This window comes from Coregonus clupeaformis, chromosome 25 (genome assembly GCF_020615455.1).
Source record: "Coregonus clupeaformis isolate EN_2021a chromosome 25, ASM2061545v1, whole genome shotgun sequence".
Taxonomy (NCBI): Eukaryota; Metazoa; Chordata; class Actinopteri; order Salmoniformes; family Salmonidae; genus Coregonus; species Coregonus clupeaformis.
In genome coordinates, this window is record NC_059216.1 from 24337237 (window position 1) to 24455380 (window position 118144).

Genomic DNA, 118144 nt, shown 5'->3' on the forward strand with positions numbered 1-118144 from the left:
CCTTATTGTCATTAAATGTAATTTAGTTTATCTTTTAGTCACCCAGAAGCAATGTTAGGTCCCTGTATGGAGCTCTGAAATGTACCCTCCATTTTATGTTACAGAGCAACTTTTCAATCTAACCAAAACACAGGTGAAAACAGTTCTGTTCAGATGGATAGTCTGAAGTCTGATTTGATCCTAATGTATGCAATTCAAGAGTCCAATCAAAAGAGAGATCATGTCAATGCTTCATTTTGTGGTTGGATGGAGGAGCTGTCACTCACAGGTTTGAGCCAGTAGAAACTCTCCTAAGAAACCTTGAGAAGGTTATAAACAGGAAGTGACCTTCAAGCACTAAAATATTTACATTAATACCCAGATCAATAAAATAGAAAGAGGATGTATATATTTTTTAATCCAATTTATTTTTCATGATCATTTTCAAATCTATAGTAGTGTTAACATAGATCCCTTAAAGGTCCAATTCAGCCGTTTTATCTCAATCAAATCATTTCTGGGTAAAAATGTAAATGGTCATAAAGAAACAAAAAAAGCTTCTTAGCAAAGAGCAATTTCTCAAGCAAGAATTTGGCTAGGACTGTCTGTGAGTGGTCTGAGTGGGGAGGGGAAAACGGAAAACTATCTGTTATTGGCAGAGAAGTTTGGAACTCTTTTTTAATGGACTATTAACTAATTTACCGCCTGGTGATGTCACCAGGTAAGCCAAAACTCCAACCAACCAAAACGGGCAGAAGTCTTTTCAAACTGCTCTTACACTAAAAGGGCATTATCATCGTTTTAAAAATGTCCTACCTCATAGTGTGGAAATGTGTATATAAAATTAATTAAGTTTTGACTGCACTGGGCCTTTAAGGGAACAGGGAATCCAGCAGGTAGCCAAATATCTCTAAATGATACTAAGTTATTTTATGTCTGCTTTACTGTTAATGGCTAGTATGAACAGAGCATGTTGAAATACAAGGGCATTTTCCCTCTACTAAAGGGCTTCAGGTCAGAGTTATTCAGCTTTAGTCACTTTTTCCAAGAACAATATGCAAAACTAAACAAGCTCAGTAGATTTGTTTATGGCTCAAAGAGAAACATGATGCCTGAATCACTTTGCATCTCATCTGGGTTATTGCAGTGTTGCCAACAGACGTTTGAAATCCTAAAGCTGCATTCAAATGGTCTGGTGCTGGCTGCTCATGATCTAAAAACCCCACACAGCATGTATTTAAATAAACAGTTTTATACGATTTATAGAGATGCAGGATGATGAAGTGGAACTAACCTCAAATTAACTTGTGTGTGTGCTGCTGACTGCACATTGTCATTGTAGAGATCCCTGTATGTCCTATGCTTTATCAGAATAACAGAGTCAAATTAATTGTCTAATCTGTATGGCACAAACTCTTGCTAACTGTTCCAGAGCTAAGGGTTGTGATCTAGTAATCCACACAATTGATTTATTTTAGTACTTTTGAATGTGCTCATTTGGGATCATTGTATGTTAGTGGGGCCTATTTTGTGAGTCAAATCAAGTGGACTCGGACCAGACTGCCTTGTAGAGGAACAGAGAACAACTCTTGATGTAATGGGCAGTAAGGGAAAAGGACTTGAAGTTGTTCAGAATGAATGTTAATGGTAGAAGCACATTCTCAAAGGCTGTAAATTGCACAAGACCGCTTTAGACATGGCTCTTATTGCTTTTGTGTGTTTCTGTTAAATGTCAATGACAGACAGAGGTGAAAGACTGTGCCTATTTTCTGCCATTTAAATCAAGTTGTTTCCACATCGGGCAGTCATGCAACTATTCTCTCTTATGAAGGGTTCGAACTCTCCCCACCATGTTGTTTTAAGTATACTGATCAAGGACAGTTTAACTGATGTCTCTGCATGCTAAAATTATACCGGCTGGGTATGGGGGCAGTTTAGAATGATAGTTGTAGAATATTTTGTTCGTGGGCTACCATAATTGTGGTATGTTAAAGTTCCGATACATCACGCCAGCTATCACAAGGTGAACCTCACTCAAATACAGACAAGCACAGAATGTCAACTGTGTTCGGAAATATATTGGCTAAACAAAAATGGGTTTGTTTAAATAGTTTGCTGTGCACGTTCTGTTTTGATAATGGTCTTGGGACTCTCTTGTCAGAGGTTTCACAAACCTCAGGGATATGTCTGTTATATTGTCTGACCATTCATCTCAGCTCTGAGCATCTAGTGAAGCCACAGGGAAGTCAAAGTACAGTAGCTAGCTGGTCTATCCCAGAGTCGCCCACAGTTTAATGAGGGCTTTGGATGACCTTTGAACCATCTGTAAAACCAGTTGTGTTCAGTAGGGCACACTGTAGAATACAGTATGTTTTGCAATGGAATATAGACATCAGTGTTCTTATTAGACAAGTTCAGGTAGTACCGCCTTGTTTTCCTCCGTTTCAAAACAATTTCCACCTAATGACATGACCCAGGGCTCTCGCCTTTCAGAGTATGTCCACAGAATGAGAGGTACCATCATCTAGGAATCATCTAGGAATGTCTGCATTGTATGGGTCGACTGTATGAACTAAAACCTTTTTCAATAAGACTGTTACTTTAAAACATTGTTACTTTGACTTTGAAAGGATTTCTGCTGGGAAAGTGACTGTCCCCAGAGCTCTGCAATAACCTACCATGCCTGTAATCGTTTCAAACTGCCATCCAAAACATTTTCTTTTATTAAAAATTTCATTTTTTTTATACAATGGCTTATTTTATTCCTTATTCTCCCATCTGCTTCTTTTAAAGTTGTTTTGTCATGTCCCAAGGATGATATCTGAGAGTAAGGTCTCTGTTGACCTCTGGTCTGGTCTGGACCGTCTTGTCTGTCTGAATGAGAAGTGCTAAAATGTTTGGGAAGTCTGGGACGAGGCCGAGGGAGGAAGATATTGTCAAAATATTAAACAGGAAAGATTCACTAGTTTCCAGGTTCTGTTGGAGCACAATACTGCAATTTGTTTCATTTGAACCTTAGATCAAATTCTTTCCTTGGCACCACATAGACTTTCCAACCACACCACAATAGCTAATTGATAGTTTATGAATAGAGCTTTGTGTGATTGAAGATATGGGGTAACACTTTTTATGTATCTAGATTGGTACAGTAGTAGAATCCAAATGCACTTAATATCTGTAAAGCAGAGTTGGGATTAGTTAAAAGTTAAGTGAATGCAACAAACACTGGACTGCAATACCCATGGCAAAAAAAAAAACGGCAATACCCATGGTTCTAGGTTTGGCCACAAGATGGCAGACCTCCCCATGAGTTACTCTAAATCCATTGCTCCCACTGACCATCTGGTCATCAGAAACCTCCAAGTTAATTTCCTCTCTCCACTAAGAATGAGGCAATTAGCATGAGACCGTTACTGATCAGCCCTGCAGTGGTCCGTATATCTGAGCTATTAGAAAGGATTTATAGAGTGATGTACTTGAGCGGCCCTTCATTTAGTTTGTCCAGTACTAACTCCTAGTTAAATCACATGCAAATATTCTGGCAGTGAATTTTAAACGACTGTGTGTACACCATGCTATAACGCTGTAATATACTTTCTAACTGTATGCTTATGTCCATATCTAGGATGGATTGCCGTAATAGTGATTTTATCATTTAAGTACAAAGTTACACAGTTCCAGTGGACAGTGCCATATCCACTTGATTACAGACACTGTTGTGAACTTCATTAGAGGATACGGTACACGTTCCACATCAGTAATTGACTGTCTGGAATTGATTGAGATTATTTTAGTGACGGGTCTTTCTTGAATTGATGTGGCATTTGAACATGGCATTTTGGAAAAATGTAACTTTTTTCTATATTTGTATTTATTTATTTGGTTACGTCTTCCCATTCTAAATCAACTAATATGGCAGCTTAATTACTTTAAATAATTTGTACCATTATGATAGCATTCTGCCACCAGTAGGAGTAGTAACACCAATGATGGTAACACCAGTGAGACGTTTTACGTTATTGAGGATTTTCTTAAATGGAGGCCACAGATGCTAAGGTCATTGACCCTTTAAAAATAATTTACTAAAGTGATATGATTAATAATTTTGTTCACAATGTAATTTCCCTTCATTTAAATGTAGTAACACCAAGTGAAAAGTTGGATTTAGACACACCAAATAATCAATGGAATCCTCAAATTTATGACATACTAAAATAGTGATTAGCTAATATTTTATTTAAAGCGGCAATCAGCAGTAGAAAAGATAACGAAGTTTCATCCCCGCCCCTGTTTCGGTAAAAAAGTTGAGGGATGGGACCATCCATTATATCAAAATGATAGTTTTAACCAGGTTTTGAGGCTACATAGTGTTTTTACATTTACAAACAGTGGAGTAAAACACGTTTATTTTGGGTTCTGATGGGGTATGACAGTTGAACTAAGCTCGAGGCAAGTTATATTCAAGAATCAATGGGTACATACATTTATTTATAAGTCCAGAAATTGATGTAGCAACTGCTGTTTGCCCCTTTAAAATAGACCCCTCACCTGATTACAGTTTGCTACAGGAGGGAATGCTCAAGGTCCTTGTATATCTTTGTAATGAGTGATTTTCAAGGCAATGACATAAACCGAAGGGTCAGACATACTAGTAAAAAAAATGTATTTTAGCAGCTTTTGTTTTTATTGATCTATACAATATATTAAATACTTTTGTTCACTTTGTAGCATTCAAAATAATAGATACAGTTGAAGTCGGAAGTTTACATACACCTTAGCCAAATACATTTAAACTCAGTTTTTCACAATTCCTGACATTTAATCCTAGTAAAAATTCACTGTCTTAGGTCAGTTAGGATCACCACTTTATTTTAAGAATGTGAAATGTCAGAATAATAATAGAGAGAATGATTTATTTCAGCTTTTATTTCTTTCATCACATTCCCACTGCCCACAAATGTTCTATAGGATTGAGGTCTGTGGTCCTCTGTAGCTCAGCTGGTAGAGCACGGCGCTTGTAACGCCAAGGTAGTGGGTTCGATCCCCGGGACCACCCATACACAAAAAAAAAAAAAAAAAAATGTATGCATGCACGACTGTAAGTCGCTTTGGATAAAAGCGTCTGCTAAATGGCATATTATTATTATTATTATTATTAGGTCAGGGCTTTGTGATGGCCACTCCAATACCTTGACTTTGTTGTCCTTAAGCCATTTTGCCACAATTTTGGAAGTATGCTTGGGGTCATTGTCCATTTGGAAGACCCATTTGAGACCAAGCTTTAACTTCCTGACTGATGTCTTGAGATGTTGCTTCAATATATCCACATAATTTTCCTTCCTGATGATGCCATCTATTTTGTGAAGTGCACCAGTCCCTCCTGCAGCAAAGCACCCCCACAGCATGATGCTGCCACCCTCATGCTTCACGGTTGGGATGGTGTTCTTCGGCTTGCAAGCCACCCCGTTTTTCCTCCAAACATAACAATGGTAATTATGGGCAAACAGTTATATTTTTGTTTCATCAGACCAGAGGACATGTCTCCAAAAAGTAAGATCTTTGTTCCCATGTGCAGTTGCAAACCGTAGTCTGGCTTTTTTATGGCGGTTTTGGAGCAGTGGCTATTTCCTTGCTGAGCGGCCTTTCAGGTTATGTCGATATAGGACTCGTTTTACTGTGGATATAGACAATTTTGTACCTGTTTCCTCCAGCATCTTCACAAGGTCCTTTGCTGTTGTTCTGGGATTGATTTGCACTTTTCGCACCAAAGTACGTTCAGAACGCGTCTCCTTCCTGAGCAGTTTGACGGCTGCGTGGTCCCATGGTGTTTATACTTGCGTACTATTGTTTGTACAGATGAACGTGGTACCTTCAGGCGTTTGGAAATTGCTCCCAAGGATGAACCAGACTTGTGGAGGTCTACAATTTTTATTCTGAGGTCTTGGCTGATTTCTTTTGATTTTCCCATGATGTCAAGCAAAGAGGCACTGAGTTTGAAGGTAGACCTTGAAATACATCCACAGGTACACCTCCAATTGACTCAAATGATGTCAATTAGCCTATCAGAAGCTTCTAAAGCCATGACATCATTTTCTAGAATGCTGTTTAAAAGTTCAGTCAACTTAGTGTATGTAAACTTCTGACCCACTGGAATTGTGATACAGTGACTTATAAGTGAAATAATCTGTTTGTAAACAATTGTTGGAAAAATTACTTAATGCACAAAGTAGATGTCCTAACCGACTTGCCAAAACTATAGTTTGTTAACAAGAAATGTGTGGAGTGGTTGAAAAACAAGTTTTAATGACTCCAACCTAAGTGTATGTAAACTTCCGACTTCAACTGTATCTCTAAATCTCCAAAACATGTCACTACAACTCTACATCACTACTGGGACAAGCCAATTTTCTTACCCTAAATACTTTAAAAAATGCATAAATATAACGTTTTGCAGTATAAAGGGCGTGCCTTATGTTTTATCTTTGATACACAAAAACATATGATGTTTAAATATTTGTCATTTGAAAGGGGTTTTAATGGTTGCAAAAGCAAGGGACACAAATGCCACCACAATTCAAGAACGACCCTGACACTAGACCAGTGTTGTGTGAAAGCCAGACACTGTACAGAGAAACCTGACTCTGTACTCTCTTATACTAACTGTACTGTGTCTGTCTGCTGCTCTGCAGCACCAGTCCCCACTCCTGGCTGCACTGCATCTGACTCAAATGTTTACCTGCCAATTAAACAGAGCCTATAAAAGGCAATGGGTCGGCTGCCAGACTCTGACGAGGGGTTCAGAGCAGCAGGAGAGAGAGGTTATAAATCGCTTTGATGCAGACCATAGTCTGAGGCCCAAATTCCTTCGCTGGAGCTAGTGAGAGCAGAGCACTAGCGGAGAGCCAGAAACCCTGATGATTCATGCCTTACCGCTGACCACTTGGAGCAGGAGAGCATGCTGCTGTGCAGAAGAGCAGATGCAATGGAAAAAAAGGACAGCAGCTCAATCTTTGCCAAACTAGCCATTTGTGTGGCTATGGCTTTGAATGCACATCAACAAGCAGTTTGGCTAAATATATAATTCTCCTCTAGAGTGGTGGAGTCAGTGTGTGGATAGAAAAACACTGTGAAATTCCACACATTGATATGTGATTTATTTTGTTTACGATGACTAATAACTAGGTATCCATGCAGACTCAACAGGGTATTATTTCAATAGGGGGTTGATTCTTCTGCCCTTCAGTCGGCCATAACTCATGCCTGTTGATCTTCTCATATAATTTAGGCTAAAGCCTATTAAAGTGTACAATCCTGTACAATCCACTCCTCATGTTGGTCTTGGAATGATGTATCAGAAATGAAAATACAGGGGTGAGAGTTTCTCTTTTTATTTGATTTAGCTATAGTTCAAGAAAAATAATGAACAGAAAGAATGTGTCAGTCTGATAAGAGGAGAGGGTAGAACATCATTTAAGGAAAACAAATACAATGTCTGTTATTATGATGAACAGTTCATGTGTTTAAAACCTCTTAAATGTAAAGTCTCCATATTTGGGGACCATATTTGATTTTTTTATTCAATTCAGTCTGGTATGAGAACGGTGGCCCCTATCTGCAAAAGCAGGGTGTCTGCAGAAAGCTGAGTATATTGGCTATTGATCGGTGCCTTCAAATCTTTAGTGTGACTTACTACCATATATGGTCATACAAATTTATAAGGGCAGGCCGAGCCGATGACATTTCAAGATAGCTGCTACCTACATTCCGGTTAGTGTTGTGAAGCATAAACTAAATAAACACGGAATACATTGATACACATCGAAAGCCGGGACTCCACAGATTATGAGGATATCTTATTTGTCTGCCTGTGACCTACCGTTATTGATCACCAGCCCCTAGAGTCAAAATGTTTATTTTACACAATGTTTTAATCAAACAGCAAACATCTTACAAGGTAAGCTTCGATTTGGTCTGTGTTTGAGCAATAGCTACATGGGCAGTATCAAATTAATCCTTAGGTAGTTAGGAACAAATCTAGCCTATTGCCAATGTTATCTGATGATGTATAACTTAATGGCAACATTGAATGTCCACCGAGTGACTATATCTTTGCACATCAAAAATATGATGTTGCCTGCTTACACGCTGTAGGCATCCATTACACAGGGGATTGGCTACTATGGCACCTTGACAGTCTTGTCGCCAATGAGATAAGCTTTCCAGGGATATGCAGTTGACCTGGGTGGGACAAAGCAAGGCCTAGAACCTTTTAACATCTAGTGTGCAAAAACAGTGCAATTACCACATTCAGGCACTTTGGAGAGGTTGAAAGGACACTTGAATGTACCCTGGATACTCCATAACACCACCACAATGTTTGAGTGAGGTTGATATGGTAGAAATTGTGTTTTTATACTGAACAAATATAATTTAGCGATTGCAAATATGTAATAGCACTGGAAATATCTAATTTACAGACATATGCCACTTTGGAGAGGTTTAGGGACACTTGGAAACCTCCCGTGACCACACCTGACACCACTTTCTAAAACATCTGCCCATTTCTAGTTAAGTCTATCAATCCCATTTTTGTTTCTGATATTGTTCACGTTGTGGAAGCCATCTGATGTGTTTCCAGCTCTAGTCCTCAATAATTCACTTATAGCTTGTCAATGAAAGATGACTTTCAAAATAAATAAAATAAAAAACGTTTGTTTTGTGTATTCTGAACTATGTAACTCCTATCTTCTGATCATTTCCTCACAATCTCCCAGATATCTTCTTTCCAAATGTACCAAGTTTTTGCATGTCAGAATCATGTAATTACACATGAATAGCAGTTACTTTTGGGTATGTCTATTTAGGTGGAAATCTACATTTTCCCATTACATTTAATTAATTAAAAGGATTGAGCAGTAGCTAGGCCTATCCAAATCATATTTCAGGCGGCACACTGGACACTTTGTAACATATTTACAGTTGAGAGCGCCATAGTGCAACATTGTATTTTAGACCAGTGGGCTCGGTCTCTGGATTTGATAGATGGAGGGGGCTTTAGAACGTGTTTTCTAAATGAGTAATTGTGTGCAATTCCGTAGGCCCCATAGCGGTCCCCGGATGTACCACCGCACGCTCGGTACTATTTCCATAAAAGGCATGCAGCAGCGGATATGCCCATGTTATCCCCTACCAAACTGTTGACATTTCCTCAAATTAGTAAATTATGAATGAAAGCATGGAATAAAACACGACAGGCAATATCATAGTTTTAACTTTTCCAATGTATTTCTAAATAAGAGTGCGTAGTTGGGGGGCATCATTGAAACTCCAAGTCTAGTGGCAAGAAAATAACAGCGAGAAAGGGAACAGATCGTAATAAAAATGATAAATTACATTGTGCGTAATTTCCCGCGTCACATTGTAACGTTCCCCTTCCAATTACAGATAAATAAAGTATAGTAGGAGCAGAGGAAATGACCGGTCGGGTAGTGCCGGGGGAGTCATTGCTACCGGATCCCTTGGGACGTCCCTACCCTAACCTTAACCCCTACCCTTTTTTATTTATACTTCAGTGAGGTAGGGACGTCCTAAGGATCCCAGATAGCAAGAATCGTGCTGGGAGAGAGGCCCTGCTGCACGGTTTGAAAGGAAAAGGATTGGAGCTGGAGCCATGAGTGACGTTATCTGATGGAAAGAGGGAGGGAGAAAGAGAGACGGCTGTACTCCATTAGCTGAAGCCGGAGGAGACCCTTTGGGATACTTCACTTGGACGAGTTCTTTGGGATTTTCTCTTTGAACAGATCTAGATACATTATTTAGAAGAAAAAAAACGCGTTGACTATCGAAACCTCGGAAGTTTTAGTGGCTTTTTGGATTTGGGTTGGTGTATTTGAGAAGGTGAGTGGACACAAACTGATTATAATTTTCGTCCTCCCAGCTCGCAATAAATGTAGACTAGTCAGTCTTTTGCGCACTCTGCTGCTAGGAATTGAGTTTTGTACGCCTACTGCGCATTAAACGACCGGTTATATCTGGTAAATAAGTTAGGATTTAGGGGTTTAACTCCTTTTTACTCCTTGAAACTTAATTTAGCTAATTTATGGACATGTTTTACTGAGTTACTGGTTGACCAGATTTAGTGTGCTCAGGAGTTCTTGCATGGGGCTGCTTACGTAATCAACTTCATATTTTGTCTGGCTCTCTTTACCGTTAGAAAAAGCAGGTAGAAAAAACAGGTAAACACACACAAATGGTAAGTCTTCTTATTGTTCCGCTTGCCATAACTAGGCCTGTAGCCTACCCTTTGTTCTCATTTGGCTATTGAATAATTGACGGCGTCCTCTGTAAAATTCAAACAAGTATAGTGATAGGCCATTTGAAGCATGCTTGGGCTATAAGAGAACATACATTTGACTTAGATTCAAGGAAGCAGACACTGTTTAAGTTATGGAAGCGCAACATTTTCCCAAATCAAAACACTAACACTGATCGGCTATGGTGGTGAGGGTCTTGTGCGTCCTCAAGTCACGTTCAGCAAGTCACGCACCAATTGGATACATCAGTTGATGTATCCAAGGGTAACAGTATTTTTTTTCCTACCAGTTGAATGGAACAATGTTTATTATTGGGCCATTTTTCCTAATTGTTGTGATTTGTGGCAGGATGGCGCTGGACGGTATACGGATGCCCGATGGCTGCTATGCGGACGGGACGTGGGAACTGAAGATGCATGTGACAGACCTCCACAGGGACGTGTCTTTGAGGGTCACCGGCGAGATCCACATTGGTGGGGTCATGCTCAAACTCGTGGAGAAACTTGGTGAGAGATGCTGTTACACTCCTTTTAGTACAGATCTGCTGAAAGAAATGTGCCAACATGTTCTGTCTTTATGTCCCATATCATTCAAACCTTTGGAATATAAATAATGTTTTGGCCCTTTTGATTGATTTATGTCAATGTTTTAATTTCCCCACATTGATTTATGCTTCTATTCAGAAGGACATTTTCTACTACATTTGTTTTCCTTCTGTGGTTGAGCAAGGGGGAGGAAGGCCATAGTTGGTCATGAGGCAATGTTCCTTAGCCCCTCTCCCCTTTACCTCCCATCTGCAGATGGGTTCTCTATGGCAGTTATCTAGTCATATTTGTGGAGCAGTAAATTCATTTCTTCTGGAATGCCAGTTAATGTAAACACCATTAACAGATAATAGCTACTTGTAACCAGTGAGCGACATGCATGAAAGATACAGGCTACTGTGTTGGCTTAAGTGGAAATTCATAATCTATCTAGCCTGTAATGTTTTACAATATGGACACACTATAACTTCTCACATATTCTAGTACATGAGAAGCAGCATCAAGTCAACCACTTCCAATGGAATTATGCTGCCATTCCACAAGTTCCTGAGTGTGAGAGACTGGATGGAGAGTGGGCATAAAAGCTCTGTTTGAGGCTGTGGAACACTGACTTGTTTCATGGTAGAAAAAGGTGATGGTAGCAGTGCAGTTTGGGACTTGACAGCATTTCCCTGGCCTGCCTATTTCCCTATTTTAGCCCTCCTGTTAAAGCTCAGGATAATTGGGGCCTTTGTTCTCTGTGGTCGTCTGTGCTGCATTTAAACCAGGCTCATAAGCAGCACTGCTGCTGCACCATGTGGGAAGGCATGAATGTGTGTGGTTGTATGAAGCTGTGAGCGCAAACCTCACTCTTCTGAAGGCCTGGATTCTCTGTGTTACAGGACAAGGGTGTGTGTGTTTTGAAGGGGTTTGTCCAGCTTGTTGAAATATTGAACTCATTCACTGCTCTTATTATTGGTCAATAGGTTGTGTGTTCATGGTACCTTTCTCAGTCTGCAGGAATCATATTATGCTTGGTCATGGCTACCTTTTGGTCTTGTGAGTTGTAATCTCCAGTGGATTCCAGTGGTTTGATGTCCATGGATTAGAATAGCTTGGTTCGGCTGACCATGACTGGTAGTTGTTCATGTCACACTGAAACAAAACAACACTATGTGAGTGGAGTAGGCCTAGTGGGTGTGTGTGTGTGTGTGTGTGTGTGTTTGTTTGTTTGCATGTGAGGAGACGCATCTAAGTGCAGCAAGAGCCACATCTGCTGATTGTCTCTAACATGCTGACTAGACCTGGCGTGCACCATTGCGCACATGTTGATTTTGTCCACCCACACCAGACGCGATCAGGACACACAGGTTGAAACGAACTCTGAACCAACTATATTCATTTGGGGACAGGTCGAAAATCATTAAACATTTGTCAATTTAGCTAGCTAGCTTGCTGTTGCTAGCTAATTTGTCCTGGGATATAAACATTGGGTTGTTATTTTACCTGAAATGCACAAGGTCCTCTACTCTGACAAATAAGCTACAGATAAAAAGGTAAACCGAGTTTGTTTCTAGTAATCTCTCCTCCTTCAGGCTTCTTCTTCTTTGCACTTAATGTGGCGGTTGGCAACCAACTTTAAGGTGCCTTACCACCACCACCACGTGGGTATATGCTCCTTAAAACCAATGAGGAGATGGGAGAGGCGGGACTTGCAGCGCGTCAAGCGTCACAAATAGAACCAAGTTCTATTTTGGCGCCTGGCTACGCAGACGCGCGCGGTGTGGTCAGCATGTAAAACTCCCCATTGTCAAGATCACCAGTGGCTTCAGTATCTCTTGATTACAGTACAACACAACATGAACTGTAAAAGCACTGCTGCTGAGCTAACTAACTAGTTACTAGTCACTCCAGTCATATTGACCTCTTAAACCCTTTCTTTGTGTATTATTTGTTTTGATTACACTCACGTGAGGATTGGCAAGTTGAGAAGTTTAAGTAGCTGCCATGGCTATCCTCAAACACTCCCCACAGTTTACTGGTTGGTTGTTTTCACCCTAGATAGCATGGGGACATTAAAATAGGCCTAGTCGGGTTTTCTATTGTAATCATTAACCCTCTCTGTAGACTTCACACATGACTACTACACTCACTACCTTTTACAAGCACAGTATGTTGGCCTGTTGCTCAAATACTGTACCTATGACCAACAGAGAAACTGGTTAGTCAGTTGCATCAATGTGATGGTGAAGTGATCAAGTATGATCAGAGTTTTGAGTGGAAATCAACAAGTTGGCTTTGAACTTGAGAGCGGGAGCATGGGACCTTCACATGATGAAACTGTCGTGGGCATCCCCCTCCCCTTTCATTCGACACTGGTGTAGTGTGGGAAAAGGCGCCACCTCTTTGTGTGCTTTTTCCCAGCTGTAAGTGACCTGTTTTAATGCCTCCCAGTCCACCCACCTCTCTCACGGGTGACATTGTTGAATCGTTTAGAAAAGACCCCTCTGAACTGCTCTCAAGTGCTCTAGTCACATGTACACATATGAATTCACTGATTGGTTGGATGTAATGCGAGTCATATGGTTGTCTTGTTGTATGCAGGCTCTTTTGGAGGGCACTTTTTTGAAGGAAGTCAACACACACACATGCTGGGGGACACGTAGATGCCACACACTTCTGGCATGCATGTTCTCCGTCACAGACACAAAGAACGCCCTTGTGTTTCTGTTTGTGTCGAAGGGGACAATCCTTGGCATGCCTTACGCTGCATTGTGTCACACACATACTAAATTAAGATTCCAGGACCTCACATGGTGGTTTCACAGGTATTGTTCACAGCTCACGTTCAAAGCACAGCCCTTATTTATTTACCAGCACTGTTGTCTTATTTATTGTGTTTATTTTGATGTATAGTGGGTCGTGGCATGTCTGCATGATGCATGTCCGTGTGTGTGCTGTCCATGTGTGTGTTCTGTGTCTCATCCCTCAGCCCTCCTCCATCTCCTCCTATAAGCAGTGGCCTTCGTCCTACCTCAGTGTCTCAGATGGGGAGCAGGAGCTCCAGGATGATGGATTAAACAGTGAAATGCCAGGAAAGCACTTTGCTATTGATTACAGCCTTCATTCTCTCCTGGCCTGCAGAGAGGAGAGCTGTATTTAAGGCTGCATAATTGAACCCCCCGCTGATCGCCCCCTCACTCACTACTTCACTTGTTTGTGTCTGCTGGCTTTGGACATTATTACTCTCTTCTTTTTCAAAGTGCTTCCTTTGAAAGCTTTCTGTTGGAATCGAAGAAGGGGAAACTAACATCCGACTTAACAACATTAGCAGTCGGATTTATTTGATGAAGATGGAAAACTTGTCATACTGTATTGTATCAACCATTGTAGGAAGTCTAGTTTATCTGTAGAACTTCTATGATATTTTGGTTCACTATGAGTTGCACTACTTGTATCGGATATGGTCAAAATGGTCCAACTTGGCCCAACTTCATTTTACACGCAACCATGTGCTTTTGCTGCTGCATCAATTGCCATTGCCATTCTCTCCATCTACTTACTCAGTTTCACACAGTAAACCACACATCGTTTGCCACCTCCTGAGCACTTTTCATTGCCAGACATCACCTCCATCTAGAGGTCTGTGCAGGACTGATTTCTTCATCCCGCAGCTTTTCGTTTTGCTGGCCTTCTGTACGACTCCCACCCGCTCCCGCAAGAACTGGTCTAGAACCCAACCGCAGTCCCGCAATGTTATTTTTGGCATATGTGACAAAAAGCCATGGTCACAGCAATTTTGTGCCCTATAGGCAATATCAAAATGCGCAAAAATAACCCAAGAAATAGGTTAAATTACCAGAGATTCTCACGTGGCCCATTTTATATTAGGCTATTGGTATTACTAGGATATATCAGCCAATAGGCAAGATGTAGTTTGAAGAGAGCAGAGTTGGAGAGAGAGCGAACACTTGCACTTTCTCTTGAGCTACAGTTTGCATTTACCCTACCTCTTAGGAGCGGGACTTTCAGACAGAGACAAATATGGGTGATCAATATGTATTTCTAGGCAATGTAGTAAACCGTTTGCCTGGCTACCCAGACTCCTTGCTCTGGCCAAATGTTACGCCACGCCCACAGACGTTAGTTTCTTCTCCGCAATGAGTCTGGATCTGAATACCACCCCAACAATTTCTAAAATGAAAACACATTCTAACTGTTCTGATTGGTCCAAAGACACGATGGGCTGGGCCAGAGCCAGAACACACGTAAGTGGCTTTTGAAAATTAGTCTTTGGCTTTGATACTCCAAAACGAACATAAACGTCAAAAAATGTTGTCGGAATAATACACTGCATTCGGAAAGTATTCAGACCCCTTGACTTTTTCCACATTTTGTTACATTACAGCCTTATTCTAAAATTGATAATGTTTTTTTCCCCTCATCAATCTACACACAATACCCCATAATGACAAAGCAAAAACAGGTTTGTAGAAATGTTTGCACATTTATAATTACATTTTTTACATAAGTATTCAGACCCTTTACTCAGTACTTTGATGAAGCACCTTTGGCAGCGATTACAGCCTCGAGTCTTCATGGGTATGACGCTACAAGCTTGGCACAACTGTATTTGGGGAGTTTCTCCCATTCTTCTCTGCAGATCCTCTCAAGCTCTGTCAGGTTGGATGGGGAGCGTCGCTGCACAGGTATTTTCAGGTCTCTCCAGAGATGTTCGATCGGGTTCAAGTCCGGGCTCTGGCTGGGCCACTCAAGGACACTTGTCCCGAAGCCACTCCTGCGTTGTCATGGCTGTGTGCTTAGGGTCGTTTTCCTGTTGGAAGGTGAACCTTCGCCCCAGTCTGAGGTCCTGAGCGCTCTGGAGCAGGCTTTCATCAAGGATCTCTCTACTTTGCTCCATTCATCTTTCCCTCGATCCTGACTAGTCTCCCAGTCCCTGCCGCTGAAAAACATCTCCACAGCATGATGCTGCCACCACCATGCTTCACCGTAGGGATGGTGCCAGGTTTCCTCCAGATGTGACGCTTGGCATTCAGGCCAAAGAGTTCAATCTTGGTTTCATCAGACCAGAGAATCTTGTTTCTCATGGTCTGAGAGTCTTTAGGTGCCTTTTGGCAAACTCCAAGCGGGCTGTCATATGCCTTTTTATTGAGGAGTGGCTTCCGTCTGGCCACTCTACCATAAAGGCCGGATTGGTGGAGTGCTGCAGAGATGGTTGTCCTTCTGGAAGGTTCTCCCCTCTCCACAGAAGAGCTCTGGAGCTCTGTCAGAGTGACCATCGGGTTCTCGGTCACCTCCCTGACCAAGGCTCTTCTCCCCGATTGCTCAGTTTGGGCGGGCGGCCAGCTCTAGGAAGAGTCTTGGTGGCTCCAAACTTCTTCCATTTAAGAATGATGGAGGCCACTGTTCTTGGGGACCTTCAATGCTACAGACATTTTTTGGTACCCTTCCCCAGATCTGTGCCTTGACACAATCCTGTCTCGGAGCTCTATGGACAATTCCTTCGACCTCATGGCTTGGTTTTTGCTCTGACATGCACTGTCAACTGTGGGACCTTATATAGACAAGTGTGTGCCTTTCCAAATCATGTCCAATCAATTGAATTTACCACAGGTGTACTCCAATCAAGTTGTAAAAACATCTCAAGGATGATCAATGGAAACAGGATGCACCTGAGCTCAATTTCGAGTCTCATTGCAAAGGGTCTGAATACGTAAATAAGGTCTTTCTGTTTTGTTTTTTTACATTTCTAAAACCCTGTTTACGCTTTGTCATTATAGGGTACTGTGTGTAGATTGATGAAGAAAAAATTTAATTTAATCAATTTTAGAATAAGGCTGTAACACAATGTGGAAGAAGTCAAGGGGTCTGAATACTTTCTGAATGCACAAAAGTATGTGGACATCCCTTTAAATTAGTGGATTCGGCTATTTCAGCCAAACCTGTTGCTGACGGGTGTATAAAATCGAGCACACAGCCATGCAATCTCCATAGACAAACATTGGCAGTAGAATGGCCTTGCTGAAGAGCTCAGTTACTTTCAACGTGGCACCGTCATAGGATGTTACCTTTCCAACAAGTCAGTTTTTCAAATTTCTGCCCTACTAGAGCTGCCCTGGTCAACTGTAAGTGCTGTTATTGTGAAGTGGAATAGTCTAGGAGTAACAACGGCTCAGCCACACAAGCTCACAGAATGTGACCGCTGAAGCGTGTAGCGTGTAAAAAATCACCTGTCCTCGGTTGCAATACTCACTACCGAGTTCCAAACTGCCTCTGGAAGCAACATCAGCACAATAGCTATTAGTCGGGAGCTTCATGAAATAGGTTTCCATGGCAGAGCAGCCGCATACAAGCCTAAGATCACCATTCGCAATGCTAAGCGTCGGCTGGAGTGGTGTAAAGCTCGCCAACGTTGGACTCTAGAGCAGTGGAAACACGTTCTCTGGGGTGATAAATCACACTTCACCATCTAGCAGTCCGACGGACAAATCTGGGTTTGGCGGATGCCAGGAGAACGCTATCTGCCCCAATGCATAGTGCCAGCTGTAAAGTTTGGTGGAGGAGCAATAATGGTCTGGGGCTGTTTTACATGGTTCGGGCTAGGCCCCAGGGAAGGGAAATCTTATCGCGACAGCATACAATGACATTCTAGACGATTCTGTGCTTCCAACTTTGTGGCAACAGTTTGGGGAAGGCCCTTTCCTGTTTCAGCATGACAATGCTCCCATGCACAAAGCAAGGTCCATACAGAAATGGTTTGTCAAGATCGGTGTGGAAGAACTTGACTGGCCTGCGCAGAGCCCTGACGTCAACCCCATCGAACACCTTTGGGATGAATTGGAACGCTGACTGCGAGCCAGGCCTAATCTCCCAACATCAGTGCCCGACCTCACTAATGCTCTTGTGTGTCTGAATGGAAGCAAGTCCCCGCAGCAATGTTCAATTTAGTGGAAAGCCTTCCCAGAAGAGTGGAGGCTGTTATAGCAGCAAAGGGGTGACCAACTCCATATTAATGCCCATAATTTTGGAATGAGATGTTCAACAAGCAGGTGTCCACATACTTTTGGTCATGTAGTGTATATGCACAAACTCTTCCGAACTGTTTCGGCTGGGAACCATGCGGATGCCTTCAGACTTAAGTAATAACGGTGCAAAGATCTGCCCTGGCCTGACAGGCCTGTACTCAGTGTCCAGGAGAAGACAGGACAGCCACTGGCTGGGTGCTCTTATACTATTGTTTTCTAATGGAGCCCTGGATGTTAGCCCCACCATCGCTCAATGCAAACGCAATCTCGAATCCTGATGCGCTAACACAGACGTCATTAAATAGAACGAGGCACATTTTGTACAGACACACACATGCGTTCGTAATGTAAATGTGTAATGTATGTCTGGCTTAGTTGTCGTGGTCTGTCTCGCCACGTGTCCACCAGAACGGTCGAGTCTGCCTCTTCCTGTGAGCTGGTGTATGCAAACATACTGTAGATTTCTTCTGCACAATCTATTTGGGTTGTGTATCAGAGTTCCAGGAATAGGGTTTGTTAGAAAAGCCAAACATCCGATTTTAGGGAGGATAGGAAGTTCCTTTATTAATACACAGTACTCTGAGTGATTTCTGAGGGAGGGGGAAAGCATGGAGGAGAGTCAAAATCAACTTTTATTATGTAAATGGCGTGTTTGAGTAAAGCTGTAATGTTGCCCCTTAAACCTGTGTGGGTATAGAACATTCCCACTGGGAGTCAAAGGGGGCGAAGGCTTTGTCTCTGGCTCTACTATTCACCCACAGTGTTGTGTTGCTCCTGCTTAGCATCATCCTGGCAGCTGTGTGGAGGGGAGTAGGATTAAACTGCCATTTGTGTTTTCCCTTCCTTATGGTTAGGGCTAGGATTCGATGGGGGTAAGCTGATCCTAGATCTGTGTTTTCCCTTCCTTATGGTTAGGGCTAGGATTCGATGGGGGTAAGCTGATCCTAGATCTGTGTTTTCCCTTCCTTATGGTTAGGGCTAGGATTCGATGGGGGTAAGCTGATCCTAGATCTGTGTTTTCCCTTCCTTATGGTTAGGGCTAGGATTCGATGGGGGTAAGCTGATCCTAGATCTGTGTTTTCCCTTCCTTATGGTTAGGGCTAGGATTCGAGGGGTGTAAGCTGATCCTAGATCTGTGTTGTAAGGGATAGTGTGGTGGAGGGCTGGTCAGAGGAAGGGGAGGTGGGCTTGGGGATGGGGGGTAGAGGTGAGGTGGGGATGTGTGTGATGTGTGCCACTGCTCTAGAATTCCATAAAAGTCTTCTGGGGAACAGGAAATGACTTCTAGGGTTTGGCATGTTCTCTGGACGCTGCAGTGCCGTCATCCCAATACCTCCTGCTGCCTGCTTCAGCTCTTTCCCTCTCTTTTTTTTCTTTCCCTCTTTTTTTTTTGTACATTGCTGTCTCATTAGTTCACTTTCTTTCTCTTTGCCTGCCATCAACTACTCCCTTTTTGAACCTACTCCCTTTTTGGGAAAATATATTGCGTATGAGGAGCCTGTGCCCTGACAACTTTTTCCATAGCAGTTTTATTCATTGAGAATATACTTTATCCATTGAATCTTTTTCAGGGGGGTATATTTATAAGCCATGAATGAAATGTGTTAGTAGTTGCCCTCTTTGCTCTTTTATTTGATGTCTTTTTAACGAGTGGACACTACTATTTTAAAAGCCGGGGATGTATTTATTTTTGATTTGAATGTGGAAGCAAAGGTCTGCCTGGGTATGTTTTTAGTATGGGGGCGTTAGTTAGCGATTGAGACATATTGGCCTTAACCAACTGACATTTCCTTTAAAAAGCGGTGGAGAGGTTTTCGTAGTACTCCAATCAGAATGGGAGGTTTGAGTGGTCAATTACGTTTTGGGCGGTTTCTCCCCTGACAGGCCTGTCCATCTGACGTGGTAGTGGCCAGTTTCTGAAAAGACTGCGCACGCACAAACATATTGAGATTTATAAACTTGGCGCACGCCATACATACACATTTCCCGTTATAAATCAGACCTGTCGTAAAAACTGTGCCCTCGTGAACGAGCATTATAACTCCACCTGAATGACGCCCACCATTCACCTTTTATGGTGACAATAATGCCCTTATTTGCTGTATAGTTTGGAAGTATTGGAATTAGGCCAAGACAGTAGGCTATCTAAAGGAAATGGTAATTGCGAACTTGATCAAATGTCTTTGGAGGTGTTGGTAGAATGTTTTCTTGTGACATTTGCTGTATCTGACTGTTTCTGAAAGACAAAAACAATTGCAAATTGTTGTGGACCTGTAAACAGATTGTTTGAATTCAATGTTTTGCATTTACTTTTTCCTGAACCTAAATATGCTGCACTGTCAAAAATAAAAACTACAGTAGGGCTACCTACAGTGGTAGCCTACACACATCAATGCAAAATACCAACTGTCTGATCACCTGTTAAATTCTACTATGTGTTATAAACCGTCAACCGTGCTCCATTTCGGATGCATAGAGCAACAACTTGGAATTATAATAGCCTATCTAATAGGCCCAATTAAATGAGAGATGTGCATATTAATTTGTTGTATGGCTACTTGGGGAATATGAACTCATCATGGCCAGAAAAGGTGAGGAAATTATTCTGCAATGGTTATGATATTTGTATTATGTTTATTAATTAAATATTGTCTTCTTGAGAAATGTGACATTACATTATTCAGACATAGCCTACACATGTCAATGGAAAAGGTAAACAGTCTGTTCTACCTTTAAACTACGCTTTGGATCGCATAAGCTATTTCAAGTATTTTGCTCTATCTATTTACTACTGTGAAGTGGGTCCAGTTAAATGAGAGAGGCAACCATTCATCCCATATCTTAACTTGTTGAAGGCCTATAGGCTATTTTGCGAGAATGAAACCATCAGTCAGAAAAGGTGAGGAATTTATTCTGCAATGATCATGGAAATTAAATAAATAATAGGAAATACACTGAACAGAAATGTAAATGCAACATGTAACGTGTTGGTCCCATGTTTTAAAAACCTTATTTCTCTCAAATGTTGTGCACAAATTTGTTTACATCGCTGTTAGTGAGCATTTCTCCTTTGCCAAGATAATCCATCCACCTGACCGGTGTGGCATATCAAGAAGCTTATTAAACAGCATGATCATTACACAGGTGCACCTTGTGCTGGGGACAATAAAAGGTCACTTTAAAATGTGCAGTTTTGTCACACAACACAATGCCACAGATGTTTCAAGTTTTGAGGGAGCATGCAATTAGCGTGCTGACTGCAGGAATGTCCACCAGAGCTGTTGCCAGATCATTTAATGTTAATTTCTGTACCAAAAGCTGCTTCCAATGTCGTTTTAGAGAATTTGGCATTACGTCAGGACCTCCACATCCATCTTCTTCAACTGACGGGGGATGGGGGGGTGCTGAGGAGTATTTCTGTCTGTAATAAAGCCCTTTTGTGAGGAAAAACTAATTCTGATTGGCTGGGCCTTACTCCCCAGTGGGTGGGCCTATGACCTCCAAGGCCCACCCATTGCTGCACCCCTGCCCAGTCATGTGAAATCCGTAGATTAGGGCCTAATGAATTTATTTCAATTGACTGATTTCCTTATATGAACTGTAAGTCAGTAAAAGTTTTGAAATTGTTGTTTATATTTTTGTTCAGTATCGATGCCTATTTCTAATTATTTTTGAATCCAAAGATGAAATAGAATGAGATAAGAATGTCATCATACACTGAGTGTACAAAACATTAAGTTGAGTTTTTAGAAATGCCATTGTTTACGTGAACTGGCGCACGCATATTTTGTTCGTGAGGCCCCTGAGAAAGATGGTCTGTGTTTGACAATGGCACGGACGGGGGGTTTGTGAGGAAACGGATGCGATTTATCACAGGATGTGTGACTTCCTGTGTACTTTTTGTTTCTTCACCTCCCCTCCACTCTCCCTGTGTTTTAGGGGCTTTCTGGACGGATGCAGAGCCTTCCCAGAATTGTCTTTGGTTTGGAATGAGGGTCTTTGCTGCCTACAAAGAGAAAGATGATAAGATGGTCTCCCTTTCTTCCTAAAGAGCAGGATATATCGCATATCTCCCGCATTGTTAGCTGTACATGCTTAATCTTCCCTGTCGTGTTGCCATGACTCACAAATCAGAGGTAACACAGAGATTGAGTCGTGACTGTGAAGCAGCCTTGTCCATTGGTCAGAACCCTCCACAACCACAGAGATAGAGAGATGGCCTGACTGAGCCAGGCGATAGCCCCGCTCTGCTCTAATCTATCATACAGGAAGTAGTTAGGCTAAGTAGCAACCCTGGCCTGCCCAGAGCTTTCCTATTACAGTAGCAAGATCCTGATGGGATTTAGTCTCCATATGTCTCCCCACCCTCTGCGGCCGCCACCACCCCCAAGAGCTCTACTCTCACAATCACAAAAATTTCAAACAAATACCACCTTGTCAAAAGCAGAGCACTACACTACACATTGTGGTTAATTCCCCAAATCAAGCATAAATCTAAATGCAAAGTGTTTCCAAAAATTGCAAAGATGGCAGTGATATCTAGAACTCGCAGTTACCTTCTCTCCCTCCCTTACGCTAGCTAATTGTCGGTTCTTGGACCGTTCTGTGTGTGCTTGCTGTTTAAAAATCCAGCGGCTTTCTCAATAAGCTGTAGTAGTACAGTTAGCTGTGTACATATTGCTGTATTTGTTTTTTGTGTATTTATTGTCATGTGTTCAACTTGTTTTTACTACGTGCAGAAAAATGAATTGCTCCCCGGGGATAATAAAGACTACATTTAATTATGTTTGGAATCTCAAACATGCAGCGGAAAGGCCTTTCATGGCTCCTCCTTTTGTAATCTGATACTGTTGTTATTGTTGTCCCCGACCTCTGTCCTCTCCCAGTGCTTCCTGGTGGCTTGGCTGTCTTCTATCCTTATACCCAGGGAGGAAGCTGTCTGCCGGCCACATTGTCAGGGAAACACCAAGCACCTGCGGGTCAATGGAGTAAACCGATATTGTTATTGTTTTGGTCCCTAGTCTACGTTCCATTCCAAAACCCTGTCACCTCCCCTTCTATCCTCATTTACTCCCTTTTACTGATCAGAAACAACTGGCTAAGCATTAAAGGGGCAATCCACAGTTGAAACAATAACAAAGCAGCCACCCCACCACTGTTTTGGTAAAATGCTGCGGGATTGGGCTGGAGAAAACAAACCACTTTCAAATTCATGGAATAGCTATGTACTTACTGTCTGCTTATTCCCTGTCCCTCTTATTTGGGTGAGGTGTGGCAAGGAGCAATCACTGGAAATAATACTGTTTACTTGGGTAGCCAAACTAGCCATCCCACTCAGCTGTTCCCTTCTGTCATGCTAGCAACTCCTTAGCCTGTTAACACCAGGAAACCTAGGCCTACTTTCGAGATGGTGGCCAAGGCTATGGCTGCTCTGGTACTTTTGCAAAGGCGGTTGTGAGCGAAGCAAGGTTATGGTTTCTCTGAAAATTACACTAGTCAGAGATTGGGGGGACATTACATTAGCATGATGGATTGTCCGTGAGTATGGCAGATCTCCCATCGCCGATGCCTTGGGGGATGTATGGATGCCTTCTCTCTCTCTCTGCTCCATTTATCCTGGGCTAGAAAACTGACTGTAGCGTGATCACAGGACTGTGGGGCCTGACTCTGAACCCAGTAGGGTAATTGTATAAAGCTGTGTCAGGGTGAAACAACCCCATTGTTTTGCTGTGTTTGGATTATGACACCAATGGATACAAACTATCAGTCTCAGGGGAGGAGTGAGTGAGCCTCTCGTTTGTTATCTAATAACCCCCACAGCAGCAGAGCTCTCTATCTCCCACTATTTATCTGAAACAGGCCTGACTCTCAGTCAATCCTAGGGGTCATGGTCAATAGGTAAGGCCAGACCACTCCCCTTATGGACCTCCAGGGATTCAGAAGTTGGACACCTCTCTCTGTCTGTTTCTCTGCCTTGCTCTCTCTGTGTCTGTCTGTCTGTATCTCTCTCTGTCTGTCTGTATCTCTGTCTGTATCTCTCTGTCTGTCTGTCTCACTCTCTCTCTTTCTTGCTCTCTCTCAAATTCATATTTCTTTTAAATTCAGATTGCTTTATTAGCATTAAATACAATTTGTAGATATTGCCAAAGCAGTATAGTGGTACAGCATTTCAGTAAATACAGTACAATGCAATGAGGATAATGAAATGCAGTTCATTTCAGTAGTAATAATAATAGTACATATAATCTTGTATACAGGTACAACACTAATGCTGTTGTATTGTGTAATCTTCGGTCAATACGTTTGTGACCCGTTTCAGGAAGCTAGGCATATGTCGCACGTCACTACTTCACAGGAGAGGTATTTGAACGTTGTTTTTTATTTTTATCCAAATGTGTTTTTTGGCAGAAATGCCTTCTGGAATGTGAACTTTCATGTGCCTTAATAACAAACCTGTACGCCGTCCTGTAAATGAGAATCAAATTGTTAAATTATGAGCCTAGTTGGTTTAGCCACTAAAAGACAGGAACGTTCCCACTAGCCATGATTGGCTGAGATAATGGATGGGCTGGACATGCCGAGAGATGAGTTCAGATTGGTCTGCCATGTAGCAGGCTTCTGTCTATAACATGAGCTGCTCGGTATGTGTAGATAATCCTTGCTACCACAGCTTTGTTGAAATATATAACGTTAACCATGGAGAACTGCAAAAGTGTTGATACTGCTCTCAACAACATTGCTTCCCTGAATTTAGCAGGCGCTATCGACAAAGATCAGTGGGAAAAAGTTGTGATGGACTACTTTCTGCACATGGTCAGTGTGAACCGGAGTAACTTGACACAAAGGGTCAAACAAGCTGTAGCTACAAACAAAACGGAAACGACACAGGACGTCTTACTTTGTTAAAGTGTTCCAGTCTGCATTGAAGCGTTAATCTGTGTATACGGGTAAGAGTCTAACTACATTTTCAGATATTATACTTTCTAATTTTGTCAAAGTCATTTTATTGCAAGTTAAAGCGTACTGTTAGCTAGCTAGCGAACGTTACGTGTATTATCTGTGTAGTAATATGATTCGTATCTCAGGAAGCCATTTACATTGCTAGTTATAGCCTAATGTTAGCTTGCTAGCTAGCATTGAACCTAGTTTGTTAGCGTTTGCTACCTGCAGATTCATACTACAGAATTGTATGCATGGTGGCTAGCTATGACAATCCGTTTGTATTGTATGGATTGGGATTATGGTTAATTGTTTACCTTGCTAGCTACATGTCTAAACAAAAGACTCTTCGCCAGATGATTACATGATCCATCAAGTTAGCCAGGTGTGTCTGGGAGTGATTACGGCCATCTATTTATTTCAAGAACATGTGTAGCTACACAATAGTGACCCATCCACTTAGCTAGATGTGGTTATAGCATTTATTTCACATGACCCATCAATTTAGACAACTGTTTCTGGGTTAGCATCATCTAATAATTATAAAATATTTATACATTATTTTTATCTGGACACTTTCTACTTTTTATATTGCTACTATGCAAGTAACAATTTCACTGTACAATTTACACCCTCTGTATCCTGTGCATGTGACAAATAAACTTTGATTTTATTTGATAAAGTGTGTGTTTACCAGAGACAGTAATGTGAAGAACAACATGACCTGCACCAAAGTCAAATTAGGACATAGGCCAAGGACTAGATCAAGTTTAGTTTTATATGGAGTTTTTCCTTATTGTAGGCTACTACTTTCACCACTTTTAGTCTTGAAATCTTTGGTTGTTTACTACACTACCTTACTCACTCTGTTTAGCAAATGGCCTCACGTGAATCCTTAATGAGATGGGTGGGGCTAAGGCTTAAGAGGGTGTGAACGATGCTGAATAGGTGTAGACAAAAGAGCTCTCCAGTAGGTGTACCAAAACATTCAAGGGCCATTTTCTCAAAAGCGGGCTTACAAGTTTATCAACTTTCAAAGCAGAATGACTGAAATATAACATTTACATAAGTATTCAGACCCTTTACTCAGTACTTTGTTGGAGCACCTTTGGCAGCGATTACAGCCTCGAGTCTTCTTGGGTATGACGCTACAAGCTTGGCACACCTGTATTTGGGGGTTTCTCCCATTCTTCTCTGCAGATCCTCTTAAGCTCTGTCAGGTTGGATGGGGAGCGTCGCTGCACAGCTATTTTCAAGTCTCTCCAGAGATGTTAGATCGGGTTCAAGTCAGAGCTCTGGCTCGGCCACTCAAGGACATTCGGAGACTTGTCCCGAAGCCACTCCTGTGTTGTCTTGGCTGTGTGCTTAGGGTCGTTGTCCTGTTGGAAGGTGAACCTTCGCCCCAGTCTGAGGTCCTGAGCGCTCTGGAGCAGGTTTTCATCAAGGATCTCTCTGTACTTTGCTCCGTTCATCTTTCCCTCGATCCTGACTAGTCTCCCAGTCCCTGCTGCTTAAAAACATCCCCACAGCATGATGCTGCCACCACCATGCTTCACCGTAGAGATGGTGCCCCGTAGGGACGCTTGGCATTCAGACCAAAGTGTTCAGTCTTGGTTTCATCAGACCAGAGAATCTTGTTTCTCATGGTCTGAGAGTCTTTCGGTTTCTTTTGGCAATCTCCAAGTGGGCTTGTCATGTGCCTTTTACCGAGGAGTGGCTTCCGTCTGGCCACTCTACCATAAAGGCCTGATTGGTGGAGTGCTGCAGAGATGGTTGTTCTTCTGGAAGGTTCTCCCATCTCCACAGAGAAACTCTGGAGCTCTCTGAGTCACCTCCCTGACCAAGGCCCTTCTCCCCCGATTGCTCAGTTTGGCCGGGCGGCCAGCTCTAGGAAGAGTATAGGTGGTTTCAAACTAATTCAATTTAAGAATGATGGAGGCCACTGTGTTCTTGGGGACCTTCAATGCTGAATAAAAATATTGGTACCCTTCCCCAGATCTGTGCCTCGACACAATCCTGTCTCGGAGCTCTACGGACAATTCCTTCGACTTTATGGCTTGGTTTTTGCTCTGACATGCACTGTCAACTGTGGGACCTTATCTAGACAGGTGTGTGCCTTTCCAAATCATGTCCAATCAATTGAATTTACCACATGTGGACTCCAAGTTGTAGAAACATCCTCAAGGATGATCAATGGAAACAGGATGCACCTGAGCTCAATTTTGAGTCTCATAGCAAAGGGTCTGAATACTTATGTAAATAAGGTATTTCTGTTTTTTAATCCATTTTAGAATAAGGCTGTAATGTAACAAAATGTGGAAAAAGTCAAGGGGTCTGAATACTTTCCAAATGCACTGTACTTCAGGGAATGAATGGTAATGGGATGTCCCTCAGGCTATGGCAATCATATACTGTACATATCTGGCAGTAATATCTGCGGATACTCCCTCACCCAGAATAATTCCCAGCTTTACGTCATTAGTAAATGCAGAGAAGTTGGGAATTGATTGAGATATTTTCTTGAAAAAAAGTTATCTTATTTAGGTGTATTTCTCACAGTAGAGGAAAAAGTGCATCTCTGTCTTCACCTCCTCTGTCGTGCAGTGACCACATAGACGCTCCTCTTTGGGTAGCCATCTCTTTTTGTGTTTCCCTGTTTTTATAGCCAATTGGTGGTCTGAGCCTGTACATGGTCAGGATCGGTCTCTGTTTTGTATCTCTGACAGAGTAGAGATATTCTGCTAATTTGTATTCTCTTTTGAGGGCAAAATAGCAATTTAGTTTATTCTGTGTTTTTGTTTAATTTTCCCAATTTCTCAAATAGGTTTTCATTTCTGTAACAGTTTGATTCATTTCCCTGTTTGTTTGGATAATAGGGTTGTTTAGTGTTTTTAGCAGCTGGCATAGGGGACTCTTTTCAGGCTTCAGCTCTTGGGTTTCCAGTGCTTTTAATTGTTTTGGTGCTTAATTTCAAATGGTGCCAAAATGTTAGTGTCCTTTTCTTTATATGTACAATTAAAGGGAATCTTCTGAGTTCTGCTCTGCGTGCATTATTTGGTACTTTCTTTTGGATATTTAGGATATATCTGCAGAATTCTGTATTGGGTTTTTCTCCCAATGCTTATAATCGTAATTACAGATTGGACCTCTTGGTCCGTCTCACTCTCTCTGTCTGTCTCTGTCGGTGTTTCTCTCTCACTCTCAGCTCAAACCCTAGCTCTGAGCTTATCCTCTTGGGTCTCAGGTAGCTCATGGGTCTTCTACACTGATTCTCCCTCACCATAACACACAGTGCATCTTTGGGGAAAGCCTGGGCGAGCCTGCAAGGAAAATCCTCCTGGATACTCCTGGCTCCACCTCTAATCCACAAGCTGCTGCCAGGCTGAAGGCTGAGCATGGGCTCTCTGCAAGCATCTAGTAGCATCAGGAGCATGCTTAACCATGTACAGTAGCAAGGGCCTTTAACTGGAAAGTGTCTGTCCTTCTGACATGGTCCTGTTGAGCAGGGTCTTTTAGCAGGTATCCCAGAGGGAGGGTTAGAGTGTCTGGCAATAAAATCATCAGGATGAATAACTAGCCCATGGCCTGTCTTTTCCATCTGGATGCCTGTGACTTCTACAAGATACATTGTCTTCAGAAAGTATTCACACCTCTTGACTTTTTCCACATTTTGGTGTGATACAAAGTGGGATTAAAATTGATTTGTCTTTTTTTTTGTCAACGATCTATACAAAATACCCTGTCAAAGTGGAAGAAAAGTGCGAACATTTGTACAAATATTTATTTTTAAACACTATAGCTTGACTAGATAAGTATTCAACCCCCTGAGTGAATACATGTTAAAATCAACTTTGGCAGCGATTAGAGTCTCTACGAGCTTTCCATACCTGGATTGTACAACATTTGCCCATTATTCTTAAAAAAATTATTCAAGCTGCCAAATTGGTTGTTGATCATTGCTAGACAACCATTTTGAGGTCTTGCCATAGATTTTCAAGCAGATTTAAGTCAAAACTAACTCGGCCACTCAGGAACATTCACTGTCTTCTTGGTAAGCAACTCCAGTGTAGATTTGGCTATGTGTTTTACGTTATTGTCCTGCTGAAAGGTGTCTCCCAATGTCTGGTGGAAAGCAGACTGAACCAGATTTTGCCTGTGCTTAGCTCCATTCAGTAGATTTTTTTTAATCCTGAAAAACTTACTTTAGTGGCTTTTTGCAAACAGGATGCATTTTTTGGATTATTTGTATTCTGTACAGGCTTCCTACACTGCTCAAAAAAATAAAGGGAACACTAAAATAACACATCCTAGATCTGAATGAATGAAATAATCTTAATAAATACTTTTTTCTTTACATAGTTGAATGTGCTGACAACAAAATCACACAAAAATTATCAATGGAAATCAAATGTATCAACCCATGGAGGTCTGTATTTGGAGTCACCCTCAAAATTAAAGTGGAAAACCACACTACAGGCTGATCCAACTTTGATGTAATGTCCTTAAAACATGTCAAAATGAGGCTCAGTAGTGTGTGTGTGTGGCCTTCCTCTTGCAGGAACTGCTGACACACTCCAGCCACATGAGGTCTAGCATTGTCTTGCATTAGGAGGAACCCAGGGCCAACCGCACCAGCATATGGTCTCACAAGGGGTCTGAGGATCTCATCTCGGTACCTAATGGCAGTCAGGCTACCTCTGGCGAGCACATGGAGGGCTGTGCGGCCCCCCAAAGAAATGCCACCCCACACCATGACTGACCCACCGCCAAACCGGTCATGCTGGAGGATGTTGTAGGCAGCAGAACATTGTCCACGGCGTCTCCAGACTCTGTCACGTCTGTCACATGTGCTCAGTGTGAACCTGCTTTCATCTGTGAAGAGCACAGGGCGCCAGTGGCGAATTTGCCAATCTTGGTGTTCTCTGGCAAATGCCAAATGTCCTGCACGGTGTTGGGCTGTAAGCACAACCCCCACCTGTGGACGTCGGGCCCTCATACCACCCTCATGGAGTCTGTTTCTGACCGTTTGAGCAGACACATGCACATTTGTGGCCTGCTGGAGGTCATTTTGCAGGGCTCTGGCAGTGCTCCTCCTTGCACAAAGGCGGAGGTAGCAGTCCTGCTGCTGGGTTGTTGCCCTCCTACGGCCTCCTCCACGTCTCCTGATGTACTGGCCTGTCTCCTGGTAGCACCTCCATGCACTGGACACTACACTGACAGACACAGCAAACCTTCTTGCCACAGCTCGCATTGATGTGCCATCCTGGATGAGCTGCACTACCTGAGCCACTTGTGTGGGTTGTAGACTCCTTCTCATACTACCACTAGAGTGAAAGCACCGCCAGCATTCAAAAGTGACCAAAATATCAGCCAGGAAGCATAGGAACTGAGAAGTGGTCTGTGGTCACCACCTGCAAAACCAGTCCATTATTGGGGGTGTCTTGCTAATTGCCTATAATTTCCACCTGTTGTCTATCCCAATTGCACAACAGCATGTGAAATGTATTGTCAATCAGTGTTGCTTTCTAAGTGGACAGTTTGATTTCACAGAAGTGTGATTGACTTGGAGTTACATTGTGTTGTTTAAGTGTTCCCTTTATTTTTTTGAGCAGTGTATTTTTCACTCTGTCAATTAGGTTAGTATTGTGAACTAACTAATGTTACATGGTATGCCGAAACTTTGGTACTTTTCTGATACAAAAACAACAACGGTTTGGTACCAGAATTTTTGTTACATTTGGTACTTCTGTCAAATGTCTCACTTGATTGAGAGGATCTAGTGTGTCTATCAGCGCAGCCCCATTATAGCGCATAGAGCCAGCTCCACTTACTCATTCATTGTTAGAACTGTCTGGGCTGCATGAGCTCCCCAGTCCCCACTCTTGCTGCCCAGATTTTAACACATAATGGAACACTGCATGTAGAAATGTCGAAACTGTTCCTTACTGTTCGCAAAACAATGTCCATACAGGCTAGAACACTTTTTTACAATGCAAGACGATTCCTGTAGCTTCCAGCTTTAATTGTAGGCTACATTTTGTTGCTAGTTTACAGATTAATTCACTACCCTAGTACTTAACGCAAAATATGCTGATTTTAAAGCTGATTGTCACCAAAAACGTTATTAATTCACTTAGTCTCCCTCGCCACAAAAAACTCATTCACTTCATCTTCCTTTGCCTCCATCTGGTTTCCACTAGATTCAATGTTCATGGCTAGAAGGGAATGAGATTTTGTCAAATTAATGTCAAATTTGACTTTTCGTAGCAGGTTAGGAGAATTTACGCAGCAGGTTAGGAGAATTAGGTTAAGGTTAGGAAAAAGGTTACGGTTAGCTAAAATACAAAAAATAAAATAACTTTGGCCGTTAATTTGACAAAAGCTGGATCCCTTATAGCCATGATCAGATAAAGCATTAGCAACTTCAGCTTCTGAGAAAAGGGATACAAAGGCTATACCATATGTATATTTAATGTTAGTGCATGATACTCCATTACAGAACACTCTTTGATTGGCTATTGGCAGACTGCTCTTCAGAAGTATAATGCTCAGTTCACCCCAGGTTAAAATAGAGCACCATTTAGAACTAAGGTTTGACTGTTGTACAGCATTAGTACAAAGGAAACTCCAGAGGGAGATGGTAAGAATAGATCTGTTCCGATCATCATCTGATGTTTGTTGTTTATTGTATGTATTGTTGATGTACTCTTCGGCTTTCTAGGAATACTTAAAAATGCATCCTTCCTCCCTTCATTGAGGGAAGATCTATACGAGATGCTATGAATCTACAGACCTACTTTGCTCAAAATATTCCAGGCTGCTACATCTTAGACCAGGGTTTCCCAAACTCTGTCCTCGGGACCCCAAGGGGTGCACGTTTTGGGTTTTGCCCTAGCACTAAACAGCTGATTCAAATAATCAACTAATCATCAAGCTTTGATCATTTGAATCAGCTGTGTAGTGTTAGGGCAAAAAAACAGAATGTTCACCCCTTGGGATCCCGAGGACCGAGTTCAGGAAATGCGGTCTTAGACAGTATGCAATCTTGTGTGGTGACGAATGTTTACAAAGTATTGCTTCGTTTTATCAGAACTCCTCAGTCAATATCTAAAGATCTCTCCTAGTCTTACCATAACAAGTTTGCCTGCGTGCTTGGCTCCAATCTTTTCACAAAAGCTTTTTCTGCCGTATATGGATATTTACAACATAGCTCTGGATTGTGCATCTCCAGGCTATTGAACGCAATATACCACAGTAGCATCTCACACTGCAACACCATGTAATTACATTTGACGTACATGCCATACAGTTTGTCACCACTTCTTAACATTTAAACTGCAATCTTTTTATCGGTTTTCTGTTAAAACTATAAGGAAGATTCATAAAGTTCCATGTGAATTCACAATGCAGAATATGGTCCTTTTGCTTATGGTGGTCCTATTGCGGTATGACCGCTAGGGGGAAATTAAGTTCTATCTACGCAGTTGAGTGGCCACTTGCTGTTGTGTGTGTCGATAGTGATCATTAGTCTGAAAGTGTTTTGACCAAAATAAGCATTGAGACGATGCACACTTGCTGTCCAAACTGCCACTAGCATGCTAGTAGATACCATAGACTTCCAGTCATTGCGCTAACGCTAGTTAGCATTGGCTGGCGAAACTAATTCTAACTTCCTTCATACTGGACACAGAGACATAAAAATGGTATCAACAAGTTCATCTGACTCTGGGGAAGTACATAAAGGGCCTCATCGAAGTATCCCTTTAAATGACTTACTCACATCGGCCACGGAGAACGAGAGCGCGCAGTCCTCGTGAGCGTTTAGCTCGTCCCGGAGTGAGGTGGATGTCCGCGACGTAGCTGGCTTTGCCGTTATAATCTGTGCTTGTCTGGAGTCCCTGCCACAGGTCTGGTGTCTGAGCTGTTGAATTGAGACTCCACTTTGTCCCTGTAATGTCGCTTTGCCTGTTTGATTGCCTTAAGGAGGTCGTAGCTGGTCTGTTTGTACACGTCCATGTTCCCAGTCACCTTGCCATGGTTAGATGTGGTGGTTCACGCTTTCAGTTTTGTGCGAATGCTGCCATCTATACACTGATTTTGGTTTGGATAAGTTCTAATTGTCACAATGGGAACAACATCCTCTATGCACTTCCATATGAACCAAGTCACAGAGTCGGTGTATACGTCGATACTATTCTCAGAGGCAATGTTCCCTCAAATGTTTTGGGGCACTGAGCAAATTTGAGGTCTTGTGAGCGGAAACTTGAATCTTGTGAGAATTTTGTGCAACTTCCAGCGTGCATTTACAGTGAACACTGATGCTGTACCCTTATAGTTTTAGACAGTAGCCAATAGGCTATTGTGGCTATTTGAGCATAATGTAGGCCCACCAACAAAACCAATGGAGCAAATCCCATAACATTTTCACATGGAAATAGCTTTTGATTTCTATGATCTAGCCTACAGTTGCCTATATGTGGTGTTCAAGGCAGGCCTACATTGCATGATACTTTTAATAACGTGAGGGCTTGACATTAATTAATGATTTTTTACTTTGTCTGTCACACCATGGGCCAAATAGGTGACTAAATTGTATTGTGCTCTATGACGCAAGAAACCACTTTACAAAATAAAAGTAATTATTACCATACAGAGAATTAGACAATGTAGCCTACCCCTCTGCCTTATTGTCTTATTTGCACATTCAAACACATTGTCTCAAAATACAACACTACCCCTTTAAGACATTAAGCATTTTACCTGACTGGCTTTTCAAAGACTGCTTGAAATGTAGCCTACACGTTTTGTGCTCTTGTAGGAAGCAGTAACTCCCCATTGCTGACCTAATACTTATCTGTAACTGGGCTAATAACTCGCTAACTAGCAAAGAATATCAACAAATGTGCACACACACAGCTCTGCGCTCTGATCTGAATTGATCTGAAAAGCGGTCGTTGGCTACCCCCGCCAATAGAATTCTACTCCATTGCGCTCTGGCTCTGCCTACAACAAAATCACAGACTCAATCTTGCAAAGTTAGATTTGTTTTGTTTTGTTGCATTGAAAAGGGGCTGATATAATGTTGATTTGATCACAGAAAAAATGTTGGTCTATATAGTGCAAGCTAATGGGGTGAACTCAGTGAAGTTCAATCTCTTGCGTCTCTGCAAGGCTTGGCATTTCTTAGAGGGATCATTGCTCAGAGGCAACCCGGAACATTTCCCAGTCCGCGTGATCAAAACAATCTTGAAGCATAGATTCCGATTGGTCAGACCAATGTTGAACAGTCCTTACCACGGGAGATTCCTGTTTAAGTTTCTGCCTATAGGTGGGGAGGCAGGGATGTACCTCAGTTGGTAGAGCATGGCGTTTGCAACACCAGGGTTGTGGGTTCGATTCCTACGGGGGGCCAGTATAAAAAAAAAAAAAAGACAACAAATAAAATAAAAAAATAATGTATGCACTCACGCTGGATAAGAGCGTCTGCTAAATGACTAAAATGTAATGTACATATTATCTCAATTACTTCGACTAGCCGGTGCCCCCACACATTGACTCTGCACCGTTACCCCCCTGTATATAGCCTCCCTACTGTTGTTTTATTTTACTGCTGCTCTTTAGTTATTTGCTTTGATTTTTTTTGCTTTGCATTGTTGGTTAAGGGCTTGTAAGTAAGCATTTCACTGTAATGTCTACACCTGTTGCGCATGTGGCAAATCAAATGGTGCTCTAAATGCCATACTACTACATACCATGTACAGTTAAGCTAATGGAACGACAATGTAGAACAGTTGTCTGCTGTCTGTCTCTCAGCTGGTCAATATTGACCTTCTCTGTTCCCTCCCCCTACTCCAAAGACACAGTCAGGGTATATTTACAAAAAGGTAGCTCATGTTATAGCAGGCAATGTTATTGAATGTTGCCATAATAATCACTTTACTCGATTCGATAATGAACTTTTCTTAATTTTATGTAGCAACTTCGCACATTAACCCACACTAGGGGTACATTATGGTACTATTTGGCCATTTATATGTGACTCAAATGGCTGATTAAAAAAAATATATATATATACAGTATAATACATTCTACCTGTGGGCTTGTATGTAAAGTGTTGTCAGTATTTCCAATAGGAGGAGTCAGTGAGCTGGAGGCCATGAGGGGAGGACAGCCATGTATGTGATAACACATTGCTTGCCTCACACCACTAGTCTACCCCTGAGAAGTCAGTCGCTAGGGAAACACGCCAGCGCACAGCGTGACCAAACCTCACCCAGGGTGTAATGATGTTATTAGCCAATGACAAACCTGTGTGTTTGTAAGAAGATATTGTGCATGAATATGTTTGTTGCTTTGACTATCTACATTGTGTGTGTGTGTGTGTGTGTGTGTAAAAGAAACGGTCTTGGAAAGGCATAATCCATTACAGAGCCAGCAGGAATAGAGCAGAGCAGTCATGTTTCTCTAGAGAGGCAGAATAATCCTATAACTCTAGGTTGGACTATGAGAAGATTCAGATCCTTTAAGGCCATTGGGTTCACTGGGCCTGATTCTGGGCCTTACTCTAGGGCTTTTTATCAAGTTCATCTCTGATCCTAGATCAGTCTTCTACAGACATGAGACTGTTGTTGCTATTCTTTAACCACTAAGTTATAATGTAGTTTGTGAGGGTCAGCTAAGGTTGCATCATTCAATACGCACAGAATGGGAGGAGGAGGGTCTACTTGAGCTTGTTCAATGTTAATTTGAACATTTTTGCCACTTGGCTTTGAACCTTGTGATGTGACACAGGCTGAAATGGTCAATGTTTAGGCTATGTTTTGAAATGGAAATGTATGGCCTGTCACAAATGTCAGAAATGCATTTGCTTATGTCTACCTTTCTCACTTTCGCTCTCCCTCCCTCCCTCTCTCGCCTTTGTCATAGGGCTGGGCGATATGTCATATACATATATTTTTTCAAACTTAAGGCCAATTCATGATATACAGTATCTATTCTCTGTGTATATCAATGATGTCGCTCTTGCTGCTGGTGACTCTCAGCTCCACCTCTACGCAGACGACACCATTTTGTATACATCTGGCCCTTCATTGGACACTGTGTTAACAAACTGCATGCTCTTCAATAGAACGCTGCTTGCACCCACCCACCCGACTAGAATCACTAATCTCGGCGGATCTGACTTAGAATATGTGGACAACTACAAATTCCTAGGTGTCTGGTTAGACCGTAAACTCTCCTTACAGACTCACATTAAGCATCTCCAATCCAAAGTTAAATCTAGAATCGGCTTCCTATTTCGCAACAAAGCTTCCTTCACTCATGCTGCTAAACATGCCCTCGTAAAACTGACTATCCTACCGATCCTTGACTTCGGCGATGTCATTTACAAAATAGCTTCCAACACTCTACTCAGCAAATTGGATGTAGTCTATCACAGTGCCATCCGTTTTGTCACCAAAGCCCAATATACTACCCACCATTGCGACCTGTACGCTCTCGTTGGCTGGCCCTCACTACATATTCGTCGCCAAACCCACTGGCTCCAGGTCATCTATAAATCACTTCTAGGCAAATCCCCGCCTTATCTTAGCTCATTGGTCACCATAGCAACACCCACCCGTAGTATGCGTTCCAGCAGGTATATCTCACTGGTCATCCCCAAAGCCAACACCTCCTTTGGCCGCCATTCCTTCCAGTTCTCTGCTGCAAATGACTGGAACGAACTGCAAAAATCTCTGAAGCTGGAGACACCCATCTCCCTCACTATCTTTAAGCATCAGTTGTCAGAGCAGCTTACCGATCACTGCACCTGTACACAGCCCATCTGTAATTAGCCCACCCAACTACCTCATCCCCATATTGTTATTTATTTTGCTCATTTGCACCCCAGTATCTCTATTTGCACATCAACTTCTGCACATCTATCACTCCAGTGTTAATACTACATTGTAATTATTTTGCACTATGGCCTATATTGCCTTACCTCCATACCTGAAATGCAAATAGCGAGTTTAAACTTCTTCCTCTCTGACAAAAAGCAGTTTATCTTTCGTCTTTGTTGTGAGTGGCAGGGGGAGGGGCTTAGTATCTGTGTGCGAGTGGGAAGGTGCACAGTGCACGGATGGAGCGAAGGAGACAAGACCAAAAAGACACAACGCTCATAAATATGAATTAATTCGATACATCACCCAGCCCTACTCTGTCATCCCCTTCCCCTCCCCCGTGGGCTGGCCTTCATAAAAATGCTTAGGGTCCTAGTGTAAACACTACAGATACTCTGCCTGGGATGAAGGGAGGAGATTGAGAGATGAAAGAGAGAGGGCCTGCTTCAAAAATGACCTCAACTGGGCATCCTAGCTGGGGACTGTTTAGAGTAATGCCTGTAGATGTTGGTGGAAAGGAGAAAAGTGTACAATGTCTTCGGAACAGCTGAGAGAGAGAGAGTATAGCTACAAAATGTGTTATTGTGTGGTTAGGGTAAGAGCTTGTTGGTGTTTAGAATCAGATTTGTGGAAAGAGTGCTGACTTTTCAGTCCTTAGATCTGCTGAACTTCTCCATATTGCTTCACTGATAGCATGTTGAAATAATGTACACATGGCATGCACGGCTAACCTCTTAGCACTGCTACAACAAAACCCATGTTTAGTTGCTTTATCTCTTTCTATCTTGGCTATTTTGTTGTACTGTTATGTTGAATTGCTGTATGTATTTGATATTCATGTTCTTGTGGTACATATTGAGGGCTCTAATTTCGGCTGCCGTTAAGGTGGCACTAGTGTCAAATGCACATTAGTTAGCAATTTCGTCATGTAAAAACTAGCGCACTGGCATTTTCCAGCCCAAGCCCCAGGTTCGGTAATTTACCTGTCTAACATCAGCATGCTTGCGCTCAAATGGCAGGGATGGAAATATTTTAGGCCTGTCCTTAAAACATGATCCAAAGTGCTAATTTCAGGCAGCAGTGGTAGGGATATTTAAGACTAACCAAAAGCTGGTTTTAGTGGAAAGGCAGTTGGTTACAGCATGAATTTTGACGGCGGAAACGCAGCCTATCCAGTCGTTCTCACCGTCATTATGGGGTATGTGTAGATTGATGAGGGAAAAAACTAATTTAATCAATTTTAGAATAAGGCTGTAACGTAACAAAATGTGGAAAAAGTCAAGGGGTCTGAATACTTTCCGAATGCACTGTATATATATTTTATATATACATTGAAGCCATGCAATTACTTAGAACAATGTGGACTGCAAACAGGTTCAAGGTAACATATTTGTGACCGACTACCTCTATTCAGTGTTTTTTACATTGGATAAAAGTAGAGACTCCTCAGAGCTACAAAATGGTATATCATACACTGCAGTTGAGGAACAATGAAAAAGTAATTCTGCCTTAAAAGTTAATAAACTTGTAACTAGGGCTGTGGCGGTGATGACATTTTGTCAGCCGGTGATTGTCAAGCAAATAACTGCCGGTCTCTCAGTAATTGACTGTTAATGAACATAAACACATTTAGCATCTCCTGGCTTCCACTTATAGCCTACAAGCCACTGATGCAGACCTTTGGAACATATACATTTAAAAAAAGTTTACATTTTAGTCATTTAGCAGACGCTCTTATCCAGAGCGACTTACAGGAGCAATTAGGGTTAAGTGCCTTGCTCAAGGGCACATCAACAGATTTTTCACCTAGTCGGCTTGGGGATTAGAACCAGCGACCTTTCGGTTACTGGCACAACACTCTTAACCACTAAGCTACCTGACGCTAGCTTTAATCCGTTTAATATAGCCTACACCATCACAATAAATCCATTATTTATTTTAGACAGGTCTAAAGAAACATCATATGAAGAAAATTTCGTATATTTCAGAAGAACAGAATAGCATACTCTGAGTTGTCCTTATGTTAGGCTCTGATCTGGCTATGCCATATGGCTGTGGGCTACACTAGTTAATTTAACAAACAAGATTTGCTTAGAATTCCGTGGCATTATTTTATAGTATGAAGAATACCATTGAACATAACTGAATAAAATAGAAAGGATGTTTTCTCCAAACGATTTCTGAGGGAGAGCGCACATGCGGCTGTCAAATGTTCTCACGCAATTGCATAGCCTATAGAATTGTTGCGCAACATGAGCTCTCATTAAGTGTTTGATTTGATTTTCAATTACATTTGCATTGATGTCAGAGTGATTAGATGGACAACAGATTGCTGAGCTCCAGGCAGTTAGCAAGTTTGGTAGGCTACTAATGACCAGCAGCAGCAGCATCAGAGCTTGGAGAAGCGTAGTTACCGTGACTAAACGGTCACATGGAATTTGACTGCAGTCATGACTCGTGACTGCCGGTGTGGCCCCACTTTTGAGAAAAGGGCCTTTGAATGTTTTGGTGCACCTACAGGAGAGCTCTTCTTTGTCTACACCTATTCAGCATCGTTCACACTCTCTTACGCCTTAGTGCCACCCATCTCTTTAACGATTCACATGTAAGGCCATGTGCTAAACAGTTTAAGGTAGTGTAGTAAAAAACCAAGGATTTCAAGGCTGTGGTGAAGTGGTGAAAGTAGCCTACAATAAAGAAAAACTCCAGGTAAAAATACAGTATCTAGACCTTGGCCTATATCCTAATCTGACTTAGGTACAGGTCATGTTGTTCTTCACATCTCTAGTAAACACACACTATATCAAATAAAATATGTTTATTTGTCACATGCACAGGATACAGAAGGAACAGTACAGTGAAATAGTTACTTGCATATTTGCATAGTTGCAATATAGAAAATAGAAAGTGTCCAGATAAAAAATATTGTATAATTATTAGATGACGCTTACCCAGACACACTTGTCTAAATTGATGGGTCACTATTGTGTAGACATGTAGCTACACATGTTCATGAAATACGTTAGATGGCCGTAATCACCCCCAGACACACCTAGCTAACATGATGGATCATGTAATCATCTGGCAAAGTGGAGTCTTTTGTTTAGACATGTAGCTAGCAAGCTAAACAATTAACCATATTCTCAACCCATACAGTAGCAATACAAACAGATTGTCATAGCTAGCCACCATGCATGACATTCTGTAGTATGAATCTGCAGTTAGCTAAAGCTAAACAACTAGGTTCAATGTTAGCTAGCGTGCTAAGATTAGGCTATAACTAGCAATGCAAATGGCTTTCTGAGATACTAATAATATTACTACACAAATTATATAAGTAACGTTAGCTAGCGAGCCAGCAAGCTAATGTTCGCTAGCTAGCTAACAGTACGCTTTAACTTGCAATGAAAATGACTTTCTGACTAAATTAGAAACTTATATCTGAAAATGTCTGACTCTAACCCGTATACATGGATGAATGCTTCACGGCAGACTGGAACCCATTTTAACTAAGTCATCCTGTGTCTTTTCCGTTGTTGTTTGTACAGCTTGGCCCGTTATGTGAAGTCATTCCGGTTCACACTGACCGTGTTCAGAAAGTAGTCCATCACAACTTTTTCCCACTGATCTTTGTCGATAGCGCCTGCTAAATTCAGGGCAGCAATGTTGTTGAGAGCAGTAGCAACACTTCTGCAGTTCTCCATGGCTAACGTTATATCTTTCAAAAAAGCCGCGGTAGTAAGGGTTATCTACACATACCGAGCAGCTCATGTTATAGACCGAAGCATACATGGCAGACCAATCCGAACTCATCTCTTGGCATGTCCAGCCCATCCATTATCTCAGCCAATCATGGCTAGTGGGAAGGTTCCTGTCTTTTAGTGGCTAAACCAACTAGGCTCGTAATTTAACAATTGTATTCGTATTTACAGATGGCATGCAAGTTTGTTATTAAGGCATATACAGTGGGGAGAACAAGTATTTGATAAACTGCCGATTTTGCAGGTTTTCCTACTTACAAAGCATGTAGAGGTATGTCATTTTTATCATAGGTACACTTCAACTGTGAGAGACGGAATCTAAAACAAAAATCCAGAAAATCACATTGCATGATTTTTAAGTAATTAATTTGCATTTTATTGCATGACATAAGTATTTGATCACCTACCAACCAGTAAGAATTCCAGCTCTCACAGACCTGTTAGTTTTTCTTTAAGAAGCCCTCCTGTTCTCCACTCATTACCTGTATTAACTGCACCTGTTTGAACTCGTTACCTGTATAAAAGACACCTGTCCACACACTCAATCAAACAGACTCCAACCTCTCCACAATGGCCAAGACCAGAGAGCTGTGTAAGGACATCAGGGATAAAATTGTAGACCTGCACAAGGCTGGGATGGGCTACAGGACAATAGGCAAGCAGCTTGGTGAGAAGGCAACAACTGTTGGCGCAATTATTAGAAAATGGAAGAAGTTCAAGATGACGGTCAATCACTCTCGGTCTGGGGCTCCATGCAAGATCTCACCTCGTGGGGCATCAATGATCATGAGGAAGGTGAGGGATCAGCCCAGAACTACACGGCAGGACCTGGTCAATGACCTGAAGAGAGCTGGGACCACAGTCTCAAAGAAAACCATTAGTAACACACTAAACCGTCATGGATTAAAATCCTGCAGCGCACGCAAGGTCCCCCTGCTCAAGCCAGCGCATGTCCAGGCCCATCTGAAGTTTGCCAATGACCATCTGGATGATCCAAAATAGAGCTTTTTGGTCTAAACTCCACTCGCCGTGTTTGGAGGAAGAAGAAGGATGAGTACAACCCCAAGAACACCATCCCAACCGTGAAGCATGGAGGTGGAAACATCATTCTTTGGGGATGCTTTTCTGCAAAGGGGACAGGACAACTGCACCGCATTGAGGGGAGGATGGATGGGGCCATGTATCGCGAGATCTTGGCCAACAACCTCCTTCCCTCAGTAAGAGCATTGAAGATGAGTCGTGGCTGGGTCTTCCAGCATGACAACGACCCGAAACACACAGCCAGGGCAACTAAGGAGTGGCTCAGTAAGAAGCATCTCAAGGTCCTGGAGTGGCCTAGCCAGTCTCCAGACCTGAACCCAATAGAAAATATTTGGAGGGAGCTGAAAGTCCGTATTGCCCAGCGACAGCCCCGAAACCTGAAGGATCTGGAGAAGGTCTGTATGGAGGAGTGGGCCAAAATCCCTGCTGCAGTGTGTGCAAACCTGGTCAAGACCTACAGGAAATGTATGATCTCTGTAATTGCAAACAAAGGTTTCTGTACCAAATATTAAGTTCTGCTTTTCTGATGTATCAAATACTTATGTCATGCAATAAAATGCAAATTAATTACTTAAAAATCATGCAATGTGATTTTCTGGATTTTTGTTTTAGATTCCGTCTCTCACAGTTGAAGTGTACCTATGATAAAAATTACAGACCTCTACATGATTTGTAAGTAGGAAAACCTGCAAAATCGACAGTGTATCAAATACTTGTTCTCTCCACTGTAAGTTCACATGTTCCAGAAGGCAAAAACTTGTTCTGCCCCAAAAACTTTTTTTAGATTCAAATACCTCTCCTGTGAAGTAGCGACGTGTGACATACGCCTAGCTTCCTGAAATGGGTCACATTTAGCAAAGATGGGATAAGTCTGCATTTTGTTATTTTGTTTCTGTAAGCTGTTTAACAAACTATAAGGGACTAACATTGGAATTATAGTTGATTCAGGCGGCAGGTAGCTTAGTGGTTAAGAGCGTTGTGCCAGTAACCAAAAGGTCGCTGGTTCTAATCCCTGAGCCAACTAGGTGAAAAATCTGTCTATGCCCTTGAGCAAGGCACTTAACCCTAATTGCTCCTGTAAATCGCTCTGGATAAGAGCGTCTGCTAAATGACGTAAAATGTAAAAAAAATCCAAGGCAATACATAAAAGACCGTAAATATACAACTTGAAGCAACCACACATTTAGCCATGGAGCATGTTCTAATTGGCCAGTGAGGGGCCAAGCCTTGACTCACCCACAACATGTTTATTCATCAAAACCCAGCCCTTTCGTGCCAACGCCAGCAACTGCGCCAATAATTGTGCTTGTAAAAATAGCAAAAATATTTCTGCCACACCCCAGAACCTATAGCGCTACCGCCCAGTGCTTAGATTGACCGTTGCGTTAAAATAGAGGCCTGAAAGTGAAAGGGAAGGGCTTGGTTGGTTTATAAACTGTTTGTGTTAACCGCTGCGATGCTAAATGCCATGGTCGTGATGGTGAATGAAAAGCACTGTTTGACAGCACTTACCAACTCAAATGACTCACATTAGTACGCAGACTACGCACTCTCTGTACAGAAAGCTGATATCCACGCACGCACACACACACACCTCCTTTCAGAACATGTGCCCACAGAGGTCATAAAACATGATTTCTACCACTCTCCAACCTCCCTCTTTCCCTCCATCCATCCCCCACCACTCTTCCCAAGGACTTGGGGTCTGCATTTAATACACCCAATTACTTAGCCCCCCTGGTTCATCTGGGTTGTGCATTACGTCAGACCTGGCAAGCAGGCAGGTAGCATTTTTATCTGGGAGATGCCATTCGCCCCCTCTCCTCCCTCTCTCTCCTCTTTACAGATTTAATTACCAGGTTTTCATTGAGGCTGCTTGATGGATGCTCATAGGACGAGCCCCCTCCCAAGCACAGCACAGTGACTTCACAAAAGAATCATGAAAATGCTGGCCAATGGGGTTAGGCAATGGGGAGGTGGGGACAGAACCTCAGCAGCAGTACAGCCCTCTGGGAAGTGGAAAGAAACTGACGCCATCCAGCGAGCAAGATCGACTGCTGTACGTTGTATACACGTAGAGCCAAAAGGAACCGCTATAGCTACAATTTGGACTGTGGTCAAGACCTACGTTGCCAAATCCACTTGGCGCAAAGACGCCAGAAATTGCTAGGTTGCGTGAGGGAAAACCTGAGGATAGCTATGAAAATACACACACGTCTATTTTAAATTTCCCTTTCTCCCTCTCTCTCCTTTCTCTTTCCTCAGTTCAGCCGTAGCCAGACTTCAGAAATATACTAGAGAAGCTTGTTTAGGGAATCAAATCAAATTGTATTTGTCACATGCGCCGAATACAACAGGTGTAGACCTTACAGTGAAATGCTTACTTACAAGCCCTTAACCAACAATGCAGTTTTAAGAAAGAATACCAAAATAAATCACAAAACATACTATATGAAATAAAAGTAACAGATAATTAAAGAGCAGCAGTAAAAATAACAATAGCGAGGCTATATACAGGGGGTACCGGTACCGAGTCAATGTGCGGGGGCACCGGTTAGTCGAGGTAATTGGGGTAATATGTACATGTAGGTAGAGTTATTAAAGTGACTATGCATAGATAATAAACAGAGAGTAGCAGCAGTGTAAAAGAGGGGTGGGGGGGCAATGCAAATAGTCTGGGTAGCCATTTGATTAGGTGTTCAGGAGTCTTATGGCTTGGGGGTAGAAGCTGTTTAGAAGCCTCTTGGACCTAGACTTGGCACTCCGGTACCGCTTGCGGTGCGGTAGCAGAGAGAACAGTCTATGACTAGTGTGGCTGGAGTCTTTGACAATTTTGAGGGCCTTCCTCTGACACCGCCTGGTATAGAGGTCCTGGATGGCAGGAAGCTTGGCCCCAGTGATGTATTGGGCCGTACGCACTACCCTCTGTAGTGCCTTGCGGTCGGAGGCCGAGCAGTTGCCATACCAGGTGGTGATGCAACCAGTCAGGATGCTCTCGATGGTGCAGCTGTAGAACCTTTTCAGGATCTGAGGACCCATGCCAAATCTTTTCATTTTCCTTAGTGGGAATAGGTTTTGTCGTGCCCTCTTCACGACTGTCTTGGTGTGCTTGGACCATGTTAGTTTGTTGGTGATGTGGACACCAAGGAACTTGAAGCTCTCAACCTGCTCCACTACAGCCCAGTCGATGAGAATGGGGGCGTACTCAGTCCTCTTCTTTTTCCTGTAGGCCACAATCATCTCCTTTGTCTTGATCACGTTGAGGGAGAGGTTGTTATTCTGGCACCACACGGCCAGGTCTCTGACCTCCTCCCTATAGGCTGTCTTGTCGTTGTCGGTGATCAGGCCTACCACTGTTGTGTCATCGGCAAACTTAATGATGGTGTTGGAGTCGTGCCTGGTCATGCAGTCATGAGTGAACAGGGAGTACAGGAGAGGACTGAGCACGCACCCCTGAGGGGTCTAGGGTTTCTGGGATAATGGTGTTGATGTGAGCCATGACCAGCCTTTCAAAGCACTTCATGGCTACAGACGTGAGTGCTACGGGTCGGTAGTCATTTAGGCAGGTTACCTTAGTGTTCTTGGGCACAGGGACTATGGTAGTCTGCTTGAAACATGTTAGTATTACAGACTCAGACAGGGAGAGGTTAAAAATGTCAGTGAAGACACTTGCCAGTTGGTCAGCGCATGCTCGGAGTACACGTCCTGGTAATCCGTCTGAATGTTGACCTGTTTAAAGGTCTTACTCACATCGGCTACAGAGAGCGTGATCACACAGTCATCCGGAACAGCTGATGCTCTCATGCATGTTTCAGTGTTACTTGCCTCGAAGCGAGCATAGAAGTAATTTAGCTCGTCTGGTAGGCTCGTGTCACTGCGCAGCTCGCGGCCGTGCTTCCCTTTGTGGTCTGTAATAGTTTGCAAGCCCTGCCACATCCGACGAGCGTCGGTGCCGGTGTAGTACGATTCGATCTTAGTCCTGTATTAACGCTATTTGATGGTTCGTCGGAGGTCATAGCGAGATTTCTTATAAGCTTCCGGGTTAGAGTCCCACTCCTTGAAAGCGGCAGCTCTACCCTTTAGCTCAGTGCGGATGTTGCCTGTAATCCATGGCTTCTGGTTGGGGTATGTACGTACAGTCACTGTGGGGACGACGTCATTGATGCACTTATTGTCATCCAATCCTTGTAATAAATTTAAAGCAATAGCCTACCCGCGTGTGGTCAACTAGATGATCATCTCAGCACAGTTTTGATTGGGACAGCACCATTGTGCTGCTTTGAGACAAGCGTGGGGACTCCGATTTATGTTTTCACTGAATCTCCGTTTGGATATTGGTTAGGCTACAATTAGGCTGGAGAAATGTTAGTCAAGGTAAGTGCTGCCCATGTTCATCTTTTTTTAATTGTCTCATTTATTAGAACATTTTGCCATCTTATGTAGTTTAACAAGTGGATTATTTTGCTTTTCACTCGCAGTCGCTTAGTAGCCTGGACCTACTCCCAACCAAAAGCCTGTGACTTCACTGACTGGTCTGATAATCAATCAATGTGATTTTGTTTCACTGAATCTCTGTCTATATAGGCTGTTTGGTTAGTTGGTTCTCTGTGGTCCTCTGTAGCTCAATTGGTAGAGCATGGCGCTTGTAACGCCAGGGAAGTGGGTTCGTTCCCCGGGACCACCCATACGTAAAAATGTATGCGCACATGACTGTAAGTCGCTTTGGATAAAAGCGTCTGCTAAATGGCAAATTATTATTAAATTATTATTGGTTTCTGACTGGGCAAATAAGTGGAGGTGAGGTGGTATAGCTCATCTATTTGTTTGCTCATCTATCACTGATCAGAAACATTTAGCATGCAATAATGTAGCCTAAATCAAGTGTAGGCCTGTTATTTTTGCTCAATCGCATATAAGCAACTCCAAAAGCCTGCAGAGGTTGTGAAATATGAATGAAAATAGGATTGCTATTAATTTCTATCGATATCATGATGAAGGTAAGACCCTACGCCTGCTCATTAACAAAGCGGATTGAGGGTAGGAACGAGATGAAACGTGGGGAAAAAAGTATATGGGCTTGGGCTCTGTTTCAATTATTTTTTTATGTCACGGGTTCCGTGACACGTTTCCCTTTGTGTGGGGAAAATATGTATTGTCTTTTATTTGGTTATATTCCATTATATTCTTACTATAAAATATACAGTATGTGTGTTCACTGTGATCAGGTAGGTGTGTCTTGTCTGTTTAATGAACAAAATAACAAACTATTGATTTCATTTGGATGGCGCAGCAGTGGCTGTGCAGACCCTTAACAGGTCTAATTAAACTCAAAATATGCTATTTTATTATTTTGAAAATAAATTGTATTATTCTCATAATGTTTCTTAGGGCCTGCATAAATTAATTAATAATACATTTATTTTTGATGGTGTATATTCTCAATGGATTCATTCGAATAGATGCTCACCCACATCTGCACACCACTACTACCACTTGTCCCCGGTGAGGTATAAAGGTGTATGCAGGCAAGAATGTGATAAAAGTGGGCCTCTTTGTAAGGGGGTCATATAAACATAGCCTGTAAAAAAAAATTGGGCAAAGTACCATAAATCCTATGTGAAAGCAGTATTACAGACAAACACACACACACACACACCCAGGTCAACCCTCATTGTTTTGAACCCCTGTCAGACAGTGTACTGGGAGATGAGAGGAGAGGGATTTTTGGTGGCATGTCTCTGGCATTACTGGGATCACTGTGTGACTCTGGAACAAAGAGGGAGGTTTGAACCTGATATCCCCACAGTGTCACGCAAACAGCAGGCCTCTTTCACACTCACACTCTTCCCCTCCTCCTCACTTTGAGTTCCCTACTCCCTCTCCCTCTTTAAATACCCCAGGAGCCCTCACTCTCTCAACCTCTCACCCACCTGGTCCTAAACGTGTTCCATCAGTCTGTCAGAGTGACACACAGAGGCTTCTCCTTTCATTTGCATGGTCTTGATTAGTTTTACCATAATTAAATGAATGGAGACTGTTGGCTTTAGCGTCATCAGCTTAGTATAAATCTAGTAGTTTGGCCATAGGCAGGACATAAAACAGTCATTGCAGTGACATGAATGAATTCCATACACAGTACAGTTTTGTTACTCAACTCTTACTCTTTTGATAGTTATGAAACAGACAACTAAACTGACATCCAGTTTGTTTATCAGCTACCTTGAAGTGTTTTGACGGTTTTTGATCAAACTAATAAATGTAGTGCTGGTTACTGACTGACTGACAAACTAATACTCTCTCATCCATCAGATGTGAAGAAGGACTGGTCGGACCACGCCCTGTGGTGGGAGAAGAAGAAGACGTGGCTGCTGAAGACCCACTGGACCCTGGACAAGTATGGTATCCAGGCAGACGCCCGGCTCCTCTTCACCCCCCAGCACAAGCTGCTGCGCCTGCAGCTGCCCAACATGAAGCACATGAAGGTCAAGGTCAACTTCTCTGACCGCGTCTTCAAGGCCGTGTCCGACATCTGCAAGACTTTCAGTAAGTCACAGATGTTTTGTCAACTCTAACTATAATGCACCTATCCTACCAAAGGTCCTGTATAGTGTACAGTGTAAACTCTTTCTAAAAGGTTGGTTGAGCGCGATGGTACCTCCTTTCGTCCACTCTAACCTTGCCATAATACTCTTGGTATTTTTAGATGCACTACCAGAAGCGTTCTCTACCTCCAATCTAGTCAGGCATATCTGCCGCTCCTCCTGTAGCCTTTTGTTGTGTTTATCAAACAGAGCCTGAGCTATCAGATATCAGCACTCACTTCACCTCCTCTCCTGACAGGCCACTGTTCAGGCACCTTGACTCTGCTAGATCTGTCCTTGGAATAGAGCTGGGAATAACTGTCTGAATCCTGTTTAGTCAACAGAGTAGGGCTGCACGATATATCGTTTCAGCATCGACAGACATGGTACCAATTAACACGGTTACCAAAGAGGGTTTTAAAAACATGATCCGGTCGCTTGACAAGTGGTATGTAATGCCATCACGCAACTATTTTTCTCAAGTTGCCATCCAAGAGTTGTACGAGAAATGCAAGGCACAAGTTGAAACAGAGCTGTCACAAGTGGAATATTATACAGCAACAACTGACTTTATTTTTATTTTTTTGGGTCATTTAGCAGACGCTCTTATCCAGAGCGACTTACAGGCGCAATTAGGGTTAAGTGCCTTGCTTAAGGGTACATCGACAGATTTTTCACCTAGTCGGCTCGGATTAGAACCAGCGACCTTTCGGTTACTGGCACAACACTCTTACCCACTAAGCTACTTGCCGCCCTGGACTTGTGGTCCAGCCGGACAACGGAGCCCTACATAAGTCTGACCGTACACTTTATTAATGAGGACTTCCACCTGAAAAGTCGCTGTTTACAAACTGCATTTTTCCAGAGGATCATACATACATCCTGTATTTTTTCATATCGCAATATATATAGCAGAAGAAAAAATATATCGCAATGTCAGTTATTTCCAATATCGTGCAACCCTACAACAGAGTTGATCAATCTAGCACTGCCTAATGACTCACACATTCAGAGAGATGGATATTATCTCACACACACATTACTGTGTCCAGATTTAGCCCTCAAGGCCCTGCCCCCTTGCCGAGCACTGAGGTCAGACACCCCTCCTCTATCGATATCTGCCCCTGGCCCTGCCCTACGGCTCTGTCAGCTAGAGTTCAGAGGTAAAAGTCTCTCTCATTTATTTTATTTACATTTTATTTATTAGGATCCCCAATTAGCCAATGCAGCGGCTATACTTCTTGGGGTCCAAACAGGGAACAAAACACAACAAATAAAATACATAATATACAGTGCCTTCAAAGTATTCACACCCCTTGACTTTTTTCACATTTTGTTGTTACAGCCTGAATTTAAAATGGATTACATTTAGATTTTTTGTCACTGGCCTACTTACATTTAAATTTTAGTCATTTAGCAGACGCTCTTATCCAGAGCGACTTACAGGAGCAATTAGGGTTAAGTGCCTTGCTCAAGGGCACATCGGCAGATTTTTCACCTAATCAGCTCGGGGATTAGAACCAGCGACCTTTGGGGTACTGGCACAACGCTCTTAACCACTAAGCTACCTACTTGTGTGTCAAAGTGGAATTATGTTTTTCTAAATGTTTACAAATTAATAATGAATGAAAAGCTGAAATGTCTTGAGTCAATAAGTCTTCAACCCCTTTGTTATGGCAAGCCTAAATAAGTTCAGGAGTAAAAATGTGCTTAACAAGTCACATAATAAGTTGGATGGACTCCCTATGTGTGCAATAATAGTGTTTAACATGATTTTTGAATGACTACCTCTGTACCCCACATTACATTTACGTCATTTAGCAGACGCTCTTATCCAGAGCGACTTACAGTTAGTGAGTGCATACATTATTTTTTACACTGGCCCCCCGTGGGAATCAAACCCAAACGCCATGCTCTACCAACTGAGCTACATCCCTGCCGGCCATTCCCTCCCCTACCCTGGACGACGCTGGGCAAATTGTGCGCCGCCCCATGGGTCTCCCGGTCACGACCGGCTACGACAGAGCCTGGATTCGAACCAGGATCTCTAGTGGCACAGCTAGCACTGCGATGCAGTGCCTTAGACCACTGCGCCACTCGGGAGGCTGAATATAGAATAATATGTAATGTCCCACAGTTGAGCAGTGAATTTCAAACACTGATTCAACCACAAAGACCAGGGAGGTTTTCAATGCCTTGCAAAGAAGGGCACCAATTGGTAGATGGGTCAAAATAAAATAAAAACTGACATTGAATATCCATCCCTTTTGAGCATGGTGAAGTTATTAATTACACTTTGGATCGTGTATCAATACAACCAGTCACTACAAAGATACAGGCGTCCTTCCTAACTCAGTTGCCGGAGAGGAAGAAAACTGAGGATGGATCAATAACATTGTATTTACTCCACAATACTAACCTAATTGACAGAGTGAAAAGGAAGCCTGTACAGAATAAAAATATTCTAAAACATGCATCCCGTTTGCACTCTCTTTAAGAGTGTGCTCCTAATCTAAGCTCATTACCTGTATAAAAGACACCTGGGAGCCAGAAATCTTTCTGATTGAGAGGGGGTCAAATACTTATTTACCTCCTTAAAATACAAATCAATTTATAACATTTTTGACATGGGTTTTTCTGGATTTTTTGTTGTTGTTATTCTGTCTCTCACTGTTCAAATAAACCTACCATTAAAATTATAGACTGATCATTTCTTTGTCAGTGGGCAAATGTACAAAATCAGCAGGGGATCAAATACTTTTTTCCCTCACTGTATTTTCTTTGAAATGAGAGAGGACAAATAACATATTTGATGGAGTATAAATAAACTGATGTGCTGGATGACTGTGTCGGTATTCAGAGATAGGTGACTAACTAAATGAACAGGGCTAGTAGCAGGCCCCTCTTCTCCTCTCTGCTGCCCAGTCCTTGTTAGGAATGCGTCTACCTCTGCCTTAATAAATCTATTTTAGTTTCAGAGAAATTCAGGACAAATTGCTCTTGGCTGACTTGGCGCGTGCCGGAGTGTCATACGATGACTTACGGTGGCTGGGAAGGGACTCGCAGTACATCTCTCTCTGCCCCTCTCATACTTACCTCACCCTTTCCTTGTTGCCTTTTAGGAGAATTTCTAGGGAAATTCTAGAACATTAAAGTTTTCAATCATGTCCTTCATACATGTGGACAGTTGACTTAGTGACCTAGTCTCTTCTGGAACTACCGTGCCTATAGAAAGTCTACACCCCCCTTGGATTTCTTCACATTTTATTGTGTTAAAAAGTGGGATTAAAATGGATTTAAATGTACTTTTTATATGATTTAATGAAAAATAAATCCCTAATATACCTTGATTAGATAAGTATTCACACCCCTGAATCAATACATGTTAGAAACACATTTGGCAGAGATTACAGATGTGAGTCTTCTTGGGTAAGTTGCTGAGCTTTCCACACCTGGATTGTGCAACATTTGCCCACTTTATTATTTTCAAAATTCTTCAAGCTCTGTCAAATTGGTTATTGGTCATTGCTAGACAATCATTTTCAGCTCTTGCCATATATTTTCAAGCAGATTTAACAGATTAAAACTAACTTGGCCACTCAGGAACATTCACCGTCTTCTTGGTAAGCAACTCCTGTGTACATTTTTGTTTTTGGTTATTGTCCTGCTGAAAGGTGAATTCCTTGCCCAGTGTCTGGTGTAAAGCAGATTGAAGGTTTTCCTCTAGGTTGCCTGTGCTTAGCTCCATCCCATTAATTTTCATCCTGAAAAACTCCCTAGTCTTTGCCGATGTCAAGCATACCCAAACCAACATAGACCACAGCCTGTCCATTCAAATGAGTCATAGTGGGCAGAACAAGCAAGGAGGTTGGCAGAGCCAAGCACGAGCTAGCGAGATCCTATTGGTGCATTCTAGCATGCATTTGCATATTTATGTTAGGGAACGCCTACTTTGAAGTGCGCGTGTGCAATAACTAAATTCGCCTTTGCACTCCTAAACAACGCAATTTTTTTTAAATTTTGGAAAAGGGTAAAGTCTACAAAACTTACTCTACTCTGTTCATAACAGATTCTAGTTTTCGGAACAGAAAACTGTATTGAGATCAAATGTTTCATCAATGAGAAAATGAGCAGAATGTTGGCCAAAATCCATCTTGTTCCATCTTCTCCCACTGCCGGCCACTGGGCTTCCTCTCACTACCATATTTGGTAGTGAGTGGAAACACCAAGCGGATACTTCACGTTCATACATCAGGTGAAATATGTCTCATTGTTCTATCTGTGCCCATACCATGATGCAGCCACCACCATGCTTGAAAATAAGGAGACCGTTACTCAGTGATGTGTTGTGTTGGATTTTCCCCAAACATAAGGCTTTGCATTTAGGCCAAAAAGTCTGTTCCTTTGTCATGTTTTTTTGCAGTATTACTTTATTCGGTATATTTTTGTTCTTCTTTTCACTCTCATTATTGTAGAGTCACTACAATGTTGTTGATCCATCCTCAGTTTTATCCCATCACAGCCACTGAACTCTGTAGCCGTTTTAAAATAAGCCGTTTCCTTCCTGTTCTGCAGCTCAGTTCAGAAAGATGACTGCATCTTTGATGTGTCTGATTGGTTTAATATACTGAACAAAAATATAAACGCAACATGTAAAGTGTTGGTCCCATGTTTCATGAGCTGAAATATCTGCACAAAAAGCTTATTTCTCTCAATTTTGTGCACACATTTGTTTACATCCCTGTTAGTGAGCATTTCTCCATTGCCAAGATAATCCATCCACCTGACAGGTGTGGCATATAAAGAAGCTCATTAAACAGCATGATCATTACACAGATGCACCTTGTGCTGGGAACAATAAAAGGCCACTAAAATGTGCAGTTTTGTCACACAACACAATGCTACAGAGTTCTCAAGTTTTGAGGGAGAGTGCAATTAGCATGCTGACAGCAGGAATGTCCACCAGAGCTGTTGCCAGAAACGTAGTTTCAGAGAATTTGGCAGTACATCCAACCGGCCTCACAACCGATGACCACATGTATGGCGTCGTGTGGGCGAGCGGTTTGCTGATGTCAACGTTGTGAACAGAGTGCCCCATCGTGGCAGTGGGGTTATGGTATGGGCAGGGATAAGCTACGGACAACGAACACAGTTGCATTTTATCGATCGCAATTGTCGTGCCATTCATCCACCGCCATCACCTCATGTTTCAACGTGATAATGCACGGCCCCATGTCACAAGGATCTGTACACAATTCCTGGAAGCTGAAAATGTCCCAGTTCTTCCATGACCTGCATACTCACCAGACATGTCACCCATTGAACATGTTTGGGATGCGCTGGATCGACGTGTACGACAGCATGTTCCAGTTCCCGGTAATATCCAGCAACTTCGCACAGCCATTGAAGAGGAGTGGGACAACATTACACAGGCCACAACCAACAGCCTGATCAACTCTATGCAAAGGAGTTTTCGTGCTGCATGAGGCAAATGGTGGTCACACCAGATACTGACTGGTGTTCTGATCCACGCCCCTACCTTTTATTTTAAAGGTATCTGTGACCAACAGATGCATATCTGTATTCCTAGTCATGTGAAATCCATAGATTAGGACCTAATGAATTTTTGTTCAATTGGCAGATGTCCTTATATGAACTGTAACTCTGTAAAATCTTTGAAATTGTTGCATGTTGCGTTTATTTTTGTTCAGTATACATCATTCACAGCATAATTATTAACTTGATCATGCTTAAATATATATTCAATGTCTGATTTGTTATTGTTACCAATGTACCAATCACTGCCATTCTTTTGAGGCTTTTGAAAAAAAGCTCCCTGGTCTTTGTAGTTGAATATGTGCTTGAAATTACAGATGTTATATGTATGGGGGACAGAGGAAGGGTAGTCATTAAAAAATGTAAACCCCTATTGTTTTACACAGAGTGAGTCCATATAACTTATGTGATTTGTTAAGCCAAATTTGATTTCTGAACTAATTTAGGCTTGCCTGAACAAAGGGGATGAATACTTATGCAACAACTATTTTAGTTATTTAATTTGTAAAAGTTTGTAGAACTTTTCACTTTGACATTATGGAGTGTTTTGTGTAGATCAATGACAAATCACAATGAAATCTATTTCAATCCCACTTTGCAATGCAACAAAATTAGAAAAACTTTAAAGGGGGTGTAGACTTTCTATAGGCACTGTTTTTATTTGTAACTATCTGGGTGACTTTCAGTTTGTGTGACAGACATAGAGCTGCACAGCATAGGGAAAGAGATGGGGAATAAGCAGGGCCATGAAGAGAAGACTGGAGGCCTGTCCAACTGGCTCATACTGCAGACAGACAGAGGGGAGAGATGGATTCTCTGAAGTTGTGCGAGACAGTGACCATTCAGACTGACTCCCACTCTCATTTCACTCTCTCTTCCCCTTTCTCTCACTTTCCTCATAATGATTGACTTGGAGGGTCTTTTTTTGGGGGGTCACGCAGTAGCTGTTTCCTGGTGCAGACCAAGTTCACTCCTCCACTACAGGAAGTTCTGTCCCACTCTCCCCTTCTTTCTCTCTTTCCTGTCACAAACAAAATAGACTAACATCCAAGCACACATCACTAAGATCCACATTCTCTCTTTCTCGCTTTCTATTTGACTTTCCCCTACTCTGTCTCTTTCACCCATTCTCTCTCTCCCCTCCCTACCTACCTCCCATTAACCAGATGTGTAACAGAGCTGGGGTCTCTCTAGCCATTCGATTCACACATACATTTAGAGTGAAGGATCAATCTAATGATTACTGCAGTGCTGCTGTTTTCCCATGTCCACAGCAGCTGGCTAGAGCCCAGTCAGCCCTGCCCACAGACACACACATAGTCCATCTGGGACTGGATGGGGCAGAACAGTGGGACCCAGAACACAATAGTAAAATGTCTGAATTCCCCTTCACTCCACTCCAGCTTTGAACTGTCCTACTATCATAGAGTTGCTGGCAGCTCTGTGTTCCTGGACAATGATGTGTTTTTGGCTTGTCTCAGTCAGTGAGGGGGAGGAATTTCCTTGGTTTTGATCGCTTTGATAATGAAATAACATGTTTATCCTTCGTACTCGGAGCCAATCTAGTAAATGTTTTTTCTTGATTATTTAAAGCTGGTATTGTGTTACAGCAGTAGTACTAGCCCATACAGTCCAAGAGGGCAGGCCTGGTGTGTGAAACTGATCTATAATGGGCGACTGACTAGGTGTCAACCATGACACTCTTGTGCAGCGATCCGGAACACCCTCACCACCACATGTTATTTTTCCTTCTCCGGCCCACAAAGCCTCGACTCCGACCAGCTGGCAGCCTGCGGCTCGTCTGTCGCCTCACATAAGAAAGGGCATGATCCCGGAGCGTGCCAAAAAAACATTGGGGCGCGGCCCTGCCACCCTGTCTGTCTGCAGAGGGAAAACCAATATGGGCGCTACGCTAGGGTGGAGGAACGTGGACTACTTTCGTCTTCTGGAGTCTAGGTTTTGTCTGGTGTTTTTTTTGTTGATGTAATCTTATGCGTGGGATTGATGGTCTATTGTAAGGGAATATTGTTATAGTGACGTCTTGATATGAGAGGAGAGACATCAAGACACACCCTGGTATTGTTAGCTAAATGTCTGGTTGCAGTCTGTCCTCTTCAATACGATATTTGTTTCCCTCTTGATGTTTAATTTACATTACATTTTAGTCATTTAGCAGACGCTCTTATCCAGAGCGACTTACAGTTAGTGAGTGCATACATTTTTCATACTGGCCTCCCATGGGAATCGAACCCACAACCCTGGCGTTGCAAGTGCCATGCTCTACCAACTGAGCTACAGCTCCGATGTTGCACACAGACAGAATGCCACTTATAGGGCCCTCACGCACTGCCCGCTGAAGCCTCTTCCATTCCACCAAGGGAGACTGCCAGGAAATGTTGGCCGTCACGTATGACTTGTGCATGACTGACTGTGGGACCTGACCTGGCAGCCTGAGGTCTTACAGAGGAAGACCGACCTCTAGCAGGTGTGATCATTGAGACGGTCTAGAGAAGCAGTCTGTTCTGTCCAATCAGGCGGTCCAGAGGAGCAGTTAGTGCTTATGTCAGTCTTGCTGCTTCATTTAGCCGTTCTGCTCAGAACTGGCTGGCCTGGTTTTATAGAGACTGCTGCTGAGAGTGACACTCTCCTGTTACTGTGTTGTAGGTCAGCCCTGCCCTGAAGTTAACCTATAAGGGATATTTGGAGAGAGAGAGACCTGAATAGAGGGAGAAACAGATGGTTAGAAGGAGAGAGCGATGGATGGGGGAGAGAGTGGGGAGAGAACGATGGTTAGATGCGGGAGAGTTGGTTTGGGGGAGCGAGAGATGGATGGAGGGATTGAAAGGAGGGGGGACAGAGGGAAATGAAGTGAGGTATAGAGTGATAAATGGATGGATAGAGATTGAGAGAAGTGGGAGGTGCATGGTCAGTTCCCAGGCTTTGTCCTGTTCTCCATGGTCAGTGTGGTTAGACTGTTCTATCAACAGATTACTGCAGTCCAGTAGATTTGTGGACCATCACACTGGCCTGGTTCACTTTCCAGAGTGTCAAGGCTTGGATTTTGATAAAATATCAATGTGGTTTGACCACAGTTTCATTTCTACTCCGCAATTAACATGTTAGCCAGAAGATAAATATTTTAACATTGTATTGTTAGTTTGCCCATACACAAAAACTCCTGCCCCTAGTCATAATGCACAAAGGGCCTATGTCACTCTGGATATGTGTGTCTGCTAAATTACTAACATGTAAATGGTTCTGTGTGGTGGGTCTCACTCCTATAGCAATGAATCATGTCTTATTATTACAACTCTACTGCAGGGCTGTCAGTCAGTCCGTCCATCCACCTGGCTATGAGCCTGGATCATGTGTCAAAAGGATTTGAATGAAGCTGTTTCTTATTTTGTGGGCATCATGTTCTGTAATGAACATCAACCACTTGTAGACCTTTGCTTTGATTCTGCCTGAATCTGATTGGGTAGAAGTGTTGCACTTACCCACAGATCTAGGATCAGCGCACCTGCCCCAAATCCTAACCTTAAGGTCAAATCCTACTCCGTCAACAACACCTGCTGTTTCTGGATGGTATGACAGTATTACTCCGTCCTGCACCCTGTCCTCTTTCTCTTTCCCTCTCTACTCCTTCTCATTATTGGCAGGCTACATCAGGGGCCTGCATTCCTGATGTTACTACCCCGCTATCTACTCCTCTCCTACTTTCATTTCACTGATGAAAAGAACAGCTCTGTCCATTCTTTGTTCAGCCCATCTCTTGCAGTTTCTGGGGATGAAGAGGTAGCAATCCTAACTGTTTGGCATTCAAAATGGCCTATGTGGATAACAACAGCACTTGACGCTTTGGTGCAACTCCTGTAGACACTCACTCCTCTCTGTGCTCAGCAGTGCTAAGACCAGGCAGCACGCCTGCACTTACATGGCTGTATAAGGGCACAGGGCTTGTGCTGCAATGCAAGAGAGAGGAAGAAGGAGAGATGGAGGGAGAGCGCGAGGGAGGGAGAGCGAGCTACCATCTGGTAGTTCTTAAAACCCCTGGAATGCTTTTTGCTTGAGTAACACAAACTAAACAAGAAATTCTCACCAAGCAAAGAAGTTCTGTCTCACTATTCCTCTCTCTCTCTCACACACACATTGTCCTCCCTAGCTATGGAAAAAGAAGGGAGTGAAAGTTGTATAGGGCATGAGGGATTTAAATAGATTTTAAAATGCAAAAATTGGACAACCCTGACCAAATGAAAATTGTTAAATTTAAATTCCAGAGTCACAACCACCCATCTCTTAAATGAGCGTAGAAGCATAGAAAAAAGACAGCACAGCCATTTATCCTAGCTGTGCTTTTAGAATCTAGATGGTGCACATCTATCTTTCCCAGACACATTCTGGCAGATTAAGCCAGCTCCTCCGAACCGTTCCAAAAACGTCCTGAACACTGGAGATTAATGTTGAGTGATGGTTCCCTGGCCTCCCCAGCCAACACGGAGAGGAGAGGAGAGGAGAGGAGAGAGGGATGCAGAGGGTTGGTGCAGCTCTGTTTTGAGTCATTATATCAGGTCTGCAGTATGTCTGTCAGAGGAGACGTTAAACAAACCTCCAAGCATAGTTTAATTCCATCTACACACGCACACAACCTGAATTTTGTTGTTACAGCCTGAATTTTTAAATGGATTAAATTGAGATATAATTGTTTTTGTCACTGGCCTACACACAGACATTGAATATCCTGAAGTTATTAATTACACTTTGAATGGTGTATCAATACACCCAGTCACTACAACGCTACAGGTGTCCTTCCTAACTCAGTTGCCTGAGAGGAAGGAAATCGCTCAGGTATTTCACCATGAGGCCAATGGTGACTTTATAACAGTTACAGAGTTTAATGGCTATGATAGGAGAAAACTGAGGATGGATCAACAAGATTGTAGTTACTCCACAATACTAGCCTAATTGACTGAGGGAAAATAAGGAAGCCTGTACATCATACAAATATTCAAAAACATGCATCCTCTTTGCAACAAGGCACTAAAGTAATACTGCAAAAAAAAAGTGGCAAAGCAATAAACTTTTTGTCCAGAATACAAAGTGTTATGTTTGGGGCTAATCCAATACAACACATTACTGAGTACCGCTCTCCATATTTTCAAGCACAGTGGTGGCTGCATTATGTTATGGGTATGCTTGTAATCGTTAAGGACTGGGGAGTTTTTCAGGATAAAAAATAAATTGAATGGAAATCAGCAGAGGCAAAATCCTAGAGGAAAACCTGGTTCAGTCTGCTTTCCACCAGACACTGGGAGATGAATTCACCTTTCAGCAGGACAATAACCTAAAACACAAGGCCAAATCTACACTGGAGTTGCTTACCAAGAAGACAGTGAATGTTCCTGAGGGGCTGAGTTATAGTTTTGACTTAGATCTACTTGGAAAAACTATAGCAAGACCTGAAAATGGTTGTCTAACAATGATCAACAACCAATTTGACAGAGCTTGAAGATTTTTTAAAAAGAATAATGGGCAAATGTTGCACAATCCAAGTGTGTAAAGCCCATAGAGACTTACCCAGAAAGACTCACAACTGTAATTGCTTACACAGGTGCTTCTACAAAGTATTGACTCGGGTGTGAATACTTCTGTAAATGAGATTTCTGTATTTCATTTTCAATAAATAAAAAATTCAAAATGGTGTTGTTATTATGTGTAGTAGATTGGTGAGAAAAAAATCATTTAAATCCATTATGAATTCAGACTGTACCACAACGAAATGTGGAATAAGTCAAGGGGCATGAATACTTCCTGAAGACACACACGCTCAAACTGTGAACTGCAATGTTACTGTTTACTTCATCTGTTGCATGCCAGCCAGTCTTTGATATAGATATAGACACGTACACACACACAAGCTCTGAGCTGATATGTAGTTGTTTATGCCATCTGTTGCAGCTCAGCTAGTCTCTCATCCAGTGTGTTGTGAAGAAGCGCTAGGTTAGAGGCTATGGTGTTATGACAGATACCGTGTTTGTGTTATTACAACTAGCTCATTGTTTAGTGACTGCTGCTAAACACACACTGTGTGGTATCAGAGGAGCTGTTGCTCATCACACTGCAGAAATATTTAGTGCGTGTATGTGTGCACTGAGTCGACCACACACCCCTCCTCTTGTTTGGAGAGGGTTGGGGGGTGTTGGGGTCCTGAGACATGAGATTATCAATGTTCCACCTCACATGTGCGCCGCTGTTTATCATTGTTCCCCCTCTCGCTCTTTCTCTCTGCCTCTTTCTATCTCTACCTCTTCATCACATCATCTTTTGACTGAGTTTGCCTCAAATTCTTTGAACTGTGCTTTAGGGTGAGTTAATGTGGTTTGTGTGAGGTCTGTAGTTGAAAGACTCCTAACTGCTATCTGTAAACCAGGACAATGGCACATCTCTTGGGGTCAGGGTTGGGTTAGCCTAGATGCTAGGCTATGTTCTATTTTTGTGATTTTAAGCTGAACTCTCACAACCCCCTTGACTCTTGGGCTGCCCTTCGCAGTCTCTCTCCCCGTCTTTCTCTCACTATATTTCTGTCTTTCCCCCATCTTTCGTTCTTTCTCTCTCTCACCCCACCGCTCACCATCTTCCTCTCCATGGGGACTCTGGGTTGGGTTAGTGTTAGGCTACACTGTGTTTTGGGGATTGTGACAACTCCTTGACTCTCTCCTCCCTCTCCCCCTCATCTCCCTCTCTCTCTTCCCCTCTCCCCTTTTCTCTCTCTTTCTCCAGATATCCGTCATCCAGAGGAGGCATCTCTACTGCGTAAGCCCCGTGACCCCAAGAAGAAGAAGAAAAAGCTGGAGGAGGCTGAGGAGGAGGCTCTGGAGCTGGAGGGGCCACTACTCACCCCTGGATCAGGTAGTAAGTTCCACTCATTTACCTCAAACTCACAAAGTCCCGCCTCGCAGGCCTACCTTGAACCCCATCTCCAAGAGCCTTCTGGAGAATTCTGTTAACACTTCCACTCCTGGAATGTCCAAGGTGCAATAACTTCTTCACAGTCCAATAACAGGTTGAATAGCAGGTTCCTCTGGCTTCCATGGAGCATATATCTACCCTTCTATCAATATCCACCAATAGCGTTTTAAAAACAAGTCGAGACAGTGCCAAAACACTAATATTTTTTGTATGTGCCCAAATAAGAATGTGAGTGAGGAGCAGCGGTATGATATGATTTGCAGACTCTGGGCTCCGTACTCCTTGGCAGGGAATGGTTGGGATTCCTTGCATAGTTGGTCACCATACCATTTAAAACCCAAACCAGGCTGCAGAGCTTGAGCTATACCAGCCCCTCTTCCTCCCGCCTGCTAGCCCTGTCAAGAAATTAGCTACAGTGATGTGAGGAAGGAGGAGGAACACATGGGGCCGTGCTGTGGTATCTATGCAGTGTTAGTTAGCATTAGCAACGTTGGCTAAGGCATTGTGAATGGGCCTCATTGTCCTAAAGACCCAGCCCTGCCCTACCCTGTAGCTACTTGGCCCGGCATCACACACACACAGCCTATAGGCTCAAGGAAGGGGTGCGAAGGGGACAGAAGGAGTTGGGTGAGAGTAGTGAGTGAGAGAGAGAAGGGCAGGAAAGGGAAAAAGGGGAGAGTGTGAGAAGAGAACTCCAGGAGGAGAAGGGCCTCTGACTCTTGGCTCTCTCTCCAATGTTATGACAATTATACGCTTGTTGGTTCCCATTGCCATTTGACTCCATGTGTGATCCTGGGAAATAGTATTTGTGACTCTTTCTGATTATTAGAACAAAGGCAGAGTTTCCCTAGTTCCATGAGTTACACCCTTATGTATGACTGTTATTGCTCCAATTACATCCACACTCTTTACCCCCTTTTTCTCCCCAATTTCGTGATATCCAATTGATAGTTAGTCTTGTCCCATCGCTGTAACTCCCGTACGGACTCGGGAGAGGCGATGGTCAAGAGCCATGCGTCCTCCAAAACACGACCCCGCCAAGCCGCACTGCTTCGTGATACACCGCTCGCTTAAACCCGGAAGCCAGCTGCACCAATGTGTCGGAGAAAACACTGTACAGCTGGCGACCGAAGTCAGAGTGCATGCGCCCGGCTGCAAAACAAGGAGTCGCTAGAGCACGATGGGACAAGGACATCCCAGCCGGCCAAACCCTCCCCTAACCCGGACGACGCTGGGCCAATTGTGCCCCGCCTAATGGGTTTCCCGGTCGTGGCCGACTGCGACACAGCCCGGGATCGAACACGGATCTGTAGTGACGCCTCTAGCACTGCGATGCAGTGCCTTAGACCGCTGCAGCACTCAGGAGGCCCCCACACTCTGTTATCCTATTGAGCTGTTGGCCAGGGGTTTCTAAAATGAATTAGGCCAAGTCATATCACTTTAGGATAGAAAAGACACTTGTGCACAAAGAAAGAATGTGCAGAAGTTGCACACACACACACACACCTCCTCCCCCAGTTCACATGGTAGGAGTGAGTGAGTATTTAATGTGCAGTGTTTCACGGCCAAGCTGCTGGGAGTTATTCCTGATGTTGTGTTGCCTCCCATCTGGGGAAGGGCTGGGGCCGCCCGCACCACACCGCCTGATGGGGAATCACAAGGGCCTATGATGCATTCCGCACAGCAGTCCATACACACACATGCACATACACATACATACACACACGCACACGGATGCACACACACGGATTGGTAGTTTAGTTGACTCCTGAGTGGCGCAGTGGTCTAAGGCACTGCATCGCAGTGCTAACTGTGCCACTAGAGATCCTGGTTCGAATCCAGGCTCTGTCGCAGCCGGCCGCGACCGGGAGACTCATGGGCGGCGCACAATTGGCCCAGCGTCGTCCAGGGTAGGGGAGGGAATGGCCGGCAGGGATGTAGCTCAGTTGATAGAGCATGGCGTTTGCAACGCCAGGGTTGTGGGTTCGATTCCCACGGGGGGCCAGTATAAAAAGATATGTATTCACTAACTGTAAGTCGCTCTGGATAAGAGCGTCTGCTAAATGACTAAAATGTAAATGTAAATGTAGTTGCTCCAATTACATCCACACTCTTTACCCCCTTTTTCTCCCCAATTTCGTGATATCCAATTGATAGTTAGTCTTGTCCCATCGCTGTAACTCCCGTACGGACTCGGGAGAGGTGAAGGTCGAGAGCCTTGCGTCCTCCGAAACACAACTCCGCCAAGCCGCACTGCTTCTTGACACAATGCACGCATAACCCGGAAGCCAGCCGCACCAATGTGTTGTCGGAAACACCGTACACCTGGCGACCGTGTCAGCGTGCATGCGCCCGGCCCGCCACAGGAGTCGCTACAGCGCGATGGGACAAGGACATCCCGGCCGGGCAACCATCCCCTAACCCGGACGACCAGGATCTGTAGTAACGCAGCTTGCACTGCGATGCAGTGTCTTAGACCGCTGCGCCACTCGGGAGGCCCTAGAATCAGTATTTTCTGAGTCTAAAACCACAACCCACTTTCACCCACATGTCTACATGTCACTGGGAAATCCCAGATCCCCTACCCACATTCCATTAAGAGAAACATCCATGTCGTTACTATGGAATAGCCCATATTACTAACTGTAGCCTACGACTCAGAACTAGGACCATGGCCCTGTCTACTCCTTCAGTGCCATGGGGTCTGCTACTCTGCTGAACTGTTCCTCTCAGATAATTATCTCTATGGGATTCTCATGGTGGAAAGTTGATATGTCCATTACTTTAATTTCACTAGAACTGTTATGCAGTGCTGGGTCATTCCAACCAACACAATGCCTGGCTTTTCAATTAGTAACAAATTATATTGGATCCTGATGAATGGGTGGATGGATGGGAACTGACCAGAGTTTGTCATGCCATGTTCCTTTTCCCTCCGCTGAGAGGGCAAAGTGACTCATCTAATCTTGGGTTGGTTAGGTTGGCACACTGGCACAGCCCTTCCCTGGTTCTCATTCTCGTCTATTTTCTTTTTTTAAAACTCTACTACCTCCTTTTCCTCCTTGTCTTTTTAATATCTCTTTAATCTGTCCTCTGTTTTTTGTTTTGTTTTTCTCTGCTTTCCTTCCTTCCCCTCCCTCTTTCTCATTTTCCACTCCAGCCTCTGAGATCATTTACATTGGGCCGGTCAAAGGTAAGGTTTCTCCTGGTCTTCTGTCCTCCCTCTCTCTGCACTGCTTCCTCTCCCCTTTCTCGCTGCCTCCCCATTCCCTTACCCACTCACCCCTCAGCTGGATTGATGTTCTGGTCACCTGACAAGGCTGTATCCAAAGGAAGCCAGCTGCTGCCCTTGTCACTTGAGGAAATCTGCTAACGCAGGTCACGTGATAGGCTTTGCCCCACTCCAACAGGACCAAGCTCGCTCCTGTCTGTTTTTGAAAAATATAAAAAAGCTTTGCTCACTATGCATTTGTTTTGCTGGAAAGCTCAGCTGTTCACATTTTGCTCAACAGATACCCTAAAGCAGGGTTTCCCAAAGTCTGTCCTGGGGCCTCCCCTGGGTGCACATTTTAGTTTTTGCCCTAGCACTACACAGCTGATTAAAATAACCAACTCATCATCAAGCTTTGGGGGGGGGGGCCAGGACCGACTTTGGGAAACCCTGCCCTAAAGAATCAATCAAAATGGAACAGAATAAATGGCTAGTAGGGGGATTCTATGTCTACAACCCATTCACCTAATTTCAGATGGACCACCGCCTCCATCCCAAACCCACACAGAAGCTATGTGAAGAAACAGAGACACTTTTATATGGTGATGAGCCCTCCTAGTTTACATCTAGGCAACAAAGTGCAGGGTGGTCTAGCCGTCCAGACCATACAGTGAAAGGGGATTAAGGATTAGGAAATGTTAACATAGTCAGTGCCTGTTTGCACTATCTCACTGAAAGTCAAAGGCAGGGAGTAAACACTTGGGCCTGCCTGACTGTTTTTCTTCTCTAGAGGAGATGGGGGTATACTGTTATCAGCTTTCTCTAGATGTTTGGGGTGTCTCCTGAGACCATATGGGAGAGCAGTACTCTAGCTGACCTTACTTTCCTCCCTCTCTTCTAGAAACCCTCCACAAACCCTTAGGGATGGGCTGTTGTGGCCTGGTCCCTGTTCTCATGACCTCTACTGTATTACACACACACACACACACACCATTTCCTGTGTGGATTTTGGTTTGGCCTGCCTGCTTTTTTAGTCAAGTGGGGACTGGTCAGTGTGTTTATGGAAGCATTTAGCTGCCGAAACTCAGCTGGAAAGGCAAATGGAACAATAATAAATCAAAATCATGTTTGCAATTCCTTTTCCTAAATGGGTATGCATTTTTTGACAAATTCTAATTGAAATGAAAAAAATATATAGCATTATCATTTTCATGATTGAGTATGCATAATATCTGCCAATTTGAAAAAGAAATAGCAAAGTGTGTTTGATATTTCATTTCCATGGTACTATCCAGTACAACACTGACACATTTAAAAATCTAATGTAAATGCTTAAATGATAAATAATTTGCCATTTCATTTCCTGTTAGCATGAATTGTTACAAAAATAAAAAAGAATTCTCAATTGACAATGCTGTTCCATACTCTGTGTGGTTGACTGTCAAAATTCAAATTATCAAATTCGATAAATCAATCCCAATTCTTTATTTTGCCATTTCTTTGCCTAATTTGCGTTTCGTTTTCGACTTGTTTTGATTGTCAATCCATCCATTTTATCATTGTGGGCGGGGTTTCGGTAACGTGAGGCGGACGAGGTTGCCTGTGCTTCCTGGTAACAGGGGAGGCTATATGGACACACGCCTGGTGGCCAAATTGATGACGTTTGTCGAGCAGAGACGAACGGGTTCAGTCAGTTCAGGCCAGGCAGACGTTTTGATGAGCCCTTCCCAGCTATCTAGTTTATGCTTGTGGCTAGAAACTTCAGCGAGAATTTGAAACTTGTCTGCCGAAGTTGGGACTTAGGAGTGTTTTTCATTTTAAAAGAATGTTAATTTCTCTACCATAAGCCGCCTCGAACGTCATTTTAGAGAATTTGACAGTACGTCCAACCGGCCTCACAACCGCAGACCACGCGTAACCACGCCAGCCCAGGACCTCCTCTTCCGGCTTCTTCACCTGCAGGATTGTCTGAGACCAGCCACCCGGACAGCTGATGAAACTGAGGAGTATTTCTGTCTTAAATAAAGCCCTTTTGTGGGTAACAACTCATTCTGATGGGCTGGACCTGGCTCCCCAGTGGGTGGGCCTATGCCCTCCCAGGCCCACCCATGGCTGTGCCCCTTTCCAGTCATGTGAAATCCATAGAATAGGGCCTAATGAATTCATTTCAATTGACTGATTTCCTTATATGAACTGTAACTCATTAAAATAGTTTAAATTGTTACATGTTGCGTTTTATATTTTTGTTTAGTATAGTTATTTTCCGGTGGCGATTTTAGCATGTAAATCTTGGTGGAGCTGTAAAGAAGACAACTCATTCACTCGTGGTGTATTCAACCTTTTCTGGCCCATGGCATGTGAATGTTTATCCTTTTAAGCTTGGAAAAGAGACCCTTAAACCCAGACTTGGACCACACACCCACTCCACTGAATAGCAGGCTAGTGATTGCTTTGCAACGCTTGCAGTTAGCCACTGATTCCTTCCAAACCACTCATTGTTGAATTTGCGATTTCCAACTTGTTGTGTAATGTTTATGTCCAATGGCCGATGAGCACCGATACGTTTTATCTATAATTTATCTTCATATGACAAGGATTGAAAAGGATTTGCCAGTAGATTGTCGACTTGATTCATGATGATGACTGCTTGCTAACTAAGATGTTGAAAGTATGATGTTGACATGATCAGTCCAATCAAAGCTACGGTGATTTGACATTTTATCTGTGGCCAATGACCTTGAGCCTTCTTGGATGGGCACTTCTAATGTAACTCTATGGCAGCACCCAAGGGGCTTGAATTTTCGAGCTCTCCCCATAGATTTTGCGGTGATGTAGTGTCCCCATGAGTGACAGAACACAGAGCCAATCATGGCGCAACTAGAGAACATTACCAACCCCATACACTCCGTATTTTCCGCTGGCTGCCCCACCACCACAGAAAGCACTGAGCTGCCTTATTCAAGAAAGCAAAAAAGAGAATGTTTGTATGCGGCTTTATTAAAAAAAAAAAAATGTTTTACATTGTTTGCAAACTGAAATGTGACACGTATTAATGCCAAAATAACATGCAAAACAGGCAACAAAAAATATATATAATTTATTTTTTAGCTAAACAGGTGGGGCTCTTCCCTGAATGACTGGTCTCCACTGTTTGTTTATATTCTTCTGTCACGTTAATCTCTAGCAACATCAATCCGTTGAACTGGTTGTTCCCATATAGAGTACTGATTTTCAAATCACTTGCTTGCCCTGCATGATTTCGGGAAAACTAGCCAACAGGGCGTAGTAATAACACTACAACACTAAATGTAGTAATGATGAATTGTCCCAGTGTCATTCTTACCTGAAACAAATGTCCAGTCTTTCAACCGGTATCTTCTTGTCTTTATCTACACAATAGCCATGATCATTTGTCCTCTGTATGGTGCTACCCCCGCCATGGGGAACTTTAATGAACTTCTGTTTGTACCACAGCACTGTAATGCAACGCACGATTTGAAAATATTGAACGCGTGCTGTATACAGAACGCACGGCAGCCTAGTGTGGCATCCTAAACATAGTGTTGCGAAGTGCTCCATTGGCAATGAATGACTTCAGCCGAACGCAAATAGTTTGACGCAACTGGTTGATATGATGCTTGAGGCACTACTGGCTAACGGTAGCTAGCTAGTCCACTGGCACTGGCTAGCTACCTTCACAACAAGACATCGTGGAACCGCTTTAGGTAAGTGGCTTTTTTGTCTTGTAATTTCACATTTGGAAGGTGCATTGAAACAATTAGCTGGATAACTAGCTAGCATGGTTATGTATTTTGTACCACAGATAGCTAGCAACCTATGATGCGCGAAAGTTACTCTAGAGGTAATCACTAATGGTATGTTGCTAGTCAAAAACAAGATAATTATCTGAAAGCATGTCATCAGACTATAGCTATATAGTAGTGTAACGTCACATGCACAATATAACATTTTGTTTAGATTTAGTTTATTTTTGGGGGGCCAGCTCTCTCTCTTTATGTCTGTCTGTGTCAGCATGTCTGTGTGTCCATCTGTCTGTTTAGGAGTTCCAGATTTGGCTGCAGGAGGGTGGGCGGCGTTTGCACCGGGTTAAAGTGATTGTTTTGAAAACCGGCCTGCCTCTCGGGCGTGAGCCTGGTGCCCCATTCAAAGCCCACGGCGATGTCGGCTCAAAACAAAGTGAGGTATGTCAAGAACTTGGAGTAATGATTTAGGATTCAGTGTTCACATGCAAAGTCTTGTTTACTCTTGGTAAAAAAACGAATGTACTTTATCTGCTTCCCAAGTAAAACTAGTTGGAAAATTCTAACATATACTTTATGGAAAATACACGGTGTATATTTCTGAAGGAGGCTTTCGCCCATTCATGTCACAGGCCATAGCCTGGTGTACCCTGGTCCAGTTTAATTAAACCCCCTCAATATAAGAGCTACTCTATGGCATGGTAGTGTCCACAATAAAATAAAAATCGAATTGTAGTCCCATGATCCTCCCACACTGAGTTCTTATATGTGACATTTTGTTTATTGCAAGTCAAGCTTTCCTTTGCATGCCAGTAAATATTGTCAATGTAACTATTTAGTTATTATATCCCGAGAGGACTGTACCAGAGACTCAGTAAGGGGGCGGAGGATCTATGAAATGGACTGGAATTAGTCTGATTCTTATGTGTTCCTGTTGTCTGATTTGAAGGCTACAAAATTTATTTTTTCGAAGAAAAGCATTTTCTATATTAGCTCATTTGCCCCAGACCTGACAGTGTGCTTTTCAACTAAATATATTTAGTGTTCCAACCCTCAGGAAACTATGACGTCATTGCTGTGTACGGGCAACCCCAGCAGCTCCTCCAGCAGACACGCCCCCCTTCTGTCTGCTGACCAAGCTGCCCACCATCAGACAGGTAAGGGTGCTCTCCCATAAGAAGCAAGGGCTGGAGAGGCACCAAAATGGCTGAAAGATGCCTTGTCCCCCCCCTTTCTTCCAATGGTCTGCACTTGGCTATTTCCCTTCATGGACTAAAGATCAATGGATTTGTACAATTGGTTTGTCTAGTTCAGTGTTCCTCTTTCTTGCCTAATGGGTAACAGTGTGAACATTGTCATCCCTACCTGTGCTGTAACACCTCATTGAACTACTCAATAAGACCACACTTGGGTAAATTGAGTGAATTAGTGATTGGTTGTGACAACTAGGCTTGAGCGGTATCCAGATTGTCATACCTTCATACTGACCTTGTGCCACACATATTACAATTGATTTAATAAATAAATAAATAGTTAACCGTATTGAAAAACCATCCCGTGGCTATTTCCAAATACCTCTATATACGGTATACTGCCCAAGCCTAGTGAAAACATGCATTAAACCGGAGCATACAGTTATTGTGAACAATAAAACACTGTAGGATATGTGAATTGAATTGTGACTGGTGCACTTACAGTGCCTTCAGAAAGTATTCATATCCCTTGACTTAGTCCACATTTTGTTGTTACAGCCTGAATTCAAAATGGATTAAATAGATTTCTCTCACCCATCTACACACAATACCACATAATGACAAAGTGAAAACATGCTTTTAGAAATTTGTGCAAAGTTATTAAAAATGAAATACTGAAATGTGTCATTTACATAAGTTTTCACACCAGTGATTTCTCTGGAAAAATGTGTAGCAGTGGGGGGAAAAGGTCGCGGAGGGGTGTTGAAGGGTGGGGGTCCCTCCTATAATTTTTATGTAGAAGGACTGAGAAGCTCCTTTTTAAAAGGACATTGTACTCCAAAATGAATGAAAAATAAATGTATGTGGACACCATCTCAAATATAATTTCCACCTCCAGAATGAGCTCCAAAACAAAAAAATGTAATTAATATATTGGGCCATGTATATAGCCTATGCATGGTCCATATTATCAGGTATGCTATTAGCAATAAACATTATCACCTGTAGCCCAACTGATGCAGTAAAGTGCAAATAAATAGGCAACCCCATGCTTCAGCCTATCTGCATTTACCCTATTGGGCTAAACATTAGCCAGATCCCAAATGTGATCTTTTAACGAGTTATTATCTTATTGATTGATTCATTTTATGCCCCAAAAAACGTGCATAAACACAGTGAATATACTGTAGGCCTACATGTTAGGGTAACTTGGGGTAACTCGCCACCAGCGTAATATGCCCCCTGCCGGTACTTCTCACAGAAACCACTGCATGTCACCATTTCCCCCCCAAAAAAACGTTCCCAGGTTGCCTCTACTCTTGCTCAACTAAAAATATGATATATCTCATCACAATTTAAGTCACTCCCAAAAAAGATTGAGGTGGAGTGGCGCTGTACCCCAAGTTACCCTACAATTGACCCTACATTTAGCTCCACTCACCCCTATGCGCTCACTGCTAATTGCAGAGCCGTAACGTGCTTAACCATGCCTCAGCTAAAAACTAAAGGCTGAAAATGGTGCACTTCGCACATATTTAGGAGTTGAGAAATAAATAAAGTAAGAATGGAAAGCTGGGATCCAGCTCTTTTTAACAAAGGCCATTAAAACTGATGTTTTTGCAATTGCAAGAATTGTTATGCATTGACTGCTTGTCAGAATGCATGTTTCAATCCCTATGGCACTCATAACTTGAAAGTGCCACGAGATAAATATCTTTCTCGTATACAGTGGCTTGCGAAAGTATTCACCCCCCTTGGCATTTTTCCTATTTTGTTGCCTTACAACCTGGAATTAAAATGGATTTTTGAGGGTTTGTATCATTTGATTTACACAACATGCTTACCACTTTGAAGATGCAAAATATTTTTTCTTATGAAACAAACAAGAAATAAGACAAAAAAAACAGAACACTTGAGCGTGCATAACTATTCACCCCCCCAAAGTCAATACTTTGTAGAGCCACCTTTTTCAGCAATTACAGTTGCAAGTCTCTTGGGGTATGTCTGTATAAGCTTGGCACATCTAGCCACTGGGATTTCTGCCCATTCTTCAAGGCAACACTGCTCCAGCTCCTTCAAGTTGGATGGGTTCCACTGGTGTACAGCAATCTTTAAGTCATACCAATTGGATTGAGGTCTGGGCTTTGACTAGGCTATTCCAAGACATTTAAATGTTTCCCCTTAAACCACTCGAGTGTTGCTTTAGCAATATGCTTAGGGTCATTGTCCTGCTGGAAGGTGAACCTCCGTCCCAGTCTCAAATCTCTGGAAGACTGAAACAGGTTTCCCTCAAGAATATTCCTGTATTTAGCGCCATCCATCATTTCTTCAATTCTGACCAGTTTCCCAGTCCCTGCCGATGGAAAAACATCCCCACAGCATGATGCTGCCACCACCATGCTTCACTGTGGGGATGGTGTTCTCGGGGTGATGAGAGGTGTTGGGTTTGCGCCAGACATAGCGTTTTCCTTGATGTCCAAAAAGCTCAATTTTAGTCTCATCTGACCAGAGTACCTTCTTCCATATGTTTGGGGAGTCTCCCACATGCCTTTTGGCTTATTTTTTTCTTTAAGCAATGGCTTTTTTCTGGCCACTCTTCCATAAAGCCCAGTTCTGTGGAGTGTACGGCTTAAAGTGGTCCTATGGACAGATACTCCAATCTCCGCTGTGGAGCTTTGTCGTTTCTTCAGGGTTATCTTTGGTCTCTTTGTTGCCTCTCTGATTAATGCCCTACTTGCCTGGTCCGTGAGTTTTGGTGGGCGCCCTCTTTTGGCAGGTTTGTTGTGGTGCCATATTCTTTCAATTTTTTAATCATGGATTTAATGGTGCTCCGTGGGATGTTCAAAGTTTCTGATATTTTTTTATAACCCAACCCTGATCTGTACTTCTCCACAACTTTGTCCCTGACCTGTTTGGAGAGCTCCTTGGTCTTCATGGTGCCGCTTGTTTAGTGGTGTTGCAGACTCTGGGGCCTTTCAGAACAGGTGTGTATATATACTGAGATCATGTGACACTTAGATTGCACACAGGAGGACTTTATTTAACTAATTATGTGACTTCTGAAGGTAATTGGTTGCACCAGATCTTATTTAGGGGCTTCATAGCAAAGGGGGTGAATGCATATGCACGCACCACTTTTCCGTTATTTATTTTTTTGAATTTTTTGAAACAAGTTCTTTTTTAAATTTCACTTCAACAATTTGGACTATTTTGTGTATGTCCCATTACATGAAATCCAAATAAAAATCAATTTAAATTACAGGTTGTAATGCAACAAAATAGGAAAAACACCAAGGGGGGTGAATACTTTTGCAAGGCACTGTAGAACACAACAAGCCGACTAGGTAAATAGATAAACTACTCTACTATGGGGTTGTCAGACTTTTCTATTAATTACTTGTTTTGTTTGCAGAGGGAAGGAAAGTAAATGTGGAGTGTGCTATCATCTTCAAAGTGCGCCTCTTCAGAAATATTTTTCCATGTTCCATATTCTTTTTGCAAGGCGGCAATGATTTTGCCGTGTGCGGCACCACAGCAAAATGAGGGAAGTGAAAACACATTCACACCCCTGAGTCAATACATGTTAGAATCACCTTTGGCAGCGATTACAGCTGTGAGTATTGCTGGGTAAGTCTCTAAGAGCTTTGCACACCTGGATTGTATAATATTTGTACATTATCCTTCTTTGCGAGGCATACGAAAACCTCCCTGGTCTTTGTGGTTGAAATTCACTGCTCGACTGAGGGACCTTACAGATAATTGTATGTGTGGGGTACAGAGATGAGGTAGTCATTCAAGAATCATGTTGAACACTATTATTGCACACAGAGTGAGTCCATGCAACTTATTATGTGACTTGTTAAGCAAATATGTACTCCTGAACTTATTTAGGCTTGCCATAACAAACGGGTTGAATACTTATTGACCGAAGACATTTCAGCTTTTCATTTTTAATGAATGTTTAAAATTTTCAAAATACATAATTCCACTTTGACGTTATGGGGTATTGTGTGTAGGCCAGTGACAAACCATTTCAATTCAATCCATTTTAAATTCAGGCTGTAACGCAACAAAATGTGGAAAAAGTCAAGGGGTGTGAGTACTTTCTGAAGGCACTGTATCATGAGTTGTACATTGATAATCTGTGTTTTAGGTTTCCATCCATGCCAGCCTTTTTCCATAATTTGTGTTCCTTTTTCACAGGCGGTTCTGGCTGATGACCATAGCTGATAGAAACCGAGAAGGAATATCATCCCCAATGATACTACTAATATTTCTAACTGTACTGATGAGGAAGAGGAGGGCAGACTTATCCATTGTCGCTGAACTGCTTGAAGTGTTCAGTCAAAATTACAGTTACCACTAGTCACATGTTCAGAAAGATGTTAGGCAAAAATAATAACAATACAGAACTGTTTTTGCTCTTCAATTCGCTTCTGCCAATCATATGTTCGAAACCATTATCAAGGAAACCTACAGTAGTTAAACTCTTTGCGTAGATAGTAACCTGTTTGTTGGACACCAGTGATTCTAAGAACAAGAATAACTGTTACCTGTAGGACAATGTCTCTATCACAGGTCACCAAGGGCACAGTAAGGTATATCCTTAATAAAATAATTTGTGATGTTTAATTGGGCATGCCTCTCATTTTCCAGTCGACATGGAACAACTCAATATGCATTATAGTCATACCTATGGCTTGCATAACCAACCATCTCCCTGAGATTTGAAAGTTGGACTGTTCAGTCCCTGGCCGAGTCATACCAAAGACTGTAAAAATGGGACTTGTTTTGTCTCTGCTTGGCACTCAAGATAGATAGATAGATAGATTGGGGGTAAGGCCATGTGAAAGACTAGTGTCCTGTCCAGGGGGTGTACTTGTACATCAAGCTGCCTCACACTACAGAAACAGGAGACAAGCTCCGGCTCCTATGAGCCGTTGTGGCTCGCACAAGCAAAGGCTTGTGCAAATCTACCCTCTTACTTACTGTAGCTTTAACAGTATTGAGTCAAGGAACAGCTTTACTGCCCAAGAAAATATGGTGTCACAGTACTGAAAGGCCAGAGCAGGCAGGTGGGCTTCCTATCTCTTGTGGGAATACCTTGATGGTGCCATGACACATATATGACAACCAGCAGTTTTTGTAAATATTGTCCCACCAAGGACTAATGGCCAAAGGGGTCCTTCTCCCTTTCTCACACACAGTCACTGTGTCAAAATATATACACTGAGTATACCAAACATTAGGAATGCCTTCCTAATATTGAGTTGCACCCCCGCCCCCCTCAATTCGTCGGGGCATGGACTCTACATTTTAGTCATTTTAGCAGACGCTCTTATCCAGAGCGACTTACAGTTAGTGAGTGCATAGTTTTTTGTTTTTTTTGTTTTTTTTTTCATACAAGGTGTCGAAAGCGTTCCACAGGGATGCTGGCCCATGTTGACTCCAACACCTCCCACAGTTGTATCCAGTTGGCTGGATGTCCTTTGGTAATATACACGGCAACTGTTGAGTGTGAAAACCCAGCAGTGTTGCAGTACTTGACACATACCGGTGCGACTGGCACCTACTACCATACCCCATTCAAAGGCACTTAAATCTTTTGTCTTGCCCATTTACCTTCTGAATGGCACAGATACACAATCCATGTCTCAAGGCTTAAAAATCCTTCTTTAATCAATATCCCCCCCCCCTTCATCTACATTGATTTGAAGTGGATTTAACAAGTGACATCAATAAGGGATCATAGCTTTCACCTGGGTTCACCTGGTCAATCAGTCAGTCATGGAATGAGCAGGTGTTCTTAATGTTTTGTATACCCAGTGTGTATATATGTGTAATATATGTATGTGTGTGTGTGTATATCTATATATACTGCTCAAAAAAATAAAGGGAACACTTAAACAACACAATGTAACTCCAAGTCAATCACACTTCTGTGAAATCAAACTGTCCACTTAGGAAGCAACATTGATTGACAATACATTTCACATGCTGTTGTGCAAATGGAATAGACAACAGGTGGAAATTATAGGCAATTAGCAAGACACCCCCAATAAAGGACTGGTTTTGCAGGTGGTGACCACAGACCACTTCTCAGTTCCTATGCTTCCTGGCTGATGTTTTGGTCACTTTTGAATGCTGGCGGTGCTTTCACTCTAGTGGTAGTATGAGAAGGAGTCTACAACCCACACAAGTGGCTCAGGTAGTGCAGCTCATCCAGGATGGCACATCAATGCGAGCTGTGGCAAGAAGGTTTGCTGTGTCTGTCAGCGTAGTGTCCAGTGCATGGAGGTGCTACCAGGAGACAGGCCAGTACATCAGGAGACGTGGATGAGGCCGTAGGAGGGCAACAACCCAGCAGCAGGACTGCTACCTCTGTGACTGTGCAAGGAGTAGCAGGAGGAGCACTGGCAGAGCCCTGCCAGAGCCCTGCAAAATGACCTCCAGCAGGCCACAAATGTGCATGTGTCTGCTCAAACGGTCAGAAACAAACTCCATGAGGGTGGTATGAGGGCCCGACGTCCACAGATGGGGGTTGTGCTTACAGCCCAACACCGTGCAGGACGTTTGGCATTTGCCAGAGAACACCAAGATTGGCAAATTCGCCACTGGCGCCCTGTGCTCTTCACAGATGAAAGCAGGTTCACACTGAGCACATGTGACAGACGTGACCGAGTCTGGAGACACCGTGGAGAACGTTCTGCTGCCTGCAACATCCTCCAGCATGACCGGTTTGGCGGTGGGTCAGTCATGGTGTGGGGTGGCATTTCTTTGGGGGCCGCACAGCCCTCCATGTGCTCGCCAGAGGTAGCCTGACTGCCATTAGGTACCGAGATGAGATCCTCAGACCCCTTGTGAGACCATATGCTGGTGCGGTTGGCCCTGGGTTCCTCCTAATGCAAGACAATGCTAGACCTCATGTGGCTGGAGTGTGTCAGCAGTTCCTGCAAGAGGAAGGCATTGATGCTATGGACTGGCCCGCCCGTTCCCAGACCTGAATCCAATTGAGCACATCTGGGACATCATGTCTCGCTCCATCCACCAACGCCACGTTGCACCACAGACTGTCCAGGAGTTGGCGGATGCTTTAGTCCAGGTCTGGGAGGAGATCCCTCAGGAGACCATCCGCCACCTCATCAGGAGCATGCCCAGGCGTTGTAGGGAGGTCATACAGGCACGTGGAGGCCACACACACTACTGAGCCTCATTTTGACTTGTTTTAAGGACATTACATCAAAGTTGGATCAGCCTGTAGTGTGGTTTTCCACTTTAATTTTGAGGGTGACTCCAAATCCAGACCTCCATGGGTTGATACATTTGATTTCCATTGATAATTTTTGTGTGATTTTGTTGTCAGCACATTCAACTATGTAAAGAAAAAAGTATTTAATAAGAATATTTCATTCATTCAGATCTAGGATGTGTTATTTTAGTGTTCCCTTAATTTTTTTGAGCAGTGTATGTATGTATGTATGTATGTATGTGTGTGTGTATATATATATATATATATATATATATATATATATATATACACAGTATCTCACAAAAGTGAGTACACCCCTCACATTTTTTTTTAAATAATGTTTTTCATGTGACAACTGAAGAAATGACACTTTGTTACAATGTAGTGAGCTTGTATAACAGTGTAAATTTGCTGTCCCCTCAAAATAACTCAACACACAGCCATTCATGTCTAAACCGCTGGCAACAAAAGTGAGTACACCCCTAAGTGAAAATGTCCAAATTGGGCCCAATTAGCCATTTTCCCTCCCCGGTGTCATGTGACTCGTTAGTGTTACAAGGTCTCAGGTGTGAATGGGGAGCAGATGTTACATTTGGTGTCATCGCTCTCACACTCCCTCATACTGGTCACTGGAAGTTCAACATGGCACCTCATGGCAAAGAACTCTCTGAGGATCTGAAAAAAAGAATTGTTGCTCTACATAAAGATGGCCTGGGCTATAAGAAGATTGACAAGACCCTGAAACTGAGCTGCAGCACGGTGGCCAAGACCATACAGCGGTTTAACAGGACAGGTTCCACTCAGAACAGGCCTCGCCATGGTCAACCAAAGAAGTTGAGTGCACGTGCTCAGCGTCATATCCAGAGGTTGTCTTTGGGAAATAGACGTATGAGTGCTGCCAGCATTGCTGCAGAGGTTGAAGGGGTGGGGGGTCAGCCTGTCATACGCCGCACACTGCATCAAATTGGTCTGCATGGCTGTCGTCCCAGAAGGAAGCCACTTCTAAAGATTATGCACAAGAAAGCCCACAAACAGTTTGCTGAAGACAAGCAGACTAAGGACATGGATTACTGGAACCATGTCCTGTGGTCTGATGAGACCAAGATAAACTTATTTGGTTCAGATGGTTTCAAGCGCGTGTGGCGGCAACCAGGTGAGGAGTACAAAGACAAGTGTGTCTTGCCTACAGTCAAGCATGGTGGTGGGAGTGTCATGGTCTGGGGCTGCATGAGTGCTGCCGGCACTGGGGAGCTACAGTTCATTGAGGGAACCATGAATGCCAACATGTACTGTGACATACTGAAGCAGAGCATGATCCCCTCCCTTCGGAGACTGGGCTGCAGGGCAGTATTCCAACATGATAACGACCCCATAACACACCTCCAAGATGACCACAGCTGAGGGTAAAGGTGATGGACTGGCCAAGCATGTCTCCAGACCTAAACCCTATTGAGCATCTGTGGGGCATCCTCAAACGGAAGATGGAGGAGTGCAAGGTCTCTAACATCCACCAGCTCCGTGATGTCGTCATGGAGGAGTGGAAGAGGACTCCAGTGGCAACCTGTGAAGCTCTGGTGAACTCCATGCCCAAGAGGGTTAAGGCAGTGCTGGAAAATGATGGTGGCCACACAAAATATTGACATTTGGGCCCAATTTGGACATTTTCACTTAGGGGTGTACTCACTTTTGTTGCCAGCGGTTTAAACATGAATGGCTGTATGTTGTGTTATTTTGAGGGGACAGCAAATTTACACTGTTATACAAGCTGTACACTCACTACTTTACATTGTAGCAAAGTGTCATTTCTTCAGTGTTGTCACATGAAAAGATATACTCAAATATTTACAAAAATGTGAGGGGTGTACTCACTTTTGTGAGATACTGTATGTGTGTGTATGTATGTGTATTATTTGTTCAAATTGTTTTTTATTTTTTTTTAAAAAGTATCAACAATTTTCTGTTTTGTTTCTTTGTTAGACCAGAATGATTTTAATAGGTTATGTCCATTGTGATGTCACGAGAGGCTGTGTCCTGGAGGGACGTTACATCCCCCTGAGGTGGCTGCAAACCCAGACAGCTATGGCTCCATCTGCTGGTATGGTCGGGAACTCCACCCCTCTATGGCCAATCTTCCCACGCAGCTGAAACAAATGAGGAGCTGATGAGCTGAAGGTTTGGGAAGGGAAGAGACACAGTCTCCAACCTGGGCTCTCTGGAGGACAAGAGTGCTGCACGTCCACTTCCATGAGGAATATAAGGATTTGGAGATACTTACCTTTGGGAAATACTCACCTTTGGATATATGCACCTGTGGAAATACGTGAGACATTTGGAAGGACTTTTTGCTGGGTTGGCCACTAGCTGCAACGTGGACTACAGTAAGGCTGGGGAAAAGTTATCTGAGCGAGTGAGAATTATGATTTTGGATGTGGAAGAGACATCCCTGAACTGTTAACCCTTAAAGAGCCACAAGAGAACAGAATTTTGTTATATTTTCGTTAATTTCCCAAGACCTATAATAAAATCCTTGTTTTGTTTGAACCTTGTCTCCTTGCACTACTTGAGCAATCCCGCTGAAAGCTGTGTAGCCTCTCGTGACGTCACACCATATACTCATCTCTTAAAATGTGTTGACTTGCCTCTCACCATAGCCAGCTAGCTAACTAAGGTATCTAACCTAGCCAGAGATACTTTTGAGGAGATGGGAAACTCCATTGGAATTGTATTAACACCCATTGTGTACATTGCCCATTTCTTCAATGGGCTGCGCGGTGCATTCTGGGCTATTCTGGGACAAGGAGATCACTCCTTCAAGGAGAGAATGGGAGTCAATTGGGTGCTAGCTCACAAACCCAACATTAGCATGAATTTCATATAGCATGAATTGTGGTCCTCTGTAGCTCAGCTGGTAGAGCACGGCGCTTGTAACGCCAGGGTAGTGGGTTCGATCCCTGGGACCACCCATACACAAAAATGTATGCACGCATGACTGTAAGTCGCTTTGGATAAAAGCGTCTGCTAAATGGCATATTATTATAAGAAGTACAACGTTACAAATATTTTCAGAAGTGTGAGAATTCATTTTTTCTCTGTAATATTGTATAGCATTGGAAGGGTGACATTACATACTTTCGAGGACAATAGACCGGTTTCTCGACTCATACCGACTTTGAGAAGGGATTGCGTAACAATTAGCTTAGCAACTGTGTGACGCAGCATGACAACGTGAACAGGATTGGTCGACCGACTGCTGGGTGAGGCGTTATATGTTCCTCCATTCACCATGGGATTCCGATCTCCTCCTTTCTCTAATATCTCTGACCTAGCTAGCTACACGTACTAGCCATCATATTGCTAGTAGCTTGCAGCAAGCACTATGCCCGATCTGTCTCCCCGTGTCTCCTCTCGCAAACTCCTTGCTGTCCTAGCCAGCATAGCAAAGATGATCTATATACAGTGGGGGGAAAAGTATTTAGTCAGCCACCAATTGTGCAAGTTCTCCCACTTAAAAAAATGAGAGAGGCCTGTAATTTTCATCATAGGTACACGTCAACTATGACAGACAAATTGAGAAGAAAAAAACCAGAAAATCACATTGTAGGATTTTTAATGAATTTATTTGCAAATTATGGTGGAAAATAAGTATTTGGTCACCTACAAACAAGCAAAATTTCTGGCTCTCACAGACCTGTAACAACTTCTTTAACTTCTGTATTAATGGCACCTGTTTGAACTTGTTATCAGTATAAAAGACACCTGTCCACAACCTCAAACAGTCACACTCCAAACTCCACTATGGCCAAGACCAAAGAGCTGTCAAAGGACACCAGAAACAAAATTGTAGACCTGCACCAGGCTGGGAAGACTAAATCTGCAATAGGTAAGCAGCTTGGTTTGAAGAAATCAACTGTGGGAGCAATTATTAGGAAATGGAAGACATACAAGACCACTGATAATCTCCCCTCGATCTGGGGCTCCACGCAAGATCTCACCCCGTGGGGTCAAAATTATCACAAGAACGGTGAGCAAAAATCCCAGAACCACACGGGGGGACCTAGTGAATGACCTGCAGAGAGCTGGGACCAAAGTAACAAAGCCTACCATCAGTAACACACTACGCCGCCAGGGACTCAAATCCTGCAGTGCCAGACGTGTCCCCCTGCTTAAGCCAGTACATGTCCAGGCCCGTCTGAAGTTTGCTAGAGTGCATTTGGATGATCCAGAAGAGGATTGGGAGAATGTCATATGGTCAGATGAAACCAAAATATAACTTTCTGGTAAAAACTCAACTCGCCGTGTTTGGAGGACAAAGAATGCTGAGTTGCATCCAAAGAACACCATACCTACTGTGAAGCATGGGGGTGGAAACATCATGCTTTGGGGCTGTTTTTTCTGCAAAGGGACCAGGACGACTGATCCGTAAAGGAAAGAATGAATGGGGCCATGTATCGTGGAGATTTTTGAGTGAAAACCTCCTTCCATCAGCAAGGGCATTGAAGATGAAATGTGGCTGGGTCTTTCAGCATGACAATGATCCCAAACACACCGCCCGGGCAACGAAGGAGTGGCTTCGTAAGAAACATTTCAAGGTCCTGGAGTGGCCTAGCCAGTCTCCAGATCTCAACCCCATAGAAAATCTTTGGAGGGAGTTGAAAGTCCGTGTTGCCCAGCGACAGCTCCAAAACATCACTGCTCTAGAGGAGATCTGCATGGAGGAATGGGCCAAAATACCAGCAACAGTGTGTGAAAACCTTGTGAAGACTTACAGAAAACGTTTGACCTGTGTCATTGCCAACAAAGGGTATATAACAAAGTATTGAGAAACTTTTGTTATTGACCAAATACTTATTTCCCACCATAATTTGCAAATAAATTCATTAAAAAATCCTACAATGTGATTTTCTGGATTTATTTTTCTCATTTTGTCTGTCATAGTTGACGTGTACCTATGATGAAAATTACAGGCCTCTCTCATCTTTTTAAGTGGGAGAACTTGCACAATTGGTGGCTGACTAAATACTTTTTTCCCCCACTGTATACAGAGGTATTCTGATCCAGAAATACTTTAAGAAATTAAGTGTTTCTGGCTGAGCGTAGCTAGCAAGCCCAGGCAACCTCTTCCACCTCACGTTATCAATACCCCGTCCATCGTGTTTGATTGACAGGTCTAACACATCGAAAATTAAAACGCAAAGGCGCAATGTGGAAACCAAATAGCAAAATGAAGCATTGCGATTGATTTATTAAATTTGATTGATCATTTGAATTTTGACAGTCTTAAACCACACAGAGTATGGAAAATAATTTCCAATTGCAACTGAGAATTCATTTTGTTTTTGTCACAATTCGTGCTGTCACAACAAGGAAATGAAATGGCAAATATGAGAAATGATTTGTCATTTAAGCATTTACGTTTACATTTCATTTTTAAATGTGTCAGTGTTGTACTGGATAGTACCATGGAAATTAAATATTAAACACACTGCTATTTCTTTTTCAAATTGGCAGGCATCATGCATACTCAATCATGAAAATGTTAATGCAATATATTACATTGAATTTGAATTTTGACACAAAAAATGCATACCCATTTAGAAAAGGAATTGCAAACATTATATTGATTTTATAATTTGCCCGTTTAGAATTTAAGGTTGAATTAAGTCACTCATAGACTTCCATAGTGTATAGGCTGTTACTATGGCCAAACATACTGGTCAAGGCCAGCCAACAGAACATTTAATGGTTTCAGATTGGTTATTTGTTTGTTTATTTGGCAATGGCTTAAATCCGAATAGAACTCAACATTTTGCATACACACACACACATCTCTCTACACACACTCCCCAACCATACATACACACACATATACCCTTTTCTCCTAAATGGAACACAAACAAAGCAGAGTGACGCTAGCTTTTGGAACCATGCTGTCTCACTTTGGTGTACCACCCTCCACTGCCCCATTCCTATTCCCCTCCCCCTCCCTATATGTTGCTGGTTGTGCTGTATAGTTTGCCGGGTGCCCCTCCCAGGTTGTGGACCATGTGACCATGGACATGTGCATCATCTGCATGCTAAAGCGCATCATAATTCCCCAGCAGCAACAGCAGGGCATCAAGACCACCTATCAGAGAATGTGGTGCTACCAGCCGCATTGCTATCAATTACAGCCTGCAAGTGTGTGTTATGGAACAATGTTCACTTGATTTTTGGAGGCTCTTGTGCTTGGTACCGAATGTGTGTGTCTAGTACATTATTTTGCAGTGGACTGTGTTGTGAGCATGTTTTTATCATGTTCAGTATTTTGCAGGTATGGTACTTGGGATGTATTTTTATTTGGCTTCAGGGATGTCAGTCACACAGTTTGGGATTGATTTCAATTTAGGAAGTGAATTCAAATCCCAATCTAAGAATTGAAAAAATTAATGAAAATGAATCGTGCTTTTCAGTTCTTGAAATGGAATTTCAATTCATCTCCCAAACTGAAATGGAATCCAGCCCAACGTTCCTCAGTCTACCCCAGGGTACTAAACATGTGTTGTCTGGTTTGCAGGGAGTATCTACTCCAGTCCCGGCCTGTACAGTAAGACCATGACCCCCACCTATGACTCCAGAGACGGCAGCCCCCTGTCCCCCACCACCGCCTGGTTCGGAGACAGCCCCCTGTCCGAGGGCAATCCCAGCATCCTCGCTGTCAGCCAGCCAATCTCCTCGCCCGATATCCTGGCCAAGCTCTACAAGCCCCAATCCCTCCTGGACAAGGCCAAGATCAACCAGGGCTGGATGGACTCATCCAGGTCACTGATGGAGCAGGATGTCAAGGAGAATGAGGTGCTCCTCCTTCGGTTTAAATACCACAGCTTCTTCGACCTCAACCCCAAGGTACAGTATGTGGACCGTTTTTTCCATCAGATTCTTTATTTTATATATATATATATTTTTTTTAGGGGGTAGATCAGCTTTAATATTGCATATATATCGTGGCTTCTATCAATGTAATTGTCTGCATCATTTCCAATCCCCCATATATATATCTATATATATATATATATATATATACACATATATATATATATACACATATATACACACATACATACATACATACAGTGAGGGGAAAAAAGTATTTGATCCCCTGCTGATTTTGTACGTTTGACCACTTACAAAGAAATGATCAGTCAAAAATGTTATAAATTGATTTGCATTTTAATGAGGGAAATACGTATTTGACCCCCTCTCAATCAGAAAGATTTCTGGCTCCCAGGTGTCTTTTATACAGGTAATGAGCTGAGATTAGGAGCACACTCTTAAAGGGAGTGCTCCTAATCTCAGTTTGTTACCTGTATAAAAGACACCTGTCCACAGAAGCAATCAATCAATCAGATTCCAAACTCTCCACCATGGCCAAGACCAAAGAGCTCTCCAAGGATTTCAGGGTCAAGATTGTAGACCTACACAAGGTTGGAATGGGCTACAAGACCATCGCCAAGCAGCTTGGTGAGAAGGTGACAACAGTTGGTGCGATTATTCGCAAATGGAAGAAACACAAAATAACTGTCAATCTCCCTCGGCCTGGGGCTCCATGCAAGATCTCATCTCGTGGAGTTGCAATGATCATGAGAACGGTGAGGAATCAACCTAGAACTACACGGGAGGATCTTGTCAATGATCTCAAGGCAGCTGGGACCATAGTCACCAAGAAAACAATTGGTAACACACTACGCCGTGAAGGACTGAAATCCTGCAGCGCCCGCAAGGTCCCCCTGCTCAAGAAAGCACATATACATGCCCGTCTGAAGTTTGCCAATGAACATCTGAATGATTCAGAGGAGAACTGGGTGAAAGTGTTGTGGTCAGATGAGACCAAAATGGAGCTCTTTGGCATCAACTCAACTCGCCGTGTTTGGAGGAGGAGGAATGCTGCCTATGACCCCAAGAACACCATCCCCACCGTCAAACATTATGCTTTGGGGGTGTTTTTCTGCTAAGGGGACAGGACAACTTCACCGCATCAAAGGGACGATGGATGGGTATTCCAGCATGACAATGACCCAAAACACACGGCCAAGGCAACAAAGGAGTGACTCAAGAAGAAGCACATTAAGGTCCTGGAGTGGCCTAGCAAGTCTCCAGACCTTAATCCCATAGAAAATCATCTGTGGAGGGAGCTGAAGGTTCGAGTTGCCAAACGTCAGCCTCGAAACCTTAATGACTTGGAGAAGATCTGCAAAGAGGAGTGGGACAAAATCCCTCCTGAGATGTGTGCAAACCTGGTGGCCAACTGCAAGAAACGTCTGACCTCCGTGATTTCCAACAAGGGTTTTGCCACCAAGTACTAAGTCATGTTTTGCAGAGGGGTCAAATACTTATTTCCCTCATTAAAATGCAAATCAATTCATGACATTTTTTACATGCGTTTTTCTGGATTTTTTTTGTTGTTATTCTGTCTCTCACTGTTCAAATAAACCTACCATTAAAATTATAGACTGATCATTTCTTTGTCAGTGGGCATACGTACAAAATCAGCAGGGGATCAAGTACTTTTTTCCCTCACTGTGTATATAAATATATATATATATATATATATTGTGATGTCACGAGAGGCTACACAGCTTTCAGCGGGATTGCTCAAGTAGTGCAAGGAGACCAGGTTCAACCAAAACAAGGATTTTATTAAAGGTCTTGGGAAACTAACGAAAGTATAACACAATTCTGTTCTCTGGTGGCTCTTTAAGGGTTAACAGTTCAGGGATGTCTCTTCCACATCCAAAATCATAACTCTCCCTCGCTCAAATAACTTTTCCCCAGTCTTACTGTATTCCACGTTGCAGCTAGTGGCCAACCCAGCAAAACGTCCTTCCAAATGTCCCACACGTATTTCCACAGGTGCATATATCCAAAGGTGAGTATTTCCCAAAGGTAAGTATCTCCAAATCCTTATATTCCTCATGGAAGTGGACGTGCAGCACTCTTGTCCTCCAGAGAGCCCAGGTTGGAGATTGTGTCTCTTCACCCCCCCCACACACTCCCTCTCAGTGTGTCTCTTCCCTTCAAAACCTCCAGCTCATCAGCTCCTGATCTGTTTCAGCTGCGTGGGAAGATTGGCCATAGAGGGGTGGAGTTCCCGACCATACCAGCAGATGGAGCCATAGCTGTCTGGGTTTGCAGCCATCTCAGGGGGATGTAACGTCCCTCCAGGACACCGCCTCTCGTGACATCACACATCCCCCCTCTCGGGACCGACGTCCTCGTCGGGTAAAGGCAGCGAAGAAGGCATCACGCCGGGAGAGGGCGTCCGCATTGCCGTGGTGCTTGCCAGACTGCTCTCTCTTCAACTCCTCCAACTCTAGGACCAGGGACTCAGCCTCCTGTTGTCTCTCCTTGAGTTTCTTACTGAACGCATCAGCCTTGGTTTTAGCAGAGTTTAGCTTCTGTTGAGCAGCTTTCAGTTCCTTCTCTCTCTCTGCCTCCGCATTCTTCATCTTGTTCTCCAACACCTTGTACTTCTCCTCTGCCTTCTTCTGGACCTCCTTACTACTGCGCAGGGTCTCCTCACACTCCTCGATGGTCCTGCGCAGCCTCTCCAGCTCCTCCTGTTGCTTAGGGAAGGAGCTCTGTTGGAGTTTAGCCTGGAGGATATCTAACTCTTCTGTCTTCATGTCTAACTGTTGCTTTAACAAACGATACCTCTCAGCGGTCCCCTTCAGACCAGACAGTTCTTTGTCCAGATTCTGTAGCTCCGTCTCTGTGTCGGTCTGGGCACCTGCCATCCCTATCAGAGCCCGGGCGGGAGTGAGTAATTCGGAGGATTGCACCGGAGCCTTCCCAGGATGAGTCTTGCCTCTCCGTTTCCGAGGTACTCGGGTTATCCTCTCCTGAGACTCTCTCCAGAGTGGGTAAAAGGCTGGGCAGTCTCGTCCAATTAGGACAGGGACGGGGAGGGAATCAACCACCCCCGCCGTCGTGTGTATGGTTCCCCGTGTGCTGGTCATTGTAAGTTCAGTAATGGGGTATTCTCTGGTGTCCCCATGGACACAGGAAACTGGGAGGACTTTCCCCGGGGTCAGACACGTTGGGCCCACCAAATCCTTACGCACCAGGGTGGCCCGGCTACCAGAATCCAGTAAGGCCTCCACATCATGGTGATTCACAGTTACCGGGCAGGTGGGGGGTCGATCTGGGCCGCCATCTACGACTCCCAAGAGCGAGGCAAAACGATGTGTGGGTGCTGAGCTGGAGGACTCCGCAGTGGGCATAGGTTCATCGGCTGGTTTCCCACACTGCCAGGAGATATGTCCCATCTCCCCACACCGGTAACACTGTCGAGTTTCCCCCTCCTGGTGTACTCTTCTTGGACCCGCCTGGTTTCTGGCTCCCCTGGAGCCGGGATAAGTCCTGACGTGGCTGAGTTCGAGACCTTGGGGGTCCTTTGGACGGGTTCTTCCCATTTGTGGTGGGGCCGCACTCCTGGGGTCTTTTTCGGAAGCATTCAGCATCTCCGCTGTGGCCTGGTACTTTTCCACAGCTTCCACGGTCAGATCAGCCGTGGTCAAGGCCTGTTGACTGATGAACCGTTTTGCCTCATAAGGCAGGGGGCGCGTAGGTAACGATCCACCACAACGGCCTCCACCACCGCCGCTGCTGTATTCCTCTGCGGATCCAGCCATTTCCTTGCGATTCGGACAAGTTCATGCATCTGCGCCCGAGGAGGTTGGTCTGGTTGGAAGGTCCAACTGTGAAAGCGCTGGGCCATACCAAACTTTGTGAGTCCATATCTGCTGAGGATCTCAGACTTCAGGGCATCATAGTCAGTAACCTGGTCAGGGCCCAGGTCCCGGACAGCATTCAGCGCTTCCCCGGTTAGAAAGGGGGCTAACAGACCAACCCACTGTTGCTTGGGCCAGGCTTCCCTAGTGGCCGTGGCCTCAAATGCATGCAGGTATGCCTCAATGTCATCGGTAGCTCCCATCTTAGATATAAAGTCACTTGCCTTTATTGGGCGGGTATTTTGGACCACCCTCTGTCTCTGCAACTGCAATTCCTCTGCCTTCAGAAGGTTGGCTTTCTTTTGCTCCTCCAAGAGAGCCACGTTTACTTGCATCTGGGCTTGCTGGCCAGCAACAAGGGCTTTCAATATGTCCTCCATTTCAGTCGGGCGGGGAGCCTACGGCCAACTTGGAAAACTGGGTGATCAAACCTTCGGTATCCTCCTCTGACATGCACTATTAACGCTTGAGCGTGCCCGTATTCTCCACCATCTGTGATGTCACGAGAGGCTACACAGCTTTCAGCGGGATTGCTCAAGTAGTGCAAGGAGACCAGGTTCAACCAAAACAAGGATTTTATTAAAGGTCTTGGGAAACTAACGAAAGTATAACACAATTCTGTTCTCTGGTGGCTCTTTAAGGGTTAACAGTTCAGGGATGTCTCTTCCACATCCAAAATCATAACTCTCCCTCGCTCAAATAACTTTTCCCCAGTCTTACTGTATTCCACGTTGCAGCTAGTGGCCAACCCAGCAAAAACGTCCTTCCAAATGTCCCACACGTATTTCCACAGGTGCATATATCCAAAGGTGAGTATTTCCCAAAGGTAAGTATCTCCAAATCCTTATATTCCTCATGGAAGTGGACGTGCAGCACTCTTGTCCTCCAGAGAGCCCAGGTTGGAGATTGTGTCTCTTCACCCCCACACACTCCCCTCAGTGTGTCTCTTCCCTTCCCAAACCTTCAGCTCATCAGCTCCTCATTTGTTTCAGCTGCGTGGGAAGATTGGCCATAGAGGGGTGGAGTTCCCGACCATACCAGCAGATGGAGCCATAGCTGTCTGGGTTTGCAGCCACCTCAGGGGGATGTAACGTCCCTCCAGGACACAGCCTCTCGTGACATCACAATATATATATATATATATATATATATATATATATATATATATATATATATATATATATATATATATATATATATATACACACACTACCGTTCAAAAGTTTGGGGTCACTTAGACATTTCCTTGTTTTTGAAAGAAAATCTATTCTTTTGTCCATTTAAAATAACATCAAATTGATCAGAAACACATTGTTAATGTTGTAAATGGGTATTGTAGCTGGAAACGGCTGATTTTTAATGGAATATTTACATAGGCGTACAGAGGCCCATTATCAGCAACCATCAGTCCTGTGTTCCAATGGCACGTTGTGTTTGCTAATCCAAGTTTATCATTTTAAAAGGCTAATTGATCATTAGAAAACCCTTTTGCAATTATGTTAGCACAGCTGAAAACTGTTGTGCTGATTAAAGAAGCAATAAAACTGGCCTTATTGAGACTAGTTGAGTATCTGGACCATCAGCAATTGTGGGTTCGATTACAGAATCAAAATGGCCAGAAACAAATAACTTTCTTTTAAAACTCGTCAGTCTATTCTTGTTCTGAGAAATGAAGGCTATTCCATGCGAGAAATTGCCAAGAAACTGAAGATCTCGTACAACGCTGTGTACTACTCCCTTCACAGAACAGCGCAAACTGGCTCTAACCAGAATAGAAAGAAGAGTGGGAGGCCCCAGTCCACAACTGAGCAAGAGGATAAATACATTAGTGTCTAGTTTGAGAAACAGACCCCTCACAGGTCCTCAACTAACAGCTTCATTAAATAGTACCCGCAAAACACCGGTCTCAACGTCAACAGTGAAGAGGCGACTCCGGGATGCTGACCTTCTAGGCAGAGTTGCAAAGAAAAAGCCATATCTCAGACTGGCCAATAAAAATATAAGATTAAGATGGGCAAAAGAACACAGACACTGGACAGAGGAAGATTGGAAAAAAGTGTTATGGACAGACAAATTGAAGTTTGAGGTGTTCGGATCACAAAGAAGAACATTTGTGAGACGCAGACCAAATGAAAAGATGCTGGAGGAGTGCTTGATGCCATCTGTCAAGCATGGTGGAGGCAATGTGATGGTCTGGGGGTGCTTTGGTGGTGGTAAAGTGGGAGATTTGTACAGGGAAAAAGGGATCTTGAAGAAGGAAGGCTATCACTCAATTTTGCAACGCCATGCCATACCCTGTGGACGGCACTTGATTGGAGCCAGTTTCCTCCTACAACAGGACAATGACCGAAAGCACAGCTCCAAACTATGCAATAACTATTTAGGGAAGAAGCAGTCAGCTGGTATTCTGTCTATAATGGAGTTGCCAGCACAGTCACCGGATCTCAACCCTATTGAGCTGTTGTGGGAGCAGCTTGACCGTATTGTACGTAAGAAGTGCCCATCAAGCCAATCCAACTTGTGGGAGGTGCTTCACGAAGCATGGGGGGAAATCTCTTCATATTACCTCAACAAATTGACAACTAGAATGCCAAAGGTCTGCAAGGCTGTAATTGATGCAAATGGAGGATTCTTTGACGAAAGCAAAAGACACAATTATTATTTATATTAAAAATCATAATTTCTAACCTTGTCAATGACTACATTTCCTTTGCATTTTGCTATATTTCTTATTCAAATTCATTTAATGTATGTTTTCATGGAAAACAAGGACATTTCTAAGTGGCCCCATACTTTTGAACGGTAGTGTATATTTTTGTAAATATATAAAGCACCAGTCAAAATTTTGGACACACCTACTCATTCAAGGGTTTTTCTTTATTTTTACTATTTTCTACATTGTAGAATAATAGTGAAGACATCAAGACTGAAATAACAGGTATGGAATCATGTAGTAACCAAAACAATTTGAGATGGTTTGGGATGAGTTGGACCGCAGAGTGAAGGAAAAGCAGCCAACACATCCTTTGCCTTGATGACAGCTTTGCACACTCTTGGCATTCTCTCAACAACTTCACCTGGAATGCTTTTCCAACGGTCTTGAAGGAGTTCCCACATATGCTGAGTTCTTGTTGGCTGCTTTTCCTTCACTCTGCGGTCCAACTCATCCCAAACCATCTCAATTGGGTTGAGGTCGGTTGATTGTGGAGGCCAGGTCATCTGATGCAGCACTCCATCACTCTCCTTCTTGGTCAAATAGCCCTTACACAGCCTGGAGATGTGTTGGGTCATTGTCCTGTTGAAAAACAAATGATAGTCCCACTAAGGGCAAACCAAATGGGATGGCGTATTGCTGCAGAATGCTGTGGTAGCCATGCTGGTTAAGTGTGCCTTGAATTCTAAATAATTCACAGACAGTGTCACCAGCAAAGTACCATCACACCTCCTCCTCCGTGCTTCATGGTGGGAACCACACATGTGGAGATCATCCGTTCACCTACTCTGTGTCTCACAAAGACACGGCGGTTGGAACCCAAATTTGGACTCATCAGACCAAAGGACACATTTCCACCAGTCTAATGTCCATTTCTCATGTTTCTTGGCCCAAGCAAGTCTCTTCTTCTTATTGGTGTCGTTTAGTAGTGGTTTCTTTGCAGCAATTCGACCATGAAAGCCTGATTCACGCAGTCTCCTCTGAACAGTTGATGTTGAGATGTGTCTGTTACTTGGACTCTGTGAAGCATTTATTTGGGCTGCAATTTCTGAGGCTGGTAACTCTAATGAACTTATCCTCTGCAGCAGAGGTAACTCTGGGTCTTCCTTTCCTGTGGCGGTCCTCATGAGAGCCAGTTTCATCATAGCGCTTGATGGTTTTTGCGACTGCACTTGATGAAACGTTCTTGAAATTTTCCGTGTTGACTGACCTTCATGTCTTAAAGTAAAGATGGACTGTCGTTTTTCTTTGCTTATTATGGACTTGGTCTTTTACCAAATAGGGCTATCTTCTGTATACCCCCCTACCTTGTCACAACACAACTGATTGGCTCAAATGCATTAAGAAGGAAAGAAATTCCAGAAATTAGTTTTTAACAAGGCACACCTGTTAATTGAAATGCATTCCAGGTGACTACCTCATGAAGCTGGTTGAGAGAATGCCAAGAGTGTGCAAAGCTGTCATCAAGGCAAAGGGTGGCTACTTTGAAGAATCTCAAATATAACATTTGTTTATCACTTTTTTGGTTACTACGTGATTCCATATGTGTTATTTCATAGTTTTGATGTCTTCACTATTATTCTACAATGTAGAAAATAAACTTTTGACTGGTAGTGTATATATAGGGCGGTGCACAATTGGCCCAGCGTCGTCCGGGTTTGGCCGGTGTAGGCCGTCATTGTAAATAAGAATTTGTTCTTTACTGACTTGCCTAGTTAAATAAAGTTTAAATAAATAAATAAATAAATAAAAATATATATTTTTTTCCTTCTTTATTACTTTCCCCTAACCCAACCACCCCTCCCCTAATTGGAGTAAACTAATGGACAACAATACTTATGCTTCCACTTGCAGTTTATACATACTACATACATTTCACGGACAGTATAATTGACGTTAGTTATCTTTTGTTTGTTTTTAGTCCCAGCCTTGGCTACCCTCAACCTTTCCATCTATCTCTGAAGACCATCCAGTTTTGATTTCTAGCTGCCATATATTTTTCCACTGTGCTGTGATGTTTCACAAAAGTTCTGAACCTTTCTATTGTCATAGTTTCTACAGATTGTAAATGAAAGACAATCACCTTTGCTAAGAGTATTATTATATTATTGATCGATTGACTATGACCCAGCAGTGCTATTTGCAGAGTTGGCTCCAAGTAAATGTTGCATTTTGTCAGCCATTCCTGAACCTGCGACCAAAAACAAGCTACATATGGGCAGTACCAAAACAAGAGATCTAATGATTGTCTCTTCGCAGCAAAATCTGCAGAGCTGGGATGGTTGTATCACCCATATATACAGTGCATTCGGAAAGTATTCAGACCCCTTGCCTTTTCCACATTTTATTGTTGATTAAATTAATGTTTTTTCTCATCCATCTACACACAATATGCCATAATGACAGTGAAAACAAGTTTTTAGAAATGTTAAAACATTTAAAACAGAAATACCTTATTTACATACGTATTTAGAACCTTTGCTATGAGACTTGAAATTTAGCTCCGGTGCATCCTGTTTCCATTGATCATCCTTGAGATGTTTCTACAAGTTGATTGGAGTCCATCTGTGGTAAATTCAATTGATTGGACATGATTTAGAAAGGCACACACCTGTCTATATAAAGTCCCACAGTTGACAGTGCATTCAGAGCAAAAACCAAGCCATTAGGTCGAAGGAATTGTCCGTAGAGATCCGAGATAGGATTGTGTCGAGGCACAGATCTGGGGAAGGGTACCAAAAAGATTTCTGCAGGATTGAAGTTTCCCAAGAACACAGTGGCCTCCATCATTCTTAAATGGAAGAAGTTAGGAACCACCAAGACTCTTCCTAGAGCTGGCCGCCCGGCCAAACTGCGCAATCGGGGGAGAAGGGCCTTGGTCAGGAAGGTGACCAAGAACCCGATGGTCACACTGACAGAGCTCTAGAGTTCCTCTTTTCAGATGGACAACCATCTCTGCAGCACTCCACTAATCAGGCGTTTATGGTAGATTGGCCAGACGGAAGCCACTCCTCAGTAAAAGGCACTTGACAGCACGCTTGGAGTTTGCCAAAAGGCGCCTAAAGGACTCTCTGACCATGAGAAACAAGGTTCTCTGGTCTGATGAATCCAAGATTAAACTCTTTGGCCTGAATGCCAAGTGTCATGTCTGGAGGAAACCTGGCACCATCCCTACAGTGAAGCATGGTGGTGGCATCATCATGCTGTGGGGATGTTTTTCAGCGGTAGGGACTGGGAGACTAGTCATGATTGAATGCACTGTATAACATTCTATTGGTTGCAAGAATTTTGTATAATTATTTAAATTATAAAACTCTTAAGTTTTGAATCCGGCGTCTTGTGTATCAGTTCATAAACCATGTGCCATGGAATCGGTACATCGAAAATCTCCTCCCAACTATTTTGCAACCTGTATGGTACAGCTGTCAATGTTTTGGTCCTTAAATGAAACTGGTATCGTTTTTTATTTATCACAATTTTCTTTAGCCAATTTTGTTCTTTAATGCAGGGCCAACAGACAAGTTCCTTACCTTCTCCCCTTTCCACTTGCCTCCTCCATTTTAGTTAACTGCATGTGTGACAACTCCTCCAGTGCTATTTCTGATATAATTTACAAATACCGTTTTTATTTATTTTCCCCCCAAATAATGTTTTTTTTCAATCAATTAGTATATTTGAGTTTAACCATAATATTTGTTGTAATATTTGTTTGGTCTTTTCTGGGGGATTAAACTGAAATTGCAACCATTTTCTATTGCTTGTTTTAAAAATAGCTATATTTTGGAGATGGTTTAATTTTCAAATAACCGAAAGTGAGAGGTTGTAATCTGAATGAAGAGAAAAAGGCCATTCTTGAACAAGGGGTGAGCCATTCTTACTAATCTGCTAGAGAAGCAGATCGTATTTAAGTATAGTTTTTGTATGACTGAAGCCTTTAGTGAGAGGTCCAATGCTTTAATATTTAATAATCATTATATTAATAGACCCGTTTAATTTTGTCTGGCTTGCCGTTCCAAATAAAGTGGAATATTATTTTGCTCATTGAAAAAACAAGTCGTTAGGTGTAGGCAGGGCCGTAAGTAAATAGTTCAACTGGGATATGACTAAAGAATCAATCAGGGTGATTTTTCCACAAATAGACATGTATTGTCCTTTCCATGGTAGCAAAATCATATCTAATTTGGCTAACTTTCTATTAAAATGTATTGTAGTGAGATCATTTATTTATTTCGGGATATGAATACCGAGTATGTCCACTTCACCGTCTGACCATTTTATTGATAAACCACGCGGTAATGGAAAAGTTGTATTTATTAGAGATCTTATATGTAATATGGTACACTTATCATCATTCAGTTTTAATCCAGAGAGGTTGGAAAAATTGATCTAGATCCTCAATGAAGCTGTGCAGAGATCCAAATTGCATATTTTAAAGAAATAATGAATCGTCAGCGTACAATGACACCTTTGTATTTAAGCCCTGGATTTCTAGCCCCTTGAAATTATTGTTTGATCTGATTTTAATAGCTTACATTTCGATGGCCATAATAAATAGATATGCCGATAGTGGACAGCCTTGTTTTACTCCTCTTGACAATTTAATACGGGCGGCGGCAGGTAGCTTAGTGATTAAGAGTGTTGTGCCAGTAACCGAAAGGTCGCTGGTTCTAATCCCCGAGCCAACTAGGTGAAAAATCTGTCGATGTGCCCTTGAGCAAGGCACTTAACCCTAATTGCTCCTGTAAGTCGCTCTGGATAAGAGCGTCTGCTAAATGACTTATTATTATTATTATTATAATACTTTCTGAGAAGTAGCCATTATTTACTATTTTACACCTGGTGTTACTATACATAACTTTAACCCATTGTCTAAGGGTCAAAATTAAAAAGTCCAGGCATTTATATATAAATTCCAGTTGTACATTATCAAAGGCCTTTTCAAAGTCAGCTATGAATACCAGGCCTGGTTTCCCAGATTTTTCATAGTGTTCTATTGTTTCCAGTACTTGTCTTATATTAGCTCCAATATATCGTTCATGTAAAAAACCTGTGATTAGGTTTAATAATATCTGACAATACCTTTTTAATTCTATGCGCTATGCATTTTGCTAGGATTTTGGCATCACAACACTGAAATGTAAGGGGTCTCCAGTGTTTTAGGTGGACTGGATCTTTATATTTACCATCTGTGTCCTGTTTCAGTAATAGTGAAATCATAGCTTCTTGCTGTGAGTATCTGATCGTCTACCAGTGGTTAGAACATGTTAATACCACATTCAAAACATGCACACACACACACACAATTCCACCAGCCTTCTGCAGCTGGCAGATTTTGGGGGCGTAGAGTGGAGAGGAAGTACCCCTCTGGCCTGTCCTGTTTTCTCAGCTGGACTGTCTCGGAGTGATGTGTGTGTGGGTCTGTCTATGCTATGTGCTTGTGAAGAGACAGGCTTGGTGCCAGGGCTAACTGTATCTGTTCTCTTCCCCCCACAGTACGATGCCATCCGGGTGAACCAGCTCTATGAGCAGGCCAAGTGGGCCATCCTGCTGGAGGAAATAGAGTGTACTGAGGAGGAGATGATGATGTTCGCCGCCCTGCAGGTGAGACCTGTGTACTATATGTGTGTCAGTGTGTGTTTGTGCGTGTGTGTAGGGATCATGTTCATTGTCCTGGTTGAGGACTGCTTACTTAGCCCTGCAGTAGTTACCTTCTCTATGGGCTCACTGCCTTGCGAACAGAACACAGAAGAACAGCAAATTATTTGAATGGGCATGTTGCCCAGTGTTGAGACTCTGATGTGGTGGGTGTCTGATCTGCTTTGCAGCAGTACACAGAAACATGGTCCTCCTATTAACTGTATGCAGGGCTGTATGCTTGCACAGAGCAACTGCAATGAAAACCAAATGATCCTGTCTGTGACGCCTTGTTTCTAGAAACAACCCACTCCAGACTCCTGCCATTAAAGGTGGTGAGACTAGACACCTCACTGACACTTTAGACTTGTTCAAGTGCTGTTCAACCCCATAGTTAACAACTGCTGTGGACCTATCGGTTATGTCACTGCTTCTTATATACATGTTGTGTAATATAAGAGGAATAGTGAAGAGCGGGAAGGAGAGTGAAGGTAGGATTTGGGGGGGGTTGGGTTGCCCCCTGAGCCCAGGGCAGCCCTGTTATTTCCAATCCTCGTAAAGCCTGAGTGACAGGACATGGGGACACCAGTGTGTCCTCACCCTAACGGGTCATTATAGAGTAACCATTACACTGGACTCATCCCACCAGATGGACCACCCACTCCAACCCCAACCCAACCTGTAGCCTCCTACACATTCCTCAATATCCCCACTTAAATTGAAAGGTGTTACCGTGCTGGGGTCTTCAACAGGGGCCGGGGTGTTTATTAATACACCATACACAGATGCTAATCTGCAGTGTGTTTGGATTAGCAGCTAGCATGTCTCTGTCTGTTAGCGCCGCTATCTATCGTTATCTCTTGCTAAGTTAAAGGTAGCTGTGACAATCATGGCTATGGTTTCACTGAGAGGTCAGGCAGGAAGAGAAGGGATGGATTTATTACAGTAAGAGTTGAGTGGTCTCTGTGTCCAGGGAGCTGGCTATCACCTGGATATGTCAGTGTGGCTAAGTATAGCGATTAGCCCGCCATGTCCAGCACAGTAAACAAGCGTGTATTTGGAATCCTGCCCAGAGAGTGGGGATAAAGGCCCAGGGCATGCCTGCCAGTCAGCCTACTGCCCCCAACTCCAACCCTACACATACAAAACACATGCGCTAGAAACACACATGTACGCACCAGAAACATACACACACACACCCCATCCCCCCCTTCCCCAGTGTCAGTAGAGCGTGGGCGTCAGAGGTGGAGAAGTGGTGACATGGAGGGAGAAGCCTTTGTCCTACATTATGGACACACTGCGCTGGCTATGGCCGCAGAAGCGCAGTGTGTCCTGAAATATGCCTATCTTCCTCTCCCTCTCCCTCCCCCCTCTACCTCTCTCACCCCCACACCGTCTCTCTAACTCACGCTCTCTCCCTCTACATTTACATTACATTTACGTCATTTAGCAGACGCTCTTATCCAGAGCGACTTACAAATTGGTGCATTCACCTTATAGCCAGTGGGATAACCACTTTACAATATTATAATTTTTTTGTTGGGGGTGGGGTAAGGGGGGGTAGAAGGATTACTTCATCCTATCCCAGGTATTCCTTAAAGAGGTAGGGTTTCAAGTGTCTCCGGAAGGTGGTGAGTGACTCCGCTGTCCTGGCGTCGTGAGGGAGCTTGTTCCACCATTGGGGTGCCAGAGCAGCGAACAGTTTTGACTAGGCAGCTGTTCATTCATATCAAGAGGGAGTAGGAGGTGGGTTGGGTTGACAGTATATATACAGTTTGTCAACTTGTATTTAGTGTTGGTGAGTCATAGGCTTAGTGCCACTGGGGGGGGGGGGGTAGACCAGACCAGACCATGGTGAGACTGGCTCTATGTTGGTACAGAGGATAGTGTGAATGAATGGCCAGGTAAGGCCAGAGACTCGTCCCAATATTACAAACAGGATTCTGACCAGACTAGATGGTATTTCCATTGTGAATCAATGCAGAAATGCTGCACGTGATGTCCCAAGTCTGCACTACTCACATGTGCTCCTAGTAAAGACACATTTACAGTCACTTAAGATCTGCTGAGATTGCGGCATCTAGACCCTCCCACCATTTCCCCTACTAAATAATCCCCTTCCCCCCCCAAAGCCACTCTCTGTCTCACAGACATGGTTTCTACACACTGTACGCACACACTATCCATTGTCTATGAATGCTTTGTTTTACAGTCATATTTTGATGGTGTAGACCTCGTATTTACTGAGAAATGTGGTAACATGGGTATTTTCTGGTACTCGCTTCAAAGAATTCAAAATAATTATTGTTAACTACCAGTTAGTGCTTCATGGTACTGACTTCTACAAAACCCAAAGAAACTCAGAAGTATTTATTGGACAATCATCGTGTTTTTACCACTTCATATGCTATGAAAGGGACTAGGCAATCACTACCAATGTACATCCAAACGAAACCCAGTGGAGCAAAACAGAAAAGTTACATTAACAGTCATTATTTTCCTAATGACATTCACAATATCAAACAGGAGACTGGTGTTGGCACATTATTCACTGTCATGGCATATAGGGTAAAGGACTATAGGCTAAACATTAGCCCCTTCTCTCTCTGTCCCCCAGTACCACATCAACAAGCTGTCCATCATGTCGTCAGACAACCACATGAACAACAGTGAGAAGGAGGTGGACGAGGTGGACGCTGCCCTGTCAGACCTGGAGATCACCCTGGAGGGAGGCAAGACCTCCAACACCCTGGTATTACACCTTACTGTCCTATACTAACCACAACCCTAACCCTGTCAGACCTGGAGATCACCCTGGAGGGAGGCAAGACCTCCAACACACTGGTACAACTACTGCATTTTACTGTAATTCAGAACACTCCCTCCTCTCTCAATGAAATTCTATTCTTGTCATTATAATCCAAATTTGTGCTGACTGATCAACACAGTGTCAAGTTACTTTTCAATGTATTCCCGAAACCTGAAGTCGCCATCCACAAGTAAAAAGTAGCAGGCATGTGGGTTGCACACGAAGCATCCAAGTAAAAGAACAAACATATTAATGATCATTGCTTGCTTGCGTGACCTGTGTGCAGTCAAAATAAAATGCCATGCTTGCTAACTTGGTTAGCTATGTGATAAAATGAAACAGTTTTGAACACATCAACTGTTTTAGACTTTTTTTTTTACCAAGCAAGATAAATAAACGTTCAATCAGTACAGAATGAACGCGTGCTGTCATCACCAGACTGTCCATTTAAATAGTGTCAAGTTGATGAATCTATAACAGGGTTCGTAGCGTAACGGTTGGCGTCACCGCCCTGGGATTTGAAGGTCCTGGGTTCGCCTACCAGAGGGTTTATTTTGACCATTCTCTTTCATGTATAGATTTTGACACCCCCCTCCCTTTACCGACACACACACACACACACCGGCGCGCAAACATGCTCCTTTTCATTTATTAAGTGTCTCTTAAAAGAGCCTTTGGGTTCGTTGGGCATTGTTGAGTGGCAAGGGACAGGGAGTGTGACGTGTACTGGTACGCTTGTCTTGCTACTACGGAGGAGAAAATGGTGGAGACCAGCTTTCAAACTCTCAAGTAAGACATTGTTGCCCTCATCTGTCAGATGCACTCCATCTCTACAGGACAAATGGACACGTTGTAAACGTTTCTCCTTTTCTGGCGCCACTTTCTTTCATTTGAGAAGCTAAGAAATGTGTCAAGCTGGCCCGGGTGGAACTGGAAAACTACTGACACTTTGCATATCTGAATAAGCGTATCGTACACTATCAGTCGCACTTATGTAGCCTTTGTTCTCTTCCAAATGAGTACTCCCATCTGTTTTCATATTTATACTGCCATTTATAAATGTGGGAATGTGTGCTCTTTTACTGGAGTGGACAGCATTACTAAGGACATTTGTAGCTAAAGGATTTAGAGTGCCTATCCAATGTCAGATTTGTAAATATGTATTCTTAAGTGTTTTGTACTTGTCTAATGACTTTGTATTTTACAGGTGTTTCTCAGCAGTTTGTCATTTGTCACAGGGTTTGGATCAGGAGTTACCAAAATTGCTATTGACGAGCCACAGTGTTATGCAGGCTTTTTTGTTCAAGCCCCGTGCTGTTCATCGAGACCTTGAATAGTACAATCAGGTGTGGTAGAACTAGGCTTGAACAAGACATCCTGCATAACCCTGTAGCTTAAAGAGCAATTAAGGCCATCCCTGAACTATATCTGATGAATGTACGATTGTAAATTGTATATTTTGTAATAACTCACTATTGTTTACAGGTAATGTAGTATCCTACTAGGCCTTTCTTCAGTAAACTTTTAAGTACATTTTCATGTTAATGGTACATGTTGATTATTTTGTGTGTTTTCCAGCAGCTTTCTCGATTGTCTTGTTACAAGAGATCAGTGAAGAATAATTCAGTTTACACCATATATTGCCTTAAATGGGTTTCTGGTTTTTCCCTTTTCCGCTGGAAAATCAGCTGTTAATATAAAATAAATACTAATAACTACATTATTTCAGTTGCCATTTGTCATTATTGTGTACTTTTACTTTACTTTTATTGCTGTGTAAAAACCATGGAAATTAGTCAGGCTGTTTGAGAAGGTTTGAATCCTAAGCAACCTGCCTACACATTGTTGGAAGTACAATAGACCAACGTAGATACTATAGTAGGTCAAGGCTGTGTGCTGGAAAATCTTAGAGCATGGGTGAGCATCGGTGAAGTACGCATTGTGGTGCACATTCCCTTTTTCGGCTTCAGACCAATGCCTACTTCTCACTTAAAACTCACTGCAAGGCAAAAAGCTACTTCAGAAGGTGTAAATTCTAATTATGTATATAAACACTAGATTGCTGATGCAATGTGTTGGCCAGTGAAAGGCTTTGAAGCCACCGGTCGGCCATATTGGCACTCCCCAGTACTAGCAGTCCTCCATAGGAATGAATGGAATTCTACACTATTTCAATTAAATGTTTCAAGGACAAAATTACATGTATTTAAGTATTTTGTTGTTGTAGTGGGGACAGTAACATTTTCTAACAATTAACCTTTAAGGGAAATGTTATATATTTGATTATTTGTATGTTTAGCTCACATAATATAATTTAAAAGTATGCATTAGGTATCTGTAATAGAATAAACGTTGTAAAAAAGAATGTAGACATTAAGAAATACATTTCTATAGCTTCCAAAATATTTTTTACAATGGTGGGGGAGTGCGAAGCTGAAGGTGCGGTGGCTTCAAAACAGCACCCCTGTCAGTCATCTAGTGTATATATAAATAATTGATAAATTCTGTATGGGTCGGGGATATCACATGATGTGGCCATTGTTAAAAGTGCCTGCCCCAACAAATTGAAGTTTATACAGCTTATCTGAGGAAGTTGAAGCTTGATTACCTAACTAATGTTTTATTTTATATGCAACTCTGAGCGATGACATTGCAAACATAGAAAGTCAAACTTGAGGTCATTGTTAAAGTTGTGCTTTATAATCCTGTCCTTGTCCTTTATCAATAATAACCATTCAACCAGCACTAAACATGTTTGTTCCTCTCTTCCTCTCAGGGTGATATCACGTCCATTCCTGAACTGGCTGACTACGTCAAAGTCTTCAAGTAAGTTCAACAACTGCTTTGGCGGTAGAAGTTGTCTTTAATCACAGATCTAGGATCAGTGTATCATCCTGAAATCCATTAGGGGGACATTCTAAACTGACCTTAGATCAGTGGCAACGGGCCAACTAGCCAGTTCCTCCCAAATCCAGACTGCCTCCGTTGATTCATTTTGGCCCTTCCTTGATGTCTGCTAATGACTGGCGATGCGCCTTTCAAGAAGGCATTGTCCTTGGGATGTTAAATCTAATACTATGGGAGCAGGAAACAAGGTTTGGGCCCAAATTGGAGAGCTGTTGTCTGTTCAGTATCAAACTGGGCTGTATGGATTGTGTTTGTGGACGGGCTTGTTCCCAGGGCCAGCTGATTGGTAGGGCTCAGGATGTAACAAAAACACTGATTACTGCAGGGATTCGGATTTACGTTAGGACTAGGACCAGTTATAATGGTCCTCTTTAGCTCATGGCGGGTTATATTGGTCCTCAGTAGCTCAGTTGGTAGAGCATGGCCCTTGTAACACCAGGGTAGTGGGTTCGATTCAAGAGACCACCCATACATAAAATCTATGCACGCATGACTAAGTCGCTTTGGACATAGTATCTGCTAAATGGCATATGTTATAATATTATTATTATTATTATTATTATTATTATTATTATTATATTATAGGCTCTAACTAGGGCACAGAGCAATAGCTTATACATAGCTAGGTGCCCAGAGTTTTTCATGGTCTGGTATGGTGGCGAGTAAAAACCCCTGGCCCTAGCCATAATAGCCTTTTGGCCACAGGCCCGTGCTGACAAGCAGGTAGCTCTTTAATAATGTTGTAAAAATATAAGCTGTAAACTATTACGGAGAGGCATTTCCACAGTAATTGTCTTCCATTAAAACTCATGCCCAACGTTGGCTCCTCTCCCGTTCATGCTGCTGACTCCGTTATGGACCACAGAAGGAGGCTGAGAAAGCTCTCTCTTTCTTTCTCTCTCCTTTTTTCAGTTAGACTTGGCCCCTCTTAAGTGGAAGAAAAGTACCCCCCTTTTTTATGAGGCTCGACGGCTCTCCTCTTGGTGTCTGGGGTTGGGTTAGCGATGCTAAGCTATGTGTTTTGTGATTCAAGCAGAACTGACAACCCCCGTCGCTCTTTTTCTCTCTGTTCTATGTGTTTTACAGGCCAAAGAAACTGACACTGAAAGGCTACAAGCAGTACTGGTGCACGTTCAAGGACATCACAATTTCCTGCTACAAGAGCAAAGAGGAGGCTCATGGGACACCCTCTCTCCAAATGAATCTAAGAGGTACGAGTACACACACATACACACACACACTAAAGAATGCAACAGTTCCTTTATGACCTGAGTCTGTGTGATCCCCAATAGTGTGTGATAGATGGTTTTGACCACATCCCGCCCCTTTCCTCTCTGAACTGTTCCGCGTTTTTGTAGGTTGCGAGGTGACACCAGATGTCAACATCTCCGCTCAGAAATTCAACATCAAGTTGCTTATCCCTGTAGCTGACGGCATGAACGAGATCTGGCTGCGGTGTGACGCTGTGAGTACGGCTCTCTGGCCTCCCGCAGGAAGACCCCCCTCCCCCCCGGGGGGAAACACTGATACTGTAAATGCAGTCCATATAGTCATCTTATAATCATAACCACCATCCTTCTCTCTGTCTACTCCCTCCCCTCCCCATGCAGGAGAAGCAGTATGCCCACTGGATGGCGGCATGCCGCCTGGCCTCTAAGGGGAAGACAATGGCAGACAGCTCCTACAACCTGGAGGTCCAGAACATTCTATCCTTCCTCAAGATGCAGCACATGAACCCTGACCCCCAGTTCATTGCGGAGCCAGCCGTCACCAACGACATCAACTCTGAGTGCCTGGTGTCACCGCGCTACCTGAAGAAGTACAAGAACAAGCAGGTAACTGAAATAACCAGGGTCTGTGTGGAGAGGAGACCCCTTTTATGTAGCCTACAGCTGAATGGCCCTGGACTCAAATATGCATGCATGCAGATACATACACTGCGAGTGAACAGACAAGTCTATGGCAGCAGAAAGCAACCCTGGCTTAACTATATTTAGATGCATTGATGTTAGTCAGGTGAAAGTTGAAAGATAGCCTTGGGAGGGAGGGAGGGAATTCTTCCAGGGGGAGATTGTTGTTTACCCCCTTGATGCACCCCAGCTGGGCGCCGCCTGGCATCTGGGTTGTCCTGCACAGGAATGCAACCTCCCTCTCTCGCTCCCTCCTTCCCTCTCCAAGGGGATCCAATGACAGCGGACCATGCACTCAGCAGTCTAAAAGGGAGGATTACCACAAGTGAGGCTCAAAGTCTATCTCCTTACTCTAAACTAGCTTCCTTCCCTCGTCTCCATTCTGTCATTATAACTGAAAGGTGACTAGCAAGGAAGCTAGTTGACTGGATAGAGGTCCACCATGTTAATTTCACCCATCCATGTCCTTCCAGATCTGTGCTCAAGAAGGAAAGGAGAAGAGAAAAATAATATAATGCTAAAGACTATTGAGAGAGACAGACAGAGAAATCCAGACACAACCTAAAGGAGTTGTCTCACTGAGAACTCAGAAGCAAACCACCAAAAGCCAACCAATGATGAGAAGTCACTTACGCATTAGGCCCTCATAGGCAGAGATTAACTTGTTTAAGGGGCAGGAACATTGTGCTCTGTACTTAGCAAATTCCCATGTAAATAACAGGCTGATGTATATACTGTACATTGGAACTGCTGAGCACATGACTCCACAGATGGGAGTGGGAGTGGCCTTCCCTCGCTTACTCACTCAATGTGGTTCTGATTAAGCTGTATAGGAAAAGAGGGAAGTTATTTTGGAGTGTGTGGTGGTTAAGTGTGACTCCGTACTAGTCTGGGTTTGGACTGTAACCATAGCTTCAGCCTGGCGTGTTACTGGGTCGTCTAGGAAAAGAGCATGGGGAAGAACCACTCATGGTGTGTCAGTGAGAAGGGAGGAGGGGAGAGCTCATCAAACAGGAAATGTCTATCCTGGGTGGACATCCGTTTCCGCTGAATCACACTGAAATTGTGTTTCTGTCCCAAAAAAGGAAAGAGAAAGAGCCAAACTTGTTTATTCGGCGTTGCTGCCCAAAAACAGGAAATGTGTGTGAGAGTGTGTATAGTCTGTAGTGTGCATGTTTAAGAGAAAATGGGCCTCCCACTCAGATCTCATTCAAATTCTCACTGCTTCAGCCTCTCTACCCAGACCTGCGGGGCAGTCTGTCTGTATGGGGCTGTGGTTCTGGCCCATATCCAGTCTCTGTCTCAGTGTGAGGCTGAGCTCCAACCCAACGGAGCCTAGCTAGGCAGGCAAGGGATGTCCCTAAGGCACCACATGAAACACTCATCTCATCTCTGGCTGGACAGGGCCACTGGCGGTGGGATTAGCTAGGGAAGTTTTGAAGAGCATTGTGTGCTTTTTGTGAGAGTTTGTTCTGTAGTGTTTGTGTTTGTGTATGTTTGGGAGGGGAGCTTCAGGAAATGAGTCCTCCCTGGGAATGCAGAATGGGAAGCCAGGCTGAGAAAAGCCACTCTGTCAGACAGCTAGTTGTGCTGTGGGACCACTCAGTCAGACAGCTAGTTATGCTGTGGGACCACTCAGTCAGACAGCTAGTTGTACTGTGGGACAACTCTGTCAGACAGCTAGTTGTGCTGTGGGACCACTCAGTCAAGACAGCTAGTTATGCTGTGGGACCACTCAGTCAGACAGCTAGTTGTACTGTGGGACAACTCTGTCAGACAGCTAGTTGTGCTGTGGGAGAGATGCTTGCAGGACACTGCCTCTCCTCTTTCCCTTTCCCCCCAAACTGGACTTCCTCTTCTCTGACCCCCCCATGGGACTTCCTCTTCTCTGACCCCCCCATGGGACTTCCTCTTCTCTGACCCCCCCCATGGGACTTCCGTGCTCCAATCCCAGCGGATACGCACAGGAATGTATAGATCACTGGGAGTTGGACTAGATGGTTTCTTAACTTCCTAGTCAAACATACAGTTTTACATAAGAGAAAGCAAACTGGGCAGGCCAAATAACAAGCACAATGCTCTTTTTTTTTCTTGTGTCCTTTAAAAAAAAAAGGTATATATATTGTGATGCCACGAGAGGCTACACAGCTTCCAGCGGGATTGCCCAAGTAGTGCAAGGAGACCAGGTTCAACCAAAACAAGGATTTTATTAAAGGTCTTCGGCAACTAACGAAATTATAACACAATTCTCTTCTTCCCAGAGCCCACCCTCCAGACCGTGTCTCTTCCCTTCAAAACAACTCCAGCCCATCAGCCCCTGATTGGTTTCAGCTGCGTGGGAAGATTGGCCACAGAGGGTTGGAGTTCCCGACCATACCAGCAGATGGAGCCATAGCTGTCTGGGTTTGCAGCCACCTCAGGGGGATGTAACGTCCCTCCAGGACACAGCCTCTCGTGACATCACACATCCCCCTCTCGGGACCGACGTCCTCGTCGGGTAAAGGCAGCGAAGAAGGCATCACGCCGGGAGAGGGCGTCCGCATTTCCGTGGTGCTTGCCAGCCCTGTGGACAACCGAAAAGTTAAACGGTTGCAAGCTCAAAAACCATCTGGTTACTCTACTGTTTGATTCCTTGTTCTTGGCCATCCACTGCAGAGGGGGCGTGATCAGATACCACCATGAAACGTCGGCCCAGGAGATAGAACCGAAGGGACTCCAGGGCCCAGACTACAGCCAGACATTCCTTCTCCACCGTTGAATAGTTCTTCTCTCTTGAAGTAACTTCCTGCTTAGGTAGAGAATGGGATGTTCTTCCCGTCATGTGCCTGGGTGAGGACAGCACCCAGACCCACCTCCGAAGCATCCGCTTGGACAATGAATTCCTTCTGAAGTCTGGTGCCACCAGGATCGGACTGGAGCAGAGTGCTCGCCTTCAGGTTGAGGAAAGCCGCCTCCGCCGCAGGGTTCCACTTCACCATTCGTGAGTGGCGTTTGGTCGTCAGCTCCGTCAATGGTGCCGCTATGGTAGCAAAATCTGCAATAAAGCGTCTATAGTAGCCAGCGAGGCCCAAAAATGACCTTACTTGCTTCTTGTTGATGGGCTGCGGCCAGTCCTGTATGGCCCGCAGTTTGGCTTCCTGTGGTTTGACCAACCCCCCGCCCAATGGTGTACCCCAGGTAGTTTGTCTCACTGAAGGCCACCTTGCACTTCTTCGGGTTTGCCGTGAGCCCTGCTTCCCTGAGCGAATCCAGCACCGCTTGTACCCGGGGTAGGTGGCTGGCCCAATCCTGACTTTGTATAACCACATCATCCAAATAAGCCGCTGCGTACCTCTTGTGGGGCGCAAGGACTCGATCCATCAGGCGTTGGAACGTGGCAGGTGCCCCGTGGAGACCAAACGGAAGTCGGGTATACTGGTAGAGCCCCTCCGGGGTGGCAAAGGCTGTCTTCTCCTTAGACGCCGGGGTCAAGGGCACCTGCCAGTAGCCTTTTGTGAGATCAAGAGTGGTTAGGAAACGAGCATGCCCCAAGGAGTCTATTAAATCATCGACACGAGGCATTGGGTATGCATCAAATTCAGACACTTCGCTTCAACTTTCGATAGTCATTACAAAAATCGTACTGAACCGTCTGGCTTGGGAACTAGTACGATGGGACTTGCCCAGGCACTGTGGGACTCTTCGATTACTCCCAACTCCCGCATCTTCCTTACCTCCTTCTGTATAACCACTTTACGAGCCTCTGGCACGCGGTACGGGCGCTGGTTTACCGTTTCGACCAGGCATGGTGCGGATCTCATGTTGGACCACCTCTGTGTGACCGGGAAGGGAGGAGAAGACATCCTGGTTCTGCTCCACGAGTTCCAGGGCCATCTGTCGTTGATGTGGAGACAGATTTGGACCCAGCTGAACCTCTTCTCGCGCCGGTTCCTGGGTCTCTGTGGGGGTAGAGAGCTAAACAGCGCCTCTTGGCGTGCCACTTCTTTAAAAGGTTAACATGATAAATCTGCTCAGTTTTCCCTTTTATCTGGTTGCCTCACCTTGTAGTTTACTTCTCCCATGCGTTCAATGACCTCATATGGTCCTTGCCAGGTTGCCAGGAATTTGCACTCAACGGTTGGCACCAGGACCAGCACTCTGTCCCCCGGCTTAAACTCCTGGGCTGAGCAGATCTGTTGTAGGAGGCTTGCTGTTGCCGCTGACTGGCCTCCATGTGTTCCCGCATCATGGGATAGATGGCCTTCATTCTCTCCCTCATAGCCCCCTACATGGTCGATCAGTGTCCGCTGTTGGCATGGCTGCTCCTCCCAGGCCTCCTTGGCGATGTCGAGCAGTCCTCTGGGTCTGTAGGAAAGCAAGAGCTCAAAGGGTGAAAAACCAGTAGAAGACTGAGGTACCTCTCTCACCGCAAATAATATGTATGGTAACAGCTGATCCCAGTTGCGCCCATCTTCCCTACCGCTTCCGCAGCATGGATTTTAGTGTTTTGTTAAAACGTTCGACTAGGCCATCTGTCTGGGGGTGGTAGACCGAGGTTCTCAGCTGTTTGATTTTCAGTAAAGCACAGAGTTCTTTCATCACCCTGGACATGAATGGAGTCCCTTGGTCCGTCAATATCTCTTTTGGGATTCCCAGACTAGTTGAGAGACGGAACAGCTCCTTGGCGATTTGTCTGGATGTAGCCTTCCTCAGCGGAATGGCCTCCGGGTACCGGGACGCATAGTCCAGAATGACCAGAATGTATTGATGTCCCCTGGCACTTTTCGGTAAGGGCCCGACTATGTCTAATCCAATCCTCTCAAAAGGAGTTTCGATAATGGGCAAGGGAATGAGCGGGTTTCTATATGTGGGCTTTGGCGCAACCTGCTGACACTCAGGGCAACTACGGCAGTAGTTCTCTATCTCTTTGTGTACTCCTGGCCAAAAGAAACGTTGCATGATTCTTTCCTTAGTCTTCTCTACCCCCAAGTGGGGCTCCTAGCGGGTGTGTGTGGGCTAGGTTGAGTACTGTGGCCCGATAGGGCTGTGGCACGAGGAGCTGTTCATGCACTTCCTCATTTTTCTTGACTATCTGATATACTAACCCCGGTTTACTGCGAAATGGGGGTAAGTAGGGTTGTCTTATCACCTAACACTACACCTTCTAATACCTGCACATTTCTTAAGGCATTTGCAAGAGTAGGATCTTGTAATTGAGCCGTACCATACTGGCCTGTGAGAGGGGGAAGCTCTTGGGTGCCTGGGACGTCTTCTTCACTGGAGAACGGAGCACTTTCCTGGGCTGCGTTCTCTTCTCCCCGTATCCGGACCAGTCTCGGTGTCGGTCTGGGCACCTGCCATCCCTATCAGAGCCCGGGCGGGAGTGAGTAACTCGGAGGATTGCACCGGAGCCTTCCCAGGATGAGTCTTGCCTCTCCGTTTCCGAGGTACTCGGGTTATCCTCTCCTGAGACTCTCCCAGAGTGGGTAAAAGGCTGGGCAGTCTCGTCCAATTAGGACAGGGACGGGGAGGGAATCAACCACCCCCGCCGTCGTGTGTATGGTTCCCCGTGTGCTGGTCATTGTAAGTTCAGTAATGGGGTATTCTCTGGTGTCCCCATGGACACAGGAAACTGGGAGGACTTTCCCGGGGTCAGACACGTTGGGCCCACCAAATCCTTACGCACCAGGGTGGCCCGGCTACCAGAATCCAGTAAGGCCTCCACATCATGGTGATTCACAGTTACCGGGCAGGTGGGGGGTCGATCTGGGCCGCCATCTACGACTCCCAAGAGCGAGGCAACACGGTGTGTGGGTGCTGAGCTGGAGGACTCCGCAGTGGGCATAGGTTCATCGGCTGGTTTCCCACACTGCCAGGAGATATGTCCCATCTCCCCACACCGGTAACACTGTCGAAGTTTCCCCCTCCTGGTGTACTCTTCTTGGACCCGCCTGGTTTCTGGCTCCCCCTGGAGCCGGGATAAGTCCTGACGTGGCTGGGTTCGAGACCTTGGGGGTCCTTTGGACGGGTCCTTCCCATTTGTGGTGGGGCCGCACTCCTGGGGTCTTTTCGGGAAGCATTCAGCATCTCCGCTGTGGCCTGGTACTTTTCCACAGCTTCCACGGTCAGATCAGCCGTGGGTCAAGGCCTGTTGACTGATGAACCGTTTTGCCTCATAAGGCAGGGCGCGTGAGGTAACGATCCACCACAACGGCCTCCACCACCGCCGCTGCTGTATTCCTCTGCGGATCCAGCCATTTCCTTGCGATTCGGACAAGTTCATGCATCTGCGCCCGAGGAGGTTGGTCTGGTTGGAAGGTCCAACTGTGAAAGCGCTGGGCCATACCAAACTTTGTGAGTCCATATCTGCTGAGGATCTCAGACTTCAGGGCATCATAGTCAGTAACCTGGTCAGGGCCCAGGTCCCGGACAGCATTCAGCGCTTCCCCGGTTAGAAAGGGGCTAACAGACCAACCCACTGTTGCTTGGGCCAGGCTTCCCTAGTGGCCGTGGCCTCAAATGCATGCAGGTATGCCTCAATGTCATCGGTAGCTCCCATCTTAGACATAAAGTCACTTGCCTTTATTGGGCGGGTATTTTGGACCACCCTCTGTCTCTGCAACTGCAATTCCTCTGCCTTCAGAAGGTTGGCTTTCTTTTGCTCCTCCAAGAGAGCCACGTTTGCTTGCATCTGGGCTTGCTGGCCAGCAACAAGGGCTTTCAATATGTCCTCCATATCAGTCGGCGGGGAGCCTACGGCCAACTTGGAAAACTGGGTGATCAAACCTTCGGTATCCTCCTCCGACATGCACTATCAACGCTTGAGCGTGCCCGTATTCTCCACCATCTGTGATGCCACGAGAGGCTACACAGCTTCCAGCGGGATTGCCCAAGTAGTGCAAGGAGACCAGGTTCAACCAAAACAAGGATTTTATTAAAGGTCTTCGGCAACTAACGAAATTATAACACAATTCTCTTCTTCCCAGAGCCCACCCTCCAGACCGTGTCTCTTCCCTTCAAAACAACTCCAGCCCATCAGCCCCTGATTGGTTTCAGCTGCGTGGGAAGATTGGCCACAGAGGGTTGGAGTTCCCGACCATACCAGCAGATGGAGCCATAGCTGTCTGGGTTTGCAGCCACCTCAGGGGGATGTAACGTTCCTCCAGGACACAGCCTCGTGACATCACAATATATATATATATATATATATATATATATATATATATATATATATTTTTTTTTTTTAGGGGGTAGATCAGCTTTAATATTTCAGATAGATTGTAACTTCCATCAATGTAATTGTCTGCATCACTTCCATTCCCCCATATGTTTTTTTTCTCGCAAATATATATATATATACAGTGGGGAGAACAAGTATTTGATACACTGCCAATTATGCAGGTTTTCCTACTTACAAAGCATGTAGAGGTCTGTAATTTTTAATCATATGTACACTTCAACTGTGAGAGACGGAATCTAAAGCAAAAATCCAAAAAATCACATTGTATGATTTTTAAGTAATTAATTTGCATTTTATTGCATGACATAAGTATTTGATCACCTACCAACCAGTAAGAATTCCAGCTCTCACAGACCTGTTAGTTTTTCTTTAAGAAGCCCTCCTGTTCTCCACTCATTACCTGTATTAACTGCACCTGTTTGAAATCGTTACCTGTATTAAAGACACCTGTCCACACACTCAATCAAACAGACTCCAACCTCTCCACAATGGCCAAGACCAGAGAGCTGTGTAAGGACATCAGGGATAAAATTGTAGACCTGCACAAGGCTGGGAAGGGCTACAGGACAATAGGCAAGCAGCTTGGTGAGAAGGCAACAACTGTTGGCGCAATTATTAGAAAATGGAAGAAGTTCAAGATGACGGTCAATCACCCTCGGTCTGGGGCTCCATGCAGGATCTCACCTCGTGGGGCATCAATGATCATGAGGAAGGTGACCATTAGTAACACACTACGCCGTCATGGATTAAAATCCTGCAGCGCACGCAAGGTCCCCCTGCTCAAGCCAGCGCATGTCCAGGCCCGTCTGAAGTTTGCCAATGACCATCTGGGTGATCCAGAGGAGGAATGGGAGAAGGTCATGTGGTCTGATGAGACAAAAATATAGCTTTTTGGTCTAAACTCCACTCGCCGTGTTTGGAGGAAGAAGAAGGATGAGTACAACCCCAAGAACACCATCCCAACCGTGAAGCATGGAGGTGGAAACATCATTCTTTGGGGATGCTTTTCTGCAAAGGGGACAGGACGACTTCACCGTATTGAGGGGAGGAAGGATGGGGCCATGTATCGCGAGATCTTGGCCAACAACCTCCTTCCCTCAGTAAGAGCATTGAAGATGGGTCGTGGCTGGGTCTTCCAGCATGACAACGACCCGAAACACACAGCCAGGGCAACTAAGGAGTGGCTCTGTAAGAAGCATCTCAAGGTCCTGGAGTGGCCTAGCCAGTCTCCAGACCTGAACCCAATAGAAAATCTTTGGAGGGAGCTGAAAGTCCGTATTTCCCAGCGACAGCCCCGAAACCTGAAGGATCTGGAGAAGGTATGGAGGAGTGGGCCAAAATCCCTGCTGCAGTGTGTGCAAACCTGGTCAAGACCTACAGGAAATGTATGATCTCTGTAATTGCAAACAAAGATTTCTGTACCAAATATTAAGTTCTGCTTTTCTGATGTATTAAATACTTATGTCATGCAATAAAATGCAAATGAATTACTTAAAAATCATACAATGTGATTTTCTGGATTTTTGTTTTAGATTCCGTCTTTCACAGTTGAAGTGTACCTATGATAAAAATTACAGACCTCTACATGCTTTGTAAGTAGGAAAACCTGCAAAATCGGCAGTGTATCAAATACTTGTTCTCCCCCACTGTGTATGTGTATTATATTGTATATATATATATATATATATATATATATATATATATATATATATATATATATATATATTCATACATCCATACACACACATATCCTTTTTTAAGTTATATTTCCCTTCATTACTTTCCAACCCCACCACCCCTTCCCCAATTGGAGTAAACTAGTGAACAACAACGCTTAGGCCTCTACTTCCAGCCCATACATACTATATACATTTTATGGACACAGTCAAATTCTACAATAATTATATTTTGTTTGTTTTTACTCCTGAACTTCCTCCAATCATTTTCATGATGTCAATCTGGTTTGCTTCTATATGCCATATTTTTCTAACTGTGCGCTTTCACAAAAGCTCTCAACCTATAACCTATATACTTATTATGGACACAGTATGCTTTACATTAGTTATCTTGTTGTTATTAGTCCCATCCTTCAGCTCCATTCAACACCTCCCATCTATCTCTTAACACCATCCATATTGGATTTCTATTTGCCATATATTTTTCAACTGTACTGTGATGTTTTACAAAAGTTCTGAACCTTTCTATTCTCATTGTTTCTACAGATCGTAAATTGAAAATAAACATTTTTGCTAAAAGTATGATTATATTATTGATCGATTGACTATGACTTTTCAGATCACCCAGTAGTGCTATCTGCAGGGTTAGCTCCAGGTAAATATTGCAATCCTTTAGCCATTCCTGGACCTGTGTCCAAAAACAAGCTACAAACGGACAGTACCAAAACAAATGATCTAATGATTCTGAGCTGGGAAGATTGTATCCCCCATATAAATAACATTCTATTGGTAGCAAGAATTGTATATAATAATTTAAATCGAAAAATTCTAAGTTTTGAATCCGGCGTCGTTTTGCGTATCAATTCATAAACAGTCATGGAATCGGTACGTCAAAAATCTCTTCCCAACTATTTTGCAGTCTATATGGGACGGCTGTCAATCTTTTGGTCCTTAAATGAAACTGGTAAACTTTTTTATTTATCACAATTTTCTTTAACCAGTTATATTCTTTAATGCAAGGATATTGCTAGATAACCAATTGCAGAGAGCTGTAACTCTCTATACTAGAGCTGTGTGATTCCTTGGTATGTATTACCACCTGGCGGACATAATGGGAATTGCATACACAAGGCGACTGGCCTGCCCTACAGTACACTAGCTAGTTAAGTGTAAAATAAAACCTTAAAACAACTGTCACCCAGACCTTTCAAGAAATAATAACTCAATGAAATCAGTTTGTAATCATTTGTGTCCAAATAACTAAACCCTCTGCTTGCCCTGACAGATACTGTACTGTGACTGCTGCTGCTTTCTCTCCCCATGGAGACTGCTGCATGATCCTGCAGACCTCAACTCTCCTGTTCATTTACCCTGTTCTGATTCTGATTATGCTACTTTGTTTTGGATCTGTTCTCACTTGCTTGTTTTTCATTCTTCTTTCTTTCCGTTTTCTCTCTGCCTCTCTTCCCTCTTTTTGCACTCTCCTCTGTCCCTGCCTCCCTCCCTCTTCAGCCAGGCTATATCAGGGACCTGGTAAGTGGAAATGTGTTTGTCTTCGGGTCGTGATTGATTTACAGTAGCAGCAGTTCTTTAACATAGTTTCAATAGCTGGTTTGTTTCACCTTTAGTCTTAGGTGATACCCAGTCCAAGGGTGATTGCTAATTGTGTTTTGTCCGATCTTCATTTCCTCTAATTTCTCCTTCAACTACTAACACACTGTGAATGGGGTAGTAAGATGGTAAAGTGTTGAGTCTGTCCTGAAGATCCAGGTCAGCATCTGTCTGTCTCCTCATCCCACTGACTCATACACTATGGGTTTGGGCTGCTCTGCTGCGAACACAACTTTAGGGCTGGAAAGAAACACACACACACTGGGGTGGGGAGGCACTTCATGAGCCATTAGTCTTAGACTGGCCTCTTGGGATCTCAACTGTTTGTTCATACTTTAGTTCGGTGACCTTGTGCCTTCCTATATTTATGGGGAGGTGTTGGGTGTCTTTGGGTTTGGGGGTTTATAGCATGGTTATAGTGTGGTGAGGGTGGGGCCATGTGTGCACAGTAGACCTATGTCTGTGTGTCTAGGGAAGGGCTGTTCAATTCCGGTCCTGGATGGCTGAAAAACGTAACTACCTGGTAGTTAATTGCACTCACCTGGTGTCCCAGGTCTGAATCAGTCCCTTGAAGGAGAGGATGAAAACCAGAAGTGTTTCGGCCCTCCAGGACTGACATTGAACATCCCTGGTCTAGGGCTTGGTTTCAGAGTGTTGGTATGTGTCGGTGTGACGTGTGTGTGTTCAACAGCCTTTGGATATGTGTTAATCAGATTTCGGCCCGGATTCTGGAGGCCCACCAGAACGTGGCCCAGATGAGTCTAATCGAGGCCAAGATGCGCTTCATCCAGGCGTGGCAGTCCCTACCCGAGTTCGGCATCACTCACTTCCTGGCCAAGTGAGTCCTCCTCTCTTCTCCAGAGCCTCTTCATACACCTCTTTATTGAAATAACAGACATCTTCCCCCATGTTTACAAGTCTCTGTGTCTCTCTGTATGCCTCTCTCGGTGTCTGTGTGTTTTTAGTCTTGTTGTTTTATGGCTAACAGAGATTTTATTGTCAGATACAAAAATGCATGGTTAAAATCAAATAAGCACATTACTTTCAATAACCACATCCCAAGCAGTGAGCTCACTTGGAATTCTCTGTCATTCCCAGATTTCAGGGCGGGAAGCGGGATGAGCTGATCGGCATCACCTACAACCGTCTGATCCGGATGGACGCCAACACCGGAGATGCCATCAAGACTTGGAGGTTCGCCAACATGAAGCAGTGGAACGTCAACTGGGAGATCAAGATGGTACGAATTTCAGCTTATAGACCAGGAAATAAACAGTTTTAGAGACAAAACATTCAATACTCTAAACACAGTCACCGTCAATTTGTTTTAGCTTTATCGTCTTAACATGGCATTTCACACGGAAATCTTTGTTCTACTAAATTAATTGTCAGTAAAATCCTATGGTTTTGACTGTGTGATCACTCTGTGCATTAGGTGACGGTGGAGTTTGCAGATGAGCCCAGCCTGGCCTTCATCTGTGCGGAGGTGGACTGTAAGGTGGTACATGAGTTCATCGGAGGCTACATCTTCTTGTCCACGCGTGCCAAGGACCAGAACGAGTCTCTGGATGAGGAGATGTTCTACAAGCTGACCAGCGGCTGGGTCTGAGTCTGACTACCCTGTGCCAGGGGTCAGAGGTTAGGGGTCATTAGGGGAGGGAGGGTGGGGGCTAGATCTTATGAGGATTTTATTTGTTATATATTTTTGGTGGTTTTATTTTGGAACTGTGCTAAAGAGGCCGACACGGCCGCCCACTATCGTCATTGTTGTTAAAAAGCTGACACCCTTTATTTTTTGTTGCATTAACGCTGACAAAGGTATTTGTAAACACTAATATTTTGCGCAATGCTGCAGCCCAGATGATCTCTGAACTCCAACCCCTGCCTGTGGCTCCCCCATCGCCCACATTATTTGACAGGAAGTTGTTTTTTCCCATGACCCCTCTCCACTCCCCATCCCTCTCCAATGCACAGGGGACACCGGCCTCTTCCTCAAGCAGCGATCTCAAAGCTACGTCCATGAGAACCTATCACATCAGAAGACCTCTCCCTCCCAAAGACTCTTTCTAAATCCCTCCCCCTCTCTCTCTCCCCCCCTCTACTCCGACTCCCCTGAAGGAACTGATCAAATTGGCCCATCAGCCACTCCGCTACGGCGTCATCCTAATCCGACCAGACCACAAAATCATGTATCAGTGTTTATGAAGAATCACATTATTTATTTATCCCTGTTTTTGTTTTGCTGTTTTAATTAGTTTTTGAAGTGGCCTGTGGTTTGCCTTACATGCTACTCCCGTGATATGATACTCTTTTTAATTTATGCTGCAGAGTGCCACCTCACTCTCACGTATCGTACACCCAAGTATTTACTCCATTTTGTATAAATATAGGCAGTAGCAATCATCAAAGTATGAGTATCGGCAAAACAGCAACACACTTTTACTTTCTCAGCAGAGACAGGAAGTGATATGAGGTAATTTCCTTCCGTCATTAAGGAAAGGCTGAGGAACACATAGCTCATGGAGAAACTCTGGCACCGTGTCCTCTCCACCCAATGAAGGATTTTTCACTTTGATCTAACTAGTCCATATGAAGTCACATGTAAGCACTTCTCCAGTGTACATATTATCCCTTTATGAATAAGCTGTAGTAGTTAAATTAATTTGTAGTTTTTGATGGTGTCTGAGCATACCTCCAGTGGTAATGTCCTCTCCGATGTGTTCAGAAACTCTATAGTAATCTGTGTGAAACACTACATACAACAGCTAACAAGTGTGCTTGAAGAGTTTAAAGAAGCCTTGGTGCACACCTACAGTAGTGCTTCCCTGTTGTCTGCATTAGTTAGTGTGTCAGCACAACAGGGTCTGAATATACACAGAGCTCAACCAGGGTGAATGTCCTGTAATGTGTTCTGTAAACACCTAAATAACCATGCCTAGTTCCCATAGCTACCCTCAAGGTCAAAGATGTCAGTGTGGTGCTTAATCATCTAGAAGGGGTCACTCAAGGATACTCTTGTTTGAGAAGTTATTTTGATGGTTCATGTTCTAAAGCAATTACTGAAAATGCAAATTAGAATGTTATTGTCATGGAATATGTGGTGCCATGAAGGCTTGTTGGCCAAATGATGTGGCTCAGATACATGCTGCCAGCCACATAGGGTTGTCAGATGTCCACAGCATATAGGAAAGGCCTCGGCTCTGCCTTGAGACTCAGACCCTTGCCATTGCATTGTGTATGTATAGTACAGCTGGAGGGATACTACCAATAATAACAGCGTTCCCAAGTGCTGCCTACTCCTTTACATTATTGCCATTCTGTATCTTACACCGTATAGTGTTATTATTCAGTACCGTTTTCATTGTTACGCACCAGCAATAGGTCACCAAGTTTGAAGAATGAATTATGCAAAGTCCGTGTTTCTTTTTTCCTCAGTATGAAGGAACGTTAAATGAAGTATTCGTTTTTTGTAACTAATGTAAAAACACAGGTTTTATTGAATTGTACAGTTGTTCTTTTGTTGCTGCTTTTGTTCTTGTTTTTTTGGAAGTGTATTTTTGTTTCCAGAAAAGAGGGGGGAAGCCATTGGTCAACATTGTGTAGAATGAAGATTTGTGCCTGCCAATGTTAGTCTTATTGAGTTTTTAACATGATCTATATATGAAGATAACACTAGTCTCAAACTCCAGGTTGGTAGGAGTTTAATGAAGATTTGTCTCACACTACATAGTATTATTATTTCTCAGAAACATTGATAAAATGGCTTTTCAATGTACTTTTTTTCTTGTTGCCTCTCCTATAAGCAGAATTACATTGCTATTTTCTATTCTTGCATTTTTTGGCACTGAATTTGCGCTCTAGATCTGTGAACTTTCACCAATGAAACATCCCTAGGCTACCAAACCCTTACTCTGTTCAGTGCCTTTAAAAATATATATCACTTAATTTTCTGATTTGATCACTATTGTAGCTTTTCTTTAAACAGTGTTTTTGGTATGAAGGAGACCCTTTTAGTTGAGGTAGACCCTGGAGTTTGAGACAAACGGGCGTAAATGAACTGAAGTAAGAGAAGCAAGCTTAGCCAATTTCTTTCCTCCTAGAAGGTTTTTTTTTTTTTTTTTTGCCTCCAATGTCCAGAGCAGCAGTGCATGGCCTGCTGTTTTCAGACTGTAAAAAAATGCATTTATTTTAAGAAATAAAAATACTTTCTATTTAAGGACATTTGAGTTATAATATTGTACACAAATTGAGGATGTTATGTGTTAGTAGACCTTACTGTATGTTGATACAAACAGAACTAGTCATGACATGGACAGTGGGATTAAATTGAAATGCTGATATGCTGCTGAAAGTAGAAACCCTCCCCTTCCTGCTTATTCAAATATCTAGGCAGTGATGATCACAGATTACAGAGGACCAGAAATCATTCAGAATACCCACTTTAAAGCTACAGTATGTTATTTTCCGTATCTGCAACAATTGAAATGTGGGTGTTTCTTTCCTTCTCCACAAGAGGGCAGTATGTAACCACACTATCTTCCACCCACTGCTGCAGTCACTCACTGTTCTTAAAGCGGCTTCCATCGTTATCTGGCATCCGTCAGAAACAGAGTGGCAGATTGATGGGGAGATGAAATGAGCTCAGAATGTTACCGTCCGTCTTCCCAGGCTTTTGGCGCCCGATCCCCACCACACCACGGCAACCGTCCGTCTGTCACCTGCGGAGCAGCTATGGTGTGGAGGCGGAGGAGCCATGATGATGGTGCTCAGGCCACCTGGTGTCCGCAGTGTCTTGGCATCCTGTAGAGCGAGGTGGGGGGTGGTGGGGTGTGATTCAGACAGACGACAGAGGTGCGGGGTGGTGGGGGAGTCATGGAGGGTGTGTCAGAGGTGT

General features: G+C 43.5%; 1 protein-coding gene and 1 long non-coding RNA gene across 7 annotated transcripts; both read left to right on the forward strand.

Moving 5' to 3' along the window:
- Positions 1–9569: 9569 nt before the first annotated feature.
- Positions 9570–117466, forward strand: LOC121539449 (fermitin family homolog 2). 6 transcript variants are annotated; one of them, XM_041847950.2, is made up of 16 exons: positions 9570–9876; positions 10641–10798; positions 47798–48031; positions 60403–60534; positions 63752–63784; positions 82559–82887; positions 94978–95085; positions 97736–97870; positions 100704–100753; positions 101921–102045; positions 102193–102299; positions 102445–102669; positions 113152–113172; positions 113964–114088; positions 114349–114490; positions 114686–117466. In XM_041847950.2, exons 2-16 carry the CDS (start codon positions 10642–10644, stop codon positions 114857–114859), a joined length of 2097 nt encoding a protein of 698 aa, XP_041703884.1. In that variant the 5' UTR covers positions 9570–9876; position 10641; the 3' UTR covers positions 114860–117466. The 6 variants fall into 6 exon arrangements, with proteins under 6 accessions (XP_041703884.1, XP_041703885.1, XP_041703886.1 ...); XM_041847951.2 differs by having other exon boundaries at positions 60403–60531; XM_041847952.2 differs by lacking the exon at positions 113152–113172.
- On the forward strand, positions 66909–73546 carry LOC121539450. The gene is made up of 4 exons (XR_005995367.1): positions 66909–67527; positions 67864–68004; positions 68621–68720; positions 72960–73546. It is a non-coding gene; the product is annotated as an uncharacterized LOC121539450 (long non-coding RNA).
- Positions 117467–118144: the final 678 nt, after the last annotated feature.

Excerpts from the sequence above, each read along its gene's own strand:
- LOC121539449 (XM_041847950.2), top strand. The coding sequence starts at position 10,642 with ATGGCGCTGGACGGTATACGGATGCCCGATGGCTGCTATGCGGACGGG. Across the intron at positions 82,888-94,977 it reads TCTTCGACCTCAACCCCAAG|TACGATGCCATCCGGGTGAA; the intron begins GTACAGTATGTG and ends TTCCCCCCACAG. Across the intron at positions 100,754-101,920 it reads GACTACGTCAAAGTCTTCAA|GCCAAAGAAACTGACACTGA; the intron begins GTAAGTTCAACA and ends TGTGTTTTACAG.